Here is a 110,000-nt window from a genome sequence, read left to right on the forward strand (position 1 = left end):
TAAGAGGTATTGACAGAAAAAGGGGTGGTTGAAGAAAGAGAGATACCATACTTCATTTCAACCCCACCCCCTCTTTTTTGGGGGCCTCATACCACTAATGACAGTTGCTCACACTAACATTAATATTAATCACACACAACAAAAACACCAATGTCCACCATTCATCACACTTTAACTCTTTTAGAAGTCGCACCATGCAGGCCTTCTGCAGCAACAATGACTCTTTGAGAGACCATTAAGAGCCACATCTCACCAACTTACATCAGTTGTTTTGACTTCGCCAGAAATCAAATAGGCCACACCGATGACGTCACAGTGAGGTTCTGAGGGTTATGCTGCCGTTAGCCTCAGAGCAGATTCAAAACATGGCTCTGGACCAAGGCATCGACCGCGCTGCCGAGGCGCAATGCTATTCCCAGCGATACTTCCCACCCTGTTTTGAAACACAGAGCGTGATTGGTGGTAATATGCTTGGCTGTGTAGTAGGACACACTGAGAGAGAGCATTTTGATTCAGCATTAAGATTGGAAAAGCAGAGGGGGCACACAGAAAGGCCTCTTAGATTGTATAACTTAATCATGCATGAAAGAAGGCAATACAAAAAACATTCAGGCCCAATTCAGAAACACTCAGCCCCCCCCCCCCCCCCCCCCACTAACCCTGGCCAAGTTCTGAGCCTCATTGGGAGTGATAGTGTTGTCGTTGGGCCAAGCTTTTTTATGAGCTTTGGTCCTTGATGTTAACAATACGATCCCCTTTATGGTCAGAGTGAGTGCTTGAGTCTTAATGACCTCTGGCTTTGGTAGCGTTAGCATGCTAGTACAGCGAAGATAACCTTCAGAATGTGTCTTTTTACAGGCCGGCGCAGCATTCAACCACAGAATACTTGGACTTCTCTTCTCTGTAAACACACAGAGGAAAGGACCAGAAACTGTTGTTTTGTGTCGGACTCCATTAAAGTGTTTTTTAAAGCAAAGAGGAGAGGAGTGAAAGAGGAGCACAGTTTTCTTTGCTTGTTTTCTAAGACTGTCTCTTATGAGAACAGATGTTGTTCATTCTGCTGTGTTGTAACGAGGGAAGAACGGCTAATCGTGCCGTTTTCAACCCAAACAACTCACACACAACTGCTGTGCCGGCACTGTGTGTGCGTTGGCATGTCACATCGCGCTTCCCCCTTTGTTTTCTTAATAATTAGTCAGTGTTTTCACAGCAGGGGGCTTTATGTGTGTGAGTAACCGAGCCTTTTTGAGACTACTTAATCTACTCCTTCTACACTGTATAATCCTGAGTGTCAATTTAACTCGGGACATGTACAAATGTAAACCATTTGGTCACAATTGTACAATCTCAGAGTTACAAATGGATAAATAAACGCTGGGGATTTTACTGTGTACTGTCTCTCCCCTCTCCGTTTCTTCTGTCGTGAATGGCTGAGAGAGTTGGTTCTGAAGAATTCAGGGCCGCTACTTGTGTTCCTGTGTTTTTGTAGTAACCCGCCGTTTGATCTTGAGATGGAAGTAGATGATGAAAAATGGGGCCCCTTTGTGCATCAGGATCCCTCCGTATTTCATTCCCTGGAAGGTTTGTATGTTTAAGACAGGATCAGAGCAGTATTCACGGTGAGTGGTGAGAGGGTTAGTTACTGTCAAGGCAACACACTGGGTTGGTCATTAATGTTGCATTATGCTGACTCTACTAAGACCAACATTTTACATTTAAGGCATTTAGTAAGGGAAAGCTAGCCACATTTTGGACCAATCTGGAAAATAACTGTGCACTGTTCTCACTGGACACACTGAATAGTATCATTCAACAGTCAGATAAACGCCTTTCTTCAACCACGACTCTGGAGACGTTGTTTGTAGTCAACAGGTTTTATGGCTTCAAAAGGGCGAAACTACAATTCAAAAACATACAAGACAGTGCTTATATTCCTTTTACGGCCACCACAATTTGATGGAAAGGCCCCCTGAAAAGTAGCCGTGGCCGATTTCATGGCCAGGGAGTAATTTTTACTAAAAATGAATGGTTGGAATGGATTCAGCACCCCCAAAAACCCATAATTAGACATCCCACAAGCTCATATTATTATTTTTCCCAGTCTTTCACCCAGGCCCTCTGGGTACCCCAACTTTGATTGCCTCCCACAAAGTGTCCTCAAGGAGTTGGGTTGGAACTAATTGAGAGGTGTTAGTAGACACACCTTATGAACACATTCGTGAAGAAAGCTATTGGTAAGCATTTATTTTCCAGATTGGTCAAAAATCTGGCTAACTTTCCCTTACTATTTACCTATTGCACGTATTTAGATCGGCCTAAAGCACAGAAAGCCAACTTCATGGGTCGCTTTATTTAGATGTGTAGGAATGTGTAACACTGGAAACTGAGGGAAGAGAGAAGGGGGACATGCAGGACATGATGGGAGCCAGATTCAAACTCGGGTCCTAGCCACCCACAAGGACCATGTGGTCAGGACACAAAATGGCTATGCCACTACGAATCCCCAGCTTCAATGACTACATTACACACACTAGTATTTCAGAAATAACCATTATATGCAAAGGTTACAGCCACAGTACCCATACACAGTTGAATCCTGAATGTTATTTTAACAATAATAGTGTACAAATGGAACCACATTTGATTCCATTCCAGTTGTACCACTCTCAGAGTTATGGTACTGTAAGGTTCCATTTGGTTCCTAATTATCAATCATTTACCTGGGGACCACCTGGAACACGCTAAAGGACAAATTGATGTTACATGTGAGAACCAGTGTTTTAAATGCTTCCTGGAATGATAGACCCTAAATTAACACTGAGGATTTTTTACCATGTATATACGTCATCATGAACTGATCGCTAAAGAGAGACATTTCACATGAGACATTACTGAAATTGGTGAAAGTAACGGTGGACTCACATCTCAACCTCTCTCTGGTCTTCCTATCAGCTTATCTAGAGTCAATCTCAACAACCAACAATAGAAAGTGTGTACTCAATAGAGTGCATACCTGGGCCCCGGTGGATCACCTGGCAGAGCACATACCATTAAGGTTCAGTCCTTGCGCAGCCGACCTAGGTTTCAGTCTCTCCACTGTTATCTCCCTACCGACAATATAGACAAGAATTCTGCACTAAATCTGATCCGACAACAGAAAACTTTTCTTTTGGAGGTTCCTGGCACAATTCTTTTCATATGGGGATCTGTGGCACAGTACTTGAACATGTTTGAAAACCACTGTGTTATTATATCGATACCATGACACACAGTCCTTAAGACCTAGTCCTACTCATCAAAATAATATTTGTTATATATGCTTATTGCTTAAACACAAAAGAGTAGCTTTTTGGGGGGAATGTACTGTAACGTGTTGACTTTATCAGAGAGCATCAGGCAACTTCTTTCTCTAAAATAGACATTAACATTTTAGAGAGGAAACCCATGGGAGGAGGTGTGTGTCAATAGAGCCGTGGCCTGTGTAGCTTTACCTCATGTGTGTCCAACACATTAACTCTGCTGTTAAACACACTTCCCCAGTAAACATGTCAATCAATAGTGTCCCTGTTTGCCCGTTTGGGTCGATACGGGACGAGCGAGCCAATGGCATCGATGTTCCACCTGCCGTTTCACCCTCCATCGCCTTGACCCCGACGAGAACTGATCACATGACCCCATGTTCATTAAAGTAGACTGAGGCCACACACACACACGCTCTAACGCGCACATACACAACTGGATACACACACAACATAGTACACACAGACACACTCTTTGCTTGGGTGGGAAGGTAGCCAATTGGTGTGTGTGTGGGGGGGGCGTGTGCCCTCATACACATATACAAATACACAAGTGTATGTAGGGGCGCGCGCGCACGCACACGCACACACACACACACACACACACACACACACACACACACACACACACACACACACACACACACACACACACACACACACACACATTACTACACAGTACACAAGTTAAATTAACACCCAGGAGTTTACAGTGTAACTACAACCATGTTGTTGGCCTTGACAGAAACACCTGTTTCAAGGTGAGTGGCTGACTAATGTCTTTTGAACTCTGACCCCTGTGAGAAAGATATGGACCCACTAGTGACCAAGACCATCAACACAACAGTAATTTCAAATGCCTTGGCTTAAACTGTACCTAGGTCAAAGAACAAATGAAATTCTATGTAACATTGAAGGTTTTAATTAGTCTAAATACATCTTAATGGAAATAAAATGAGTCTAAATATATCTAGCTTGCTGCTTAGCAGCGGAAATTCAAATGTACATTTAAAGATATTTTAAAATACTGTATAATGTTTTATGAACAGATGACAGCTTTCTGTACCAGAATTTTAGGAGGCGGAAGTACTATAGCATTTGAAGATTGTGGAAGAGCTGTTTGGCTTGATAGGTTAGTACATACTGTAGATTCAGTATATCATTGCTGTCAGGCAGACACCATGAATCTCCATTTTTCAACTTTTTATGTTTGTTCGTAAATGAATGCCCTTCTGTGTCATACAACAGTGTCACATGAAAGTAGCAAAAATTGTTGATCTACAAGCTCATAATGCATCGCAATGCGGAGGGTTGTGAACTTGTAGATCAGCTATTTTAGATGTTTTTATTTTATTTTGATCCCACGATTTTGTAACCCATTTTTCACCCAGCGCCAATTGCCTAAGCTTGTAATCCCGGGCGCTACTCTCCCTCTGCCAGCCTGGGGAGAGCCCCGCACTGAGCTCATGCTTCCTTCAATGCACGAGGAGTTAGCAGGCCGCTTCTTATCACCTGACAGGGGGGATTTTCCCCGGTAGGACGTGGTGCGTGGAAGGAACACGTTATTCCCACCAGTTCCTTTCCCCTCCATCAGGCACCCCGGCTGACAAGGGGGAGGCAGTATAGAGACCACGATTACTGCATGTTTTTTTTGTGAGGGTACCTACCCTAGGGGACACGGGGAGAACATGCAAACGCCACACAGAAAGGCCCTTTCGCCAGAAGTAGTTTTTAAGTGAAAGTGGTTAAGTGTGCTTCGGTTTTATGAATATCAAACCCATGAAAAGTATTAACAAGACTTATGACTAAATAATAACTATATTGGATCCACTGAAAAATAACAGTTTTGGATATACAAGGTTTCCACCCGACAGTGACTATATGCTATAGTATAGTATATACTATATACTGTAGCAGCCGCCTGGCTGCAGTGTGACAGTAGAATGAATTCACTTTGCATGATCTGACAAGGTGGATAATCCAGATTTGACCTTTCATACCCATGACTGCAATGAACATAAAAGACACCCAATATAGTTGCACCTTAAGGGGTCCCACATTAAAGGTGCATAAAGGTGCTTTCGATTAAAAGCAGCTAATGACTGGAATACGCTATTAAAGGACAGAGAGAAATGTGAAAGATCTGATATTACTGGCAATAGCTGAGCTAGATGAGTGAATAAGGACTGGAGACACTTTGTCTCGCTCTCCTTTCCTGTTGGCACCGAGAGGTCAACATACTGTAGCCTCCATCTTGTTAACAATACACACTCACACTCTTACAAAACCACAATCCTCATTAGGATTAGTTCATTTGCACACAAACACACGCTTCACTGGGTGCAGGGTATAGCAGTCAATATGTGCGTGCGTGCGTGCACACACACATGCACTCGCGTGTGCACGCACGCACACACACAGACAGACAGACAGACAGACAGACAGACAGACAGACAGACAGACAGACAGACAGACAGACAGACAGACAGACAGACAGACAGACACACGCACGCACGCACACACGCACACACGCACACACGCACACACGCACGCACACACAACCCTTGGCTCAGGCTGCAGATTAGTCTGTGGGAATGAGGTCACACCTGCAGTGGTTGGCAGGGTGATAAACGATGTTGCTTTAAACTTTGGAGACCGTCATTTTTGGGAGCCACTGTTTACCCTCCATTGAAGTATAATGGTGGCCTTTGAAGGCTGGAGAGCCAGGGACAGCGGGCTCTGCCCCTTCTGCATTATGTTTTGAAAGGGAGGCAAAACGACCCCTCGATTAGCTAATGACACATTCGGCTTCGATTAGCCTTAATAGGACCGAGCAGGCCTCTGACGTCAGGGACTGGTATTTCCTAAACTTGCAGCTGCCCTGAGAGAGTTTGTTAAATGATGTTGAACTTTGTTAGAACATTGAGTGGTACAGCTATCTACAATAGGCATGATATAAGTGCAAATATTGTCGATCATCTGTATCCGTTGCTTCCGTGCTCCATGAGTGGTGAATATGAAATAGTGATTTTCTCCCTCCATTCACTCTCACTGTATGATGAAACAGGACTCAAAATCAAACTCTTAACGCATAAAGAAATATGAACCAGGCAGATAAGGGAGATAGTCCTGGCACTTAATTTGGGGAAAGTGAAATTACTGTATTCTTTTTACCCTATGCCCTGTGCTGCAGAAATTGATAGGTCACCAATGTCAGTGTAACACGAGGGATGATGACGTTATGTTTATAAGTAGGCTAGCCAAAATAAGTGGGAATAAAATAAGCAACATGACTTGCTTTTACTAGAATCTGCTTTGTTTGTGTTTCTTTATGTGCTAAAAGTGTGATTCCGAGACCAGTTTCTCCATGAAATGAGTGAATGGAGAGGGAAAGAAACTACATCACATTCCTCACTCAAGGAGGAAGATGAAACAATATTTGGACTGACGTATATCATAGGGTGATTGTACAACCCAAGGTTCTACCAAAGTGTAACACCATTTAAAGGTATTTTTAAACGGGCCAATGGTCCTAAAAATGCTTGGTTAGTGCGGTTCAGGTTACGTACAGGGACGTCTGAATAATGGGCCGTCGTGTGCGTGTGCGTCTGTCTGTCTGTCTGTCCAAAGCGAATCCTGCAAAACGTTGGACTGATCAGCGCCAAACTTCGTATGCACGCAACCAGTAGGTGACAAAAGTACCTGCACTAATTCATTCTCCACATTTTATACTTTTTGAAATATTCATCTTAATGTTATGATGGAAGTCAGTAGGGCTCTATCAGGTTGAAACCTTGCCAGACTTGGAGTCATACGTCATAGACAAATGACATACTGTAGATTAGTGATGTCACAGTTTAGCCATATGAAGAACGACATTGGCGCCATGCCGTTTATGCGGATCCCGAGATCCACATAATTCTTTTTTTAAGGTTATTTTTTACAAGAACTGCTTGACACACTACTTGACTGACAAAACAACAGAGCGGCATAGCTTATTTGGAGCAATTCAAATAAATAAATTCAAATAAAAACGAGAAAGAAAAAGAAATACTAATCGTTGTAACGATTGTGTGTGCATGTGACAATGGTTCCCTAACTTTTCTGGATCAGGGCCCACTTGAAAATCTCGAAAGTGTTCGCAACCCACCGACCTGACCACTTAACCCGGCAGCCGGGTTGCCCGTGGATGCCACGGGCATTTTAATTATATATTTTAATGATCAATAAATCGTGTTCCGGCTTGGATCAATGGTACTAAAGGTGGGATACTTTAAGTTCCTAATTTTGGTATAACAATGATAAGAAAATTGTCACGGTTTTCAAGACCAAATGCCATGACATATTTTTGTGTCATATTATCAATACAATCTTAGTGTTTTGCAAATTATTTTGGGGCCACTTGCAATATCCTCACGGCCCACAGGTTGGGAATCACAGGTCTATGAGATCTGGAATCTGGATAGCCTGAGAGAAGGTTATGAAAAAGTGCCAGTGGAAAACTAAGAACTTTGACCTACCACACCAGGTAACTGACACCACCAAATGTGCATAATACTGTCATTGTCATCAAAGCGGCACATCTTCGCACTTTCTTTTTTTTTTTGTCCCACATTAAGTACCATATAGAATCTGAGCTCATCCTTCTCCGCCTACGCAGAAAATACTCTTGGAGAATGTTTACATTATCAGACATGAGAGCTGCCTTTTCATGCTACGTCTGAGGAGAAGACTTGGGCGGATCTCCTTACCGCCGGCCTTATCAGATGAGGCTGCGTTTTCACGACAGCCCCTCCTCACTTTTGGCCCCCGAGCGACGGAGCGATGTGAGAATGACAGGCTACACTGCAGCTGTCTCAGAACACAGCATTCCAAAACTAACCGATGGAAAGAATCACCTCTCCCTGTCTGTCTGTCTGTCTGTCTGTCTGTCTGTCCCACACACACAAAGACAGAGTGTTCATTTATCTCTGAAAGTGTAAAAATGGGCCCCTGCAGAACAGACATGCATTAGATGCAGACATACATACAATACACACATGTACATGCGCAAATGCAAGCCCTCTCTCGCACACCTACACACAATTAGGCAGAGACACACAGAAGTGTATACTCACACCCCCCCCACACACACACACACACACACACACACACACACACACACACACACACACACACACACGCACGCACGCACGCGTAGATATACACATACAAACACAGATGCAGTAACACAGCGACAAGCATAAGGTATGAGCACCCACAAATACACACACATGCACATGGATAAACATAGCTACAGTGTGTACTGTACACAGACACACACACAACAGCCAATTGATGTCAGCCCAAGCATGTTGAGTGTGTCTATCAGATCATGATTAGCCCCTACAGCCTGCGGTGTGCAACTCAGACCAGCCAAAGACATTTCAAGGGGATTTACGCAGTTGACGAAACCACAGCCCTTATTGAAAAGTGGCGTATTAACTGTCATTCAAGCCTTCATTGTCAGTGCACGCTCAGGAGGTTGTACTGGATTGTGTTTCTCACGTAGATTTGAAGTTATGAACAGGCAAATCCACTGCAAGCTGCAGGGTATTGGAATACTGATTAATCGTGGCATAGTCGGATATCAGCACACATAAGCCTATATCAAAGCCGGCTTGTACATAACATTTTATTTTATAATTGTTTTATTTATTTGTTTAGGTTGGTGTATTAGAATTTGGCGTGTGTTGTAACACAAAAGAAAAAGGTATGATTCACTGAATGGCCCTGTATACCATTGTTGCCTGGACCTACATCTACACACAGTAGAGTAGTTGGACAGAGTACAACAGTATGAGTATTTTATGCACAGGTACAGAAAGAATATATATTTATGTTGTGGAACTTTTTTTTTACACTGCTGCCTTCCTCTACTAATTTATAGTGGGCTTTTCACTAATTCTCTGTTAATATCTGCCTGATGTTGTAGTGCCTACTTAATCTTAACAATAAAATGACAAGACATATCTGCCTGAAATAGAAAAAGAAAATGCATGAATAGATTTGGCATGATGGCAAGATCAGGAACAGGGCAAAAAGAAAAAGGAGAAGAAAAAACTAAAGTGCAACAAGCATGCGCACAAACTCATGGTTACGTAAACAAAACAGCGGTTCCTTTCTGCTGCACCTCATTTGAAATTAAGTCACTTCCCTCAACTATGCCAAACCCCCAGAGGAAAAGTTGCACCATAACAAATGAGCTTAAATAACAACCGTGCACCCCAATCTCTTTCCACAGCACCGTGCATTGTGGTTCCCATTCATCACGCCACCGTGGCATAACGTGGGACTTCCAAAACAATTACGTCTGTCATTAAACTCTGCACACTGTTGCTGGTTTCCCCGTGTGATAAGGGTGATTACTGGGCAAGCCAAAGCTAATCTGCCTAGATATCTCCTCTGTGGTCGGGGAAGGGAGGGGACAGGAGCCCAAAAACCCTCGTCTTTCACTCAGGCCTTTTATCATGGGAGTGGGGAAGGGAGACCAGTGTTGCCAGATTCTGTGAGAGAAACAAGTAACCAGGTCTATGAAAACAAGACCAAAAGAAGTGACTATATATAATGCATTGGCTATTGGAAAATAGCCGATCTCACAAGTTGTGAGCTTGTAGATCGATCTGCTATTTTCAAATTAAATCTTGGGGGGAAAAAGGGGAAAATTTGGAATATTTTAACAAAACAAATCTTGTATGGGGGTCCCTGGCACAAAACATTTTTAGATGGGGGGGTCGGTGTACAAATATATATTAATTTGGGGATCCTTGACATGAAAATGTTTTAGAGCCACTGGTTTAAACAACATTTAGAAACAAGCCCAAATAAGCAACTATACTTTAGAAACGTAAGCCAAAAAAAAACGCAACCCGCCACTAACCAAATATTTACAAGCAACAGAAAAACAAGCCCAAAGTCGCTTATAATAAGCGGACATGGCAACACTGAGGGAGACTAGGCCTGACAGCACACTGCTGTGTTGGACTGCCACCCTGTGGTTGCTTTGTGAATAGCAATGCCAGGGCTTCACCAGTGTGCGTGCAATGCATGTGTGTACATGTATGTGTACACGCACGCACACATAGTGATGTCCTGGGTTTGGGTCCAGCTAATGACCCGTAGCATATCATCTATCATCTGCCCATTTCCTGTCTCTCTACTAATCTGTAAATACGTAGCTAAAACAGATATGCCTTTGAGAAATCATAGTTAAAAGAATAGGCTTGGTTTTAAATCTAAGTATGTTAACTAACCAGATTAGATTACAAATAAATAAATGAAAAATTATTAAACAAAGTGTTCAGAATGGTTCCCATCAGTCTCTTCCTGTTAGCTTCATTAGTATAGCCTACATTAGTTGATTCAAAGGTCGGGTCTATAACGCATCAGCATAATAATGCACTTATGAGGCTTCCACTCATTATAAACGTTTATAATTATGCATAACAACTTGGTTTATGAAGTATTATTAAATACTGGTCATAATCTATTATAAGCTTAGCGGAACAGCACATCTTAAGCACAACTTAGTCAAAAAAAGTAATCTCTCAAGACAGATTCAGCTTTTTCAACTTTTTTTTACCGAATGGGTTCCCAGGTTGGTTATAAAGTGTCTATACAGTGTTATACAGTAACTGACTAAGTTATGGTAGTTAGTGTATGTGCTGTTGAGCTGAGCTTATAATGCCTCATGAACAGCTCTTATAATACTTCATAAACCTTGTTACAAGTTGTCATGATTATAAACATCTATAACGAGTGTTACGAAGCCTTATACGTGCATTGTAAAGCATTATAACAGCGATTTTGATGCATTATAGACCCGTCCTTTTATGTAAAGTGTTACCGTTGATTCTTGTTGTAAATTACATTTTCTACACGTATTGCAAATTGTTCTGGATAAGCATGTCGGCTAAATGCCTAAAATGTGTAAAATGTGAAGGTTTCATAATGCCTGTGATCAATCCAATAGGCTATGATCCAGTTGCGTACAGTATTATGGACATTCAGCTGCTCTCTTTTATACTCCCTGGTTACATCATTCACATAATCGTAAAATGTGTGTGTGTGTGTGTGTGTGTGTGTGTGTGTGTGTGTGTGTGTGGGGGCTCCATCCTTTTACTGTGCCCTGTGCTACCGTTAGCCCCGCGGCCCTCACCATCAAACCCTATAGCCAGCTTTCCCCACGCTAGCTGTAAACCCTGGCTGTGAGAGTGAGGGCAGAGAGGGATGAGAGGGGTTATTGACACGCAATAAACCCTTTATTTTATCAGGGGAGAGAGGAAACTAGGTGTGTGGTGAAGAGGGAGGCCTCTTACTGTTCGTCTTCTGTGGGTATTGCAGTGAAGAAATCCTAGCTACTTTCCAGTTTCCACAAAGTTGGGGCAGGGGGGAGGGGGGGGTTCTTAGTTGGTCCAAATGCCTCCATAAGGTATAGTAAAGGCAGAAGGAATGGGCATGTTTTGCCATTGCTATAGGAAAATGTTATTAGATTCTGGCTTAAATGTGTTTTACATTATAAAAACCTAAGGGAAGGTTCACATATGTGTTTTGAATAAGCCTAGTTCAGGTAAAAATGCTGCTTCCATATCTGCAGTATGCAACAAAGATAAACCTTTTGTGACATTACAGAAAAAAACTGATCAATGTCACTGGCTACTGGCAATGAAGGTCACAAGCAACAATATGTATTATCAATGTTTAGTAAGGCAGCTAATAGGCAATAGTCAATATATATAAACGTCCAATCAAAAGAAAATGTTTAAGTCTTTCGTGTTCATGTTTGTGTTCATGTTCATAAAGTTGTCATTACGTTTTGGTACAGTTAAAGTTTCCCGACTTCACAGCAGAGCATTATCACATCCTACAAGCTGTTTGGAACCTCGCATTTCACTGAAACCTAATACTCCTGTAAAACAATACAGTACACTGTACTATGAAAACATGACTCCAGCATTAGTTACAATAGAAGTAAATGACCATTGGAACTATGAATATTTTTTTATAATGCAATTTGTCCAGCTGTTTCTGTCTCCCAGTCCAGCTGTTGAATCTTCCTGACACTACAGAGAAAATTCCCCCCCAGCATGCACCCTGATCCATTTCATCCTCCCAAACCCCCAAGACACACACACACACACACACACACACACACACACACACACACACACACACACACACACACACACACACACACACACACACACACACACACACACACACACACACACACACACACACACACACACACACACACACACACACACATAGAGTGTACGCAAGTGCATGTCAATTGTGCACACTGACCATGTATGTAACCATTGTGTGAAAATTCCTTAACACAGACAAAAGTATAAGACAGAGGCCTACACATACACACTCACACAGACCATGTACTGTGTGTGTTCGAAATCCTTCACACACACGAGCACACACGCACACACACACACACACACACACACACACACACACACACACACACACACACACACACACACACAGTTGACTGGAGGTGTGTAATGGATTAGATCCCCCTCATCATTGCCTGGACAGTGTTGTCTTCTAGGTCCATATAGAGGCGGATGAGACCGCAGCTGTTGGAACGTAAATTTCCAGAGGAATGTTTCGGGCCCGAAGCCTCAGACTGAGGACCTTGACTCTCACGAGATGACAAATGATGGGGCTTAAGGACTGCTGTCTGTCTGTGTGTGTGTGCGTGTGTATGTGTGTGTCTCAGCATAAGCCCCTTAATGTGTCGATCTAAATGTGTGTTTTCCTGTGTGCTTTGTGCAGCAAGTCCCTCTGTGTGTAATAGTAAGTATTTGTGTGTGTGTGTGTGTGTGTGTGTGTGTGTGTGTGGGGGGGGGGGAGGGGTGTGTGTGTGTGTGTGTGTGTGTGTGTGTGTGTGTGTGTGAGTTGTATGAATGTTAAGAATCCAGAGGTGGTTTTGCGTTCAACTGTTTGATGGGTAAATGGTTATCCCGAGACTTCAAGACAGCTCAGAGGGGCTTTGTGCATCGGAAGCCCACGGTTTAAAGGGGAAAAGCCCCGATTTCATGTTGCGGCCATATGAGCCGAGGTTTTAATTCCCCTTTAAGCTGGGTGGGGGTCAGAAGTAAAGACCAGTCTACAGAGTAAAGGGATGAGGTCTTCAGATCACCAGCATGGCTGGCAAGCTTTTCAGCTCGTGACATTGTTGTGACATCATCATAAAGCCACACTGGCTTTATGATGGGAGGAGGAAGGACATGATGAGAGAAGTACTTACTTACTTACTCACTGCCCTTTATGCCGGCTGGCATGTAGGGCAGCAACAAAGGATTTCCACTCCTGTCTGTTCTGGGCCAGTGTCTTTATGGAACCCCAGGTGTGATGTAGGGTCTTCAACTCTCTCCCTCCTGTCCCACGCCAGGTGTTCTTGGGTCGGCCTCTTTTACGTTCACCATCTGGTGACCATGAGAGAAGGAGGAAGGATATTTCAATAATGTTAAAGCATACTTTTGTGTTTTCATTTGTTAGGGGGGGGGGGTGGGGGGTTCACTGCGACTTAGGAACGCCCTGCCTGAGGAAATAAGGCTAGTAAAATCAGTGGCATCTTTTTGCATTCTTTCTATAATTTTCACTTAAGACCCATTTTATACGTTCATACTTTTTTATACTATAGCCTACGTTTATGTCACGTTGTGACACATTGTTGGAAGTGGTTGAAATAATTTACATTCCTACATAAGCTCTCTCTTTTTTTTTCTTGCTGCATTGCACTCTCATAGGGCAGCCTGTTTCAATTCATAGTACTTTTTACTGTGCATCTTACGGACCTCTATTTATTGATGTTCCACACAGTCTGTAAAGCACTTTATAACTGGAACACACATCCACATCAGTTGTAATATAAAGAGCGGGAACTCAAAGACGTCTCTTGACGGCGTGTGTGTTTTTCAGATGTCGGGTTCAAGGCAACTCTCAGCATAAGCGTATGGCTTCAGCAGTCCATCATTATCTTTGAGAGCAAAATCCACTGATAGGCTAACGTCATGGGGATGGAGGGAGGGATAGAGTGCAAAGAAAGGTCTACACTGGAACCGGTGGTGGAAAGTAACTAAGTACATTTACTTAAGTACTGTACTTATTGTACTTTACTTGAGTATTTCCAATTTCCAATACTTTTAGTTCTACTCCACTACATCTCGGATCCAAATATTGTACTTTTACTCCACTACAATTATTTGAAAACTTTAGTAACTAGTTACTTTGCAGATATAAATTATAATAGGCTAGTAACCACTTAATACATTAACCACTTTAGCCCTATATTATATGCTATTTGAAAATAGATTCTATTTCTATATTGCAGTATCGATACTTTTACTTAAAATAAAACATTTTAGTGCTTTTTCCAGCACTGACTGGAACACTGCTCTATTTAATCACCTGCTGGGCAGCATTTTATAATACAGTCTTGCACATGAAAGTCAGGAGATAGCACAGACACTTTAGTGGAAATAAAAAACGACACTTCAAAACTATAGTAGGTGTTGAATGAAAATGGCGGTGTTTGGACCATGGTTTGGTTTGGACTCACCCAGTAGTTCCTGACAAGCTAGCTGCGCACCTTCAGTCCTCCTTTGGTTCCTTGGCATTCAGTACTTGCTTTTGTTCAATATTATACCAACCAGACTCTTGTGTCTTTTAGGTTAATATACTGTATATTTCCTTTTGTTTCTATGTGCTTGCGTGCTTAACTGTGGTAAGAAGAACCTCAGCAGCCTGAGCCTACTTTCCGCGGGCCTCAGTACAGTTTCAAAGTCACACACGTGCCTACTTTATCAGTGATTAGGTGACGTGATCCACCGCCGCCAATGCATCAACTGCCCCCTTGTGGCCTGGCATTATAATAACATCAAAATATAAGAAATACTTCACATATAATAGAGAAACACCAATATTGGCTCCAACGGGACATTATTTTTTGTTACCATATTTCACATGAAATGAGGCTCAACATCATTTGTTCTGCCGTCGTTGTTTTTGCTTCAGCATGACTGCAAGTCAATAAGAAAACCACTAATTGAATCCCTATTGTACAAAACCAAAAATGCTGAATGTTAAAAACAATCTGCTAATTAAGTTCATAAGTGAATTAATGTGTTGCCTGTTGTTTCCATTATTTTACAGTCCGTAGTGGGATTTTTATGGTCAAGTTATTACAATGTGGTGAAGTGGAGGAATTGCGCCTTCTGCCACCCGATTGCGTCAAAGTTGACCAATAAGCTGTGGGTGTGAAGAAAACAAATGGATCAAAGACTGAAATACTGAATGAAAGGCAAGAAAGGATTGAAGTGGGATTAAACCCACAAGGGCTGTAGAACATAGATACAGTATGCAGTTTTACTGTCTTGCGCTTTGGGAATATATGAATGTTAATGTTTCAAAGTTGCACAAGGCCACACACAGATGCAGGGTTTTTAGAGGGTCTGACCAGAGTGTTTAACTCAAGAGTTAATTATCATTGATTGTATGCTTTACAAGACACATTATCTACTCATTTAATTGTTAGCAGGACACATATTATTTACTATTCAGAATCTTTACCCAGCATACCTATACATTTCACCGAGGTGAAACCCTGTATACCAGTAGGCTATATAGTATGCTGAAAGACACCAGCACAAATCTCAGTTTTTCATCTCTTTCATCCTCCTGCTATTCACAATAAGTCTAAATTCAGTAAATAGAGACAAAAAGCTATCCTGTTCCATTGTATAATACTGAATTCAATATGCCTCAATGATGTCACATTTTTCTCTAAACTTTCTTTTTTGTCGTTATTAAGTGAGGAATTGTTCACTATGTTTTTTTCTTTTATAAACTGTTTAGTTTTTTCAGTAGCTCTAATTCGTCCACCAGTCCAGAACAGTGGATGAACTGAAAAGAAATTTGAGCAAAAAATGAGAGAGAGGCTCAGAGATGGGAATGTGTGCAAATGCAGGAAAACCATCCTGTATTAGTCTACAAGCCTACTTTCCATGAGTAATTGTCTGGAAAATATGAAATATATCCTCTAGAGAGTAAAAGTAAGCAAACACCGAAAAAACAAGACACAGCGATTGATTGCTCATACATATGATGGGGAGTTTTGCATCCTGAAAACCTAAAATTCTGATGAACAGAATGGAAATATTCACATTGATTCACTCAGTTAAAAAAAAACACACAAATGTGCCACATTACAATCCCACCTTTTAAAATGTGAAGAGTCATTTGCTCTCAGGGTGGTGAACAAGGATTAAAGAAAAAAAGAAAAAAGAAATCTTATCATGATTAATCAGTGCACATGTCACAAGGTGAAGGGAAATAGGAGGTGGCAGAAATGACTGCATGTAATGCTTGGCGTGTCAAACAGGGTAAAACAGTCCAAGGTCTTTCACCTGCCACCCAGAAACACATGCACACTTATTCAAGGCCATCACGTTCCCATGGGGTCGACTTACATTTTAGACATTTTGAGAGACTGCAGAGAGAGTTATAGGGTGAGGAGATGTCACGTCATGTGACACAGGGCATGAGTTGGATTTAAACCTATGGCGTCTCCCAATCAGTTCGGTCATCGTAACTGGGTGAGCCGCGGTGCAGACACCACCATTTAACATTTTTAAATCTGCAACCTATAACTTTCATGTTATACCCAGGATTTGAACCCAGGTCTCCCACATGAGACAAATGTCTACCACTCTACCATTAAGATAGGCCTATACCTGCTTTGTCAAAGTAAACATCGCATTACTAGCTTCAGGTAGTTGTCAACCAGTAGGTGTCCGGTAGGATCTATTTCTGGAAGAAATATGGAAGAGCAAGGAGACCTCCTTGTACTACTTATATTGTATTAACATACTCCATACCATACCGGTTGGTTAAAAGGTTTTATTCATAAAACATTCCGGACTGCAACTTTAATGGAACAAATCCCCTTATGAGAGATAATGAATTAACCATTTGCTGATTGAACTCTGGCTGGGAGCCTCCTGACAAACTCCCATCTGGCCCAGGGAAGCCATTTTGGTCTGGTGCCTTTCCCTTTCTATAATCTAAACTTCCTCACCACAGAGCGGCAGCCTGCCTCGCAAACAGCACAAATAAACAACCGTGGGGACGAAAAATGGAATTTGGAGCTTGTTAGCACAGGCCATTTCGACATGAGCGTTTGTTTGTTCAAATTTTGCTTGGACGGTGACCTAACTCCTTTATACCAAGCACATGTGCTCATGAGGGCGAAGGAAGGAGAGCATTAGCGAAAGGGGGAGAATACATATTTTTCCAATATGCAGACAGGGCCGTTCATCAGTGGAGGCTTGACACACATCTTTGAAACAGAGTTTGAATCAACATCTCTCTGGAAAAAGTATAGGACGGGAGTAGAGAGGTTTTGGCTAAACAAATGTCATTTTTGGACGCTGCGGCAGGGAGGATGAGAAAAGCAAGGGGATGATGATGAAAAGGATGAATCGGTTCATTCCTGAGGAGCTAACTCACCACGTCACTGTTTCCTGGGCTTGATTAGAAGGACCCAGTGACTCGCGGGGCACATTAAGATTAAAATCTCTGCTTGTCCAGGGGGAATTACTAAAAGGAAACAATATGGGTTTCTTGATCAATCGTGACGTGGGTTTTCATAAGAGGAAGTCTTTTTAGACTATGCTGACATGATTGAAACTACGCTGGAAGGTATATGGCAGTAAGAGATTTCCAAAGGTCATAAGTTTGATCCCCACAATGGCCTGCTGCACCATACAGGGCAAAAGCTATTTTGAACTTCCAAGTAGTACACATACGATCCTAAGAATTGTCAAAAATACTACCCATACTATTGCATACATGTGAACTAGTGATTCATGGAGTCTCTCTCTTATATACACACGCACACACCTGCTTTAGGTATCCTGTTGCAGCACAGGCTCCTGGACCATTGCTCTCAGATTCAACACCACTTGGTAATCCACTGTACAGTCAGGACACACCACAGACACGTGCATAGTCAATTGTTGGGATGCTCTCAGCAAGGACGAATTAAAACAAGCAACCTTTTTCCTAGACCTACATATCCTTTGTAATTGTGTTCGTGTGCATTAGACAATCAGGAATCACACTTTCACTGTTGTTCCTTCCTACACTGAAACATTTCATATCCACCAATAATGGACAGGGACAGACCAGCACGCTGTGACCCCGCATGTCTTTTTACACTAGGATAAGACAAAACAATGCACAGCAACAATCTCATCAAATACTAATTTCTCTTTAAACACAAAAGTAGATATACACTGTTACAAAGTATATTCAAAGATAAAGTTGACATGGCTGTACAGCAAGGTGACAGCGACACGCACACTTGATAAAATATGCAGGACATTGGACACAAGCTCAGATCTAGTCCAGGAGATAAAGAGAGACAGAAGTTAGAGGGAGAATTGTGTGTGTTGACCCGCCTGCCTGAAGCTGCAGTAATTTCTACTGAAGCTAACCCGAACCCAAATCCTTCAAATGTTGGAAGTTGGAATAAAATATGTACTGCACACAACTCTAGCACTTTGTTTTTTGGAAAGAAAACTGGAAATAGAATGTTTTGACAGGATTCCATTTAATTATTCAGTCAACTAAACTAATAGAATCATGACAGAAGATGCCCAGTCAGGACATTCATCAATAGACCTGTCAGAAACAAAATGGAGCGCAATAGACCTCAGCTTACTTGGGAAGTTTAACTACTTTCAAAATGGTGTCCGTATTTTGGCCATGTCATACAAAAAAGGGGGGGTGGGGGGAGAGCAGTGACGTGTTGTGAGCTTGTAGATTGGCTATAAAAAGAGTCTTGCCTCACATGTCAGCTCATTGTCTTTAGGCCAATACCATGGCCAAGCCTATACATGGTTAACAAGACAAAGTTTTTGAACATAATATCCACACAAAACAAAAGGATAACACTAACAATAATCATCAACAAGTGATTCATAGAATCACATTAACACAGAAATGTATAATGATTTCTCATTTACCTTGAGGTAGAAGCCTCAGTATCTCGATAAAAAGCTAAACAATTGCAGGCAAACTCAAACCCATGACTGGTCTCATTCAAGACTATTAATAACCACTAACTCACTCCCTCAGCTGAGGAACATATTAAATGTACCTACAACTTAAAATAAAATGCCCTTTTGTTAAAGAAAACACAGAGCAATACTGTATGTCTTTGACGAGGGCAGTGTTGAAAATTACAATGTTGCTGAGGAATCCCAAATGAATTATGTATTATTAAGACAAACTTTGCCAAAGGAGCTTTCTCAATACTCATGGACTGACTGATTGATTGATGAAGCTAATAATTTATTTATGTTGGCCTGATTGATTAAATTCCTGTTTGTGACTGCCCTTAACCACTTTCAACCTGGCGTCCCTACTTTGGGCATGTCGTTATAAGCAGACCTACAAGGTCACAGCGCGTCGCGATGCATTGTGTGAGCTTGTAGATCTGCCATTTTCGCTAATTGTTGTACAATGAAGTATAATAGGACTTAAGTGGTTGACCAACATCGTCCAAGAAAGCAAGACCAAACCATAGAACTTAGATAAGGGTTCAATCATGTTATTAGTACATTAGATTTTGCTGTGACTTCATTATAAAAAAGGTAAATGTTGGGTGCTGCTTAAATCTAGATCAAATTCTACTCTGACTTCTTTGGGCGTTTTGACTGTGGGCCGCGATCCAGGGGTGTTCCGGGCGTTTTAGGAGCTCTGTCCTTTTTGGAGCTTCCTGCCTCTGCGTCAAACAGAGCGTTCCTGACGAAGCGAGCAGCGGCGCCCTTGTCCAGACGGGAGGCTTTCCTCTTTTCTGTGATCTCCTTGACTCTGTTCATATACGACCTGATTCTCTCCTGAGGAAGACAGAAAGCGGATGAAGGAACGCTGGACAACACACAGACCGGTTTAAGGGAGAACATGTGGAGAATGGGAAATGAGGGGAAAACAATTTACCAGTTCCTGTTTAATTGCATGTTCTTTGGGGTTGACTCCTTGTGTTACCAAGTACACTGCAAAAAAGGACAAAGTAATTAGACTATTTTGCAACAGTTCCTTCACTTTGCTTCAGATCCTGCATTTTTGTTTTTTATATGTGGGGCCCACGTGGGGCGCTCTAATGAAACTTTGGGATCATCCAAGGAGTCTCTGAGAAGGAGAGGCCGGATGTCGATCCATGTAAAAAATATTTCCGGTCGGCCGCTCCAATGTTAACTCCTTGAGTAAAAGCTTAATATCTCCATTACTTTTTAAAGTGGTGGAAGTGAGCCGTTTTCGATCGGCGATCACTCTGCAATGGAGGATCGCGTTAGAAATATTCACTTCATTATAAACTAATGTCCGTCTCGCACTGTACTTTGTCAGTGTTTTTCATGATGTCATTCACTGCGGTGCAAATAAACATAATTAAACCTAGTACTGTATCGTATCCTACTAGAGGGTCGGGGCGCTGCGCGCCCCTCCCCCCTAGCCGCTGCGCGGTGCTTTGTGTTTGTTGGTCTCTATAATATATAAAGCCATAATAGGAGATGTTCCCAATGGAGCTATGCCCAAATATGGAGTGTGTTGTCTGACCTCACTTGGGTCTCGTTGGGCGGTTATATAAAGCCATAATAGGAGATGTTCCCAATGGAGCTATGCCCAAATATGGAGTGTGTTGTCTGACCTCACTTGGGTCTCGTTGGGCGGTGGTCGGCGATGACGCTAAGGAACAACATGGCCGACTGTAATGTTGTGAGTTTGTGTTGGCCGCAATTAATTATGCTGCGAGGGGGCAGATGTGTGCTGAGCAGTATGAAGTGGCCTACAGACTGCGCGTAGTAATTCTGCACGTTGTGGCGTGTCTTGTTAGTGACATTGATATGTTGTTTTTGTGTTTAGTCCCACACAGTGGCAGGTTTTTTTTTGGGGTTTTGGGTTTAGAAATGTATATATATATAGATAGGAAATATATATGAATGCAATGTCTATCCATGTCTCTTAAATAGAATGATGGTTTTAAAACTGGGGTCCTAAGACACCAGGGGTCCTTGAAAGAAGTCCTAGAATTCTCAGCATAAGTATATACATTTTACTTTAACCACTTGTATTACCCAACCAATGTAACGTCTCAACATTCAGACAATATAAATGATATTATACATTTACATTTTCCATTTGAGGGTCTGTGACTTGAAAACATTTAATTTCAAGTCATTTCTAATGTACTGTCTGTAACATAACATAACACTTTGTTGACATAAAGTGTCAGGAATTAGAGCCTAGAACAAATAAACAGACTTACTCCAGAATAGTGAATTCAGAGTATAGGCAGACATCAGGTCCAATTTGGCCTGTTCCAGAGGGTCCAGCTGACGACAAATCACAGTTTAAATTCAGATTAATTTACATGTCAGTAAATATTTCCAGAAAAGAAAAAATGTTTCAGTCTGTTATGGTGTCCCACCTTTTGCAGTTGGTCATTTCTGGGCACTGATATCATCTTCTGTAACATTGTATTTACAGATGTGACCGAGGACTCAAAGTCTGTGAGCTGTTCCTCTATCTCTGTGGGGTAGTCTTCTGCTTGACCATCATCTGCTGCCATTTTCCTGTACAAACAAAAAGGCACAAATAATGTTGTGTGAGGCTGGGTCAAAAAGGATCAGAATGGTCACATCACAGAAATCGTTTTTGTGCAAGTTCTATCGTTTTTGTCATTTCCATGGGGAAAAGGGGGGGAAGAAGAAGAGGGGGGGCAAGGGGAAAGAGAGATCAATCAAACAAACAAACAAACAAGTAAGGTGTTTGCACATCACTTTTAAGCAGCCTAACTTGTACCAGCATAATGTATAGCATCAAAATCAGTTTAACCAAACTTTAAACTTATATTGGCTATTTGGAAATAGCAAATCTACAAAGCTCACAAAGCATCGATGTGACGTGTTGTGAGCTTGTGGATCTGCTATTTCCAAAGGATCTTGAGAAAATGTGAAAGATTTTGAATAGATGTCTTAAAACATTTTCACAACAAGGGGGGTCCCTGACACAAAGATATTTCAGATGAGGTTCCACAGCTACATACATATTAATTTGGTGGTCCTTGACATGAAAAAGTTTGCAGTGGTGTTAAGTAACTAAGTACATTTACTCAAGTACTGTACATAAGTAAGATTGAGGTATGTTTTACTTTACTGGAGTTTTTCCAATTTTTACTTCTACTCCACTACATCTCAGAGGCAAATATTATAATTTTACTACACTACAATTATTTGAAAACTTTAGTTACTGGTTACTTTGCAGATATAAGTTATTATCATAGCCCTATTGCATACATAGGCTAATTGAAAATAGCCGATCTACTTTGGTACTTTAAGTATATGTTGATGCCAATACTTTTGTACTTTTACTCAAGTAACATTTTGAACACAGGCCTTTTACTTGTAACAGAGTCTTTTTATGTTGTAGTATTGCTACTTTTACATATCTGAGTATTCTTCCACCACTTAAGGTTTGAGGAGAACCACTGCTCTAGATCATCAGTTCTCAAAGTGGGGTCCGGGGACCTCCAGGGGTACTTGAGGGGGTTCCAGGGGGTCCCCAGCTAAATGATGGATAGGAACCAAATGGACCCTATGGGTCTGTAACTCTGATTGTGTACAAAGAGAGTACAAAAAAATCATGTGTACACTCTCAGAGTTAAATTAACATTGATTTTACAATATAAATTGGGGTCCCAGGGATAGAAATGCCATTAAATGAGGGTCCGTAGCCTAATGCATGTCAAACTGGAGGTCCTTGAAATTAAAATGGTTGAGAATCACTGCTAGAGAGCCGTAAAAATCATCTCTTGTGGCGGTCCCTGGCTTATCTTTTCGAATGGGGGTCCGCGGGCTAATAAGTGTCAATTTGGGAGTCTTTGACATGAAAAGGTTTGAGAACCCCTGCTCTAGATAGAAGCACTCTTTCATTCTCCCCTTCAAAGCTAGCCTGCTAACGTTAGCATCTGGCTGGAAAACTACAGCTTAGCTGCACGCCTGCATAGACTAGAGCACAAGGTAACACTGCCGTCAACACATTGTGAATATACACATTTAACTGGCTGAATATCGATGCGTATTTACTTGAAAGTTCCACATAAACATGTTAAGTATAGATAAACAGCAACATCTTACATCTACTGTGCACACAGCACGTTGGAGTCCACAGGAAATGGCGTCAGACGACGACAACAACCACCACGGCCAGTGTTGTCAGGTTCTGTGAGAGAAATAGGCAACGAGGTCTAGGAAAACAAGCCCAAAAGAAGCCACCACTTAGCCTAGGCCACATGAGCACTTTAAACCTGTATGCATCGGCTTTTGGAAAATAGCCGATCTACATGCTCACAAGCTTGTAGATGTTTTATTTTCAAAACATCTTGAAATAAAATGTGGAATATTTTGAAGATTTTTGAAACATTCTAACAACATAAAGCTCCCTTGCACAAAACACACAATCTTTGAGAACCACTGGTTTAAATAATAATTTAAAACATTGGAAGCAAGCCCAATTAAGCAACTACACTTTAGAAACGAGCCCAAAAAACCGCAACCCGCAACTGCCAATTTTTACAAGCAACTTTACAGAAAAAGACGCCCATAAGTCGCTTATAATAAGCCGACATGGCAACACTTTGCGTTTTGCTTCTTCTGAGCCTTACTGCCCTCTGCTGCTTCGGAAGGGAATGACGTTTATTTTCAAGAAGTATCCAAGTTTCTCGAATTATTATATATTCCCCAATTTTAGATAAAGCTTTCATAATTGTGAGCAGTAATCAATTCCCATGTATTACTTGACAGCAATTCAAGATACATAAAAAAGTGTAATTCAAACTCTTGACATAGTAGTCCTGTCAGCTGTCACCATAGTAACCCCAAGCGTCCCGTGCTTGATTATGCTAATGATGCTGAAATGCCAGACTCCAGTCTGGGTGCAATGTTAGGAGATCTCTGGAGAAGAGACAGTCAACACTGCTTAGGTCTAGGAGATCTCTGGAGGAGAGACAGTCAACATTTCTTAGGTCTAGGAGATCTACTGGAGAAGAGACAGTCAGCACTGCTTAGGTCTAGGAGATCTACTCGAGAAGAGATAGTCAACATTGCTGAAAACACTTATTTGAGCAGCTGCTGCACTCAAGGCTCAAAAGATGGACAACTGTGACTTGGAAAGGCTCTCCTTCACTGGATGGAAGCTGCAGCCAGCATTCAGAGCAGATGTGACAAACTACAAAGTGACTGTGGCAAGCCATGTCAACAAAGTCACACTGGAGCTGAGGACCAACGACTGTGGGGCTTCATATAGAATTGTAGGTAGAAATCTTTTTATTCATTATTTTGATTAAGTCAATTAACTTTAACCAGCAAACTTTTTCTTTGTGTGTTAAATCATTTTCTATTCTATTATGTTTTCCAGCTCTTTGGTGATGGTTCCAAGACACTTAGACTGAATGATGGGGTGAACGAAGTAGGAATAGAGGTGGTTGCTGAAGATGGCACCACAAAGAAATATCGTGTGGAGTTAACCAAGCTGTCAGCCACAGCTGCAGAGCTCAGTGATCTGACCATCGATGGAAATGTGCCACTGCACCCTGAATTTGACACGCGCACCTATGAATATAACAGTGAGTACAAAGTTTGAAAGTGCACCTTTCAAGTAACACAACTAACCTACGCTGACTAATTCCTGAAGGAAACAAACAATCATAGAAAGAAGCAATGCTCAAATAGCATTATTTAGCCTACAATTGACTGAAATGTAAAAACTGCATTAAATAATTTTCTAAGATGATACACATTTTCAAATAGGAATTGTTCCTTTTTTTTAACCCCAAATAGACAGTGTTAACTTATGCATCTATTAACTCAGTTGTGTACATATGTAACGAAATGGATCCTTACAGGTCCAATTTTCATATTTTCCTGTAGGCACTGTTCCTTTCTATTGTAACTCAGTTGCTATGCTGCCCAAGCTGCCTGACAAAGACATGAAAGTGTTTGTGAATGAGGACGACAGCACCAAGCCAGTCCTGTTGAATGTGGGAGACACTGTGGTAGTGATCAGAGTCTCCTCAGCAGATGGCAGCAATTTACAGGTTGGATAATAAATATGACACACATGCATAGTGTACGCTATGCATGTTGATAGAAATGCAGTGCAGATAGTATTCATGATCATGCGTTGCCTCAAAGTGTGTTATATTTCAAAACGTATAGACACGTGCATGGTCTGGTCTCGCGTTTCCTGTAATCCATGCCTAATTTTAGAAAACGCTCGAATGACATCCAGGGCAAAGAGTATCGTTGTTAGTTGTGGTAACCTATATTGTGCTACTTGGCATAATTTGGAAGTTGTTAAAGAATAAATTGCTGGCCTGTTTGGTACTCTTGTTACTTGTAAGTAAAAAAAAACATTTAGGTCAACAGACCATCAGGGCTGCAGCAAGGATATCCATGTTCTCAGGTGATACTTTTCCAATGCTACTATGCTACTCTATACAGCCACACTCCTGTATTTTTCATTAGACAGATATAACTAACACTGCCCTCCACAATCTCTCAGGTGTACACAGTGTTTGTGACTCGAGAGCCCATTCCCATGGCGGTAACCTTCAGTGATGGGAGGGACCAGGTGGCCTTCGAGTGTCCTGTGTCTCTGACCGCCCTGTACAGGCCCATCTCCATCCATCCAAGGTGGGGAGGAGCTTGAGCCAGAACATTGAAAACGCCAAAATTGAATTTTGGACAAAGAAATGACTGTCAGACGCTATTGTCTCAATTCAGCACATTCCCAATTTAATCTGTTTGGGGTGAAGAAGAAGAGTTTTTTTTACAATCAAAAGCACTCCCCAAAAACAGAGGCCATGTAAAGAATCATTATTTTCAATGCCAAAAGGGAGCATAACAACAAAAAACAACTTAATTAGCATCACTATCTATTTGGAGCATAACTGAGTGGATGGGAAAAAAAACAACAACAATCAATCTCATTTTAAAAAGGGGAACATGGACAACAGCTGACAAAGTCTTCTATAGTTTGGTCTAACATTTGCCTTTCAGTTGCTGGCTCTATTGGCTCGTTAATTGATTGATCTTGCTAATTTGCAGTTACCCGAAGCATGTCTTCTCAGGCCCTTATATCGAAATGCTGGTACGGAGGTCGAAGGTCGACCCACTCAACGAGTGTCCCTTGGGAGACGGCTGGAAAGTCCTTGAGCCGGAGCTCGACAAAAAGATGTCCGCCGGGCTTGTCAAGTGCTTCTTTGCTTACCGAGGCATGCTCTCACTTACATCCCCTCACTTCTGATTATACCTATAGCAGTATCACCTAACCATGTAACTACCATCTACCTGTATGTTGCTGTGGATCATATAACTTAACTAAGGACTTGATTATGTAATAGCTGTTATTAGTTAGAGGCATTGCCTGAAGTGACCTTTCCTCGGGTGCTTTTAATCTTCTGCTCCCAGAAGAAGTGACAATGTTAGAGTTTTTGTCGGTTGGTCGATTTACTATTTATGCTAAACACACTGCATTCTGAAACTGAACAAGTGCCTGTCTTGCACATCATTCACAAACATTGATTGTCGCTAGATCCAAAAATCGTGTAACACATTGGCCTCATGACCACATGAGACAGCTGAGATGAGTCCACATACTGTAAAGGTCACAACAGCTCTTGGTGTCCCTTTCATTGATTCTTTGCTCCAACATGAACCATAAATTATTTAGCAGGGAACAAAGCAAAAATAATCCAAACAAACAGCATGAATTCTGTCTGTTCCAATATGTAGGAGGGCTGAGTTTTCATTATTAAAAGCATTTGCTGGATGACAGCAATGTGATTAAACCAATTCTTCCTGAAGTAGCATGAAAACAAAATGCTTCAATGTTAGGTGTCATCTTTTGGTACATTGATCCTAAATATATCACTGGAGATGTGTGATCTATTGAGCTTTGATTTTATTTTCTTTCTTTCTTCAAAGGATGTGATCACCTGATGAGGCTGTCTGGGGTGGGATCGCACGCTCTGGAGTGTCCCAGCAGACCCAGGGGTGATCTGGACATAAAGGTCAGTGTAAATGATTAAACAGCGGGGCAGAGGGGGCCAGAATCACTGCTATCGACCCACACTGTCCTCATCCTTTAAACACGTCAGTGTGCTCACCTCGCAGTGGGACTGCTGCTGATTGAAGTTCCTCTGTAAATGCATCTAAAGTTTCTAAGTGTTTGCCTATGAGTGTGTGTGTGTGTGTGTTGGCGACTTTGATACAAGCTCTTTTGAGTCTGGAAGTAGTGTGTGTGTGTGTGTGTGTGTGTGTGTGTGTGTGTGTGTGTGTGTGTGTGTGTGTGTGTGTGTGTGTGTGTGTGTGTGTGTGTGTGTGTGTGTGTGTGTGTGTGTGTGTGTGTGTGTGTGTGTGTGTGTTTTATATCCCACTATTAAAGGACGATATTTCTTTCAGGATGTGGCTGATACAGATTGGTATAAGCAGCACTTTGTAACATCAGCCAGCACCTTGGTGATAGAGACTCGACACACTTTGGAGGTAAAGCATAATACATGTTTTTTATTTTGGGTTTGTTGTGCTTTTATTGGATTTTCAGTGCATGAGACCTAATGTAATATTTCAAAAATAACAGATCTATAAGCTAAGTGTGTTGATCTTTGTTGTTTGTAGCAAGTGAGTATAAATTACATATTAACCACTTATGCCCCATCAAAACATACAAAAAGCAATTTCACAACACATTGCGATGTGAGCTTGTAGATTGCTGAAAGTGGTTAACTGGTGGCCTTTGTCTGCATAGGTGCGTAACTGGGAGAGGAGACTGCAAAAGGCAGTAAGGCAAGGAATTGTGGATGATCTCTGCATACTGGCTCAGGACCAGTTGAAACTCTACAGACAACGCCTGCCCAAGCCAGGCATGTACAGTATCACATCCTACGCCTTGAGCGCAGGCTGGGAAATGGACACCACGCCACCAGTCAAACGCTAGGAGCTTAGCTGGGTAGTTTGTGGATCGTACCAGACACTTTGGCACCAGAGATTTTGGCAGATTACCAGCCACCACTTGGAGATTCTATTGTATTATATGGCTGTCAGTACTAGGCACGATGGCCAATGGATAAAACAAAACCTAACATCCTACATTGCAAATTACCGTTCTCGGCCATTGAAAAATGCATGGAGATATACTAATTAGTTAGTGTTATAAATTGTTTTTCCCTGACATGCCGGGTACTCAAATTACAGCTTGTCTCCACTTGTGCTTTGCTAATTGTCATGACTCTGAGAGGAGACATCAGAGACTGATCTCACAGACTGATCTCAGAGTATTGAATAGGAGTCACTGGAACCGCAAGGAAGAGAAAAGTAGCACATTAAAGAAACAGGAGAGAACCGAGAGAAGAAGTAAAGAGAGAGAGAGAGAGAGAGAGAGAGAGAGAGAGAGAGAGAGAGAGACAGTGATAGAGTGCGGAAACAAGGGAGTGACAGAGAGAGGAAGACAACCGGGGACAGAGAAGCAGAGAGAGAGAGAGAGAGAGAGAGAGAGAGAGAGAGTTAATCCTTACCTTCTGAAATACATACCAGGTTGCTCTTGTACTGTATCAAGCTACTGCACCTGGAAGTGGATGAATGAACAGTTGTGCTCTCTCTGACCTCCCTCTGATGTCTTTGTCTATGAAAAACACAAAAGATGCTGTTCAGGTATCACAAAGCAAGGAAGCGCTGTCTGGATGTACCAAATAAGTTTCTCACCAGATTTCTTTTTGGGAGGTGGTGTGCATGATGAGTGTTGAAAGTGGTGTACCACTGTAACTATAAAGTTAGTACACCACATTCAATTTCAAACACGTTAAAGTTACATTTAGGTCAACATATATATATATATATATATTTGTATTCCAAACAATAGTGAAAGAGTTTGAAGGAAAGAAAGCTTGAGAGAAAAACTATTCTCAGTGGTGACATATGACATATTATGTGCCCAGGTTTATATGTATGTGTGTATTCACACTCTCCTCAGGGGACCTGTTGCAGTACGCGGAGGGTGACAATCCTCTGGACATCTTGGAGCAGGCTGCAGTGTACTTCGCCTCGGCCATCAAGCTCAAATCCAGGGAGGCCAGACTCCACTTCCTGCTGGGCCTGGCTCTGGAGGAGCACCACTACGCCATGGGGATGTACGGACTCAAGAAGGTGGGCTGGGCTCAGTAGACCCGGGGTCATTGCAAATCATTGCTGTCAGGCAGAACCCTCTTATCTCCATATTTAAACTTTTTGTGCCTTTTCATAAATTAACTCCATACTTGATCATACTACGGCGTCACACAAAAGTATCAAAAGTAAAATCTGTGGTTTCGAATCCACCGTGGTGCATCCGGCTTTGTCGATCGTCTACACTAACACAATTGGCCCGTGTTCGGGGGAGGGAAGCCGGGAGGGTGATATTGGTCATTGCACGTACTTCTACGGGCTGGGGCGGCACCTGTCAGCGGGGAGTGTTGGGCGGGAGGAGTTGGACGAACGCTCTACGTCCTCCCGGTGGGGGCTCCGACAGTAGGATACGACAGCAGTGACAACACAGAAATGCGTGTGGGGAGGAATCAATTGGCATAACGACTGAATTGGGGAGAAAAGGGGGTAAAAAATAATTGGCTACTCTAAATTAAAAAAAAAAAATTAAAAAAAAGTAGCAGACCTGCATGCTCGAAACGCGGCCCGAAGCGACATGTTTTGAGTTTGTAGATCTGCTACTTTTGCTCAACGAAATGGCAACGCTAATCCAAACTGTGGTCATGTTTCAACCTTATTGATGCAACGATAATGTCATAACTCCGAAAATAACTATGTGCACAAAATGTATAAACAGATATATTTTCAAAGCATAATGCTGCTGTCGGGTGGAAGCCTTGTATGTCGAAAATCGTTACTTTTCAGGAAATGGATGGCTCTAATGGATCCAATGTATTAATGTTATTATTTGGTCACAAGCTGATCGAGCGCAGCGTTAGTTCAGGTTGGCACGGCAGGCAGGAGGGTAGGCTACAGTGTAGCTGCTACACACTCACACTCAACCCCCCATTCTCATTCGCTAACAAGGTATGCATACATACAGTACTGTACATACACCCACGTAAGTCAGATGGTCTCTCCACGTTCAACTCACTCATCTCCCTTCATTCCCATTCGCTAACAAGCTAACACATACGCCCTCAATCTAAATTGTTCATTTATATGCGGTATATTTAAACAGAACACTGTTATTCAGCTAAATGTATGATTCTGTGGGTTGTAGATGTTATATCTGTGTATCTTAACTTATGCTTGAAGGGCTCAATTTAAATGTTTGTTCTGTGGATTCTATGTTAATCTGTATATTAACTTATGCCCTTAAAGGGTTCATGTTATGTAATAAGTATCTTATGCTCTGCTTCTGGGGGTATTGTGATCTCAGATATTCTGTATCATGCTTGCACAGATAATCTGTAGTATCACAGGAGCAGAGTCACATCGGCAAACTGAATGCAATAGAATTGCAATAAATGATTATTCCTGACGAAAGTGTCTAACTGAATTGTTAATACTTTTCATTGTTTAAATATTTATAAAACCCACTGACAGACTTAACCACTTTCACTTCCAAACACATAAAAAATAACAGATACAAGCTCATAAAGCATCACGACTCAATGTGTTGAAATAGCGAGATAAAAGGTTTCTGCCCGACGATAACTGAGCGCTGCCTGTACAACACAACCTCTTCTTCATCTTCATCTTTCTACGCTCAGGCTGAGGGGGAGGATGAGGAGCAGAGTGAGGCCAAGGTGGCGGCGTATCAGGAAGAGATCCTGGCTGTGTGTAAGCTCCACGGCTTCCGCGGCACGCCCACCATGGAGAACCAGCTGCAGGCCCTGGACAAAGAGTACCGCCAGCTCAAGGACGACGGCCTGTCCGCCAAGGCCGACCAAGTCCAGACGCTGTACCTCTGGCTCTCCAAGAAGGCCGGCAAGGTGAGGAGAAAATCGTATCCAATAGAATAGAGCTGTAATACAGTTACAAGTAAAAAACTGTCTTCCAATGATGCAAAGGAAGAAATGTAGCTCAGAATTGTTCATGCAAGTGAACACTTAGTAGAAACAAATGTTAAAAATGGAGTGTGTGTGTTGCCAAAGGTGTGTTGTATCAAACAGTAGCAACATTGTTTTCCGTTCTCGCCCTGAGAGCAGATCTGTCGAGATAGTGAATAGTGAGTGGCAGAATTCATGAGCATGGACAAGATAAGCAGCCTGAGTGATTTCTGCGAAATGTGAGAGAGATGGAGGGAGAGATAAAGGAAGAGGGCTGCTCTCTTCTTTTCTCTCTCCCTCCATCTCTCTCACATTTCGCGTCTCGTTTTTCATCACTCTTACCTTTCTTACATGCTGGTCTTTTCTCTCTTTCGCTATCCATCTCTTCCCTTTTGTATTTGTCCCTCTCTTTCGCTTTCACTTTCTATTCATCTCTCTCTCTCTCTCTCTCTCTCTCTCTCTCTCTCTCTCTCTCTCTCTCTCTCTCTCTCTCTCTCTCTCTCTCATTGTCAACGCATCAAAATAAAGTCAGGAGGCTTCATGGTCACTGTTTCAGTCACTGTCCCTGACTTTCACTAAAGCCTTGATACTGGACGTCACTGTTTCCCCCACAGAAAAGCTTGCTGGCATCAGAGAATGGCCTCTAAAAACATTTAGACCTCGTTTTTGGTTTCAGGGCCCAAAAGTGCGTCACGGACAAGGAATTATTATAAAAATCAATTCTTCTTTTAACCCATTAAGACCTGAGGCCGTTTCTACAAAGCCTTCTAAACCAGTCGTTCTCACACTTTCAAGATTTTTCAAAAATGTAAAAATAGCAAATGTAGAAGCTTGCAGCGTGGCACAAAGTGACGCGCTGTGAGCTTGTATTTGCGAAAATCAAAAATGACACAGATTCTTTCCCGGTTTTAAATAATTTCATCTACAAATTGCACCAAACCCCTACCCTGTGTCGTCCAGGATGGCAGTGCAGCCGTAAAGGATACAGAGAACTGTGTCCAGCATGCTCTGATGAAGTACCTGGATGCCTGGACTCTGAGCCCAGACAACTGGGAGTACAACCTCCATGTGGGCAGACTGCTGCTTCTGCAGGGCCAGAGCAAGGAGGCTCTGCAGCACCTTCAGACGGGCCTGGCTCTAAGGCCCGTGCACCCCGGACTCAGGTCAGACTGCTGGTATTATCAGTAACCTTGCATTTTAGGCGCTCATCATTCATAGAACCCTCTTAGAATTCATTTGCAGACAGAGTGACATACATACCATACTGTACGTACTGTACCTACCTACTGTACTGTACCTATGTATGTACGTACATACATACATATGTATGTACCGGTACATACATACATACACCGTACATACGTGTACATACATACAGTTTTGCATGCACGTTGTGTGGCTCAACTTATAAAAATCAAGGTCAGATAAGTAAAAGTTTATTCATAAAGCACATTTAAAACCAACTGCAGTTTTTTGGGGGGCTTTTATGATAGTAGTAGTACACAGTGGAGATAGACAGGAAACAGAGGGAGTGACACGCAGCAAAGGTCGTTGGAATCGGGATTTGCGACGTCAGGCTATATTTGGTATGCGCCTGGACCACTAGGCCAGCGGGCGCCCCAAACCAACTGGAGTTGACCAAGTGCACCACAACTTAAATAAAAGAAATAAAAAAACATAAAATGTATACAATATACATCAGAATGGAGATAAGACAATGACAATGGTATCAGTAGCTGTAGCCATAGCGTATTCTAGTCCAGTGGTTCCCAAACGTTTTAGCTTGAGACCCTACAGAGACATTTGCTGTCTCCCAGGGACCCAAACAAGTGAAAATATTGCTGTTGGCTATTCTCAATACTTCTTAAACCTTATTTTTTTTTAAATAATTTTCTCTTTTTTTAAATGTTTGCATTCTTTTTAAATGAAAAATGTAGATATTAGACATTTTTGAAAATATTTTGAAAAATATATAAAAAAACTAAATGTAGGAAAATAAAAATAAAGAGATATTTACTCTCAACCCATAAAAATGGGTCCGCGGCCCATGTTTGGGAAGTACCACTGGTCTATCTCACCTATAGCTCCCCTGTGTGCCATGCATCATGTCTCCTGTCAGGTTCTACACAGGCCTGGCTCTGCTGCAGCAGGAGGGCAGAGCCTCCGAGGCCACAGAGAAGCAGGCCGCTCTGTTCCTACAACAGGGACTGGAACACCTCCTCAGCAAGCACTGCAGACCAAGGTCTGTGTGTGTGTGTGTGTGTGTGTGTGTGTGTGTGTGTGTGTGTGTGTGTGTGTGTGTGTGTGTGTGTGTGTGTGTGTGTGTGTGTGTGTGTGTGTGTGTGTGTGTGTGTGTGTGTGCGCGAGGGATAGAGAATGTTTGTACTGTGTTACTTGTGTATGCATTAGTGTTCATAAAAACATTGATAATTATATTTATATAGCATTTTTATTGCAAAGTGCTGCACAAAAATGGACAATTTACACATTAAAATGACAAGAATCACACAATTAAAAGAGGATACTAATAGAACGGTGACAGATAACATGAGCGAATACAATTTGAAACATACATGTGATAGACCTGCTTGCTTTCATGATAATATGTGTGTGTGTGTGTGTGTGTGTGTGTGTCTGTGTGCACCATCTGGCATACATGCTTGCATTGCACTGTATGTCAGCCTCTTTTCCAGATAGACTGTGTTCATGTGTTTACTTCCTGATGATCGGCATCATGGACCTTGGCTGTGTTTCCTTGCAGTGATATGGAGTGGGACACATCTGACCCCATTTCCAGCTTCAACACCCAGTTCCTACGCGGCGTACTCAGCCTGGGAGAACTCCAGCAGCGGAAAGTGCTGACAAAGAAGTCCATGATGGCCGAGCAGGTCTATCACACGTACGTTACACGTTGGGAGAGGTTTTAGAGAGCAAATCGGCCTAAATAATCAAAAGTCAATTTCATACAGCATGTGATTCTGGCTGTGGACTGATATTTTGTGTTACAAGATGTGTCAAGACTTCTTCACCACATAATTATGAACAAAGATATGGGACATGGGGAAAAGAGTGCATAGGCCTACATAACAAATGTAGAGACATACTCCAGCCTGCCCTCAGTAATGGACAAACGGATAAAGACACTCTGGATAACTTCACTTAGACACGGGAGTAGACAGATCTTCTTTTAAATATTTAATCAGTAAACACGGTGGATGCAAGAGAAAGAGAAGTGCATTTCATTTCACCTTCGGGACTTTGAGCATGTCCCAGATCTGCTATAGCTCTATGCCCTTTTCCTTGTCTTCAGTGTTGCGGTGTTGACTGCCCAGGCTGTGAGCCAGTGTGTGTGTCGTGGCGAGGTGACCCAGCAGCTGGAATGGGTGCTGTTAGAGGCTCACTTTGCCCTGCTGCAGAGGCTGATTCATCGGATGCCAAGCCAGGACAACGCTGGCACTGACAGGCAGGTCTATGTGGCCAAGAGAAGCCAGGCTCTCATGGCTCTCACACGGCTCACCTCTATCGCCCCCTGTCAGGAGCTGCTGGACATGCAGGAGAGGGTAAGGCCATGGAAAGTAGGACGGTGGAAATTCATGAATTTTAAATGGGGTGTGGAGCAACAATGTTTTGGTGATGAAATTAGACTTTAAGGTGGGTTCATTAGAAGGTAATAACGGAGACTTAACATTATTTTATGTGTAGCCACAGGTCCCTATGACAAAATGTATATTTTAATTTGCCTGTGTGATAAAATAAAATAACTTGATAAATATGGCAAGAGGTCACAAGTAAGTTGTCCCTGGGTGCTGAGAACAGGACACACAGAAAAACACATCTATCCCCATACAGTGCATGATGAAATAAATAAAATAACACATCAAACGTAACAACTGCATGCTGTACCCATGCTACTCTTGCAGGTGTGCCAGGTGGCGGTGGTGACCGTGCCCAGAGACGCACATGCCCTGTGTATCCTGGGCCTGGCCCAGCTGGCTCAGTGTGACAATGAACCCGACTCCATCAGGTCAAAGATCGCCTTGGCCAACGCTTGCCTGAGCTTCCGGGCCAGCATCGAGCTGGAGGGCCAGGCTCAGAGCGGAGAACCCCCTGCCCAGCTGCACGGTGAGGCAATGCAGTGTTGGTTTGCACTGGTGCACTGATCAAATGGAAAACAAAGAGGCTGAGACGAGATCAGTGTATATGTAACAGAGTAGAGCTGCCTGAAGCCCAGAAGCCTAATATCTCCCATGATCAAAGGGGGATTCCCCTTTAAATGAGTGGTAGATGCATGGTTTCCCTCACAGGAGACCAGGACCATATAGTAGACAGGGGTGTTGGTCCTGCAGGAGATAATAATACTTGGTGGTCGATGCTGACTCTAATATGAATTAAAATGTAATGTTTTGCGCATGTGTGTGGCTGCTGTCCTGCAACCCATGTGATGGCATTAATATCCGCCTCCTTGCTCTCTCTCAGAGCAGAAATGGTGGCAGGATAGGCTGGACAAGGAGAGGCGGAAAGATGCCAAGCAGACACCCAGCCAACTGGCGGGAGGGAAGGGGCCTTCCGACACCGCGGCGGCCGGCAGAGGAAGTGGGCGTGGCAAGGGAGGCCCCGGTCGATGGGTGGCGGCCGCAGCCAAAGCTCCCACCGCCGCCGCCTCCTCCACCACCGCTATGAGGGGAGGCAAGGCTGCTCCGCCTCCTGCCAAGCCCCCCGCCGCCAGGTGAGTCACCGTACAGTTTGAGGCTGCGGGTCAGGCTGGTTTTGGCACATTGTTTCTGTTGTTGTTTGTGCATCATTTTCTTTTCCTTTTCTTTTTTTCACAAAATGGGTTTTAGCTGAGTGTGTTGTTTTTGGGGAGAAAATACATACAGTATTTATAGATAGCTACATGCTGTTTTACCTGGAAACTACACAGTAGAAGTAGGCCTACAGTTTCATACAGGGGACACTGTCGGTGAAACACATTAATAGATTAAAGGACTTTATCATTATTATTATTATTATTTTGCCCCTTTGTATACATTAACCTCTATTGAAAAATTATATTTAAAAACAGTCTGTAATCATGTATGTTATATGATGCTACTGCTTGAAAAAAAAAAAGTAAGTGCTTTTGCTCCAATTATTACTTTTTAAATTCATTTTAGTGTCTTTTCTTCACCGGTAGGGGGCGTGGTGGAGCGGCAGTGAGAGCAAACGGGGCTGCCAAACCTCCCAGCAAGCCCGGCACCAAAACCACCCTCTCCCGGAGCAAGTCCAGACCTGACTGCGACCCCAGCTCTGCTGAGAGGACAGACGGTAGGGCTGCAGTGAGCTCACATGCACACTCTGACACACTCCAAGCAGCAGATAGCATTCAGCCATGTATGCAGATGTATAGATTGCATGGTGAATTGGTGATCTCTATCCACGCAAGCCTTGCTGACTCCCTTCAACACATTCATTTATCATTTCACACAGTTACACCCATGACATATACACACGTTATCAGCTGTAAAGTAACTAAGTACATTTACTTAAGTACAATTTTGAGGTATTTGTACTTCACTTGACTATTTCCAATACTTTTACTTCTACTCCACTACATCTCGGATCCAAATATTGTACTTTTACTCCACTACATTTATTTGAAAACTTTAGTAACTAGTTACTTTGTAGATTTTGATTATTATTACAAAACAAATATTAGCCCTACAGTATACACTTCGGCCATTTGAAAATAGATTTTGATAGCAATACTATTTCTACATTGCAGTATTGATACTTTTAAAACATTTGAGTACTTTTTCCACCACTGAACGTTATTAGAATAGAGATACCGTGAACTCACAGACTGTTGCTGGCCTCTGATCTAGCAGCTGTTCAAGATCAACTTAGGATTCAAACCCCCCTCTATGATTCAAATCAGCGACCTCTTATGTTACAGATACACGCTTGCATTTCTAACCTCTAGGACCCAGGAGATAACATAACTGATGTAACATCCCTCTATGACCTGACTTCTTCATAGTAGATACAGGAGATATGTATAAGTATTAAAATAAGTGTTTCACAGACCTAGTTTAAAGGTCCAACAAGGGTATTTACAGTAGTATTTTTTTTGTCATATACATATTACATTGCTGCAGCATTATAGGTGTTGATATTCTTAGACTTCAAGCTCCCTAAACAGTGTAGATAACAATAAAAATGCATTTAAGTCAAGTAAACTGTATTTGTATAAAATATTGAGAGGGCAACTCATGTGCCTCAAGAGACATACAGAAATCACGCATCAAATACACTAAACAAAGCATATATGTACATGTACTGAATCCCAGTGCTGCGGTTTCAGAGTCTGCCATGGTGAACAAAGATCACAGCTTACCCAGTGCTGTGAACCGCAGGTCTCATATGGCTCGGCTGGGTCTGGCCCGGGCACTCTCCCGCTCAGCACGCTCCCTGGACAAGGCAAAGAAGCTCTACCAAGAAGTCATCACCATGGCACCACGGGTCTGTGGCCTATTTCAATGTTTTAAATGTTTTGCATTGAGTGAAACAGTTCAATACGTTATTGGATTCGCATATTAACCACTTACACCCGTATAGCCTACTTCGCTGACCGGTGTCCCAGAGGGGTCTATACTGGGTTCCGTCATCCTATTTTTTCCCTCCACACCAAATGTCTTCACCGAAAATAGGTCGCTGAATGTTCACATATTATGACATGCCCAGAAATAACAATAAAATGAAATAACATCATTAATTTGTTCATGGCAATATTGCACGTATATTCTGCTCTCATCACAAGAGCTCTAAGAGAATTTACCTCCTTTAGTGACAGATCTAGTTTAAGAATATTTATTCTGACTTTCCAATAGTCCCACAATGTTATGATAGTGTGAGGTTAGAGTTAGAGTTAGGCTTAGTTTTAATGGTGTCCATCAGGCCAATGGCACTTCGGAACAATGCGTGTCACAGTATTTTTATGAATCGGTTAATCAATAAATCAACTGACTCACTCATCCATGATCAGGTCCATGATTCGTACATTGAGTTGGCTCAGCTCCTGGAACCCGCGGACGCCCTCGCTGCTGTGGGGATTTACTGCAAGTACCCCTTGAAGCCCCCGGCTGACCAGAGCATGGATGACGCTTTCATCACGGGAGAGATCGTCCGTCTCCTGATGAAGTTGGAGATGTACGACCACCATCAGCTGGGACCCTGTCTCATCGCCTATGCCAAAGTCATGGGCGTGGGTGAGTGGAGGGAGTTTGGCTGTAATGGTTGCAACAGTGGTGGCACCCATTATAGCAGTGGTAGTAACTTGTTATATCAACAAAACGCATCGCATTCTGTTTGTGCGACATGCATGATACAAAGGTTTTGACAGTGAAACTGGTCAAAGTCACTGGCCACCTACTGTACATAGGCATAAAAGGGATACAGAGATTACAGACAGACAGATACAGAGATTTCCATAATACTGTATGGGCATTAAATGGGACACAGACAGAAAGACAAATACAGAGATTTGGGTTATTTCAGTTCTGGACAACCTTTTATTTGGTCCGAAAGGCACAATACACCCGCGGGTCCCCTGCAATACACGTCGATTGGTCAGATGGTGCTCGTGTTATGTGTGAAACCAAACTGACACACACACTCACACACAGATTCCATGCATTGATAGTTATTGATTGATAAATTGACCTCCTCAGTAACATTCTGTTCCCCAAGTATAATTTTATGACATTTTACATTTCTCTAGATTTGTTTTAATTACAATTCTTCACCTGCTCAACCATTAGTCAGATTAACTAATTATCCACTGTCTGCTTTGTCCTAGTCTGCATAGAGAAATACATCGACGCCTTGGATGCAAAATTCATGACCAGACTTTTGAAGAGCGTGTACGCCGGGCTCCATGACAAATCAGAGGATGATAAAGATCTCCAGGACTTCTTCAAGTTCAAATGCTGGACATGATCTCACTGGTGGTCCTGGAATTAATGGGCATATTTATCGTTTTGAACCCATAAGCTACTCACATCTTAACACTCCACACTGAAACAAGATTTACTGAGTGATAATGAGAAAGGCATGACTTTTAATCAATAATAAACCTTAAAGGGTATTATGTATGCTCTATATCTTTGATGTAGACTCAAACCAGTAAATTATGTCTAATCCTTAATTTCACAGTGCCCTGACTTTATCAGAAACAATATATGGGCTGCAACAAAAGAACATAACACCCAACAAACTTCTGAAAAGGTCTGTTTAATATTAAAACAAACTTGTCAAACATGAATGCAAAATCACAGTTTTAACAACAGCACAAACATCTGAAACAAAACAAAACTGATACTTCAAACAAGTATTGCAACAAAAAGAGGAATTTTAGTCTACTTTCTCAGAGAGGCCACATCCTACCAAGATGGAAGTAGATCAGTCGAAGATATTAAACTGTGACCCCCAGAATATTATCATATAGATTACAGGCTAGATGATGTCAACATCCCAGAGGCTTTTCAATTTGACAGGACCACTCCTAGTAATACAGGCACTGATCCTGAAGCAGACTGTTTGTTTATCCTACAGTTAGGTAGGGTATTACACTCACACGTCAGATACTGACAAAAAAAACGAACTAAAAATAATTTGAGCAAAATATTCCATGATAATTTAGGCTTAAACATTGCTGATGAAAAAAACGACAAAACAAAACATACTTCAACATTTCCGTGATGGCGTTCAACATGAGATAAGTATGAGAGCAGATTGTTCTTTAATTAATACAAAATAAAGTTACCAAATCTGCCTACCTATGTTGTCACTGGTAGGCCGGTTTCTGAACTGTCCACAGCCCTCCTCTGAGACACAGAGCAAGTAGACAGAAATGGTGCCATCTTATAATGAGCATTAATCTATTAAGACCGATTCTACAAATGTCTTCTAGATCCTAACAGTTTTTTAAAACACTTATGTTGCTATAATATCAGTGGTTCTCAACATTTTTCATGTCTCAAATATTTGCACACATTTTATTTGAGCAATAATTAGCACTGAGTGCCCTATGAGCTTGCATAACTGCTATTTTTGAATATCGTAAGTATAAAATAATGGTTAAAGTGGTTGCGTTCCCGGTCTTAATGGGTTAATGAGGACCAATTATATAAAGATAGGTGGTCCTTTCAACTAATCTCCATGGCTCTGGTTGTGTCTTGTGTGGGAAATTGGACTTACCGTCAATCGAATGGTGGTGTCACCACCATTGCACCGTTGCACGACAGTGTCATGTGCCAAAAATGGCCGAACTACAAGCTTGTAGATCGGCTATTTCAGGCATGCGACACCGTTGTGCGACCAAGTATGAATCTGCCTTTAGTCTTCCATTGTTATTTTTTATTTTATTTTACACAGTGTTGAGTTTGGTCACGATGAGCACATGGATGGATTCATCGAAGCTTGAGCACACACACAGGCCCTGCTTGTCGGGGCTCCAGTCCAGGCTAGAGATTGGCTGCGTGGACACAGTGACGTTCTGTAAGAGGTTGACAGAGCCGGCCACCCCCATGTCCACCTCCTCCGAGTCCTTCTTCATTCTCTGGGCGGGGTATTCGCTGGAATGGAGATTTGATCAAAACCCATTAAGTCAATTGGGAGGATCTGGTTACGGTGCAGATGCAACGCTGGCAGCCTGCTCTACCAAAACAATAATACATTGTTAATAAAACTGACATAACAGTGGCATTAATAAATGATGCCGTCATGCCATCGTTGTGAGCAGCACTGTATGTACAATGGCGTAAGCGTTTAGTGAACTTAAATATTTATTTCAGAATAGTCCAATATTAAGTCTTCCGATTTTCTCACACAGGGCCACCCTGATAATAATTGTCAAACATGTTTGATATTACTGCTCCCACCCCCGAAAACTATTTTTCATCGACCTGCACGAATCATGCAGGTGACCTATTTTGAATCCTGCAGCAATTTTCATAGAAAAGCGACAAGTTTGCATGCCTTTTGTTTCCAAATTGATACATGTACCATTTTAAAATAAGTGGCACATACTGTAAACTAAAGAATTAAAGTTAAACACATTCCGATTATTATCCATTTCAAGACTGCTGCCTACATCAATGTTAAGGACTGACTCATCTGTACTTTTGAAATATTGTGTGGAACATTTCAGTTAACAGCTTCTTATTTTTCACAGCACGGATATAAAACGTTATTGAATGACACCCTTTGAATGTCTTCACTTGGTCTGTAATTAAAGCCTATTTTTACAGTGGAGAGGTCTTACTATTTCCATAGGTGTAGGTTGCCTGCACCGCCAGCAGTCATGAAGATGTCTCTGTTCTGAGGCAGATGCTTAACCTGCCAGATGGTTGATTTATGAGCCTGAAACAACAGGAAAAAATCATTTACTTGCACAGACCTATTAACCCTATCTTAAAGAGAAGACCACACACCACACCCACATCATCCAACTGTAAATACTTGAATTTGGCCTTGAGGTGAATATCTTATGCACAGATTGTTACCCTCCGCAGTGGTTCCAATCTTCCTATGATGTACAATAGATGTAAAAGTGTATTTTCTCAGTTTTTATTTATTAATGTGTACACTCTCTTGAGCTCTTCCAACCTGTTTAATTCATGCCAGTGGTTCTCAAACATTTTCATTTTAACAAAACTTTGGGATCATTCAAGGAGTCTCTAAGAAGGAGAGGCCGGATGTGGATCCATGTCAAAAATGCTTCCGTTCGTCCGCTCCAAAGCTTAATATCTCCTATTTCTTTTTAACGTGGTGGAAGTGAGCCGTTTTCGATCGGCGATCACTCTGCAATGGAGGATGGCGTTAGAAATATTATTGTTCCAGGCGTTAGTCGGGACCCTCCTTTGTTTACATGCACGTCCGCGTCGGGGCTTCTACAGCACGAAACATATCAGCGTAAGTGGATGGAAGATATGCTGGCACTGGATGTACCCTATTTTAATAAACCTCTGGCACACGATGTGTTAAGGAGCCCCAAATTGATATGTATTTATCCGCAGAGCCCCATTTGATAAGCTTTTATGCTAGGGGACCCCATAAGAGAGGATGTTTTTTGTTTATTTCACAATTTTTCTAAACGTAAAAGAAAAAACGAAGGGTCGTGTTTAAGTGGTTAAACTGATTTTGATGCTATATTAACACATTTGCTGCGGACCCCCGGGAAGCCCCTCAAGGACCCCTGGGGGTCCCCAGACCCCACTTTGAGAACCACTGATGAATGCCAACTGCCAAACTGCACTGCTGCATGTTTGATGGAATAGCTCAGGGACAAGGGCAGCCAAAAACGAAGGGCTGCATCACATTTTCAAACTGGCATCCCAACAGAATCATAAAGTAATTAGAATTGAGCCCAGGAAAGAGCTGGACCATTATAAACAGAGTTTAATGAGTCTACAGTCTACATGTGTTCAATATCGGTCAACTCTAAAAGCTTTGCCATGAAAGTGAAACAAAGACACACCCGTTGATGGTTGAGTGGTTCCACACCCACATGTACTCTATGCTGGCCTGGGATCAAATCCTGCCAATGTCTTCATCCTGAGCCACCCATTCACTGTTTCCCTCTCAGCTTTCAAAGCTTTCAAAATAAATTAAAAAGAAACACACAAAAGGGGAGTGGAGTGGACCACACTCCTTTAAAAAAGAAAAGAAAAAAAAACTCCAATCATCCTTTGCCTTTTGGCTCATAAAACGGCTGCACGAGAGGTTCAAACATTGTGATCTGATTCGGCATTCAAAGTTATTTTTTTAATCTAGATCAAGTAAGTAATATGAGAGGGAGACGTCAACATTGTTATTTAAACAAGCCTGCCATGCATTGATGCAGGCAGGGTAATAAACACACACTACGAGGGAGCCGGCTACTCTACCCTGCCATGCCTTGCTGCAGGCAGGGTGAAGAAATCTACCTCCAGCCACTTGTGGATAGCTACACATTGTATGAAATCATTTTGGACTAAAACTTCAAAATTGAAGCTCATAAGTCTTCATTCACACTAGTGATGTTCTGGCTGTTTATCGCTCTGTGGAATTGGACAAATATTTGGAGAGCTACGGGTCTCTGATCTTGCTCTCAGACATTCCCAACAGTTGGCGAGCATGGCCAACCTGCTCTAAACCGAGTGAAAATGTGTTCTTTGCATTTTCCCAGAACAATCCACACCTTTCTGTCCTCGCTGGGCCAATGTCGTTTTTGGCCAACGACCTCACGGCTGCGAAGCACGTTAGACAAACATGACTGCAAACATTTCCAGCTGTAAAAATTGACAAAATCTGCCCCTCCTCTCCCTCTCTTTTTCTGTATCCTGAAATGCTGAAAAATAACCTTGGACACCTTTTCCGTATAGAGGAGCCAAACATATGTCTGGCTGTCGGTTTCTCTCTCTCTCCACCTGGGTTGATTACCTTTTCGGAAACAGAGGCGAAGCCCTTTGTGGGGTGTTGTGTCCTCATGTCAAAGACATGGAATTTTCCCTCCAGGGAGGTGGCCACCAGCTTGTTCATGTTAATATCTTTTCTGTCAAACTCGACACAGCAGACCTGATCACAAATAAAGAGGTCATTTTAGATAGCATAGGAAATTGTAAAGAAGAAATTCGTATTTACTTCTTCAGGTTAATATCTTCAGGTCATTAAACTACATTTACAGGAGGGACTCCTCGTCAATGCTTTCATTTGATTTGAATGACTTTATAAAGTATGCACACAATAGCATATCGTCAATGTCGGGCAGAAACCAGCTATCTCCATTTTAAAATGTTTATTTTTTAAATATATAAATCAGTGCTATTGAACACCCTTTATGTCTGTGTGTGGGTTTTACAAATATTGAACCAATGAGAAGTATTTAAAAAGCACTTCTGACTAAACCTCCTAACTCGATTGGATCCTCAAACTGTCGGTCAAACCACCTAACTCCAACCTTGGGGATAGCTGTTTTTTTTCCATCATTGATTAGAATGACGAAGTCAAATGAAAAAAAAATGAATGAATGGTCAAAAACCTCCTAACTCCACTTGAGCTGTATCTGGGTAAAGTGATGATAATATAAGGACAAATTGAAGTATCTGACAATGTATAAAGTCACCATACCAACTTTGACGAGGCAGTGTTTTTTTAATTTCCTGAAAAGTATTAATAATAATATAATATTTTGGACATACAGTAGCTGGTTTCTGCCCAACAGCAGAGAAATACTAAATATGCCAAACATATCCAATTTTGTTACTAGCACGTCGACCATATCGAGCACACAAACTAAAAATAAAATGGTGATATACAATTCAATGAAATTGAGTGTTGCTGTGTGGGAAACTTGCAAACTAATGATAAACATTAACTTTACTGCCCTCAAACTAGAGGCTCTTGTCTTGTTTGGAAATACAAGGTTTTGATCTGGCAGTAGCAATGGCATGTTATCCACAGCTGTCCTGAAAGTTGATCTCACCCCATTTTTTATGTTGGTCTCCCACCGTAGGGACATATTCCTGAGGTCAAACACTTTGATGTCCCCATTGTCGTATCCCGCGCACACACACCTGTCCTCGTCATTGAAGGCGTGACCTGCATTCAGGGGGTCATAAAAGCAAGATGAAACTATCTTAGAATAACGGTCTAGATAAATAGACCTTTATTGATCCTGTGAGAGAAAATCAGTTGCCATCAGCAGTACAGCAGTAAGAAACAGAGCATATACAGGAAGAAAAAAAGGAACAGTATCCATAAAGTATACAATAACACTATAGAATGAAGCTGGATGTAGGGACAGCAGCGGACGTAGGCAGACCAGCAACTTAGACAAAGAACACAAACCATATCAATACAGTATCAGTACAGTATAAGCATAATATACAGTATATAGCAAAATAAAACACCAGAGTTTATGGGCGGGAGAGAGGGACAATAGACTATGGGCTGAGCAGAGCCACCATGTACATCATTGTATAACCTAAATACTTTAACCAAACAATTAGTACAAACATTAGTGTTTGAATATAGTATTGAATATATGTGTGTCAGAAATACTCTCAGACACACATTATTATGCAGCTCAGAAGTAATCAGAGGATCGTTTCCTGTTCCCTTCATATGAACTGATGTAAAATTGTTCATTACAGAGCAATGGTGGCCTTGTCTCACACTGGTGACACCTCACTTGGCTAGAGACGAGGATGAGAGGAGGGCCTGCTGCCTCAACCATGGCAATAACCACATTCAATCTGGCATCCTTATTTTCGTCATTATAAGTGATAATTTTACATACATTTTCACAAATTCTTCTAAAGTAGTAGATCTACGAGCTCAAAAACACAGCCGCTCCATATAAATCAGGCTCACGTGCTCAACAAAACCACCCAGTATACTAAGTAATATACTAACAGGGCAGGTAGCGTTGCCTACAATTATAGGGTCGACGCTATAACTAAATGGTCATGGGTTCAATACCAGCAACTGCCAATGTCCTTTAGTAATAAAATGTAAATGTACATGCTTACATCAAGCTTGATCCACACAGGGTCTAATATTTTCAGTGGTGTTGAAAGAACAGGAAGGAAGGCTTTAATTTAGCTTGGCTTCATAAAAAGCATCCAAACCCCAGTGTTTCAGAGAATCTGGAAGAATGCCAACAACTGAAAATCTATTTGATGGGTTTCCATCATACTCAGTAGAATGATTTCATGGTGACCTACTGCAAGCCACACTGCCTAAATGCATTCAGTAATATGCATCCCTACACTGTTCTCTTGCACTTACTGTACCATGTGAGTTCCTGTCGCCTCAGTACCGTCCGTATTTAAATAACAAGATAAGTTGCTGATGTTATTCTGACAATTCGAAAAGTAAAACACCCTGCTTTCTGAAAAACTGTTTGACAGTGTTGAATACATCTATGAATATTGCTTTGACATGCAAAGACAATCCCACACATTTGTCTCTTCCTTCAAATTACGTTTTTATTAAAGGTATAGTTCACCCAGTTTTTTTTTGTTTTTGTCGCATTCCTAAGCCAAACACAAAGGAGACTCTTTGTGTCATCAAATTATTGGCTTATAGGATTGCAAAAAAAAACAAAAAAATATCCATGAATTCCAGTCTCCATGGGGTGACTAATCGATAGAAAAAAAGTCATTTTGGGGGTGAACTATCCCTTTAAGAGAACTCCATAAAATCATTTCCGATTCTAACAGGATGAGTTATTCCATATGTTCTGTAGGCGACCAAGTTTCCTCCTGTATGACAGACACCAACTTTACTGAGATGGAAAGCTTTGCTATACGTCAAACATAAAGAACACTAAGTAGTAGTACTATTTGAACGAGAGCCGTGGCAATCTGTGTGGAAAATGTAGAAAGTGGGTCAGGGAATTTGGTGAATTCAGAGCAGGAGCAATTTTGACCCACTTCCTCGACCCATATCGTACATAAAAGATGGGCATGCCATCTAGATATGCACGCAAGTACTTTTGGCTGTGCAAGGTATTCTTTTTACCACTGGTACTTAAAGTGGGGTCTGGGGACCCCCAGGGGTCCGTGAGAGGGTTATAGAGGGTCCCTAGCAAAAGGAGGAACAATTTAAACACTTGGGCATTATTTTGTTTTTTGGCTATACGAAAATAGCCAATCTACAAGATCACAACATTTCATGATGCAAGGCATTGTGAGCTTGTAGATGTGCTATTTTCAAAAAATGTTGACAAATATTGTCAATTATCGTATGGGGGTTCCCCTGGCACACAAGCTTTTCAAATGGGGTCCATGGGCAAAAACATACACATTTGGCATAAAAAAAATGTTTTTTACGTACCAAAGGCAACAGTCCAGCAGTCTCTCTTGGTTTCGCCCTCCACGGGCTCCATGATAACCACAGGTGAGTCTTTCTGCCTGGGGTCCCAGACCTTCACTGTACCTATAAGCAAAGACCCCATTACATCACAAATCTGTCATTACAACTGCTGTATAATCATCAGACCGTGCGTGATATTTTGGACATAATACACTTTCCAAAACAATATGAGCTCTGCACTAGGATGTTACATTAATCGCTGCCATTTTATTCTGCAGGAAAAAAAGAAAAAAGTATTAATTTAACTATGAAAGTGTACAAATTGACAATTCAAGATTAACGCTCATTTTGCTGTGTATGACTACACATCTGCTGCTGCAGATGTAAGTCAGCACAGCCGTGCCAAATTCCTAGTAGATCACTACCATACCTGGAATACATTCCTGACACTCAATCAAGCAAAAGAGGCAGTAACATCGTGGTTATTATCACCAATCATCTACTTTAAGTGTGTCATTCTGTTCCTTCCAAATGAAGATGATAATTTATTCCCGACCCTCTTCCATGGGCATTGAAAGCTTGGTGTGATATGCTCAAAATGCCAATCAGTATCAACATTTTTGGAGTTCTGATGATAAGTGTGTGATGATGTGTGTGTGTGTGTGTGTGTGTGTGTGTGTGTGCGTGAAACCAGGGAAAATAAAAAATGTAATGTAACCAGTGATGGAAGAAGCACATGTTTTACTTAAGTAGTGTAAAGTAGAGTACTTGAGTACATGTACTTGAGTTTGTTACTTCACACCACTGGAGATTTCCGCAACAGTAAAAGACGAGCCTTTCTTAGGATTGAATGTTTTTTACCATCTCTGCTTCCTGTGACTATCTCCGGGGCTCCATCCCCAATCCCCAAGCCTCCAACACCATCTATACAGTTGATGATCTCCTTATGAGCTTTCACAGAGTACACAGGGGTGTCCGGCATTTCCAGATTCCTGTGGACAAGAGGCTTGCATTACAATATTTAACATAAGAAATAGACTCTCTAAACCAGTGGTTCTCAACCTTTTCAGGCTGTGACCCCCCCCCCCAAAAAAAATAATCATATTTGAACTGGGGACCCCCCATCCTGACAAGCACTTGTAATTGTAGGAGTTGAGGCATTACATCTAGTTTGACTCGGTTCCACAGATAAATATTGTGAAAATAGTCTATATTTTGTTGATTGCTTTTGATGCAGTAATGGTCTTTTGTTGTTTTTTTTGTTTTTGTTGAGGTATTAAAAAGGTATTAAAGTCCCTAAATTGACCCCGCTGAGGGTCCCGACCCACAGGTTGAGAACCACTGCTCTAAACCATGGAAACCTTGAAGGCTTACCTAAAGGTCATAAGAGGACAGTTTTGATTTTCTGTCTTTTCAATTAATTCCAAATTAGTGCTAACACCCACTTTTTTTTTACTTTTGTAAACTTGTGATGTGACAATAATGCTGATTCTGATTCTGATTAAACTAATGGTCACTTGACTTTCAATTCAGGAAAATCACAAAGTGGACAATCTAATTCAAATACGGAGGATATTATTTATCTATTTTTTTTTGGGGGGGCGGGCTTTTATGCCTTTATTGACAGGACAGTAAGCTGACAGGAAATGGGGAGAGATAGATGGGGAGTGACATGCAGCAAAGGCCGCAGGAATCGGGACTCGAACCCGCGACACGCTGTCAGGCTACACTGAGCCTAGGTGCCAGGACCTATATATTTTTTACCACATAAAGAAAGGTTGTGCACTATTCAACTCATTTTACAGTCTTACGTCAAATCCCTTTATCATGAAAACCAGAATCTCTGCCTACATTTTAATTCATTAAACTGAATTGATCCCAACCCTGCAAGACAATAAGATATGTTTCATTATTAAAAAGCATGTGAGAAAGTGAAAAAAAGAAGAAAAAAAAGTGCACATTCCATCAAATGACATGCATTGGTAAATAACATTATTTAAAAAAAGAGATTACAGTAATTGCAGTTTCAATTTCAGCATGTCTGGTGGCTAGGCTCATAGGCAAGACATTCTGACCAGTACAGTGCGTACATACCAGATGCTGAGATTGCCATCAAAAGCCCCAGTCGCTATGTGTCTCTGTTGTAGAGAGGTGGCCCCAAATGTCCCACACTTTATGGGCTTTGCTTTCTCTACCTGAAAGACATTAGGGTCAGCGTTCAATATGTTCCATGTTTCAATTTCAAATGTATTTTTGACCATAATATGGTCCCAAAAAAAATACTTCATAGAACAGATTTTCTTGCAACTGGATTCCAGTAAAGTGCATGATCCAAATCTAAAGCTATACTTTACATAACACTAACAACATGATGACGATTTTACGTGGGTAGTGGTAATACAATGAATGCAATTCGTGTGTGTGTGTGTGTGTGTGTGTGTGTGTGTGTGTGTGTGTGTGTGTGTGTGTGTGTGTGTGTGTGTGTGTGTGTGCGTGTGCGTGTGCGTCGGATGTTGGCAGGCCTGATGTGTGCTGTGTGTGTGAGGAGGGGTTGGGGTTGGGGGGGGTTAGGGTATCGTTGTGTTATCGGTTGTTATGGAAACGTGACTACTCGACCTTAGCTAGCAATACTCTCATTGTCAAATGAGGAATACCACAACATTAATAAATACAAAGTTGTAAATACATTTATGTTGTCAAATGCGGAATACAAAACATTAATAAAAAAAAATGTAAATACATTTACGTTGTCAAATTTGGAATACAAAAAAAATAAATTAAAAAAATGTAAATAAATGTACGTTGTTAAATGTGGAATACAAAACGTTAATACAAATAAAAAGTGTAAGTAGGTTTAGGTTACCTCCTTGACCAGCTGAACCTCTCCATGTTGCACCTCATATATCTGCATCACTCCAGTCCCTCTGGCAAAGTTCCCCATGCAGACAAACTTGGCGCTGCAAGGGATCCATTTAGTGTCAAAAACAGTGTAATTTACACTCTTCTGTATGTGTGCAATGATCTGGGGCTTTTCGAATGGCGTTGACATCTTTGGCTGTAAGAAAAGGGGAATGTTTTCTATTTTCTTTCCCCTAAAACTAAAATGCTGATGTTTTGTTTCACGAGATGCCAAAATAAAACGTGACGCGAAAGACCCCTCTACGGCAGTGTTGCCAGGTTTTGGGGGAGAAACAAGCAAACAGGACTATGAAAACAAGCCCAAAAGAAGCGACTAGGCCACATGAGCCCTTTAAACCTACTATATACCCGTAGGTTTAAAGGGCTCATGTGCTATATACATTGGCTATTTGAAAATAGCCGATCTACAAGCTTGAGATCTGCTATTTTGTCCTTGACATGAAAATGTTTACGAAAGACTTGTTTAAACAACATTACACACACACAGCAAGCCCAAAATAAGCAACTTTACAGAAAAAGAAGCCCAAAGTCGCTTATAATAAGCCGACATGGCAACGCTGGGCTGTCCCAACATTGGCCTGATCAGATATAGTTTAAAATAAAATAAAAATCAAGTATCAAATACGTACAAACAAATTAGTCTAACAAGTTATTTACAATCAATTGAATAACAATACACATAATAATCAAACAATTGTTTGCAGTAGCCGTTCTTTTAGATATTCTTTTGTTATATTTCAGGCGGAAGTGAAGTTGCTTCCTCGGTAGTGTTGCCATGTCGCTTATTATAAGCGACTTTGGACTTATTGTTCTGTGAAGTTGCTTTGTAAAAATTGGTAGGTGCAGTTTTGTGAGCTTGTTTCTAAAGTGTGCTAGCTTATTTAGGCTTATTTGTTTCCACATTTTCAATTATTATTTAAACCAGTGGTTCTCAAATATTTCCATGAAAATGTTTTGTGCCACCAGCTCATTTGTGTTGTTAGAATGTTTTAAAAAAATATTCAAAATATTGCCCATTTTACTGCAAGAGTTTTTGAAAACAGCAGATCTGATCTGCTATTTTAAAATAGCCAATGGTTTATAAAGTACTTGGGCTCGTTTTCATAGACCCTGGCTGCTTGATTCTCTCACAACACCTGGCAACGCTAGGTCCTTTACGTTGCACGAGGACAACATCCTACCCCGTGTTTAGAAGTTGGTCTGTCTTATTTATCTCTTTTTGCTCGGATATAATCATATAATCATGGACACTGACAATAATCCAGCCCCTCAGACCACTGGTGCTGCTGATGGTGAAGGTGCAACAACAGACGGTGCTACGGATTTCGTCCAAGTCAAGTCTAAAAAGAGCCACAAACGAAAACGCGAACAAGATGGAGTGGGAATGGAGGCAGAAGACTCAGGGGTGGCGATCAAGCGGCCGCAGTTTCCACCTATTTCGGGCGACCAATTAAAGGTAATGCTTTATTTTATACTGTTGGTCTGTGGCTTTTAGTATTATTATGATCTGTGAACTAATAATGATCATAACATTTGTGTGACCCTGGCCCACGTTGGTTCTGTCAGCTGGCTATTGTGTTGCGCTTGCGCAGCATAGCTTGGCTGACATCACTAAAAAAAAATATCAAAAGTAGTACTCATCATGCAGAATGCAGAAAGTACAGTACTTGAGTAAATGGACTTAGTTACTTTACACCACTGGGGTTATGTTATATTGTTGGCCTGTGGCTTTTAGTATTATTATGATCTGTAAACTAATAATTAATAATCATAACATTAGTGTGACCCACGTTGGCTCTGTCAGCTGGCGACTGTTGCGCTTGCGCAATACAGCTTTGCTGACATCACTCGAACCATGAACAATCAATCAATGACATTAATTTAACTCGGAGTGTACAGTTAGATGCATTGACACTGACGATTTTTTTTTACATTTTATAACTAACACGATAAAATGCAGTGACAATGGATGAGTACGTTGATCTGTTTCTGTGCATTTTTGACAACTACAATTTGATTTAATTTGTATAGATAATGTGAACATGTACCTTATATCTTTGACAGATAATGTGAACATTTACCTTATATCTTTGACAGATAATGTGAACATGTACCTTATATCGTTGGTTCTCAAAGTGGGGTCCAGGGACCCCCAGGGGTCCTTGGGGTTCAAGGGGGTCCCCAAAAAAATATGTTAATATAGCATCACAATCATTTTTACCTTTTATACTTTGGCTATTGAAAAATAGCAGATATACAAGTTCATAGAGTGCCGCGCTATGAGCTTGTAGATCTGCTTTTTTTTTATCGTGAACATTTGCGCAAACCTTTGAATATATATATATATATTTTTAAGCAAACATTTGTAACTCAAATCTTTGCTTCTGGGGGGTCCCTGGAACAACATATTTGAGATGGGGGTCCGCGGCCAAATACATATCATTTTGGGGGTCCTTGGCATGAAAAAGTTTGAGAACCACTGCCTTATATATTTGGCAGATAATGTGAACATGTACTTTTCATGTTTGACAGATAATAATGTGAACATGTACTTTTCATCTTTGTTCCAGGGTGGAGTAGATGAGCTGCGTAAGATCCCTGTCCCACCACACAGATACACACCACTGAAGGAGAGCTGGCTGAAGATCTTCACTCCCATTGTAGAGAACCTACAGCTTCAAGTTAGATTCAACCTGAAAAGCAGGAATGTTGAAATTAAAGTAAGTTCTACAATTCATGTTTAACCACCCATGATCTCTTAAACCCTATACTTTTGTTGACCAGTGTCCCGTCACCCAGTACTTGGTGCCCCCCTTTACACCAAATCTCTTTGCCGGAAATAGCCGATCTGCAAGCTCACAACCTGTTGCGATGCGTAATTGTGAGCTTGTAGATCTGCTATTTTCGTAGAATGTTAGCCTTGAATGCCTGTTGATGTTTTCAGCAGAAAACATACACTGGTGTAGCCAGTATGCTCAACGGTCTCAACACTGTGCTAGCCCTAGAATGGATGATATTCCACACTATAAAATGCATAATGCATTTATCATGGAGGGATTCATCCCAGACCCAGCGGCATTATAATTTGTAGCGCTCCGTGTGTACTCACCCAATAATTAGTTGCTGTGACTTGGGATCAGCTACTCTAGCCTGGTAAACCCTCCCTCCGGAAATCTCATTTCCATTTGATTTCAGGAAGGAGTCTGGTCTGAAACGCCTTTCTCCAATAATCGCTCTGCTCGCCGAGCCGACGAGCCTATCAGCGTCGTCGCTCATTGTTCTGTGATTGACAGCGACAGTTGACCAATCAGGTGGCGAGTTCGAGTGAGCCCGAATGAACCCGAGTGCAGCCTGAGAGCCGCCGACAAAAGACGAACGGCAGCCATTGTTGTTGTCCGAGTGCCGTCACTTCTTAGTTTCGTTCTTAAAACGGTCTCAAACTTCTTTTTTGAGGCACGGAATTTACTATTAACATATCGTTTGGATAGAATTTAGTTGTTTAACTTCAACAATTAATCATGACAGAGCCTATTTAAAAATATAAATTTAGAGAACCGGCAGGGGCGGGGAGTGACACGCATGTATCCCAATAAGGCAACCTATTTTCGGCATGGCCGTCCCAAAAGTCCCGTTGCGTCACATAGTCTGGAGCTCGTCAAAATGAACTGCTCATTGGCTGAAGGGGAAAAACGATCATTGGTTGAAGGGGTTGTCAGTCAACGGTATTACTCCAGCCCACAGCGATTATTGCAGAAAGGCGTTTCAGACCAGACTCCTTCCTGAAATCAAATGGAAATGAGATTTCCGGAGGGAGGGTTTACCAGGCTACAGCTACTCAGCTCTGGTCATCATATCCATTTGAAAGTTCTGGAAGAAAATGTTTATTTAGTTCCACAAGTTTCAAAAGGAGCAGATTCTCTGTACGCGACAGGGTGGCATTCACAGACAGCAGCACTAAACATATGTAAACTTCCTTCAACAAACACATTACATATGGGGCACATAAATTGGCGTGGGGTAATTGTAATCACAGCTGTCAATTTGTGTGCCCCATACATATGCTTTATGCTTATTGAAGGACGTTTACATGTGTTTAGTGTGATGAGAGATGATACATGATGATAAACGTGTATGATGCATTTTGATTGTGTGCTCATGTGTATAAAATGTCCTCCTTCAGACATGCAAAGACACGCAGGACATCGCCTCACTCACAAGAGCTGCAGATTTCGTCAAGGCATTTATACTAGGCTTTCAGGTTGAGGTACGTACCAATCATGTGTTTAAATAAAGCAAATGTCTCGATTTTTAAGAAACCTTCATTTAATGTGTTTATTTACACCTGTCTAACTTTTTCCCTTCATATCCATCTATCGCTCCCATCTCCCTAGGATGCTCTGGCACTCATCAGATTAGACGAGCTTTTCCTAGAATCCTTCGAAGTCACAGACGGTAAGACTGCACCAACTTTTGAGCACCCGTTTGCTCCATATTGTAAATTCTCCTTCTATCCCTGTTCCAAAGTCAAGGTCAAGCATTTTTGGCATGCGCTCATTGTCTAAGTGTTTTCTCATGTTGGCTGTCTTGGCAGTGAAACCGCTGAAGGGAGACCACTTATCCCGAGCCATCGGAAGGATAGCCGGGAAGGGCGGAAAAACCAAATTCACCATTGAAAATGTCACAAAGACTCGCATTGTGCTGGCAGACACGTGAGTGGCTCCCTTGAGTTTAAAGAGAAAAAAGCACTCCATGTCCTGTGGAAGTGATGAAGTATGGGTCATGTCAATTGTGTGAGCTACAAAGAAACTGTGAATCCTCTTTTTGACTTAAAAGTGATCTAAAACAAGATGTATATATTTTTAATACTTGCCCTTATTCATTCAACAGAAAAGTACACATATTAGGATCTTTTCAGAACATCAAGATGGCCCGCACAGCGATATGCAATCTAATCTTAGGTAAGCGGGATACTAACACACTGTTTTTTCAATCCATGGACCCATTATATGTATTATTATGTACGTAATTTTAAAGCCTGCAACTCTACAATGTGTGAAAAGACTGGAAATTATCTTTGGACTTTTCTTCCCACAGGAAGTCCACCATCAAAGGTCTACGGCAACATCAGGGCAGTGGCCAGCAGGTCTGCAGACAGATTCTGAAATATGGCTGCCAATGGATCCAGTTTGTTCCGTGTGGTTGGCCATAGCTAACACCACCATGAATGGTTTCTGTGCCTTGGTGTGGACTAGCCTTTTACAGGTTGTTCTACAACAGTATTGTTTTTTTGGGCAGATGGACCTGGCATCATGATTACTGCTTGTTGGGATTACACAGTTCCAAATTAAGATGCATTATCTTCACAGAAATGTTAATTAGATACCGTACATTACAATGTGAATTCATGTAAATAAAATGTATTTCAGCCCCGGTACTCAAATTGTCAAAACTTAATGGGTATATTTCAAGGTTTTACATAATAGAATTTTTGTACATTCTCTGACTCATTGTAATGTTATTTATTAAAGCCCATTTCCAGAGCAAAAAATTAAAAGTGCTTGAACTCGAACTTGCAATCGGATCTGTGCTTAACCCATTAAAATAGGGAAAGCATCTGTCATTTTAGATTTTAGCTATATATAGCAACTTAAAGGAGGAGTTCACCCAAAAAATGACTTATTTTCTATCAATTGCACACCCTATGAAGCCTTGAATCCATGGATTCTTTTTTGTTTTTGTCGCATTCCTAAGCTAATAATTTGATTCCTGTCTCCTACCGGCTAATGTATCCGGTAGGAGACACAAAGTAGATTATTTGTGTCTCCTACCGGAAATACACACGGTCATCAAATTATTGTCTTAGGAATGCCACAAAAACAAAAATAAATCCATGAAATCAAGGCTTCATGGGGTGTGTAATTGATAGAAAATAAGTAATTTTTTGGGTGAACTCCTCCTTTAAGCTTTTCAGAAAACAGTGGTTCTCAAAAATATCAGATCTACAAGCTCAGAGTACGAGCATGTACATTGCCATTTAAAGTATTTTTAACATCTCTTCTGGGGGTCCTTGGCACAACATTTTCAGATAAAGTGAGAACTACTGATTTAGACATGGCATTGACATTTGTAGATACGGCCTCAGGTCATGGGTTAATTGTAGTCCCAGGTTCTCAGAAGGGGACATACCAGTTTCCCTTTCAGTACATTTTCCCATAGCTTTCTTTGATTGGCTCTGCAGCTGATTTGAACCGGAAACACGACTCCTTCACATTAAATGGGTATATCCCCTTCTGAAAACCTGGGATAACGGTTATGCACAGAGCAAAATCTCTTGAGTTCTGACAGTCACAATTCCAAGACTAAACCTGCATTTGAAGCCTTTTTATTCTTACTCAGTGGTGGAAATGAGCTGCCATAGTTAGTACTGGTATACAACAAATAAATAACACTTACAGATGATCAAATGTTGAGTAATTGAGGAGGCCAATGTGTTCAACGTTTTAAAGTTTTATTTAAATTTTTTAAATTTTCATACAGTATCAAGTTTCCAACAGTCCCACAGCATAAGATGCAGCATGCAGAAAAAGAAAAAACAAAAGTTCTCAAACTTAATCATTTCAGATTTTCCCCACACAAACTAAAAGAGAACCCAAATAATCCTCAGAGAAAAGAAAAGCACTTACGAACTAAAGCGCGGTCTGAACTATACAGAGAACAGAGAGCCAGAACTGCTTTTAACAAATACTTATATACAAAAGAAAAAAAAAACATCCATTTTTTCCCCTTTAAGCTGAGTACAGTGTGTGGCAGTTTGAGACAGGATCAGATATGCAACTTTACTGAAATAGAAGCATGTGGCTGACCCGGGTTAAAATACAAAAAAAGTTTACATGTAGTTCAGTTCATTTGGATTACCTCTCATAATATGTGTACATTTACCAAGGTTTGGCAACATCCATATCATATACCATTGAAATTCTTAAATATATTAACATCACCATCCATGTGTAAACAAGAGGATTATTTCAAAAAATTGATCTACATGCACAACGAAAAAATATATTTCCATGTCATGCAAGCACAGGGAGGCCCAAGCCGTGCAGAGCTTTGGGGTTGGGGGGGGGGGGGGGGGGGGGGTGGGGAAGTTGGGGTAAGATAGGGCGCTCCGAATTCACATCTCTCACTAAAACACCTGTCCAAATCCACAGTCGGTCTATTAAAGAAAAAGAAAAAATGTCCAAGTGCCATTTTATAGGAAGCATTTTCCCTTAAATAAATGGACAGTTTGGTTGGTTTACTATATTGGTGTGTGTGTGTGTGTGAGAGGAAAAAAAACAGAGGTGACCGTGACAGAAGCCAACTTTTGAAATGTACACGCTCAAAAGAAACTTAAAATATACAGTCTATCTCATTGCACATTGATCACGCCAACATATTTATTCTGTATTTCTTCTTAAGAGTATTTCGTTCTGTTGCACTAAATTGAGGTGTCCGTGCTGTCCCGCACTATATGGAGAAAGGTACGTTTGTATTCAAGAAGGGCTCATGAGCAAACATTACCTAATATACACATATATTGGTTAAAAAACAATAATGCTGCCTGCAGATAAATCTCTGAATGTTAAGTTGCTATACACGTACAGTATTTATGAATTTCCCTGTAATTTCAAGGGTTTTGTTCACAAATCTGTCTATCATTGTTCTCCTTGGTTCTTAGGCAAATCTCTAGCCTCTTCTTACAAATAATGAAAACGTACTGAAATTCATCTCATGAATTCACAGAGAATGCATTAGTGAGAGCTGAGCCCATCTTTCGCATTGGGGATTGTCTTTCTGAATGCACACAGTTCAATGTAAAATGTGTCATTGAGAGTAAACCATGTTATCAGTTTGCAGCCACAAATTTGTTTTGCAAAGACATCACTTTCTTGGCATTAATTAATCTACTAATAATTTCATGAGAGGAAACGAGAATAATCTCCAACATTATAAACATGTAGAAGTATAAATAAAACTATCACTCTTATTACAAAAAAGAAAACATGAATTACTCTTCTAAACGGAAGCTTTAACTTTATATGAAACCCAGACTGCTCTAATCCTAACTGCTCAAGTGGAAGCTAAAACAAAGGACCAAAGCAAAAAAAAAAAAAGTCGGAATATTTTAACATTTCTTGTGTAATGTGTCGCCGCGACAAGTGACCATGCAGATTTTTTGATGTGTCACAGACAATTTGTCACACCAAAAAAAAAAGAAAAAAAGATAGCAATAATGACAGGTAATAACTTGCACTGGTTTTCTGGATATGTTCTGGTTGGCACTTCATACCCTACTTCCTAGTTGTATTGAAATCAAGTATCTTGACGTTAACACCTCTGCTAGCTACACACTTCCCCTGTCGAGCGACCCACAGATATACTGGTGTTTTTTTCTTCTTTATAAAAGACAAGAACAAAAATAAATATCAAAAATAACAATAAAAAAAGAAACAACGAAATATGAACAAGCCAACCAGCCTCTTCGCCATCTCCCTCCCTCATCCCATCCAGCTATCTATCTATCTATCTATCTCTATCTATCTATCTATCTATCTATCTATCCATCCGTCCTTTTGGAGATGCTCTTACAATTGAGAAGCAGCTGTCCTTCAGTCTGTTATTGAGAGGATTACAGTTCAATAACACTTCAAAGTCGACTTCGAGGCTTGTGGTTTTTGGAAGAAAAAACAAACAAGTGGCTTCACAGAGAGAAGACTAAGAGAGAGAGAGAGAGAGAGAGAGAGATAGAATACTTCCATTGAGTTACACAGAGAGCGTTTGCCAGACGTCTTGAGCAGATCCTCAGAGATGGAGAAGAAAGCGAGTGTTGAGGAAGAGTAGGGCCGGGATTTGCAAGCAGGAGGGTCGCTCACACGTCAACCACCATCTTTTTGTGTATATCGAGACCGCCAACCACCTGGTGGGAAGAGGCAAAGCATTATGTAGGTTCAACAACACAAGATGGGTCACATATATTATCTGGTACAGTGCTACAGTAGTTTATATTATGATGTACAATATAGACTGTATCAGGGTGTAACAACCACCAGTTGCCCAAAACACTCAAACATTAGTGAACATCCAGTTTGGCAACAGAAATGTCAAGGTGGTCAACCAAGTCTTCACCAGTTGATCACAAGGGGCCTCCAAGTCTATTGCTGTACGACTTGAAAGACAATATCAATTTCATCCCAAACTGACTCTCATAGATTTAGGTGTAATATATTTTTCAAATTGAAAGGGTAATATAACATATTCATATCTATTTCACTTTCCCCAAAGAAATGAACAGGAGACCTATTTCAGCATACAGTTAGAGTGAATGGAGAGAGACAAGTGTTCCCTTCTCACGGAGCACTGATAAAGATGACTGACAATATCTGAACTTGTATCACGACCAGGTGGCTACAGTATTAAGACCGGGAAAGCCTATACGTTGTTCAAAAACCGGGATAGCATAGTGTCATTTTAGATGTTGCTATGTATATGGCAACAGGATGTTTTATTTATTTTTCGAATCCAAAATAGAAGCTTTTCTCAAGGCTTAGGTTAGGAATTAGAAGGCGTTTTTAAAATCGGCCTCAGGTCTAAATGGGTTAAAAAGAGGATCACACTCAGTCTTCACGTGGCCTTCAGTGTATGTAAATACTACTACTACTACAACATTAGTCTCCTGACTGGCACCCGAAAGTGAGACCACATCACCCCTACACTGGCCTCCGCTCATCGGTTCCCAGTCAGACTGATTTTAAAATGTACTTTTAATTTTTACAGCCCTTAATAGACTAGCACCACCAAACTATTCTACCCCCTGGACACCTTTAGGACACTAGATCCTCGACTGAGGCTTCTTACCGTGAACCCTTTTAAAACACACACTTTCTCCAAACTGTTCTCCATGTCTTCGACATCCCCTTTTATTTTCCGCTTGCGTTATTGTACTTTATATTGGTTTCATTTTATGCTGTATTAACCCTCACATTTTGACCTCCTGTTATTGTCTGTTATATATTTATACTGCTTTATCAACATATCATACAGCACTTTAGTCAACTATGTTTTTTACGTGCTTTATAAAGAAAACCTGATATGATTTACTATGCCTAGTCGTAACTGCTAAGTTCGTATATTATTAAAAAGCAACATGACATTGGAACATAATTATGGAACTCAAATATCTTATCATGAATTCCATGATTATTTATCCATTATTCCAAGATGGTTGTTTTGCATTTCCTTTGAGAAGGAGCAATAGGATGAGTGGTGGAAGATTCAGAGCATTAGAAAGTATTTGGTAGACATTTTTGTGGTTGGCAATTTCTCTGAAACCATCTGACGTGTCTTGAATACGGGTTTTGTCTGCAATCCTGTTTTTCTGTCATGTCCTCCATCTGGCATAGTATACACACACAAACAGACACAAACACTGTATAAGAGCATCTTTGTTTTTTTGGCCATTGCAGTTGTGATAATTAGGTTTGGGATCGGCCCAGAGAATGTACTGTATGTATGCACTACAGCATATGTAACAGTGACACATGAAGTACTACCAAACATATGAAAAAAATATTCCAGTCCGCTTCTGAGGCTACTACGAACCCTTTAATCAAGTATTTTTTACAATTCACAATTGTGTTATTTTTACACCCCTTTGTTGCCATCTGATCCTCACACTCCATGTTCAGATCCGAGGCGCTTACAGCAAGGCGGTCTTAAATCATGTCACACACACACGCGTCCCTTGCATTTAAACCTTGAAGCGTTTGAACAGTGTTCCTTTGTTAAAACAGGATCTCATGTTCTTTTCAAGCCATCCTGAAAATACACTCCCGCAAGGACAAGAGCGTTTTTAGTTCAAGGCTCCAGAGATACAGCCGTCAAAATGTGGGGCCCTATGTCTGTCTGTTAGAACCGGGTGCCTTTCATTTATGGAAATGTTTCAGACCAAGACGAGTTCCTGGCCTACATGAGACGGTTATTGTACAAATGATATATTGGGGGCCGATATTTTCAACGAGGCCACATGCATCACATGTTCAGCGCCATTAGGGCTCATGTCTGTCCGCAGACTGTCTCCAGGCTGTTCTCAACGCAAGAATGTTTTATTACTTCACTTTTTAAAGACATGTTTTATTCTTTCAACTGAGAGTGGGCAGTCCATTCCTCTTGGTATTCTTTCCATATTGAGACAGTAAGGAAGCTGAGTGGGAGACGGCATGAGGGAGGCACATCAGCAAGACTCTGGCTTGGGGAACATGTGGGTTTGGAGGCGGACGTCTTTAACCACTTAAGCCCTGTACGATTATCCGTACAACTAATAGCGACGAAAAGCTCGTAGATCTGTGTGAAAACGTTTGAATATTTTTACCTATGACAACATACCCAAAATTAGGGACACTAGGTTTAAAGTGGTTAAGTGCTATAACTAGGGATGTTAAACGACTCATATTTTGCGAGTCGACGTGCCGGGCCATTTATCATTTATGTGTCGATCGTAGTTGTTTAATCCGTAGGCTACAGCAGCCTATAACTAACGAGGCCTACATTTGACAAATTAGGAAGAACGAATAAAAGAATGCTCGCCCTAAAACACGGTCGCCCTGGGCCAAATCCGGCATCCTGGGAGTCGCCAACAGGTACTCCTACATGTAACCTCAGTAAAAAATAGGGCCGAGTGTGTTTTGGGGCGATCGTTCCGGTTACCGGTACGATCTCTCTCGTGGCACTGTCATTGTTTGGCGACAGGGCACGGTTTATTCTGGAAATGCCGCTCACGGAAGCCTTTCCCCTCAACGCCGCTAATAGTGGGCATAATATCTTCGGCTATCATCTGTCAAAACAGTGATCTTTTCTGCCCACCGGTCATCACAATGGCAAGGTTTCACGGTGAAGTCTGCCATTCTTTCTTGGTTGACGGCTTTGGGACTGGGTGTCTTGCTTTAATGTGATTTGACATCACTGATGTTGACGAGTGTTACGCACACTTTGTTTTATCGCCAATCTTGACAAAATCATCCCACACCGCACTCTTATGTGTGAAGCTGCCATTTCCAAGCGGGCTTTCAAGCATGCACAAGCAGGCTGCAGGATGTAAGCAAAACTAGTCCGCGCATACACTGTTCCTCTCCCATTTGGAAAACATTTGATCATTTTTTACATTCTGAACTGGCTATTTTGTTAGACAGTAACGTTTATATTAATGTTTTTAAACAAGCCATTACAAAAAAATATATATACAATTTAGATTTTTCGATTTCTATTTTTAGAGTCGAGACGAAAATCGACTTCAAAAAAAATCATCCCTAGCTATAACGTCGACAGCCATGACACATGCCTGTTCTGATTCAAACTCAAATACTGTAAGGGGGCTCTGCATGCAATGAATAAACATTAGATTTAGGCTCTCTATTTGGTCTAAAGGCAGCGCTATTCAGCCAGTACACATTTTGGGCCCCAGAACCAGCTGAGAGATCCTGGTGGATGAAATGCTCTCACCATAATATGACATCACTAAAGAGCAGAATCGCCAATCAGACAAGTCTCTCCACAATTACTCACATCAGTTTGTTTCTAACACTAAACGTAACACATCCAACACTACCTCTTAATAACATTAAGAGCATTATGGAATATGGATCTATAACGCATCCAATATTAACTTGTGTTACCCCCACTTTGCAACAATCCCTTCGCATATATTCTTTAAAGCCTTTGACATCACACTTCAGAGTCAGCAATTTTCTGCCCTTTGATATTAGCCTTCAATGTAACAACAACAACATCCCCGTGGGCTGACAGACGGCTGGAAGGACAGACTTACTGCACAGAACTCTTCAAAGGATATCCTGCCGTCTCCGTCCTTGTCAGCGTTGATGATGGTCTTATCCACGATCTGCTGCAGCTGCGTGTCCTTCAGGTTGTTGCCAACCATCATCTTGAGCACCTGGAAGAGCTCGCCGTTGGAGATGTAACCGTCCTTGTCCATGTCATAGATTCTGAATGCAACTGAAAGATGAGGACGGACGGAGAAAGAAAAAAAAAGACGAAAAAAACAAAAGTGAAAAGGAAAAACGGTAGATAAAAGATCAAATTATTAATCACACGTGACATGATATGACCATAACATACTTAGCAGCCTTTTGAATATGGAAAAGAAAAGAAAACGTCACCTTCACGCTGCTCAAAGACAGTTCCAACAGTAAATAAAATGTTTTACTTATTTTCTCAAGGTACTTCTCCTCCTTCGTTGGTTGAGTGGAACGTTGAGAGGAACACAGAACAGGGGAGACACAGGAGAGAAAGCTCCGGCGAGACTCAAACCCCCACCAGCAAGTGACACATGTGGCTCCAGAGGTGGCAGGGTTAGGGACAGGAAACGGGTTAGGGGCTGTGATAGAGGCTGGGGTCAGAGTTAACACGGGTAATGGGGGATATGTTGTGTTGGGATGGGGTAAGGACTTGGGGTTAGATTGGTGGTAGAGGTTGAGTTGGGTTTGTGGAAGGAGTTGGGGTTGGTGTGGATTTGGGATTATGTCAGGGGGAGGTTTGCGTTCGGCTGGATTAGGGTTATGGCCTGGGGTTTACTATAGGACTTGGATGGGGTTTGGGTAAGGGGACCAGGGTGGAAATGGTTTGGCAATGGTGTGTTTGGGAGTCCCAACCACTGAGCGCCACCTCTGTCCACATGTGTTTTTCAAGGATTGTTTCAAGGTGGCAGAAGATTTGCAGCTCTACTTACACCGAAGCTTCTGTTCCTTGTCCCCCTTGACGCTGAACTGTGAGACTCCCTCGATGAACTCTGGGAGGGGAACAGTGACAGTCAGTAACATTTGCTCTAGGAAGAGAACATTTTTTTTTATTTGATGGGATTGTTTGAGAGGTTAATGTTTTTTAACCTCTTAAAAAATGTTGTTGAACTTTAGTAGAACCTTGGTTTGTATAGATAACATCCATGATATAAGTCCAAATATTGTTAATTATCTTTAGCAGTTGTTCCTGTGCTCTGAGAGGGGACTGGAGAGTGAGGTGTGTGTCCTACCGGATCGTAGTAACTTGGCAACGCCCCCTTCTGTGACGCACACAAAACTGCCTCTCACACGAGCGGACCGTTTTAAATAACTCCCAAACCCCTGCAATACCACATGGACTTAGTTACTTACTTACAATCCCAGCGTCCCGGGATCGAATCCCTCTCCCGCCATTGTTTATTTATCTAATCTAAAATGTATCGCAAATTATTTTATTAGGTTTAGTCATAGTTTTTGATGCCCCCAGCGAGGCGGACCACTTGGCCCACTGGGTGAGAACAGACTACATAACCGAATATGAAGTTAGTAAGTAGTTGGGCAAAATACAGTTACAGTACAATAACGGAGGCCGTCTCTAGTGGACTTGAGCAACAAGAGGCACCGCCGAGCGAGCCGTAGGCAAGCGAGTCGCCCTGTCGAACGTTGCGAAGTCCACTAGAGCCGTCTCAGTGCCGGTCGAGTTATGTACCGATAGGGACAGAATCGTAAACTATCAACAATCTTGGAATGAGAGTGACAGGGGCGAAGCAGTTCCGCGTGCCAAGTTACTACGCAACTTACGCAAGTTACTGCGATCCGGTAGGAAAACAACACACACGTGGGTCATGCTATGCAATTCCCGTCCCCCCAACCCCGTCTAGTTACAGTTATTGGTAAACATAATAGTTTGTTCATTCCGTTTCAATATGTTTACTGACCGGATCTTCTTTCAAATTCAAAGGGTAAAAAAAAAGTGAATTAAGTCATTTCACATTCCCCTAAAAGTGATTTTGAGACCCGTTTTGCCAGGCAGAATGAATGGTGAGAGAAAAAACATGACTCCCCGTTCCCCACTCACAAAGCACTGCTGCAACAGATACAGATCATATAGTCCAATATTTGGATTTACAGTGTATATCATGGGGCACCTATAAAACCCAAGGATGTATTATACCAAAGTTCAACATCATTTTAAAGTAATGTAAAGGAACCTTTAAACATCCTTAAATGGGAATTCATGGAACAGGATATTGTATCTATTATGAAAACAAATACCCCTTAAAAGGTAATATACAAAATGAGATCAATTAATTAATCAATACACATTCTGTAAAAATAAAAAAGTGCTAGGCAGCACCAATGACCCATCTCTCATCTTATTTTAAACAATTAGTACTGCTGCAATGCAGAGATAATGCATTGTAATGCAGACAAAAAGAGAGAGGAAGGAGAGAGAGAGAATGTGTGTGTGTGTGTGTGGCCAAAGTCCCTGGTTATCGAGATCTTCTTTTGTTAATGATGTTGTGTGATTAATGTTTGCCAAAACCGCTTCAAGTGTTGAGCCTTTCTCAGCCTAGAGGACAACGGGCTTGTTTTACAGCACCATTTATTAAGTGCTGGGCACAGGTCCATGTTCTAATTCGATCAGCTCAGAAAATGGACAGACCAATACCAAAGGTTTCTTGTATGCAATGCATAGAAATTGTAAATGTTTAGGGGAAAAAACTAGACCCAAGTCTGTGCTCTCCTGAAAAATAAGACAATTCAATTAAATTATGGTTACTGTACTGTTGTGTCCACAGACAACATGAAACCCCATATTGTGAATATAATATGCACCCTCTGCAGTAAGTAAAAAAATAAAATAAAATAAATGTTATTCAATATAGAATAAATGTACGATCAAACTGATTTACTACCTTTATTTAGTGCACTATAGACCCATAAAACTCAGAATGGTGGTTTATATGCCAATGAGGAGTTCCTCATGTAACTGGGATGGGGTAGGGGTGAGAGGGAGGCAGGGTTAGTGTGTGTGTGTGTGTGTGTGTGTGTGTGTGTGTGTGTGTGTGTGTGTGTGTGTGTGTGTGTGTGTGTGCGATGTTGCACACCTTTGAAGTCCACCTCCCCATTCCCATCTGTGTCGAATATGTCGATGACCCGCTGAACCAGCGGGTTCTGTTGGAGCTCTGGAAGGGACATGAACTCCTCCACACTGAGCGAGCCCGAGTTATCTAGGTCGAGTTTCTTAAACCGCTTCCCTAGCCTTTTAATCTCATCAGCATCGACTGGGGGAGAGAGAGAGAGAGAGAGAGAAGGGAAACATATGGATGAGCAGAAGTAAGCTTAGATCAACATAAAAAACACATTCGTCTTTTGCGAAACAAACAAGCCCTCAAGATTGGGGCCAAGAGTTGAAGTCACACAACGCATGTAGGCCTACAGTATACAGCATATTTACACCAGAGGAGCATTTGAGCACACAGCCGCCCTTCACGTGCACCTGCTCATATTGTAGTTATCTATTACAACAACCGAAAGCTGCATGTAGGTCAAGGACAACTTGCGCAGACCCGAAAACCAGCTACAGAACTAAAACTGTGACCCAAGTTCAACAGGGAAGCTCCAACCCTCCCCAGCACACTTACATCTATTTGCGTCCCTTCGTCCGGTCTGCCCAGCTGAGAGCTGGGTCCTCTTTAACGCTGCCATTTCCAAATAGCTCTAGCTTTGCTGGTCTCTGCTTAACAAATGGCAATAAGGTGTTGGTGGGAGGGGGTAATCCAGAAGCAATCAGAAAAGCTGTTGTTAACTAGTATATAAGCTCATTCACACATGGTCACATACCTCAGCCAACCAGACTTACAATGCCTTGCTCTAATCTGCATTCTCCTATTGATACAGGCTATTTATTCATCTTTACCCCTCACTGACAGAGGAAGAGAGAATGACGGGGCATGAAAGAAAATGGATAATGGCCAAATTTAGAGGACCGACAATTCGATTAATTCCTCTTCTGTCAGTGTATCGTATTGTACCGTAGTGTAGACTATCCTATTACATCCTATCCTATTCCAGCTTTATTGGAGTCAACTTTATTACGCACCATGTGGGGGAGGGGGGGGGGGTCTGTTTCAAATAATTTTCATATGTGAAAAGGTGAACATTCTGCACAACATTTAAGAGAATGAGAAGATGAGGCAATGGAGAGAGAACATGTACTGTTTTGGTAAAGTGGGACGGTACGCAGTAAAATCCTGAGGTCCATTTTCTTTTTTACACTCACAGAGTTCATTTAGCACCCAGGATGCTGCAGTGTAGCTTCAGAGAGCAAGAGAGAGGGAGAGAGGTAGAAAGATAGTTGCTGGGTGCATTTTGAGGTTGTTACACACACACACAAAGAAAGGCTGTATGCACCCTCATTGTGTTTTGAGTGAGAGTGGGAGAGAGAGAAAACAAGTGAAACAGACACAGCAGAGACGGTAAGAGAAAGTCCTGAGTGTTAATTTCAAACTGCAATCCGGAACTGATTTGAACTTAAGACTCTGGAACGATGCAAGTCAGGAACGATGCAAGATGGAAATGCATGCCCCACCCAGTTATGCAATACCAGTTGTGCTCGTCTGTCTGGCTGTGTACTTTTTATGCTCATATATGGAGATTTCTGTATCTGTATCTGTCTGTGTCCCTTTTATACTCATACATGGAGTTCCGTGTCAGGCATGCCCATTTATGGAGTCGAGGCCAGTCTATGAGGTCATATTGATGACATCAGTGTACTCCATATCTGGGGATTTATCGATATTTCTGATAATTTTTTATCGGTGGTTCTGGACAACCGCCTATCAACACTGGCCACGGCACTCCCTCGGGTCGCCAGCCGAGTTTGAAGTCGGTCGGTCAGACAGTTCTCGACAGTGTTAGGTAAGATACTTATCGTCGGATCAATGTTGTTACGCGGATTCTTCTTATTTTAAACTGTTACCCTTTGTGTCCAGCACCAGCAACCAACTGGATGTGCGCAACCTTCACTTTTGAACAGGCCTAAATGTGTATCGTTTTGGGTCCATTGGGTCCATTTGTTCACTCAAGAGTTAAATTAACACAGATTTTACCGTGACTGTGGGCAAACCCATGACAGCATACAGTATTTCTCTGTAGCTCATGGCTGAGAAATATCAGAGTACAGGGCCTTACATAATCTACTAGTTCACTGTCTGCAGTATACAGAACCTGCCACTGTCCATTTGCAGTGAATGTGAGGCCTAATGTTCCTGCCCCAGCTAGTGTGCATGAATACAGAATCCATTAATGAAAATAATCATCTGTAGTAAGTAGTGAGATGATTTAGCTTTAGGGTCGGAAAGGCTATTAGCATGAAACAGCAGTTTGAAGCTGTGTTTGAAATATGTCACAAAAAGTCATTACAAAGGTGTTGTTTTTCATGATTGTTCCTATATAGCTTGAGGAACCGAATAGAACATGGCGCCACTTCTCCATTGAACTCAATGGACACGTTACCCCATTACTTTGAATGGTGTCCTCAAGCTCAATTGGACAAACAAATGTCTATCCATTTCAAATGGTGGATTGTGTTTTTTTCTTCTGAACACTGATTAACCATAAGCATTAAAAACTGAAAAAGATATGCGGAACAAAATGTCAGACATGACTGAACTACTTAGTGCGCACATGCCATGTAAATATCATGGGTTCATAAGTGCACATACCATGTATGTCCTGGGTTCATATCTGACTAAAGACCTGGGTCACATTTCCCCCTCCCTGTATTTCCCCTCTCTCTCCACTGTGCATTTGCAGGACAAGATAAATAGCATATGCACTCGGCAGATTTATGCAAGATCAATGCAATATCGATCAAATCAGTATAGGCAAAATAATGCTGATATTTTAAGGCAATATTGTATTTTTTATATTTCTGTTTGAATGTGAAGCTAAACGACTGAATGCTGCCGATTCAATCAGTGTTTTCTGGGGATGCTTTCAAAAGAGTCTACCTGTAAAACAAATAAAAGTAAACAAAGTGGAATTTATTTTTAATACATATTTTTTTGTCTTTCTTATTTTTTGGGGGTTTTCTTGTTTTTATTTATAGTTATTACAGTGTAGAAAGACAGGAAAAAGGGGGAGAGAGTTAGGGAGTGACATGCATGCATCAAGGGTCCCCCGGGCCCAGGAATCGAACTGGTGGCTTGCTGTCGGGCATTAGAGACTATGTGGTATGCACAAGTGAAAATAAATAAATGTTAATCTAAACAAAACATGTGAACAAGTAACCAATAGATCTGCATAGTATAACTAGCATCAATCAAAATAGGTGACAAGAAGGGGTACAAGAAGAGAGTGCTAGGAGGTGAGGTGGAGTGTGAGTTTTTAGACCACAGTGGAAAATGGGGAGCGAGTCTGCAGTCCCGACCGCAGGGGGGAGTTTATTCCACACCTTGGGAGCCAGGAGGGACAAGAGTCTAGGACATGTGGAGCGTTGGCCAGGGTGTTTTAGGAAAGGTTCAAACAGACATCCTGTGTTAACTGATCTAAGTGAGCTGAAGGTATGGGGGGGTGCCATGCCTGCGATTGCCTTTTAGGCCATCTCCAGTGTCTTGTACTGGGTGCAGGCATCAACCGGAAGCCAGTGAAGGGAATGCAAACAGAAAACTTCTCTGTATGCGTTCCGGACAATCTGGTACAGGTTTGAGCATCTATTATTGCCGCAGGGCAGAAAAGGGTAGACATCGTCTCAGCTGTCTGAGGAAAAACTTGCTCCGGCAATCACAACCACTTAACAAACATCAGCACAATTTACAGACACCCCCTCCTTGAGTTCTTAGTAAAACAGGTGAGTCACATTAGCAAATAAAGTAAATGTGTTGTCATTCATATGAAACATTGTACTATAAAAGCAGTGGTCCGGAGACCCCCAGGGGTGATTACAGTGGTTCCAGGGATCCCCAGCCAATTGAGAAGTACTTTCATTTTACTATAGATCAATTCAATTTGAATTATATCTAGCTGAATTAGCCATTCTAACAAAATGTTTCAATATCTCCACTATGAATCTACTTCTCATGCACGATTATGCCATTTTGACTATTCAAATGTAAACCGAAACATATCAAACATGTCAACATATTTCATATCATTGTCCCTTGGACAGAATTGTTTGAAATGAGTGTCCGTGGCCGAATAAGTCACATGAAAAAGTTTGAAAGCCTTAAATATTTCCATACTTTCCATAAGTTGCATCAAGCATTTTTGATGTAGATGATGCAGCCGAGAAGGATTTAGAACATACATGGGCCACATGTGGCCCCCACCTTCACTTAATGTGGCCCGCAGGTTAATATCAGAATACTGATATATTATTATTTCAGCTGTTACAATTCCAAACATGCAAACATGATCCGATTTAATTTCTTCTGTCTATATTAGTAGCTTAATGACTAGTATTACAATTCTATTGTCTTTTTTTTATGTCCAATGTATTTGTATTTAAGTACATAAAGTTAACATAAGTATGGATTTGAAATTAAATAAAAATGTTATTTTTCAGGATTCCAATAAAAAAAATTGCAAAAAAAAAAATCTGAATTCCAATTCAAAAACTAGCAAAAATAGCAGATCTACGAGCTCAAAATTGCTATTTTTGCTACTTTTGCGTGACATAGAATGGCCCGACAGTATATGCAATGTGGCCCTCTGGAGTGAGTGTGGAAATATAGTGGCCCTCTCCATCATCAAAGTTGTCCACCTCTGATTTAGAAGAACAGATATTTCCAAATTGTTTTATTTAGCAAACCAAGTTCATTTGAAGGTAACGCAGTAGAATTACAGTGCCTGCACCTGTTTTGTATTTAAATGTAAGCCTTACATGAGAGGGAAAACAATTTGCCAAACCTAGAGGCAAGGGAACATATTCAAAATCCATTATGAATTTGGTTGCATGCATGGTGCTCAGGTGAAAAAAAGAAAGAAAAGACAAAGGGGAAAACACAAAACAGCAGTACACAAGTGTACACAGTGAAATTCCTAGTGTTAATTTATCCATTTGCAAGTCAGATAGTGTACAAAATGTAACCAAATTAACCTGTAACACTTTTTTTTACACTCTACAGATATCATATCAAATGCGATCAGCAGCAACTCATTTTCAGACACTACACACCAGGAGAGAGGCTCCTCACAACACTGTTCTAATAAATGGCTCTGAGGGAGACCCAATGCAAGTGTGAAATTATTATCATAATCTCACAGACTCCACTGCAGAGCGCACACACACCACTTGTGTGGAAAGGCTGTATGCACCCTCAACTGTGTTACTAAGCAACTAGAACGCACTATTTCCCCCCACATACACACACACACAAAAGAAGGAGGGGAGCACGGTAAGGCAATTGTTCACACAAGTATACATGAAAACATATGCAGATGACAGTGATACACGAACGAACACACACACACACACACACACACACACACACACACACACACACACACACACACACACACACACACACACACACACACACACACACACACACACACACACACACAGCCTGTCTTTTAAATAAAAAAAGCCCTTCAGTTTTTTTCATAGAATGATGTCTATGACTGTCTGCTTGCATGCAAGGTCTTTCCATCCAATTTCCAAGTGAAATATAAAAAAACGATTCTAATACAATATATAACATGAATCCACTGTTTCCATCAGCTGAATGGAAAGTAAACGTGTGATGATATTTAATTTAACCCCGTAGACCTCAGAAAACGAACGAGGGACCTCATCATGGTAACCATGTCTAGAACGGCAAACAAAGAAATCTATTCGCTGTTTATTTTGCATTATCTGAGAAATGACATCCAGCACTGACCAGTCACCTCCTTATATCCTTGCCATCGCCAAAATTCCTTTAGCGAACCCTGGGCCTTTTTTTCGCTTTTCATAAAACCTGGCATTTCCAAAACGTCATTAAGTAATTTGCCATCGTCAGCATCATCAGCCCTCAACAGCTTTCGCAGCACATTAGTGGGGACATGTGACTGCATTAACTCTGCTAACCTGCACCAAAGATGGAGGACTCGGGGAGAGAGAAATGCAGTTGGCAGGTTAGTGATAATTACAGCCTAGGTCCTAATGCATGAGTACACACACACACACACACACACACACACACACACACACACACACACACACACACACACACACACACACACACACACACACACACACACACACACACACACACACACACACACACACACACACACACACACACACACACACACACACACACACACACACACACACACACACACACGAGCAACATGTGTGAGGGTGGGTAAATAAGAGAAGGTTGGTTGCATGGCCCAATATCCTATGAAACTGACACCGCCACCGAGCCAGTCGCCATTTTCACTGAGTTGAAGTACATTTATATAAGATAATGGGGCTAGCCCCACCTACTTAAACATTTGGACATTCGTTTTTTGGGGTAGGCATTAAAATTTCAATTTGCGTTTGGATTATCTGCACAGATGTTCACCAGCAGGTGGCATTAAGCATCAAATGACCACCAGAATCAGTCTTTCCAAATTTGACCTGAATATGCACGAAAAGTCATCAACCGGGAAGTAATCTCTCAAGACAGATTCTTCGAACAGCAGAATCTGTCAGCACCGCTGCCCTAAACATGTAGTGTTGTTGTTGGTAGAATTAAACACAGAAGCACCCGGGAGGAAGTGGATTAAGAAAGGGGAGAGCCAAACAGAGTTCCTGTTTCTACACAAAAAAGGAGGTGGTGCCCCCAGAGGTGAAAACAAAAGGGGGAAAATTGATATCTTTTTCCGTTTTTGTTTTTACCCGGAAGTGCATTACATTGTTGGACAACAGACACATAACTCTGCATGTAAGCGTGTGAGAGAACCTGTCCTCTGCGTATCTCGAGAACCGACGACCGATTCCATTTCAAACTTGGCGTGTGTATCGCCCGAGGGAGTGCGATGCCCGGTGTTAACTCGGTTGGATAGGCGCGGCGGATGTACTGAACCGCTGATCTGACCAATATGGCCATATATAGGCATAAATGGAGATCAGGTTATCCAGAACTGCCCATGGAACCGATATAAACATAGTACAAGGACCAAACTTTCCACTCCAAGCAACAAATTGACCACTGACGCAGAATACTGGCTATGGTTTCAAAACCTGACATCAAAATTATTATACAAAGAAGGTTGGTAAAAATCATTACACTGTAGTTTAAGCACACTGGTTTTAAGTAACATCAGTGTATTCACTGATGTAATTTGCCTACAACTTCGAGTTTTGTGTCAATTCAGTGCATATTATATTCCTATTATGAAACAATAATATTCCTATTGTTTAAATGTTTATTTTTTAGAACAAATATTTGGAGCTCCCTTCGGAAACCCCAATGGATATATGAAGCCTGTATAATTATATCCGGACGAGCCCTAGAAGATATGACAAATACTGCACGCTTGAGTGTCACATTATGAGCAGATACAGTACAATGGCTATCCACAAAATGCATTACATTAGAAAATACTTAAATCTCTATTGATAGAACATTTGGAACCAAAAAATTGCTATATTGTTTTAACTGTTAATGAATGAATAATTCGCCTGCATGATGAATGAATATTCATCAACAGGTCAAAAATATAGCAATTTCAGTCTCCAAAGATCACATGGTAGGCAAAGAGCTTCAAATAGCCAATGACAAATGTTATTTTATTTTTCCCAATACAGTATATGTATGTATTTCTTTCCCAAACAAGGGTCCCAAAACCTAGAGGTGTGCATAGATGAGCTGCGTTTAGAGCACCCTCTGGTGGACAAATTGACAAAGTGATATACAGACTGAGCGCAGACAGACAGTATTGCTTACAATAGTTTCACATTCACTCCCTCAATCAACCGATAAGAGATTTTAGCAGAAAATAAATCATTTGTAAAATAAACTTTTCCTGCAGGAACAATACAGTCGTCCTGGCTCTGGAAATCAGGTCAGAAAAGGCACACGCACACATGTAACTAGAGCACACCTTCTCTAGCACACTCACTCTCGCTTCATCTCTCTCTCTCTCTCTCTCTCTCTCTCTCTCTCTCTCTCTCTCCTGTCACCTCTCATTTAGGCCACTGCTAGGGGAGAGCCACACTGCAGAGAGTGTGTCGTACTGTGGCGAGAGAAGGCTGAGCAGTGCTCGGCTCTGGGCCTAATGTGTGCATTAGGCAGATTGCTGCGGCCGCGTGGTCCTAGCACCAGCAGCGTTCCGCTAATGCACTGTACACCTACAGTACTCCCGCCTGCATGCGTGCACCGAAGCGAGTGAAGGCTGTGCGGAAGCATGCTGTCGGCGGATATTTATAGCCGTGGCATCATGAGAACTCCCACCAGCCCCACCCCAAAGAAGGCTCTGGCTCCTGCCCTCAGGGAAACCCCTAGCAACAAGGAACTCCGGCCTTCAGCTGAGCGTTTATTTTTAGGTGGCTGCAGGCAGGGGGTGGGGTGTGGTAGGGTGGGGTGGGTGGTGTTAGTAGCAGGCGATGGTTACAGACGGCTGTTGCTCTTCTGCTATGTGTGTACTTGTATGGGTGTGGGGTAAAGAAAGCAATACAAGTTTTGTGTGTGTGACTTTGTGTGTGTGTGTGGTGTGTGTGTGTGTGTGTGTGTGTGTGTGTGTGTGTGTGTGTGTGTGTGTGTGTGTGTGTGTGTGTGTGGTGTGTTCTGTCTGTGCAATGCATACTGCATGTGTGGTTGCATGGACTAGGCATGTGTCTGAGCGCATGACTATGTGTGTCTAATTACGCTCCCTCTCGCAAGTAGGCCATTCAATTTTTGCCTGACCTAAGCTTGGCTCAGGGAGCAGCAGCGAAGCGCTGCACTGATAACGGGAGATGTCTAAAACAAGAAAACGCACAGAGAGAGAGAGAGAGAGAGAGAGAGTGGCGTTGTGGCACTTAAAATGTCTTTATATGTTTATTCTATTCACTTTATGAATTAATGAATGAATGAAGTTAGGTAGAGGTTCATTCTTGCTACAGTTGATTCTGGCTGAATGCTGCAGATCATGTCTGCATTATCAACAAACATTTAACAAACTGAAAGCTGAGGGCAGTGTTGCCTTGCCAAGCATTGCCACTTTAACCCACTGGAGGCACCCACATCAGATCTGTCATGAGATACAGAAAAGTAAGAAAACAAACTAAATCATTAACCCTAACCTTTTAATTAATTAAAAACAGTCTAAACTTCCTGTCTCACAATGTGTGATTTAACCTAATTTGCAAACCTGGAACTTCTAATAATTCATTACACACATTTATAATTATCGTCAACCTACAGTAGGTCTATGGACAGGTGAGGTTCATGTATGTCTTAGTTCTATGCACAGGTAACCAGTATATAGTATACGTTCATGTCTTGTCTAGTTGTCTTGGTTCTATGTACAGGTGAGCCAGTGTATAGTTTCATATCTTGTCTTAGGTCTACTGTATGCACATGTGAACCATCGTCTTGTCTTGGGACCGTGCAGGGCTTCGATGAAGCAGGTGACAGGCCAGACCATCATTCATGTGTAAATATGTAGATCATTTGTTTGATTCTTTGATTGATCTATCTTCCCCTTGTTCCTTCTTCTTCTTCTTCCCATGGATGTAACAAAAACGATAGAACTTGCACAAAAACAAATTTCACCCACTTTTGTACTTCTGTAAACCTGTGACAATCAAGCGGATTCTGATTTCTTCACTATACCAGTGCATGTCTGTCCAAGCACTTGATGGGCTGAACAACTGTGCTGACAGTGAAAGCAGAGAGAAAGAAAGACACTTGGGAGGTCAGAGAGAGGTAAACAGAGAGTGGGGAGAGAGAGGGTAGGTAATAAAAGGAGACATGGGAAAAGAGTCAAGACGAAGAAAGAGACGGAGAGCAAGAATGAAGACAGACACTGAACAGGAGACAAAATATGAAGCTAGAGACAAAGGGCCGGCCAGTCAAAGGGACAGAGTAACTAAGCGGAGGAGACAGGCTGAACAGATCCCAGACAGTCTCTCCAGGGTTCAGCTCCTGGTCAAACACCTGTTTCTCCATCGTCTCCAACCACAGCCAACTACTGTTGGATCCGGGGAGTTACAAATGTTTTACCCAGGCAAAGAAGGTGGAGCGTAGTCTAGGAAACAGATTGGTGGACAATAATAGGGTCTATGGACATAATGCAAATACAGCAAATCTGAAGCTCACATTACAAGCTTGTTCACAAGCCTTAACTGATTGATGTCACATATTGCACTGAGGCGTTATTAGCAGAATTGGCTTTATGCATTTTCAGATATTTTGATCTACAGCTAGTCCCAGAGGCCTACACAGAAAATCTGCAGTGTTCATTTATTCATTTGTAACAAACTAGAGGTTCGGGCCGCGTAGCCAGCAATATAGGCTATATACTATATACTATTAAGCGAGACACACAAACACAGTAACTGCGCAGGGGACAGAGGGCGGGCAGTACTTTTCCAAACAGAGAGGAGGGGAGTTTGCAATAAAGTTAGTAGCCTTAATTACCGTTTTGCAAAGGAAAAAGTAACAACACACAGACACACTCAGCGCAGACACACACACCTGGTGGAATGGAGAGGGGCACACGCACGCGAGCGCACACACACACACACACATTGTGTTTGCAAAGAAATGAGAAAAGCAGAGTAACAAACACACACACACACACGTTAGTACTGTCTGGTGGAATGGAGGGGGGCGCACGCAGACACACACATGACGATGTCTTTGCAAAGAAATTAGAAAGGCAGAGTAACAAACACACACACGTGTGCATCTGTTGTGTGGCGTACACGCACGCACACAACGTTGAAAGAACGAAATAGTAGCATGTAACAATACACACTCAGGTAAATTGAAGCATTACATTATTACATTTTTCTGCTGAAGCTGCGCTTAAGCTCGTCATTGTGTGTGCAAAAGGGCAGTGATGTCTGTTTTAGGTGGAGGGATGTATTTTTGGAGTAGTAAAAGTTAACTGTATGTGATTGAAAGTGAAAATGATGTCGTCCTGTCCATGCGTTGTTGTGGTCTACCAGACAGAGTTAAACAGGCGATAACTAAAGACACAAATCTATCTGCACTAGATAGATTTGGCACGCACACGTGCACTTTACAGGGAACGTTGCCGCGGTGTAAATAATTTGCACAGAGAAGATACTCCTGACCTGTGTGAGGCAGCAAAGGGCCGTAAGGCATCCAGTGTGGCAGAAACTACATGAAGAAGAAAGATAGAGGGGTTCGCTACTGAGGCAAAATATTGCCCAAAGAACGAATACAATGTATTCTGAACAATTCAAAGTAGACGATCCAAAGGCTACAGGCATGATTGATTGATTTTTAGGCTAAATGTGTAGGAAATTGGACAGGTGGTCTGCTAGAACATAGCTACAACATATCAGAAACTAAGAACAACACAACAGAATACGACTGAAGCGATAACACCGGAAGTGGAACCACAAGGCAATTATATTAATAGAGAGAAGTACAAATGTAGCCTAATTTGGTCACATTTGTTACATTAACACTGCAGGTACTCAATACAGATAGGGGACAGTACACCCTATCTGTCCTCTATTTGTCCATGACTCTGATTTATGCATCTGGTTTCGGACAGCCATTTGAGACACTTCAGTACAACCCACATTGTATTTTAACGGCAACACATGTTCACACAATATTCCACTATGACAGGATTGTCAGCGTGATCTGGTCGTTAGACCAACTGTCAACACAACACAAAAGGTCCTAGCCACTCATAGCCAGCCTATGTTTGTGTTGAAAAGCGGAAACTAATTCTAAAATGACAATGAGGGTATTCTGAGCACTGACATTGTCCTTTGGATAGCCTACACTTAGGGATGTTCCTCTGCCTAAGCTCGTTAGGTATAACCAACAAGACATCTTCAGCCTGGCCCGTTCTACCAATGAAAGTTGATGCATACAATAGAAAATTAGAAAGGAGCATATTGCAGGAATTCCACACACACATGGTGATTGTAACCATCACAGCATATAGAAAGATAGGCTTGCACTCTCCAATGGCTGTAAAAAGTGTTGGAGTGAGGCGCTTGGGTGGCGCAGTGGTAAAGTGCGTGCCCACCACCGTGGTGCATACGGCTTTGTTGAGTGTCTATACAGACACAATTGGCCCATGTTCAGAGGTGGGAAGCCGGGCAGGGAGGGTGATATCTGTCACTGCAGGTACTCCTACGGGCTGGGGTGGCACCTATCAGCAGGGAGTGTTGGACGGGAGGAGTAGGACGAAGGCTGTATGTCCTCCCTGTGGGGGCTCCTCACTGACAAGTGAGTCAGTAGGACACAAATGTGTGTGGGGAGGAATGAATTGGCATAATGAATAAATTGGGGAGAAAAAGGAGGTATAAAGCACCAAAGAAAACCGTGTTGGAATGTCGCTGACTTGCTGCCCATACAGTCCACTAAATGTACTCTTATGGGTCCATTTTTATACTTTCAGGGTTCATTTAAACCTGTGTACTTAACTGTACACAACTGTTGTCTTTTATTGTCATCACAATTAGACATGGTTGGTCTCCATAACTGTATTGTCAGTTTATCATCATACTGACTGAACAGCCAACACAGGAAAGTGACTCATACAGTACATCAAGTTCTGCATCCTCTCCAATATTAGGAGGCTCTGAGATATGGAGGCCAGGCAGGGTCAAAGGTGTGACCTGACATGCAGCTCGTAGACAACACAGCTTCAGAGAAGCCCTCGTCGGCTGAATGACGACCAGGCCAAGAACAATGACATGACAGCAGACAAGAAGGGATGATACTTTTACTTACAATGTGAGCACATTTCCAGGGGGTAACTTGCTTCATTTCCCTGCAAAAAAGAAGAGAGAAAGACAGAAAGAGTCAGTTGCAGTTTTAACCCAAAACATATTCATTTAAACACGCACGCACAGTAGCCATCAAAATGTACACATTTTAACAGTCAACTTTCAACTGGCCGTCCCCATTTTGGGCATGCCATTAATAAGGACATGGTCAATGACTCATTGACATGCCTATAATCACTCATTACAGGCACAAATTGTGAAAGATTGTCAAGATTGTCATACAAATGTTAAACTAGCGAAAATAGCCTAAATCTAAAAGCTCACAATGTGTCATATCACATCAATTGTAGAGCGCCTATTTAAGTGGTTCAGTTGTCAGAGAATGAGAATCTGGGAAATAAGAGTCTAAAAGCCCTGCTAATGGCCTGTAGGGGTCATACGGTCCCTTACACCCTACTTTGATCTTGTGTGCAAGTGGAAATGTTGGTGTAAGTTTGGGCTAGAGGAAAGGCCAAGGGGTCACCAAAATCTGTAGGGTTCATCCTCTATGTATAAAGGTGCACAGCAAATTCCATCGTGCTTCCATTCTGCCACGAGCTTTCAAAACATGTTGTTTGGGACTAATTGTTGGATGGACAGACTTTCTTGGAAAAGCCCAACCTGATAACTAGAAATGAAACTATAAGCTAATGTTCCCCAACTGGTTTGTCATAATAATGCTAAAGCATTGTGGACATACTACTACTTTAGACGGGGGATCAATGCATTAACCAACTTTAACCCGGTTGTGACTTGGACATGGTAAAATCTAAGCCTAAAACCAGCAAGCAACCACATGAAAGCTCATTTTAGATGAACCATTTGATCGCTCTGATAAGCTGAAATAAATAAAAATGTTCATTATAAACTTAAAAACCTACAACCACAGGGCCACCCCGTCTTTATTTCCCTCTTCACTGCTCCATCTTTTCTGCCTTTCTTTTGAATCTGCTTTCCCCTTAATTCCTTCTTCCTTTCATTCTCTTTCATTATTCTTTACTTTCCTTGTATTCCTTCTTTGTTTTTTTCCATGTGTTGTCTAACTTGTCTTACAATATTCATTCATTCAAGTTTTATTTATTCTAGAGATTACACTGAGTAATTAAACTCATTCACAGTATCATGGAGTAAATACAATACATTAAACAACATCAGTGTGGGCCTGGGCCGCAGCGTGGCGGTCCAGGCACCCTAGGCTGCAATGCCAGCCTGACAGCGTGTCGCGGGTTCGACTCCCGATCCCGACAACCTTTGCTGCGTGTCACCCCCCCATCTCTCTCCCCATTTCCTGTCAGCCTACTGTCATCTATCAATAAAAATAAAAAGGCAAAAAGCCCCCAAAAAAATATCTTAAAAAAACAAAAAACAAAAACAACATCAGTGTGTTGGTGATAAAACCAATAACAATTTAAGGACAACGAAGAAACTGCCAACTACTCCAGTACTCGAATATAAAACAGAGGCTTCACGAACATAAAGCACATGCAATGGAACACACACACACACACACACACGCACGCACGCACTGAAGTAGCAGGTGTACTTTCTCCAAGGGGACACTGAGTCCAATTCCTGCAGTGCTGGCCTTTCCATGTGCTCCGCTACAAGGTGAGAGTGTTGGTCATCAGCCAACAGTGATTATTAACAAAAAATAATAACTAGGGCTAGACAATGTCCAGTACTTGTACTAATTTTGGTTCTATATACTTACAAGCAATACATGCTTTTTTGAAAATTAACAAAATAAATGAAAAAAGTAATTGAAAAAACACGGCCCTCTCACGTTTTAGAAGGACTTATATCAGTCACCAGAACCAGGGACGTGTGTTTTCAATGAGTCCACAATGGTTAAAATGTAGTTTGAAGTTACAATGGGTTTATAAAGGAAAAGGGCGTGTCTGATAACATTTATATTAAATATCTAAACACTGTATCAAGCGACTTAAAGTGCTCACAAAAGCCTGAGTAGATGTTAAAAACTTAAGCTCTATTTTATACTTCAACACACAGAAATAGCAAAAATGCTGGATCTACAATCTCATAAAGCACCATAGACGCGTTGTGAGCTTGTAGACATTCTATTTTCAAATTTTTGCCAAAAAATTGACAGACAACAAGCACTGAAGTCACGGTGTAACTACCAACCAAGGACATTTTCTGTTAATTTAACTGAGTGTGTACAAATATAACCAAATGGACAAGCGCAAAACGCAGAGATACACAGTAGAATCCTCAAAGTCAATTTAAATCCTGAGTGTACTAGTGAATAAAGAGGGGGAAAAGGGATTGGCTAGAGCCATTCCGATACCGTTGCAACATTTGTTCCATAACCTGGAGGGATGGTGGGTCTGAGCTCTGAGCTCTAAATTCATATAAATAATACAGTTGAACTTTACAGATTTTACACATATTTGACACTGCTCTGTGTAGTAGTTTGCTAGATTAGCTGCGGATAGACAGAAGCACATACAGATAAGATGGTGAAATTATGTTCAGCCATAAGAAGATAATACCGTTCCTGTATCAATGTTGTCCTGTCAGAACATCTAAGGACCCACTCAAATATCAATATATTACCAGGGAACAAAATGAGCACCCGCCAACCACCAATGACATGTAGATTTCCTCTGTGGTTGGTAAATGACGGAGACTAACCAGCCACTCTGTCCAACTTTCTGACTTTTCCCACTTCATGCAAGAAATAACTTCTGTTGTCTGTTCATGATTCTATTTAAAGTGTGTGTATGTGTACAGTATGTGTGCGTGTGCGCGCGCGCGTGTGTGTGTTTGTGTCCATTCGTAGCCTGAGATACAAGCATCACTGACACCAATCAAACGGGTAAGTCTCACTGGGAGGGTATCAAGTTCGCCCGTATGCAAATTAGGTCAAAGAATTTCATTTAATTAGAAATAAATTAAAGGAGTTGTGGTACCGTCAGCACACGTAATCGCAAGAGGGTGTCAAGTCGAGTGTAAAAAATAAATAGATCTACAAGCTAACAATGCAATCATGAAATGTGTTGATAGCTTATAGATCAGTGTAACTATGGTGCACTTATCAGTACATGCATGGTACAAAATGTTAGCCAAAATATAATTGTGTATGGAAACTCAAGAATTTAAACAGTTATGTATACTAAAATAATAATAATGATAATTAAAAGAAAATCATATATGGGGTCTTCAATTTTCACTTCAGAGCAGCTGACAGTTGTTCGTTAGTTAAGATGTGTGTAAACTGAATTGTAGATCGAGTCATCAAATTATAAATTGTTACTCTGAGGCTGCTATATATTTGCCAGGGTAGATCAAGCCATGCCCTGGACACCTCAACAGGGTTTTTTCAGCCCTCATGGGTTTGCAGGTCTGCCTTCAGTCCACTCACAATTATGCAAATACCCCTTATGTTATGATATTGAAATCAAAAGTAATATATAGTAATATTAATACATGGCAATATACTAACAAGCTATTTGTCATTTTTGGCTGGTACAAAATAAATGATGTTCCCTGTATTATCAAATTAGATCTGGTATAATTTTATAATTCATACTATAAGTCTACCAACCACATGCCTATAAGTAGGTGTTAATTACCATGTACCATTTGTTGGTGTTATCTAGGATTTTGTAAGAGTACTTTAATTTAGATTGTTTAGTTTGTGCTGTTGGTTAGCTCCACTGTTTGGGATGACAGTCATGCACTAGGCTGTTGCCATGTTGGTGTCACTGGTAATTTCAGGAAGCTAAAATTGAGGCATGTGGACGACACTGACGGCCGCCTGTGAATGCTTTTGTCAAATTAGCATCAAATCTACGGGTGCTCACTGCTCACACCAACATCTCTTGTTATCCATCTGGTCCTGACTGAGATATGGCTAGCTTATTGTGTAATTTTGAACTTTTTACCCAAAATGTAATTTGGGACAGCCTACTGACCATTCCCTGATCAATTTCATGACAGTCCGATCATGATTTTGGGGCTTTTCTGCCCTTATTTGGATAGTCCAGTGAATACTGACAGTAAACGGGGAGAAAGAGACGGGGAGTGACACAGAGCAAAGGCCATCGGGCTCAGGTATCGAACCCACGACTTGCTATCAGGCTGCTTCAGAGCCTATATGTGGTATGCGCCATCAGCGCCCAATGACCTGTAACTTTTCAACCAAAAGGTTCATCCTCTCATCAAGGCAGCCGACCTATCATTCCCATAATGTTTGGCAAGAACAATCTGCGCCTTCCTACAACCTAGTTTCATATTTTACATGCCTTACATATTTTAAGTACATGGCTTGAAATGCTTCAGTGCCCGTCAGATTCTCCACTGCAAGTTCATGCTCAAACATCCGTCCACAAGTTGTGACCTTGACGTGAGATTTGATCACAGGCTGCAACGTACATGTCAAATTGACGACAGATTCTGTTGTGCGTTTGTTTCATAAATAACGGCCACTGTCACGAAATGAAGCATAAAAATGCCAGGGGGAAAAAATGAATCAATTACCAGTGAAACTGAAAAATTACAAGTGTGGTGTAATGAAAGGCTGTGGAAATGGGTGAACACACTGAATCATATAGGGTAGAAAACTGCTGCTGTACTGCTCTGTGTGGGTTCAAACGTTCAATGATGTAGTCAAGCAAGTGTTTTTCATCAGCTCACTGCAATATACCTTCCCTTAATGGAGCTAAAGATATCAAAATAAATAAAATAAAAGTATGGGGTCACTGAAATCGGTAGGCAATCGAACCTCTTCGGGACCAAAGAGGTGGATGGACAACCCAACATCGCAATTCTTTGAGCCCTGATGCTGTTGTGGCTAAAAGCCAAAGTGGAACTTCTTTCAAATCTCAAGGGCCATGCAGGGGGCTGGTTATAAGAGCATGCCATCAAAAAAAACTGCATGGTGGGGAGAGGTTTTGGGGTGTGTATAAGTGTGTGTGCCCCCCCCCCCTCTCGCCCTCCCTCTATGTCCTGGCATCTCATCTACCACTGCAGTACTTTCCACTATGCCTCAATCTGGCAGTGGCTGGCAGCTCAGGCTGAACGGTCACACAGGAGCTGGTAGGGAGTTCCCTCATAGGAGGAGGGATGGGGGAGGGTTCCTGCAAGCCGTGAGAGATACCAGAGAGAGAGAAAATAGGAGACACATAGAAAGTGAAAGAGAGAGAGAGAGGGATGAGCATCAGAATTATCGTGCAGCTCTCCATCGAGGAATGCAGGCAGGCATGTCAGCTAGAGACCACACACACACACACACGCCTCAGCGAGTCAGCGTCAATGAAAACATCCAATACTGCTGCAGCGCTGTAATTCACTGATAAAAAGGGATGTGCAGGATAATGGGCGAGGTCAAGCATGCCAGATTTCACATTTCAAACATTTAGCTGATGCTCTTATGCAGGGCCTCATACAGCAAGTGCATCCACAAAAATAAGACACAGTTCCTAGATCAACAACATTAAAAGCTAACAGTACAAGGTTCCACACACACACAAACACAGATTAGCCGTCAGTCCTTTGCTTTCTAAGTAATTCAAGTGTGTTAAGACACAATAAAAAAAAGCATAGTGTTGATTTATTATTAACACAAAATAGGTTAATATGTAGGAATGAATACCTCCAAAGTCTGGCTCCCCTACAATAACAGCTTGTCAGTTTCTACCACAATATAAAATTCAGCACCGGGAGCAACATCGTGGATGACTTGAAGCAGGGAGACTACACACATGGAGATGAATAGTTTAAAAGTGTCCATGAATGAACACACCAGCCAGCTGCTCTGGGCACACTCTAAGCACCCAGCCTGGTGGGGATCTGCGCTCTTAAGAGCGCACTTTTCTAGTTAAGTCATGCGCTGGGTTACTGCAGGGTCACTGCTCAGAAACTGCTCACTCCAGACGTGCCGCTGCAGTATTTTAAAAGCAGCAAAGACCAAGGGGTAATGCAGGATTAGTCCCAAGAATTACTTAACCTACCACTTAAACCCTGTACTGGTTGACCGGAGTTCCCTCAGAGCTCTATACTAGTGACTTTTCTATTTTGTCTCTACATTAAATATCTTCACTGAAATCAGCCGATCTACAAGCTCACAACATGAGCTTGTAGTAGTAGGTCGGAGAGGCTAATTGTCGGTATCAGCCAGAGTGCTGGACTATAACCTGTTTCATAAAGCCCTAGATCCATGGGAGATGGAATGGATTGCTGGTGCGCAACACCTACCATCAACTCCCAGTACTTGCACGACTAGCCGGTAGTAGCCGCACGCACCCGAGCCGTGCTACTCACATGCCGATTTGGCGGTGCCCCGGATCGAACCCATGACCTTGTGCTCTACCGACTGAGCTACCCGGTTGTAAACTAGAGGGTTATTGGTGGTGGATACCCTTTGAGTGGGCTTACCGTCAGCTATAGCTGGTCATTACTAGGTTAGAGCTGGAGAGAGGGTCCCTGGAGGTAAAGGGACTTACGGGCAAAGCAGATTTAGTGTTTAGGATTATGAGGTTACTAACTAAGGCCTGCCTTAAAGTCAGCGGCGCTAGAAACTGGGATCGAGAATAACCATTAGTTCTTCTCTTTAGTAATAAAGTACGCAGGTTTGTATCAGACCACCCTCTTCATATTTTAATCAAGCATTGCAGAGATAATGTTTAAGAAATATGCAGAGGCGAGAGAGATAGCATTGGAGAGAAATTGAGAAAGAGAAATGGCAAGATGGAGAAAATAATTATAATAAAGACAGAGGAAAATGGTAAAGCAAGCGATTCTAAGACCAAACGAAAAAATATATATTTAAGGAAATAGAGTGTGGAGAACAGGAGAGAGAGAGAGAGAGAGATGTATGTTGGCCCATCAATAATGCATGCTTCATTCAGAATCAATTAGGCCTCCGGCACACAACAACACACATCCTGCATGATGAACAGTCTGGCGTCGGCACTGGTTCAACCCCGTTGCTACAGTCGACACAAAAACCCTGGCTAATTATAGACAGTCACAGACCCAGCCACAACATAAAAGGACCAAGAAACATGCTACCTGAGGGCACAGATTTTGCAGGGCTTTTTCCGTCTTATCGCTGGCAACAATTGAGACGTCATCGAGGCTTACTCGAGATCATCATTTGAATCACTTCATTCCAAGGCAGAATTTTGAAAAGCATGCTTTTAATCAATTTCATTTTTAGCCCTGATTTTGCAGGGTTTATCCATGGTCACAAAGCTGACCCACGCATCACTAGCACACAAGTACAGCAGAACATCACATATAGATAATACTACAGCAGCTTATATGTAAAACTCTACCACCCTCTATTCCCAACCTTCAATTGTAGGTATGGATGACCATTTATAATCATTTAAAAATGTCATGATAACTGAAACTTGTTAACTAGGTAATTAACCATTAACCAATAAGAATACAATTTACTATTTAGGAATGGACGAAGGTCTGTGACTCACTCAGTCAGGGATCGACATTATAAATGGCCCACTGGCCCGGAAGTACTATTTATATTTAAACCCTCTGGACCAGCAGAACACACCTTCCACTTGCCAGCTCAGACCAATAAAAATAATGCCTTAAAATGACAAATTATAACGCAGATTTCAGTGCTTCATTTCGGTGCCACTTAAATAGCTTAGCTGTCAATTTGCCGCCTGGCGCTCCAAAACAGACATTACAAGCAAATCTAAGATGTGTGGCTGCATTTTACTCGTTTTCCGACACCAGGACATGCTACGTGTAAAAAGGGGAACAGGTCAAATTTAATGAAGCATCTGGCGAGATGCACTTAAAACCAGCGATGCAAAGTGTCGACTGCGTGCATAATGCTCAATTTATACTCGCCGAAGGTAGCTGATCTACCCACAATGCGTTACGATGTGCAACATCTTGTGAGCTTGTAGAGCTGCTTATTATAATACAATTTATAATCAACACTAAAGAGTCGCTGATGTAGCTGCCCTCAGTCAAGTTTTACTTTATCAAGTGTCCCCAGTAGTACAACATTGCACATAACAGCAATTTCAGTGCGGGATTGCACATATTTGAATTGATTCCCTCAAATTTGGCACATATAATGTAAAAGATTCCCACACAGTTTTACAGTGATGTCAATATAATACAAACGTGAATGCGGGAGTAGTGGCTGTGTCAGCAGATGGACTGTCATCCATGCACTCTCTCCTCCAGAAACATTCAAGTCTTAGTCTACTCTGCCTCTCTACAAATCACGACATGCCCGCCCCTCCCCCTGGCAAAAATAGCAGATCTATAAGCTTGAAACGCATTATGAGCATGTAGATCGGCTATTTTCAGCACTTGACACCATCATATGACAAAGTAAATCAGGCTTAAACTCACCCTATCTGCCTGCTCGCCTCTTGTTGAACATTAATTACTAGGCGCATCAATCGCTCCACGTCCGAAAATATTTTTTATGCAGCAAGCAAGCATGTTTACAGCACTAGTGAAGTACATTCAATCAGTGATTTACTCTCAAATTATAGAACATTGCATAGCACGTTTGTTTTGATTTCCGGTTAGGTGACTCAAAACATGAGTGACATCAAATTAAAATAAGAGCAACAATGTATGGTGTAATATGTGTTTTGATGAAAAACTAATATTTTAATGACAAAACAGTGTAGAACTTTTGAACCGGTTTTGTTAGTATTGTTAACAGGAGTTTTATATACTCAAGCAAAATTGAGTTCATCATCATCAGTCAACTAGCTCATTGCTTACTGCTATCTGTAGTCATTCCCCAAAGGCCCATTCTGAGTACCTTGTTTTTTACTTTGTAGACAACTAGTATTATTATCATGATCATGTCTTTTACAAATACAGTTTTCAGATTGTATTTCATTTTCTGATACATTTTCAACATATAAGTTATATCGATGTATGGTTACTAAAAAAAGCACAAAACACAAGTTAAACAGTTAAACTGCAATTTGTTGAAAATAAATAATTATATATATCCTCCTTTGGCCGGCCGGCCGGACCACGTCACTCAGACATTGCCATAAAAAACCTGATACGCCCATATATATATAGGCAGGACCACGGTCACGTCACTCTGACTCAAACATAGCGATAAACAAACCTGATACGCCCATATACAGGCATTCACTATGACTCAGACATAACTATAAACAAATCCAATACGACCATATATAGGCACGTCACAATGACTCAGACATAATCAACAAACCCGATATGCCCATAAATAGGCATGTCACTATGACTCAGACATAACCATAAACAAACCCAATATGCCCATATTAGGCAAGACCATTGCCATGTCCCTCTGACTCAAACATAGCCATAAACAAACCTGATACGCCCAAATACAGGCATTCACTATGACTCAGACATAACTATAAACAAATCCAATACGACCATATATAGGCACGTCACAATGACTCAGACATAACCATCAACAAACCCGATATGCCCATAAATAGGCATGTCACTATGACTCAGACATAACCATAAACAAACCCGATACGCCCATATATAGGTATGTCACTATGACTCAGACATAACCAGACCTGATATGCCCATATATAGGCATATATAAATATCCAGTTATCCAGAACCGCCAATCCAACCAATATGCCCATATATGGGCATGCCATTATACAGGGTATGGCCATAATGACAGCAGGGATCTCCATATGTGGGCACAAAAGAGACACGGACTGACAGATACAGAGATCTCCATATATGGGGACACAAACAGACTGGTACACCGGGTACTCTGACAAATCCCCCGACTAGAGCCATATGAAATCCGTGTTAAGGGAATCGCGGACGGAATCGCGGAAATGACCAACAAAAATGGAATTGGAATAAAACACGGAAATATTGCAGAATTGGCCCTAATCTGGGCTGAAATTCAGTTTTCGGGAGAAGTCTGTCTGCGATGTAACATCACCACGCTGTTTCTGAACGGAGCGGGGTGAATCTGGCTGACAATAGCCCAAGTTTAAAAAGGGCTGAAGACTTGTGGTTAATGTTTGTTGTTTAGTAATGATAATTAAAATCTACAAAGTAACTAAAGTTTTCATAACATTTGTAGTGGAGTAAAAAGTATGATATTTGCCTCCGAGATGTAGGCTAGTGGAGTTAAAGTATAGAAAATTCGAAATACTCCAGTAAAGTGATAAATAATAAATATACTGTAATGAGGTCATGTGTCAAATAATGACTAATGTGTTATTGCAAGTGTGCCATTTAGTCATGTGTCAGAGCATATTCTATTTTATTTTCCCACCACTGAATTTTATGGACAGGGAAGCTTGCTAGATAAAGACTTGATGATGTAGTTAGAATAAAATTATCAATTATAATTTACTGAGAATACATAAAGCAAAATACAGAATTCAGAAATATTAAAATGGAAAAAAAACAGAATTTGGGAAAAAATAAAACAGATTTCATATGGCTCTACCCCCGACACTATGACTCAGCCATATTGATCGGAGGTGTGACGTAGGTGTGAGGTTGTGTAGCGGCCCGAACTCTAGATGTGAGGGCCGCTATACACACACGCACAAGCACACGTATATACATTTATATATTTGTTTTTATTCCATTTCACTGGGGCCCATTCAAATGACTACCTGTGGGTCCTGGTATCCACTATATTGAAAATCTAATATCACTGAGAATCCCTTGAATTGGAGCAAAGCGCTGAAGTGCAATCTGATATGCACAGCACAATGTAGGACTTTTAGTTAACATCATTAGTAGTGTCCCCCCAACGTGTATACATACATCCCCCCATATGAAGCATTTAAGGGGAGAATAACACAAGTAGTGAACTGCGTAGTGGCTGTCAGTCGCAGCGTATGTGTGCATATCAAATCAAATATACACCTGGCGTTTATTACTGATCAAATGACAGATGATGATGATACAGTATATGACAATGTCGAAAGCTGTATGCTCAAGCAAACACCATTGCTCGTAAGTGCAGTCAATGTTCTACTAAAGTGAAAGTGTCTATGTGTATGGCATATTGCACACCACTCTATACCTGCTATAGACTGCTACTGTGGTCGTAAAAAAAACTAGTATATACAAAGGTTGCAAGTTGCATATAACGATGCAATGACAATACTCCTTAAAAACCCAGAGGGGGCAGCGCAAGCCAAAGATGTTTGTCACTGCAGGAGTGAGGACTTTTAAAGCACTTTTAAGAAATGTTATGTTCAAGTTCATGCATCATTGTGGTGCTCTCAAGGCCCATAAATAGATGTTCATGCTATACATCCAGACTAAGGGTGCACTGGCTGGAGTGCCTGTATGTTCTTCCTGTGGATTAATTCTTATGTATACATTTTTAATCAACTTTAATAAAAGTTTTTTAAATTACATTTCTGACATATCTGTCAAAACATCGGTAATCGGGGGTCTGGCATCGGTCGGGCTCTAAAATTATGGACCATCCGGCACACTGGCTGGTAGGAAGAAAATGTCCCTAATCTACTACTGTAGATATGCCGTGCTGAGTGTCGTTATTGCCTCACTCATCTTGCGTTAATAACTGCGTTCTTTTTGATTGATGCAAAGCTAAAAATTCAGATCATAATTTTAGTGCAAAACATATTGTTATTCTTCAAAACAAGGTATTTATTTCTCTGTGTTTACTTGTGTAAGGCAGCACCAGCACTTGCAGCTTTGTAACGTGGCGGCTGCCTCCAGGCGTCCCTTTGGGCATTAGTAATAACCAGTTACAAATTTCTTAATTGTAACTGGTTAAATGGTAAGCAATGAATAAACTTTTCTGATCTTATGGTGGTGTGGTGGTGGGGTTGCGTACAATGCGTTCACTACACAATCCCTAACGGTGCGTTTACACATACCGAGCTCAGCATCACGCTTGATCCACCCAACGCTTGATGCCTGTGGGCATGTCACAGATGCACAGTGGGTGTGTCACACTTGAGATTAAAGACACAGTATGTAACTTTGCCCTGTGTTTGTTTTGTTTTTTTTACCAATTATTTCCCTATAACAACAATAATCAGCCACTGCAGTAGTGTAGTGTTTTAATACCTGTATAAACAAACACATTTCCCTCTCACTGTATTTGTAGTTTTCACTGTTTGTTTTGGTAGACAGGGATGTTTTTGGTCCTCTCAAAAACAAAAACAGTGAAAACACCAAACACACCCTTTTTTTTTTACGTGGACCAAAAAAATCTTTGTCTACCAAAACAAACAGTGAAAACACCAAAATATAGTGAGAGGGGAAAGTGTTTCTGCAGGTTAACACCACCACACTACTCCAGTGGCTGATGACAACATTTCTACCCAATTCCGTCCTTATACGAACACAACTGGCCCGTGTTTGGAAAAGGGAAGATGGGCACTGGCGGGCAGGGAGGGGGATATTTGTCACCGCACGACGTACTCCTACAGGCTAGGGCGGTGCAGCTGGGAATGTTGCATGGGAGGAGTAGGAAGGCTCTATGTCCTTCCGGTTGGGGCTCCTCACTGGCAGGTGAGCCAGTACAACAGCAGTGGCAAGCAGTGGGAGGAATTCATTGACATAAATAAATTGGGGAGAAAAAGGGGTAAAAAAATACTCTAAACAATGACTATTTATTATGAAAATCTTACACTTCACATACATTTTCCCCCAAAAAAATGATTTTATTAAATGAATATAATCTATTAAATTGATCAATTTGATTAACTGTTGCAGCGCTACCTCTGACACATAGTCAGGTGCTTCTTTCACTTGAGAGTGAGGAGTTTCAGCAGGAAGGCATAACAACTTGGTGCGGAGGAACACGCCATCACTCCCAGTTCACTCCCTCGACCAACCTGTAGGAGTCACTGGAGCAGCAGGGAATGCGCACTCATCAACATGGCCAATTTAGTTTGTTAGAGCGCCCGGTAAAGCTGGAGGCACTATGCAGAATCAGGATTATGTTTTGCTATGATAGCCCTTGCTAACTAGTAGCTAATTGGTGTTCATCACCTCTTAAAGTGGATTTCTGTCATTCAAAAACAAGAAAGTGCCTTCCCTGGAAATCATCTTTCTTTATATCCTATTGTTGGGCCTCCCCTATACTTGTAATAACCTGTTATGTTCAAAGCAATTTGTCTATTAATACACATGGGTATTTAAGCTACCATTGGTCGATTTTCTGATTTAAATCATTGCAATGTATTTTCTAATTAAGGATACTTTTTCACAAATTATAGGCAACTCTTCCTCTGCGTCTTGTCTAAAATGAATTATAAAACATACTTATAAAGCATTATAACAATGTATAAGTATAGTTATTATTACACCAAGACATTTTGGGCAAGGACTATAGTGTATTAATAATAATAATAATCATAAATCTAATACATTAATAATGTTTGCATATATGTACTAATTGAATTATAGCAATTTTAAGTCAATATATGTGGTCAATGGGTGCCAAGTCTACCATACCTGCTCTGACAAAAAAAAGGATAGTCATTTTGTATTCACCTTATCAAACGGAGTATTTACCTTAATGTGAACGGTGAACGCATCTGAAACGGACATTCTCCTGTTGCATGCTACATGTGAACGACCAACACCGGACAATGTCCCGAACTGATTCCTCTGATATTTTCCAGTGTTAATATGAGAAAGTGGCTTAAGTGGAGCAAAATGTGTGAATTGGCACTGAGGCTAATTTTCTTATTATAAAAATAAATGCTTGTCTTTCTCAGGCAAATTATTCTGCTGCTGTGCAGGCTTGAAAATCAAGTCACATGCATGGGAATCGTCCACTTCATTCAAACAAATAAATAAATCTTAGCATTAGTGTAACTCCTCCCCATGTTTTATCACATTTCATATCACAAAATATTTGACATTTAGTGAAAAGCCCATGTGGTTTCTGGTTTGCACCGTTTCCATGATCAAACTATTCAGTACCAATGTTGTGCAACAGAAGGAAGTATTAGGCACCTGGAAAAATAACATCCATCAAGGTGGATTAAAGTGGTCACTAAGAAAGGTATATATTGACATTTTCTTGGCTGAGTAAACCTCGACAGTACACGCACATAACATCTAAAGGTGCAAGAACCTGGCTTTCATTATATTTCTTAACCCTTACTTACTGATGCGTTTCGTTAATTTACTGCAAGGACAAAAGTACCCCAATATACAGTGAGAGTATTGTGCAAAGTAAGGCCATGTCATGAGTGACATTGGACTATTGTAAGACTATGAGGGCTTAGAGGTTTACCACACCGGTAACCAAGGCTAACCTTTGACCTGGCTGATCTTCATATACCAAGCTCTTCTATTTGTTGCTGCCTGTGTGTGACATGTGTGTGTGACATGTATGTGTGTGTGTGTGTGTGTGTGTGTGTGTGTGTGTGTGTGTGTGTGTGTGTGTGTGTGTGTGTGTGTGTGTGTGTGTGTGTGTGTGTGTGTGTGTGTGTGTGTGTGTGTGTGTGTGTGTGTGTGTGTGTGTGTGTCTAGACTCATTAGGTCAATACACTTTGGTAGGGCTCTCATGATAGTGACATTTTACTTGACAATCAATTGTGATGTACAAATGATTGCGATTAATGATTTAATTGTGTTTTTGGCATTGAATATTGGAAAATATAAATAAACAATACATTCATCTTAGGCTTTGTAAACAAACATTGCACATGGTAGACATGAAAAATGACTGAAATACACAAAGAAATATTCAATCTAATAAGAATATATCTTAATATATCTAACTTTTTTCAGTTGAGTGTTCTTCTGCTTACACAGTGCACGCGTGTTCTTCTACCTGCCTCACTCCTTTCCTCACAGTAAGGTATTGCAGGAACACAGGCTTCCCCCCTCCTCCACAGACAAATATGTCTGCCTCCCTCCAGACAACCTGTCAAACAGTCTACAGTCTAGACCTTACAGACAGACTAGTTTGCACAAACATCTAGTTACACTTCTTTCTGCTTCTGAAGACATCATCTGTCACCTCCCGCTGGGTAACATAGCCTAGTAGAGTATGTGTGTTGGGGAGGTAAGGGGCAGATGGGTAGAGGGTCCCCGAGTAGTGAAGTGCAAATATGAAAATAATTACCAAAATCTCAGCGGCCTGAAGAAGTTCCCGCTGGGCTAATCCCCTCAGCCATTTCTATCCCTGAGTTGGGCTTACTTACAAAGGCTTTATAAGGGGCCTTGATAATACTAAGTATGCTAGCAATACATGCAATCTTCTTATGCATTTACCTAGAAATGATAAGAGTCAAATTTAAACATAATCCCATCCTATAAGAAAACATTGCTCTCTACCTTTCCCTTGACAGCTCAACAGATTTTACTAATGTCAGACAATCATTGCCACTTGTGCCGTGGCAATTCCGTTAAATCCACAATCAGTCATCACTGTCTGATGTTCTGAAACATGTGCCATGATTACCAATTGCATATCATTGCTTTCATCAGCATGTTACCCCTGAGATATAATTGACATGGATAGAATACTACCCTGGTGATGGATGATGGTCACCTGCCAAAGTAGCTGGTAGATTGGCCAATCTGCTCCAACAACGATAGAATTTACCAGCATTTGGCTCTGAGGTTCAGCAATAAATTCTCACCCCTGGCCCCAGTATGAGCCAAGGTAGACACCAGGCTGCTGAGACTGCAGCAATGCAATATATCCAGGAAGCAAAGCGAAATACAGTCAGAATGAGTGGGCTGCTTGCAAACAACAGTGGTAGGCTTATCCTCCCTGAGTGGATCATGACTTCTGCTTGGTGGAGGTTGGTCGCCGCTGCTTTTATCTCTTTTACATTAACCACGGTTCCATCTGTATGTGGGTGGCGCTTGATTGCTAGGCAGCATATGGTCCCTTAGTATCAGATAATTCAGCTACATGCTCAAGCAACTGTAACCTCTCACCTCCTCTCAACCTTCACCAACAGTTGAGCCATTCTGACAGGCTGCAAGTTCTTCCTATAGTGGTCTATATGGGAACTCTTGCACGCGTGACTGCATTACTGACATGTTGGGTTATAAAATTTTCATCATGAATATATGGTTGCTTAATATATGGGCTAGGGCCTCAATTCTAGACGCCTGGTCTGTCTAACTAATGAGGCCCTGGCCACTGGGCTATTTTGACACAAACTGAGCCCCGTTGTATTAAGTAGTCAGCTCGTCTTCCTATACAGTTCAGCGAGTTACTAATTATGTCAGCTTCCCTATGAGCCGACATTAAATACAAATAGGCTCGGCCTATTCATTTGGCGCACAAGGCCAGACCTGCCAATGTATGTGTATGCAATATGCATAGATGTGTTGCAACTATCAACAGAGCGCCATGCTGTCCAGAAATCCTTACATGGGGGTAGATGGATGGAAGTTTTGCCCAGGGGAAATGTGAGGGCACCTGGGTGGTGGATAGAACTGTTGCCCAGGGGAAATGGAATGGCACTGCCATAAAACCAAACATATAGACATAGCCTACGCTATGATCTTGGTTTGCTGATAGCTGGGACAGACGTCTAAAATGTGTCACTGTTAACCTGTATCTTAAAGCTAAAGCTTATTTTCGTGGTGGCCTCGTTTTGAATAGGACTGTAACTTAAGTAACGTTACCCTATGCCGAGAAGGGATAAGAAGCATATATCTGGGACATGGGCTTTACTGTCTGTCAGCTCACGCCTCACCGTCGTATATACTCCGTCGTACGACGCGATCGCGCGCCGAAAATAGCCGATCTACAAGCTCACAGCGTGTGGCGTCCGCGACACGCTGTGAGCTTGTAGATCGGCGATTTTCGGAGCGCGACAGCGTCGTAGCGTCGTATTCTAGCGAGTGAGAAGCGTTTCCTCTTCGCCACAGGGCGGTATTTTATGTTGTCGCGTGTTCAAAACGGACAAACAAACGCAGCCCTGCGCGAAAAGCGAACTGTCAAAACATGACATATAGTGTTGGAATAATACTTCAGTCTCGCGGCCGTGTCGCTTTTCAGTTGAAAAGATGTCATATTTGTCGAGCGACGGTCGCGCGAATAATGTATAAATTAGCCATTATTCGACACATTTCTGACACGGGCCTTTCGCCTCTGCCCACTCGTGTAGTTTTTATCAGCTGGCGGGTGAAAATAATAAAAACAAGTCGTTTTTTCTTACCATCTTGCCGGTTGGATGATGAAATCCAGAGGACGTTAACGAAAAAAGGCGATTACAAAAAAAACAGTGTCTTGAAAGGCCGCGAAGCTGTAGTTAAAAAAAAAACTCAAAATACGGCGGTAGTGTTTTAAATTAAAGGGCTCGTCGTAGATTTATTCCTCCAGCTTCTGACATACATACACACACACACACTCCCTCCCTCTCTGAGCTCCTTTACCGACGCTTTCACTGCAGTGGCACAGGGAGACCCGTTGGGAGGGGACAGTAAGCGGAGGAGGCTCGGTTTGACAAGGAGGTGGTGGAGGGGAGGGAGAGAGAGAGAGGAGACAACGGGGGGGAGGTGCAGACGTACAGTACATCAGCTGTGTTCCGTGAGCAGAAATAACGGAGCAGAAATAAGACTTCCGGTTGACGATCTCTTCAGAATAAGAGTACCCTCTAGAGTAAAAAGAAACCATTGAAAATCATTGAAAAACGGTTCATTTGCACATTAAAACTATAAATTAAGCATTTAAACGAAGCTATATAACACATATTATGTGTCTGTGTGACAAAAACGTTTTTTAAACATTAAAACATTATCTAAATGGATAAATGCTGTTCAAAGGACTGCATAGCCTATAAAAATTGGACACTGGACCGGAGACGGCTGCCGATGCCAGCACTTGTGACATACACACGCGTTCGGGGAGACCCCCTCTACACTGCCACACTCTCCGCTAAGCGGGAGAGGTGTAAAAAAAAAGTGTGGCGGGCCGTCTAGTGAGGTCAGAGGTCAGAAAAGTGCCCTTTTCTGCCATTTTCAGACAATAGTGGACACTGGACCGGAGACGGCTGCTGATGCCAGCACTTGTGACATACATACGCGTTCGGGGAGACCCCCTCTACACTGCCACACTCTCTGCTAAGCGGGAGAGGTGTAAAAAAAAGTGTGGCGTTGTAGAGGGGGTCTCCCTGAACGCATGCGTATGTCACACGTGCCCCCGCAAATAGCTGTCTCGTGTCCAGCGCCCAATTTGTGAAGTCTATGCACTGAAAATGGCTGTTTTCTGACCCCTGACCTCACTGGACGGCCCGCCACTTTTCTAAATACACCTGTCTGGCTTAGCGGAGAGTGTGGCGTTGTAGAGGGGGTCTCCCCGAACGCGTGTGTATGTCACAAGTGCTGGCATCGGCAGCCGTCTCCTGTCCAGTGTCCAGTATTGTCTGAAAATGGCACTTTTCTTACCTCAGGCCGCACTGGGCGGCCTGCCACTTTCCTTTTTTTACAAATTATCTCTCAAATGTTCACCAACATTCTGTACTGGTCTGTATCCATTTTCTATCAAGTTTGGGGCGCTCAGTTATGGAGAAGTACACGCACGCACGCACGCACGCACGCACGCACGCACGCACGCACGCACGCACACACACACACACACACACACACACACACACACACACACACACACACACCTCTATCTTTTTTTATGCTGTGTTTCCATGTTGTATATATGTTGTTAAATAATATACATTTTTTATGTTTTTTTTCTGATTACATTTGTATTTGTATTGTATTTTAGTTTTTAAATAGGTGAGATCAACTTTATAAACCCCAAATTCTTCTTTTTTTTTATCTCACCTGCACTATCTACTATTATTATTTGTAGCATATTTGTGGTCTCTTTTATCGTTGTTTATTTGCTTCTGCAATAAACAATATTTTATAATCATCATTTTCCAAGAGTGACCTGGCCTAGAGTCAGCATTATTACAACAATGGACAAACAATACAAAAACAATACATATATGTAACACACACAAATCAATATCCAGTTAAAGTGCAAAACAGTGCTAAGTGCACATTTAATGGGGGTCAATAGCCAATTTCAAACTGGAACAACCTGGCACTTAGAAGTGATCTAGTATAAGCCATTTAAAAAGACATACTGTACCATAAATTTATTTTTTAAATACAATTGTGTCTTTTTTTTTAAACTTGCCACTTAGAAATGTTTTAGTATGAGCCATTTAAAAGGCATACATCATAAATGTATTTTTAAATTAGATTTGTGTCTTTTAAAAAACATAAAAATTCATGATCTTATTTTGAAGGCAACCGGAAACCTTATTTATGCTAGCTCAAAAACCGGAAGTCCAATTTCTGCTCACGGAACGGAGCTCAGTACATCCGGGAACCCTCGGTCTATCGTTATTTATTTTTTCTTCCGTCGTAGTGGTCCAGGGTTGCCATGTCCGCTTATTATAAGCAACTATGGGCTTGTTTTTCTGTGCAGTTGCTTGAAAATATTGGTGGTTGCGTTTTTTTCTTCTTTCTGAAGTGTAGTTACTTATTTGGCCTGTTTCCTAATGTTGTTTAAACCATTGGTTCTTAAACATTTACATGTCAAGGACAACGGCCCATTAATATGTATTTGTCCAGTCCTGCGTATCCCCTGAAAATATTTTATGCCAGGGACTCCCATGCTTCCAAGATGTGTTGTTAAAATGTTTCCAAAAATATTCCACATTCCAAATTTTTCAAATTTTCTTCAAGATTTTTTTTAAACTCAGATCTACAAGCTCACAGCCGATCTACAAGCAATGCGACGCGTTGTGAGCTTGTAGATCGACTATTTTCAAATAGCCACTTTTCCGTAGGTTAGGGCTCATGTAGCCTGGTCGCTTCTTTTGGGACCTGTTTGCTTGTTTCTCTCGCAAAACCTGGCAACACTAGTAGTAGCACAAACTGTTTGTGTACGTGCACCACTCAGTGGAGGTCGGGGTGTAGCGCGGCAGTAAACTCCAACATAGTTTACTTTACGCCGAAGAAGTTTACGACCTATGCAATGCTGTGACAGTAACCCCACCCACGCCCCACTCACAGGTTCGCCTCACATTTTCTTGCGTCTTTCGAACTGTGACAAATACATTTTGAGTTTGTATTGGAAACAGCGACTAGAAAAGTAGAAATGGGACTTCATTATTTGTCTTCTTGACATTGCAACAGTGTGTCAAAATAAACCTCAGGTAGACCTCGGAATTGTTATTTTATATGCACTGCGTCACATTACTGCTTGAAGATGACCCTAAACCCCGCGTCACCAGCAGTAGCGTACGGTAGGTTCTAACGTGGACCGGGCCAGATTCTTAAACCCCCCCCCCCCCCCCCCCCCCCGTTAGAATCTGGGGGGCGGGTGCAAGCGAGAGAAACGTGAATAAAACACAATATGCAAGTATAGTTGGGAAGCGGCTTAGTTTGGGTTGAGTTGCTGGCTCGTCGATAGCAGAGAGGTCTGTAGGCGCAACTGCGCCGCTGGAATCCGGGGAGCAGGGGCGCACTTAGCCAACTGTACGCTGCTGGTTGTGGCCCCACTGGCCCCCCACCAGCAGCTGCTGGTGCCTGGCAAGAGAACCGGTTTGACGGGGAAACCGTTTTTTAATGGCCACCCATTAACAATTCGGCCGAATGCAAATACGCCCGATTTGAAAACAAAGGCGAATTTCTGTGTTTGGCAACAACACAATAGGGTGAGGGGTGCTAATGTTGTTATGTTGATTTTTTTGTTTTTCTTTCCCCTGGGGAGCAGAGTTTTATAGACCGGGCCATGGCCCCGTTGGCCTCTATGACGATACCCTTGGTCACCAGGCTTAATTCAGTTATAATATATCGAGGAGACCCTGAGGATTTGATCTATCTACATCATGTCATTATTCATAACGGTGAGTTCACCGAAATGGCAAGACAGCGACTTCTTGAGTCACATAATTCGATAGGTTAATAATATTGGTGTAATGTAGTTCTCTAGTCACTCAGGAGGGTGAACATCACCCTACCTATGGATTATCTGTAGCAGTGGTTCTCAAACCTTTTCATGTCAAGGACCCCTAAATAAATATGTAATTGTAAATTATTTTCCACAATTCTTCAATATTTTCAGATCTACAAGCTCTGCTATTTTCAAATATCTGATGTATATAGGGTTAAACTGATTAAACAGATTTGTTATGCTATGTGTCCCCTTCAAGGACTCCTGCAGGTCCCGGACCCCACTTTGAGAACCACAAGAAAGCAGGTACATTGGATGATTGTAGTTGTCTTGCTCAGATGTAGATGGACACTTGCTGCCAGTTTTAGAGAACAGCTCTAGTGACAATTCTGAGAACTGTCTCTATAACCACTTTAACCACTGTGGATGTATTTACAGTAGCTGGTTTGACACCCAGTCTATGAGTCGAAGTGTCACTGAGCAAGATTACCCCTAACTGCTCCCCAGGTGTTGTATTAATACAAGCACTTCCCCACTGCTCCTATAGAATTGGGTTAAATGCAGAGGACAAATTTCACATACTGTGCAAATGTACAGTGACAAATACCTTGATATATATATTTTTAGCTAAAGCTAAAATGTATTTTTTTCACAGGCCTTACGCCTGATTTATACATTTATACAAAATGATATATAAGTTATACCGGTATATAACTTGTAATAACATTATCCACAAAAGAGGCATAAAAACACATAATGTTTTTTTTTATTGTTTATTTATTTTGAACACTGTTAAAAGACAAAAATAAATACATAAAATAAACATAATACACTTAAAAATAAGGAATATAAAAATATGAAAACAAATACATATACTCTGGGGCGTTTGAAAAGGGCATAGGATGAAGTTGAAAACTTATATAGTCCTATATAATGTAACTATTCCACAATATATCACGGTTCATCACTTTATTGCACACCTTGTCATTTATTACTCTTCTTTTTTTTTGCATAGAGGTAAAACTATTTAGGCCTATAGTAAGATACTGTATCTTACTATAGATACACATAGATTACACATTATGCCTAATTTTATTGTGATGCCCAACTGGATGCATTCATAAATGCATCAAGGCTTTTCAAATGGTGGAAAAAAACGATACCAACATTTTCCGATATTAACATTTTTATGTTATATCGGCCTATAATGTCAGACATCTGGTACATTTTGCAGATATTTAACGTGAACCATATTGTTCTATTGTGAGGATGATTTTTTGAAAATCGGACAAAACAAAACAAGCCTGCTTTCTTGGCGCTGGAAAATTGCAGCCAGGGGCCAGCCTATGTAAAACCACGGATTTCAAATAGTTTTACGTTGAATAATGGTGAAGTTGCCTTTTTATCACGATGATAGCAAGACACATGAAAAGTGGATTGGTTTGAAAATTCTAATATTTGAATACTCAACATATGGGTTTTAAACAAATTATATCTATCATCTTTAGCAGAGGTAGAATGACAATATTCAGGGGTCAAATTCACCCAAATGACAAAACACTTATCCTGGTTTGGATTTAAGTAAATAAACATGTAAACACCACAACTACTTATTTAAGACTTCACTCCAAAATGCTATCTGTCAGTTTCAGCAGTCAACACAATGGTTTCATCCTTTCAAAAACACTTGTAATTCTACCTTCAAAAACTGTTAGTAAAGATCTCTCATAACTTTTAAAAACAAGCCATAATAGGATAATACAAAAATCCCTGAGGGCTTGTTTCCATTGCGGTCCTATAAAGATAATAAAGGGAACCAACGGGGACTGGACTGCACACTGTACCTTTTATGAAATTAGAAAAAACAGTGCTACTTTTGTGAGTCAACATCTTAGTTTCCACATTGTAAAATCCTGAGTTTTAATTAACAGTGTGAACAAATGAAAAAAATGGACCCTTTATGGGTCCATTTTATTACATTTGTACACCAACAAAACATTCACAAACTCATTATACTATATACACACAATGTACACACACACACAATATACACATACAATATACACACACACACACACACACACACACACACACACACACACACACACACACACACACACACACACACACACACACACACACACACACACACACACTGTACACAACATGTATGTAGGCAACAACACAATGACACATATGATATATACACACACAAGCACACACACACACACACACACACATACACACAAACACACACAAATACTGTATACACATAAATACACTTTCACCTGAGGTTCAATACACTACACACGCTCGACACTCACACACACACACACACGCACACGCACACACACACACACACACACACACACACACACACACACACACACACACACACAGCGCCCCTAGTTGTTATAGGATGGGTAAATGCAGAGGAAGAATTTCACTTATGTGCATAAATACATATATATACATACAGTGACAAAAACACCCCAACAAATTCTATTCTATTCTATTCTGCACACATTCTCACTTTACAAACATTATCTACTCTTCAGTCCCAGTTTAACACAATGCCTTGCGATGGAACACCTGTGGATCAGCTTTTTTCCGAGGTTCTGTTTGTTGTCATTTTGGGGGATTTTGTTGTGTGCAGAAATGTTTAGAAAATTTAGATTGGGAAGCATTTTGTGTGGGAAGCAGTGATGGTGTATTCAGTCTTAAAACCTTGTTAGGACAAAATGCCACATTTGCTCAGTCAGAATGTGATCAAATATTTCTTTTGATGTTGATTCAGTCATGGAAAACATTCTGCTGCCTATTGCAGGCTGGAGTATTCAATACTCCTGTTTCATGCAACACTGTTTATTTGCATCTGATTTTTAAATCTCTGTGTTGTTATCCATGTCCTCACTGTATTGTCTGATTCACCGCCTTTTGCGATTATTTTAATCTTGTTTTATGCTTCTGCTTTTCTTTTTTGCTTTATTGTTAAATTAGTTGTGACATTGTAATGTGATTCAAATGTTCAGGGTGTCCTTGAAAAAGAGAGCTTGCTCTCAATGGGTTTCCCTGAATAAATAAAGGAAAAAGAAAGAAAGAATACTTCAATTTCAAATACACATTGGGATTCATATTGTAGCACTACCCCCATTAGCAATTTATTTATAATACATCCAGTTTGATGACTGAGTCCATGGTTAGATATCTTATTTAGAAGGGTACTTTTTCATAGCATAGGATAAGCATATTTTCACTCCTCCTTGCTCACTAGACAAACATCTCCTTGTTGACCCACATGAGGGTACGAGTGTCGTTGGGCTTGCATTCATACTCAATGCTGTTAAAGCTGTTCCCCCATTGACAGTGGTCTCTCTTGTTGTAGTTGTAATATTTCACCTGCCAGACTGTCTCAAACAGGCCCACTTCTGTGAACTGAAGAGAGAAACATACAGTACACAGTTAATGTATATAGAGACATAAACATACATTCACAAAATGGAATGTTATTGCAGCATTATGCTCCAGAATGAACAGGATTAAGATAAATTCATAGACATGCTTCTGCTGTGTATACAGCACGCTCGACACACGCTCGACACACACACACACACACACACACACACACACACACACACACACACACACACACACACACACACACACACACACACACACACACACACACACACACACACACACACACACACAAGAGGTCCAATGTTACGTGAGTAGAGAAATAGAGAGTGGATGTCTACATGTAATCAATAGACATCTGAGCCAACTCTCTGCTCACACAGTCAGGAAAGCCCAGCTGGACAACCATGTTATGTGCCAGTTAGTCGACAGTCATATTAATTGGCTAAATTAAACTGATTACCAAATGCTATTTTCTTGTGTTGTGAAAAAATGGTATGGCTTTAAACGAATTATTGCCAGGCATTCATTGTTGAATTCAATATCCCCCCCCCCCCTCCCTCTCTCTCTCTCTCTCTCTCTCTCTCTCTCTCTCTTAAACACAGAGCATGCCATCGCAAGAAGGCTCAAGGTGATTTAAAGGGGGACACATGCAGAGGAGACAGATGGGTGAATATACACACAGGGCAAGGCACAAACACACACTCATGCAAACAGGCATACACACAACCCCACAGATATTGTATTGCATGGTTATTGGTTAAATATATGAAATTGTATATCTTCTATACCTTTATTCAAAGTGTCATTAGAAATTGTGCACAGTTGTGGCCTACATTCCTCATTATGGATTGTGTTGTACAGTGCCCCTGGATTCATGGCAAATTAAGTCATATGAAGTCAACATCTGACAGGACAGTAGATAACTAACTCAACTTATTACAACCTGTGATTGAGAATGTTTAGATAAAACATATTGATGTGGACCCCAAATAAACCCAGCTACTGTCATAAGAGTAGCAGATCTAGCAATATTATTTGGCATTTCCTCTTTTATTTATGATAGTGACAACAAGAGAGACCCAGTAAAGGCAGGAGAGAGGGGGTGAAAAGCAGAAAAGGACTTTGATCAGATTCGAACCCAGGCCAGCTGTGGGAAGGACTATAGCCTTATGTGGTATGCATTCTTACCAGGTGAGCCAGCTGGGCGTCCATGACGCAATATTTTAAACATGTTGCACAGAATCTTAATTCAGTTTCCTGACAATTTCTAAATAATTCCTTGCTTTCATCTACTGTCTCTGCCTGTGTATTTTCAATGTGATTATCAGTCCAACTCGTCATACATCTGTACAAGACAAGTACAATCATAACATTGTTAGATTTAAACACTGAGAGGCGTGTGTGTGTGTGTGTGTGTGTGTGTGTGTGTGTGTGTGTGTGTGTGTGTGTGTGTGTGTGTGTGTGTGTGTGTGTGTGTGTGTGTGTGTGTGTGTGTGTGTGTGTGTGTGTGCTCGTGTTTGTGCGCATACGAGAGTGGGGGGTGTCTCAGCTTTTGTCTGATGTAAGGAGCGCTCCATGGATAAAAGGTTGGGAACCACTAATCTAAATAAACATCTAAACATCTAAACATTCCCAGGACCAGAGTGGAGAACTAGGCATGTAGAATAGAAAACTTTAAACAGAGTATATTCTCATGTTGAGCCAAGTTCGTGCATTACCTACCTGTATGCTGATTTGGACAGGTTGTCTCTCCCCACTCTTGGTGTGAGTGACTCCTTCGGTCTCATACTTTCCAGTGTACACAACGGACTGGGGGTCTTTGGACTGTTGCTCCAGGGGGAACGTCACCGCTCCCACACTCATGGACCTATATGGACAGAACACAGGGAAGAGTTTTATTACAAACGTGGCGCTGTTAAGATTGTCACATTAACAATAATGTTTAAATGGACTGTAAAATGTGACACCCTAGTTCATAAAATGTGACACCTACTCTAAATGAGTTTTATTATAATCTGAGCCCACATTAACTGCATCGCCTGTAGGCATACATTGTTGTGCATAGAGTACTCCAGCAGCCAAGCTTGCCTAGGGCGCCACCTGCAGAGTGTATATCAAATAAATCTTGTTTTATGGTTCGATAGAGAACAGAAAGCAGTGGTGCAAGAAGTGAAGGTCAGTTCTATCTTGCACCTGCTCCTGATAGCAGAACAAGGGACGTGATACAAGAAGCCACAACTGACCGTGGAGTTAACGGTTGGAGTCTGAGAAACCTGTGGAGCGCAATACACATACTGTAATTTATTAACTTTGGCTTGGGGATGATTCGCATTTAATTGGAACACATACTGTAGATGACATTTAACATCCTGACCTAAATTATGAACAGAACACCTATAGATCTAATCTAGACCTACGTGTATGAAGAACACGTACGAATGAAGAACACAGATATCTTTATATGTTATTGACCTATAGGCAAACTGTCAGATGATAAACAATGTTATATTGAGGGGTAAGGAGGAGTCATCAGAAGGCATAAAACTTGGGGACTTTGAGGTATGTCTATCAGGTCATGAGGAGTTGAAGCAGTTCGCACAGCTCTAGTCCTAATCAGCATGGATTTGACACACAGCCAGTAGGGGGGTTATTATAATCTGGATGGCCCTTCTGTTCCTTTCTGTACCATCTTTCTCTGTACAAGAACACCCTTAGAGAATACGCCACGAAGTGAAACTCATTCATGTAATGAATTAACGGTCTTCCTAACTTCGACCACTGATCATGACATTTAGAGCGAAAATATGTTGAAGCTATGTTAGGGTGCGCTGGCGTTTTATGTTAGCCTTGCCCTTGATACAAGACTGTTATATTATCTGACCGATGACCGTCTTCATCCAAAGCTATAGTTGTATGTAAGACAAACAACAGCATGTAGCGCCTATTATTACAACTTTGCAAAACAAATGTGTTTTTCGAGTTCTATTTATTCCCCTGCTTGAGAAGTGGGGAAAAAAAGCATTATAAAGATGTGATGATAATCCATAGACATCTGAGAGGAGAAATCAGTCTACATACGTGGCTTCAGCCGCGCCAGGCTTCACGACCACATCGATTTTGTACTTGGAGCCCGTCAACAGCTTTATTGTCCGCGTTTGGCCAAATCTCGCTCCATCCGACTTGAAAAACACGGCGCTGTTATGGGGCATCATCTTCATTGAAATCCCAATTTTAATAACCTGAAGACCGTCGCCCATTCTTTTTGATTATAGCCTAGATGTTTTCTGTGATGATTCCACTCAGATCCTCAAAATAGAGCAGGACGCAGGTGTGAATCAATGTCGCCTGATCACACAGATACACCAACATGAAATGTCATGATAGCCCACACATAGCCGTAGAGGACAGCCTAGCAATGTTCAGCGTGTGCTCTAATCCAACCAAGATGAACGTATATGAGGTCAAGACTAATCCTCCAGCCCCCCCCCCCTCTCTCTCTCTATCTGTCTCTAGGTGACAGTCAGACTGGTAGTAAATGCATCTGCTGTCCGCATGGAAGTTGTTTTGTCGCTGTCCGTGGTGCTGAACAGATGCCAAGCATTCTGCAGTTCCTTCGAGTTTCTGAGCAGAATTTTACATTTCTCTTCTTTGTTTTCTTAATTGAAGATGAGAATGTAATGACAAATTCGCGTGTCAGCCCATTCGAAAAACTGGAGTAGCCTATTATATATATATATGAAAAAATATTAAATGTTATGTGAAGAGACTAGAGAGAAATAAACGTACAATACAACTACCGATCTTGTTTATCCTCAATACGGTTTTGCCCTGTGTGGGGTTATAACTTATATTTAAACAAAGTCAAAGTATCACCATTGAAAACGAAATGATAGCCCCAGCAAAGTCGTTACACTTGACATTTGACAGGAGGAATCCGATTGTACAACTAATAATGACCTGACATCAAGATCTGGTAAATATGTCATATTATGGTTAGTCTACATATTATGGGAACTGGTTAGGCCTACATGGCAGTCAAGCGGCTAGCCTACACGTACAAATCTTCAGTCTCAGCTTTAACTCTGACTGCTCAGAATGTAACTAATGCTGTTGTTGTTGTTGTTGTTGTGGTGGTCATTCTAATCACTAGCAGACCGGAGATAGATGTGAAGCTTGCCTAAAATTGACGTAGCCATGGATTCGGCTAATGAGCGAATAGTAGGCCTATCTCATTCATGGACTGTAGCCTACTACCCTCATCGTTCTGTGATAGACGGCGGTCTAACCATATTTTGCCGATAGATGGCGTAAGTTAACCACAAGAAAAAAGGAGGCTGTGAGCCATCTCGATGTCCTCACTTTGGATGGGCAGAAGAAAAAACAGTTTTTGAGCTGATCTCCTATAGCTCTCTTTTCCCGGTACAAACCCCCTTGAAGCATGATGCTTCACACAGACAATTTGAGATCAAATACAGTTTTGTTTGAGTGGATATTTGCCCTACATAATAATACAACATAATAATAATTGTAACTGGCATGAAGTAATTTGTTTTATTTTGTGTATTTGTCGTTTAGTGACTGACTTATGTCTCTTGGGGGCGCTCTAAGTGTGTTCTATGTGTTGGGAGGTTTTCAATTAGGTGTCACTTACAGTTACAGCTGCGTTTTTGTAATCAAGTTTTGTTTGGCGACACCTGTTGTGGTTGAGAGGAGGACAGTTTAACAGAAAGAAAGAAATGAAAGTAAAATAGAAGAAAGTAAAGTAAAAGAATGTAAAGAAGAGAAAAGCAAAGGTTCCACAGAAAAGACTGAAGTATCCAAGTCGACCCCCCCCCCCCCCCCATTCGTGTGCAAGCAGGCAAAGTGGTCAGTCACTGTTGTTAATCTTATCGTGAAAGTCACACATTTTATGTAAAATGTCAGAATGCCCAAGTTGATGTTTTGTTTTTTGTCTTTTCTGTTTGTACTGTCAGTTCTACGTTGTTTTGAAGTGAATAAACACCAGTACAAGCCAGGAACTCTGAGTCTCACTTGAGTCGGATTGGAGGCACAGTGCCTCCCACCCGACTCATCATCCGGGCATTCTGACATTTTACATAAAATGTGTGACTTTCACGATAAGATTAACAACAATTACTGACCACTTTGCCTGCTTGCACACGAATGGGGGGGGGGGGGTCGACTTGGATACTTCAGTCTTTTTTGTGGAACCTTTGCTTTTCTCTTCTTTACATTCTTTTAATTTACTTTACTTTCTTCTATTTTACTTTAATTTCTTTCTTTCTGTTAAACTCTCCTCCTGCTCTCCCTTAGTGGAATGAGACTGCTGCTCCTCTCTCAACCACAACAGGTGTCGCCAAACAAAACTTGATTACAAAAACCCAGCTGTAACAAGTGACACCTAATTGAAAACCTCCAACACATAGAACACACTTAGAGCGCCCCCAAGAGACATAAGTCAGTCACTAAACGACAAATACACAAAATAAAACAAATGACTTCATGCCAGCAGTTACAATAATAAATCAATCCCCAAACATATACTGTAAAATACATAGCAATGTAGGCTATAGTCCAATGAAAGCTATGCCAATCTTTATAGCCAAGGCCTAATAAATCGGCATTTGTGTTTTAGTGCCGTCTGTTTTTCATGGATAGCATCTGAATTATCTTAACTCCTTTCATATGAGATGGCTACCGATTGATTGATTGATTGATGTACTTTATTTAGTAAGACATGAGAACAACAGTACATGGAAGTACAAATTCACAATACAATGTCTACTAAACTGGAAGACTCAAAAAGCACTATGCTTGTTTAAAATGAGATACCCACGCACACAAATCATTATGACATCAAATCATTATGACAGAAACTGACAGATATACACACTAGCCTATACAGTATACAGAACGCGATACAATCAGTATGACGTCAGTAATCAGTAACCACCAAATCAGTAATTGTCATAGATAGGCTATTTGTTTCAAAAAATATAGATGGTGGTATATTTGTCGTGTGTGTTCACTTCGGATCACATGGTCATTTAACACAGAACCCCATCTTGCCTCTGTACAGCGATTTGGGAAATTGCCAAACACGGTGTTGAAACGGGAAAATGTTACCAATATCATTATGAGATCCTAATGGGCCAACACAGGGGCGCATTAACAACAAAGGATACAGTTGTGGCTACGCGGAGTTTATTGCGTCTATATTGCGTCTCTTTATTTATTTTGTTTGGTAAGTCATGAATGCTAAGATAACACGTTTTTCCCCCAAAGCCTGAACATGCGAATTCCTCACAAAGTGCTGTTTAATACCTTGATAACTGCACTGCATTGGCTTTTGGAAAATATTTTAGAATCATATACACAAATCACCGCAGAAGCACCATTTACAAACGCTCCTCTCCTCTGCCTTTGTTGTTGTGGCATGTAGGATAAAGTAAGCCTACTTGCCTACATATAGCCTACAACAGTCATAGACCAAATCACTTATGGAACCACGGGCACTCACTCCCTAACGCCGTGGTTCTAAACCTTTTCAGGCCGTGACCTCCCAAAATAATCATTATTGTAACTGCCCCCCACCCTGATAAGCACTTGGAATGTAGGAGTTGAGGCATTACATTTTGTTTGACTGCAGTTCCACAGA

At 41.4% G+C, this 110,000-nt stretch overlaps 5 protein-coding genes across 5 annotated transcripts; 1 reads left to right on the top strand and 4 right to left on the bottom strand.

The window, feature by feature from the left end:
• Positions 1–17,257: 17,257 nt before the first annotated feature.
• c1d (C1D nuclear receptor corepressor) lies at positions 17,258–23,603 on the bottom strand. Its single transcript, XM_084075730.1, has 5 exons — positions 23,561–23,603; positions 21,853–21,997; positions 21,691–21,757; positions 20,364–20,419; positions 17,258–20,263 (listed from the first exon to the last, which is right to left on the bottom strand). Coding segments are annotated over exons 1-5 (480 nt in total). The 5' UTR covers positions 23,563–23,603; the 3' UTR covers positions 17,258–20,053.
• Positions 23,604–40,835: 17,232 nt separating this feature from the next.
• dnaaf10 (dynein axonemal assembly factor 10) lies at positions 40,836–50,453 on the bottom strand. The gene is made up of 8 exons (XM_084076834.1): positions 50,198–50,453; positions 49,429–49,529; positions 48,196–48,326; positions 47,356–47,457; positions 44,999–45,114; positions 43,957–44,091; positions 41,798–41,895; positions 40,836–41,108 (listed from the first exon to the last, which is right to left on the bottom strand). The coding sequence occupies exons 1-8, from the start codon at positions 50,381–50,383 to the stop codon at positions 40,901–40,903; spliced, it is 1,077 nt and encodes a 358-aa protein (XP_083932960.1). The 5' UTR covers positions 50,384–50,453; the 3' UTR covers positions 40,836–40,900.
• Positions 50,454–51,403: 950 nt separating this feature from the next.
• pno1 (partner of NOB1 homolog) lies at positions 51,404–55,688 on the top strand. Its single transcript, XM_084076345.1, has 7 exons — positions 51,404–51,709; positions 52,824–52,973; positions 54,434–54,517; positions 54,645–54,705; positions 54,845–54,962; positions 55,141–55,211; positions 55,348–55,688. The coding sequence occupies exons 1-7, from the start codon at positions 51,497–51,499 to the stop codon at positions 55,413–55,415; spliced, it is 765 nt and encodes a 254-aa protein (XP_083932471.1). The 5' UTR covers positions 51,404–51,496; the 3' UTR covers positions 55,416–55,688.
• Positions 55,689–56,744: 1,056 nt separating this feature from the next.
• LOC311058810 (calcineurin subunit B type 1) lies at positions 56,745–96,456 on the bottom strand. The gene is made up of 6 exons (XM_084076321.1): positions 96,174–96,456; positions 78,992–79,031; positions 66,191–66,367; positions 64,031–64,090; positions 63,113–63,297; positions 56,745–59,209 (listed from the first exon to the last, which is right to left on the bottom strand). Exons 1-6 carry the CDS (start codon positions 96,174–96,176, stop codon positions 59,162–59,164), a joined length of 513 nt encoding a protein of 170 aa, XP_083932447.1. The 5' UTR covers positions 96,177–96,456; the 3' UTR covers positions 56,745–59,161.
• A 6,736-nt stretch (positions 96,457–103,192) lies between these two features.
• Positions 103,193–106,599, bottom strand: cnrip1b (cannabinoid receptor interacting protein 1b; the record flags this gene model as incomplete). The annotated part of the gene is made up of 3 exons (XM_084075568.1): positions 103,193–103,357; positions 105,065–105,209; positions 106,421–106,599. The coding sequence occupies 3 exons, from the start codon at positions 106,597–106,599 to the stop codon at positions 103,193–103,195; spliced, it is 489 nt and encodes a 162-aa protein (XP_083931694.1).
• Positions 106,600–110,000: the final 3,401 nt, after the last annotated feature.

This window comes from Gymnoscopelus microlampas, assembly GCF_963454915.1.
Source record: "Gymnoscopelus microlampas genome assembly, chromosome: 13".
NCBI classification, from domain to species: Eukaryota; Metazoa; Chordata; class Actinopteri; order Myctophiformes; family Myctophidae; genus Gymnoscopelus; species Gymnoscopelus microlampas.

Excerpts from the sequence above, each read along its gene's own strand:
- LOC311058810 (XM_084076321.1), bottom strand. Across the intron at positions 66,368-78,991 it reads CCTGGAAATGTGCTCACATT|TCGATGCTGATGAGATTAAA; the intron begins GTAAGTAAAAGT and ends TCTCTCCCCCAG. Across the intron at positions 63,298-64,030 it reads CAAGGAACAGAAGCTTCGGT|TTGCATTCAGAATCTATGAC; the intron begins GTAAGTAGAGCT and ends CTCATCTTTCAG.
- c1d (XM_084075730.1), bottom strand. Across the intron at positions 20,420-21,690 it reads TCTGAATTCACTATTCTGGA|TGTACTTGGTAACACAAGGA; the intron begins GTAAGTCTGTTT and ends CCTTTTTTGCAG. Across the intron at positions 20,264-20,363 it reads ATGCAATTAAACAGGAACTG|GAGAGAATCAGGTCGTATAT; the intron begins GTAAATTGTTTT and ends TGTCTTCCTCAG.
- dnaaf10 (XM_084076834.1), bottom strand. The coding sequence starts at position 50,383 with ATGTCAACGCCATTCGAAAAGCCCCAGATCATTGCACACATACAGAAG. Across the intron at positions 47,458-48,195 it reads AGTCACAGGAAGCAGAGATG|GTACAGTGAAGGTCTGGGAC; the intron begins GTAAAAAACATT and ends CTTTGCTTATAG. Across the intron at positions 45,115-47,355 it reads CTGCTGGACTGTTGCCTTTG|GTCACGCCTTCAATGACGAG; the intron begins GTACGTAAAAAA and ends CCCTGAATGCAG.
- pno1 (XM_084076345.1), top strand. The coding sequence starts at position 51,497 with ATGGACACTGACAATAATCCAGCCCCTCAGACCACTGGTGCTGCTGAT. Across the intron at positions 54,518-54,644 it reads TACTAGGCTTTCAGGTTGAG|GATGCTCTGGCACTCATCAG; the intron begins GTACGTACCAAT and ends CCATCTCCCTAG. Across the intron at positions 54,963-55,140 it reads CGCATTGTGCTGGCAGACAC|AAAAGTACACATATTAGGAT; the intron begins GTGAGTGGCTCC and ends TTCATTCAACAG.